Raw genomic sequence first — 114830 nt, forward strand, 5'->3', positions numbered from 1 at the left:
CCAGACTGTCACACCGAGCTCTGCTTTGTCTGTTGGATCAGAATGTTGGCACTGCCCTTTGTGAACGGAAACCTCATAGAAACTTCCCAGCATGCTCTCTGTCTAAGGCTTGGAGGATATCCATCCTACTTTCCTGCTCAAATTTGCAGGAATCACAAAGTGTACGGATGCAACCCAAAGGCCACCTTGTTCCCTACATAGTGCACTACTTTTGACCAGAGCCCTATGCAGAGAATAGGGTGCCATTTGGGATGCGACCTAATGTTTCTGTCTTACACAGAGATGGGGAATGACTGGGCCAATCATAGGCAGAAACACTACTCTGGAACAAGGAAGTCTATATAGACATATCATTATTATAATTTAGCACTTTTATATGCTATTCCTGTACTATTATGCTTCATCTTTTTCTTCTTCTTCCGGTTGACATAATAAGGTCAAAGGTGAAGACCAAGGGCATGGGCTGAAGCCTAGACCCCCTGGCAGGGAGGACATGGAGCCCATGTGAGAGTATGATAACCTGTGCCCCAGCACATTGACTCTGTACCGGTACCCCCTGTATATAGCCTTCACATTGACCCTGTACCGGTACCCCCTGTATATAGCCTTCACATTGACTCTGTACCGGTACCCCCTGTATATAGCCTTCACATTGACCCTGTACCGGTACCCCCTGTATATAGCCTCCACGTTGACCCTGTACCGGTACCCCCTGTATATAGCCTTCACATTGACTCTGTACCGGTACCCCCCTGTATATAACCTCCACATTGACTCTGTACCAGTACCCCCTGTATATAGCCTCCACATTGACTCTGTACCGGTACCCCCTATATATAGCTTCCATATTGACTCTGTACCGGTACCCCCTGTATATAGCCTCCATATTGACTCTGTACCGGTACCCCCTGTATATACCCTCCACATTGACTCTGTACCAGTACCCCCTGTATATAGCCTCCACATTGACTCTGTACCGGTACCCCCTGTATATAGCCTTCACATTGACTCTGTACCGGTACCCCCTGTATATAGCCTCCACATTGACTCTGGACCGGTACCCCCTGTATATAGCCTCCACATTGACTCTGGACCGGTACCCCCTGTATATAGCCTTGTTACTGTTACTTTATTGTTGCTCTTTAATTATTAGTTATTTTCTTATTTTTTATTTGTATAAATGTATTGTTTACTTCAGTTTATTTAGTAAATACTTTTAAATAAGCATTTCACGGTAAGGTCTACTGTACACCTGTTGTTTTCGACGCATGTGACTTGATTTGTTTTGAGAGGGGTTGCAGCCCCCACCTGTCTCATCTCCAGGGTTTGTGTCTCAAAATGGCACCCTATTCCCTATATAGTGCACTACTTTTGACCAGGGCCAATAGGTAGTGCACTATATAGGGAATAGGATAGGGTTCCATTTGGGACACAACCTGTTTTTTCTCTCACCTCCCGCCTGACATTGAAGGGCTGTCTGTTCTCCTCCCTGCCAGGGGTCTAGGCTTCAGGCCATGCCCTAAGGTCTTACCCTTTGACCTTGTTATGACAACCGGAAGAAGGAAGAACGTGGCTCAGGGTCAGACACTAAGTGCATGAACCCCCCCCCCCGCCTCAAATCGTAGGGGCATGGACTCTACAAGGAGTCGAAAGCGTTTCACAGGGATGCTGTTGACTCCAATGCTTCCCACAGTTGTGTCAAGTTGGCTGGATGTCCTTTGGGTGTTGGAATGTGTCTGGCAGCTACTACCATACTCTGTTCAAAGGCACTGAAATATTTTGTCTTGCCCATTCACCCTGAATGGTACACATACACAATCCATGTCTCAATTGTCTCAAAGCTTTAAAAACCCTTCTTTAACCCGTCTGCTCCGCTTCATCAACACTTATTGAACTGGATTTAACAGGTGACATCAAAAAGCATCATAGTTTTCCCCTGGATTCACCTCGTCAGTCTATAGCTGTACTTAAATACTCAAACATTCAAGATGGTGTAGCAGTCGGACGTGTGTTTGTCTTGTCCCGTCTTGTCCCATGTAAATAGTCGGTCTCATCGTTTAAAAAAATAATATTTTAATCTCACTTTCCACCTACGATCTAAATATACTTTCCTGCAACCCGCCCCACCCAATGTGGTACGGATCTGCTATTTTTATACGTCATAACTGGAACCTCCATCAGAGGCTACCCAGCTAACTAGCTAGTAGTCACTGTTAGCTACGGCTAGCGGTCTTCAACTTTATCTCGGTCACCAGCCAGCTTTAGCTCGGTCAATACCTGCCAGTCTGCACAGCGCGATATCAGACTGCTTTTCTCCACCACATCACCGGATTCCTGCCGCAAGCTCTGGGCCATTACACCAGCTAGCTAGCTGCAATCGAGTGGCTACCGCTGGCTAACGCCTCTGTCCCGAAGCAAGCACCAGTTAGCCTTGAGCTAGCCTCGAGCTAGGCCCATCTCCCAGCTAGCCGAAGAGGTATACCTGCTAACTCGTGGGCTACAATACCTCTTTTGCCAATTGAACTGGACCCTTTATCGCCGACACGGAGCCCCGCCGATCCATCACGACTGGTCTGCCGACGTAATCGTCCGATGTGGTTTCAACAGGCTTTTCCGTTGCGTTGTCACCGAAGACCCATCTGCTAGCCCCGGACCGCTAGCTTTCTGAACACCGTGCCTCCCGCTAGCCTAGTATAGTAGCGACTACCGAACGGCTCCCGGACTCACCTATTGGTGCTCATTGGACCCTATGATCACTCGGCTACACATGCCTCTCTCCAATGTCAATATGCCTTGTCTTCTGTTGTTTCGGTTAGTTATTGTTTTATTTCACTGTAGAGCCCCTAGTCCAGCCCAACATGCCTTATATAGCTCTTTTGTCACACACCCAACACATGGGGAGACCTCACCTGGCTTAGCTGATGTCTCCAGAGATGCAAGCTTTCTCATCGTCACTCAATGCCTAGGTTTACCCCCACTGTATTCACATCCTACCATACCCTTGTCTGTACATTATGCCCTGAATCTATTCTACCACGCCCATAAATCTGCCCCTTTGACTCTCTGTTCCCAACGCACTAGACGACCAGTTCTTATAGCCTTTAGCAGTATCCTTATCCTACTCCTCCTCTGTTCCTCTGGTGATGTAGAGGTTAACCCCAGGCCCTGTAGCTCTCAGCATCACACCTATTCCCCAGGCGCTCTCATTTGCTGACTTCTGTAACCGTAAAAGCCTTGGTTTCATGCATGTTAACATCAGAAGCCTCTAAATTTGTTTTATTCACTGCTTTAGCACACTCCACCAACCCCGATGTCCTAGCCGTGTCTGAATCCTAGCTTAGAAAGGCCACCAAAAATTCTGAAATTTCTATCCCCAACTGCAACATTTTCCATCAAGATAGAACTGCCAAAGGGGGCAGAGTTGCAATCTACTGCAGAGATAGCCTGCAGAGTTCTGTCATGCTATCCAGGTCTGTGCACAAACAGTTCGAGCTTCTACTATAAAAATCCACCTTTCCAGAAATACATCTCTCACTGTTGCTGCTTGTTATAGACTCCCCTCAGCCCCCAGCGGTGCCCTGGACACCATATGTGAATTGATTGCCCCCCCATCCATCTTCAGAGTTCGCACTGTTAGGTGAGCAAAACTGGGATATGTTTAGCACCCCGGCCGTCCTACAATCTAAGCTAGATGCCCTCAATCTCACACAAATTATCAATGAACCTTCCAGGTACAACCCTAAATCCGTAAACATGGGCACCCTCATAGATATCATTCTGACCAACCTGCCCTCTAAATACACCTCTGCTGTCTTCAACCAGGATCTCAGCGATCACTGCCTCATTGCCTGCGTCCATAATGGGTCCGCGGTCAAACGACCACCCCTCATCACTGTCAAACGCTCGCTAAAACACTTCAGCGAGCAGGCCTTTCCAATTGACCTGGCACAGGTATCCTGGAAGGATAATGACCTCATCCCGTCAGTAGAGGATGCCTGGTTGTTCTTTAAAATTGCTTTCCTCACCATCTTAAATAAGCACGCCCCATTCAAAAAAAATTATAACTAAGAACAGATATAGCCCTTGGTTCACTCCAGACTTGACTTCCCTTGACCAGCACAAAAACATCCTGTGGCATCGAAAAGCTTCCGTGATATGCAATTTTTCAGGGAAGTCAGGAACCAATATACACAGTCAGTTAGGAAAGCTAAGGCTAGCTTTTTCAAACAGACATTTGCATCCTGTAACACTAATTCCAAAAAGTTTTGGGACATGGAGAATACGAGCACCCAGCTGCCCACTGCACTGAGGCTAGGAAATACTATCACCACTGATAAATCTAGGATAATCAAGAATTTCAATAAGCATTTTTCTACAGCTGTCCATGCTTTCCACCTGGCTACCCCTACCCCGGCCAACAGCTCTGCACCACCCGCAGCAACTTGCCCAAGCCCCCCCCCCCATTTCTCCTTCACCCAAATCCAGATAGCTGATGTTCTGAAAGAGCTGCAAAATCTGGATCCCTACAAATCAGCTGGGCTAGACAATCTGGACTCTCTCTTTCTAAAATTATCCGCCGAAATTGTTGCAACCCCTATTAACCTGTTCAACCTCTCTTTCGTATCGTATGAGATTCCCAAAGATTGGAAAGCTGCCGCGGTCATCCCCCTCTTCAAAGGGGGTGACACTCTAGACCCAAACTGCTACAGACCTATATCCTACCCTGTCTTTCTAAGGTCTTCGAAAGCCAAGTTAACAAACAGATTACCGACCATTTCGAATCCCACCGTACCTTCTCCACTATGCAATCTGGTTTCCGAGCTGGTCATGGGTGCACCTCAGCCACCCTCAAGGCTCTAAACAATATCATAACCGCCATAGATAAAAGACAGTACGGTGCAGCCGTTTTCATCGACCTGGCCAAAGCTTTCGACTCTGTAAATCACTGAATTCTTATCGGCAGACTCAATAGCCTTGGTTTCTCAAATGACTGCATCGCCTGGTTCACCAACTACTTCTCAGATAGAGTTTAGTGTGTTAAATCGGAGGGCATGTTGTCCAGACCTCTGGCAGTCTCTATGGGGGTGCCACAGGGCTCAATTCTTGGGCCTACTCTTTTCTCTGTATACATCAATGATATCACACTTGCGGCTGGTGATTCTCTGATCCACCTCTACGCAGACGACACCACTCTGTATACATCTGGCCCTTAATTGGACACTGTGTTAACAAACCTCCAAACAAGCTTCAATGCCATACAACACTCCTTCCGTGGCCTCCACCTGCTCTTAAATGCTAGTAAAACTAAATGCATGCTCTTCAGCCGATTGCTGCCCGCACCTGCCCGCCCGCCTAGCATCTACAAATACAAATACCTAGGTGTCTGGTTAGAATGTAAACTCTCCTTCCAGACTTACATTAAGCATCTCCAATCCAAAATTAAATCCAGAATCGGCTTCCTATTTCACAACAAAGCCTCCTTCACTCATGCTGCCAAACGTACCCTTGTAAAACGGACTATCCTACCAATCCTTCACTTCGGCAATGTCATTTACAAAATAGCCTCCAACATTCTACTCAGCAAATTGGATGTAGTCTATCACAGTGCCATCCGTTTTGTCACCAAAGCCCCATATACTACCCACCACTGCAACCTGTATGCTCTCATTGGCTGGGCCTCGCTACATATTCGTCGCCAAAACCACTGGCTCTTACTCTTTGCTAGGTAAAGCCCCGCCTTATCTCAGCTCACTGGTCTCCATAGCAACACCCACCCGTAGCACGTGCTCCAGCGGGTATACTTCACTGGTCATCGCCAAAGCCAACACCTCCTTTGGCTGCCTTTCCTTCCAGTTCTCTGCTGCCGACGACTGGAACGAATTGCAAAAATCACTGAAGCTGGAGTCTTATATCTCCCTCACTATCTTTAAGCATCAGCTGTCACTGTACCTGTACACAGCCCATCTGTAAATAGCACACCCAACTACCTCCTCCCCATATTGTTATTTTTTTAGTTGTTGCTATTTTGCACCCAAGTATCTCTACTTGCACATCATCATCTGCACATCCATCACTCCAGTGTTAATGCTAAATTGTCATTATTTCGCCACTATGGCCTATTTATTGCCTTACCTCCCTAACCTTACTACATTTGCACACACTGTACATAGATTTTTCTATTGTTTTATTGACTGTACGTTTGTTTATCCCATGTGTAACTCTGTGTTGTCGTTTTTGTCGCACTGCTTTGCTTTATCTTGGCCATGTCGCAGTTGTAAATGAGAACTTGTTCTCAAATGTCCTACCTGGTTAAATAAAGGTGAAATAAAAAAAAATATTTAAAAAATTGTAACAGCACTAACCTTATAACCGCACTAATGCTTATTAGTCATAGTATGTCGTATGGTTAGTATGCCAAAAGTTCCTGGATGTCGTACTAAATTTGCCAAAATATGAAATATACACGCAGAGGACACTATTTCCGTACTTTAGGGCCCATAATGCAATTCTTCAGGAAATGGGCATGGCTTCATATCGTTTTCAGATTTGAAGAAAATGGCGGAAAATATGCAGCCGAAGTACAACGAGAGGATATAAATTCATTTTTTTTAAATTTAAAAAAAATGTACCTTTATTTAACTAGGCAAGTCAGTTAAGAACAAATTCCTATTTTCATTGCTTTAACTAATTAGGGCAAATGTTAAAGAAATGTTGAGCAATTTAATAAAGTAATGACTTTTCAAAAAAGTTACCTTACACGTTATGTTGGCTGACAATTTGTTAGCTACGCTGTCCTTACTAACCACATAGCATATCATTACAGCAGTATGTAATGTTAGCTATCTACCTAACGTTAGCTATCTATGTTAGCTATCTACCTAACGTTAGTTGACGACTCATACATCAAACTTGCCAGTATATTAACTATAGGCTATCTAATTATCAAATGTTTATTGACTTGATTATTCCCGTCATTCTTAGCTTAGCTAAATGGTATAGTCGGTGTGTGTTCTTAATGGACATTCGGTTACAAATCAAATCAAATTTACGAGCTCTCAACACAGTAAACGTTGGCAAAAAAGTGTAATTATTAAATTGTTGCCAGCAGCACAATTACAGCCACCAACGCTCTGAATAACATGAAAACTGCCTAACCAGTTCTGCTAGGGCAAGTAAAATGGTCAGAGTGGTCTCATTTGTGTCTGGAAGTATCTTGCGTGCTATCTTGGGTGCTTGACTGCCAAGCACCCACGTTATCTTGGGTGCTTGACTGCCATTGTCAGGTCAGAACGCTCAAATCAACTCTACTCCTCAGCCCGAGCGTCCAGTGTGCGCTCTGAAAAAGTCGTAAAATGTCTAACTAGTCATTTGTTATGCTAACTAGCTAGCAAGAGGTTGCATAGCAACAGCATCAACTTCCGGTAGACAGGCAAAGAGCTAGTACGCTCAACTGAAAGCATACTGTTCATTTACAGTATACTAAAATGAACTTATTGTATATAGTATGTAGTATATACTCATTAAGTATGTAGTATACAGTATGTTAGTATGGGTATTCGAAACACAGCTATTGTCATTGAAAGAGCAGGTGTTCCTAATGTTTTGAACACTCGGTGTAGCGAACTACTTTTGACCATGGTCCATAGGGTTTGGCCAAAAGCAGTGCACTAGGGTACCATTCGGGACGTAAACAACAAGTTAAATGTCAATGGGATCTGGATTTTCCGTTCCTGACACTTTAACCATTCTATGTGTGTATGTTCTGTTCTGTAAGAGTGAGCAGGGAACAAAACATTAAGGGCTTGTTTTGGATTCATGCCAAGGTGATTACAAAATGTATTTTACCTAACAAAATGTAAGCAGCGAGACAGATTCTAGGCTTATTATAGGGGAAGGTAAAAGTATTTTAAGCACATCAGCTGATATTATACAACCTATGTTACACTACTCTCAAGACAAAAGTTATTGCAAAATTTTAAATACACTAAATATACACAAAAGCCCAAATACCCTTCAAATTGGTGGATTCGGCTATTTCAGCCACACTCGTTGCTAACAAAATTGAGCACACAGCCATGCAATCTCCATAGACAAACATTGGCAGTAGAATGGGCTTACTGAAGAGCTCAGTGACTTTCAACGTGGCACCGTCATAGGATACCACATTTCCAACAAGTCAGTTTGCAAATTTGTGCCCTGTTAGAGCTGCCCCGGTCAACTGTTAGAGCTGCCCCGGTCAACTGTTAGAGCTGCCCCGGTCAACTGTTAGAGCTGCCCCGGTCAACTGTTAGAGCTGCCCCGGTCAACTGTTAGTGCTGCCCGGTCAACTGTTAGAGCTGCCCCGGTCAACTGTTAGTGCTGCCCCGGTCAACTGCTAGAGCTGCCCGGTCAACTGTTAGTGCTGCCCCGGTCAACTGTTAGAGCTGCCCGGTCAACTGTTAGTGCTGCCCCGGTCAACTGTTAGTGCTGTTATTGTGAAGTGGAAACATCTAGGAGCAACAACGGCTCAGCCGTGAAGTGTTAGGCCACACAAGCTCACAGAACGGGACCGCCGACTGCTGAAGCACGTAACTTGTAAAAATGGTCTGTCCTTGGTTGCAACACTTACTACCGAGTTCCAAACTGCCTCTGGAAGCAACATCAGCACAATAACTGATTGTCAGGAGCTTCATGAAATGGGTTTCCATGTCTGAGAAGCCGCACACAAGCCTAAGATCACCTTGCGCAATGTCAAGCGTCGGCTGGAGTTGCGTAAAGCTCGCCGCCATTGGAGCAGTGGAAATGCGTTCTCTGGAGTGATGAATCATGCTTCACCATCTGGCAGTCCAACGGACGAATCCGGGTTTGGTGGATGCCAGGAGAACGCTACCTGCCCGAATGCATGGTGCCAACTGTAAAGTTTGGTGGAGGAGGAATAATGGTCTGGGGCTGTTTTCGTGGTTCCGGCTAGGCCCCTTAGTTCCAGTGAAGGGAAATCTTAACGCTACAGGAAACAATGACAATCTAGACGATTCTTTGCGGCAACAGTTTGGGGAAGGCCCTTTCCAGTTTCAGCATGACAATACCCCTGTGCACAAAGCGAGGTCCATACAGAAAATGTTTGTTGAGATCGGTGTGGAAGAACTTTACTGGTCTGCACACAGCCCTGACCTCAACCCCATCGAACACCTTTGGGATGAATTGGAACACCGACTGCAAGCCAGGCCTAATTGCCCAACATCAGTGCCCGACCTCACTAATGCTCTTGTGACTGAATGGAAGCAGGTCCCCGCAGCAATGTTCCAACATCTAGTGGAACGCCTTCCCAGAAGAGTGGAGGATGTTATAGCAGCAAAGGGAGAACCAACTCCATATTAATGACCATGATTTTGGAATGAGATGTTCGAGGAGCAGGTGTCCACATAGTTTTGGTCATGTAGTGTAGAAGGACAGCAAATTAAGGCTGTCCTTGGCATTGTGGAATGGCCATGCATTCAATATGTCCCAAATAGGACCCTATTCCCTATGGGCTCTTGTTAAAACTAGTGCAATACATAGGATGCCATTTGGGATTCAGGATACACACCATAAGGTTATGCTTGCTCAGAATACAGCTGTTTGGAATATGTAGGCTAATTTGTCCTCCTTGCTTGGCCAAGTCAACACATCACAGCACGTGCTTCATGGTGATTTCTACAGTAATTTAGCTAGCCTAGCCTAGGAATCTGAATCTCACTGGCTGCCCAATTATTGTCAAAAGAGCTGATCTGATTGGTGAAAAGTCCAATTAGTGGAACAATTATCAGAATAAGGCCGCAAGTGAAAAACGTAGCCTTTGATGGAAGTCTCCTATAATTATTAAAAAAAATATATATTTATTATTTAACCTTTGTTTAACTAGACAAGTCAATTAAGAACAAATTCTTATGACAAACTAGTGTGACTAAACAAATTGACACTATAAACATACATACGAACATGCTTGATAAATGGCATTCATCCGTACCTCCATGTTAAGACTGTTGTAATCGCGTCCCCAGGATCAATTGCTACAGTATATAGGTTGTTGTGGAGAGACGGCGACGGTTGGTGGACTGCTGTCACGACAAATGCACGGAGAGATTCAGCGCGTGAATTTGGCACGCAGTCGATGGTGCCAAGTAGAATCAGACCTCTGACCAGGAGTATACTACGGTAAGTTTAGATTTTAGCTACCTATACGCTTTCTTTTTCTTAATCTTCTTTCGACACATCCCCGTGTTTTTCCTCTTGTCAAGAAGAGTAGGAGACAGAATGGGCGGAAGCGCACAAAGTTATCAAAAAAGCTCCATTGAGAGATATAGGTAAAACACAGGTAGGCTAAATCGTTTTTGTTTTTTTGCTTAATTTTTACCAATGTTTTTTTAGATTTCATCTACATTTTGAATTAACACTTCGTAGCTAGACAATGCTATGCAATCACATCCCCAGTGTGCGTTCATATTCCATCAGTAATAATGATCATATTCTTAGACGCATGCAGACGTTACGGTAGGCCTAACGAGGATAGGGTGCAAATGGCATGAAATTAAGTAGTACACACCAACCACGTGAATATTGTTGACTTTTTCACTCGTGCAGCACATCTGAGATGGCTGTCTTCTTCAGACAGCCAGCACACAGCAGTAGTGGGAGCACAGAACACTAGTTGGCACTGGGTCAACCAATTGACTGGAAGGCTGCAGACACACCCAGGGAATGATAGTGGTTGTCATGCCGCTGTCCTATGGCAATGGATGTCCTGTGGAGGATTCTGTTTGGAAATCTTTGAGGACTACAGTAGATTGTGTGTGTGTGAAAGAATAGTGTGCATTGAGAGATCTATGAACGATCGTAATGACCAATGACCTTATAGTACATCTGTAGCCTACTAGTATGTAGTAGACTCACGCTGGGCACAGACAGTTCAACTTGTAGTTTTGATTTACATTTGGTTGAGTTGTCAACTAACCTAAATTCAACATGAATTCAACATGAAATCAACAAAACATTTCACCCTGTCATTGGATTTAGGTTAAAAATAATTACCTTTCATGACTTTTTGCAAATCCAATCAGTTATCTAATTTGATTCAATGTCATCACATTAAAAAAATAATTGTTGAAATGACGTGGAATCAACATTGACTCACGCTCGCCGTAACGTGATCACGCTCGCCGTAGCCGATGTGAGTAAGACCTTTAAACAGGTCAACATTCACAAGGTCGCACGGCCAGACGAATTACCAGGACGTTTACTCCGAGCATGCGCTGACAACTGGCAAGTGTCTTCACTGAAATGTTCAACCTGTCCCTGGCCGAATTTGTAATACCTACATGTTTCAAGCAGACCACCATAGTGCCTGTGCCCAAGAATGCCAAGGTAACCTGTCTAAATGACTTCTGACCCGTAGCACTCACATCTGTATCCATGAAGGGCTTTGAAAGGCTGGTCATAGCTCACCTCAACACCATCATCCCAGAAACCCTAGATCCACACCAATTTGCATAGCGCCTCAACAGCTCCACAGATGCAATCTCTATTGTACTCCACACTGCCCTTTCCCACCTGGACATAAGGAACACCTACGTGAGAATGCTGTTCATTGACTACAGCTCAGCGTTCAACACCATAGTGCCCTCAAAGCTCATCACTAAGTTAAGGACCCTGGGACTAATCACCTCCCTCTGCAACTGGATCCTGGACTTCCTGACATGCCGCCCCCCAGGTGGTAAGGGTAGGCAACAACACATCTGCCACGCTGATCCTCAACACGGGGGCCCCTCAGGGGTGTGTGCTTAGTCCCCTCCTGTATTCCCTGTTCACCCATGACTGCATGGCCAGGCACGACTTCAACACCATCATTAAGTTTGCCGACGACACAAGTGGTAGGCCTGATCACCGACCACAATGAGACAGCCTATAGGGAGGAGGTCATAGACCTGGCAGTGTGGTGCAAGGACAACAACCTCTCCCTCGACGTGATCAAGACAAAGGAGATGATCGTGGACTACAGGAAAAGGAGGGCCGAGCATGCACCCATTCTCATCGACGGGGCTGTAGTGGGGCAGGTTGTTTGTTTTGTTTGCGTGTGTGAGAGAATGAGAAAGTGTGTGTGTGTGCGTGCGTGAATGAGAGGGTGTATGAAATGCATTTGTGAGCTTGCTCATGTTTGTGAGAGAGAATTGTAATGAGTTGAATTAGAACAAGCATTTAGGTTTAGGGTTGTAGTTCTAGAAATACATATAGAATTGTAATGAGTTGAATTAGAACAAGCATTTAGGTTTAGGGTTGTAGTTCTAGAAATACATAAAGTTCCTTGGTGTCCACATCACCAACAAACTATCATGGTCCAAACACACCAAGGCAGTCATGAAGAGGGCACGACAATGTCTATTCCCCCTCAGGAGACTGAAAATATTCAGCATGGAGCCTCAGCTCAGCCAAGTCTAGGTCCAAAAGGCTTCTTAACAGATTCTGCTCCCAAGCCATAAGAATGCTGATCAAATGACCACTAAGCTAATCAAATGGCCACCCTGACTATTTGCTTGATTTCCCCTTCCCTTTTTACATTGCTGCTACTTGCTTTTTATTATCTATGCATAGTCACTTTACCCCTACCTATATGTACATATTACCTCAACTAACCTATACCCACCGCACATTGACTCGGTACCGGTACCTCCTGTATATAGCCTCGTTACTGTTATTTTATTGTTCCTCTTTTACTTTTAGTTTATTTAGTAAATATTTTCTTAAGAAAAATAAGAGTTAACTGCATTGTTGGTTAAGGGCTTGTAAGTAAGCTTTTCACCTGTTCTATTCATGTGACCAATAACATTTGATTTTTGATTTGATTCAACCAGTTTCTGCCCAATGGGCTATATCACAGTACCTGGCTATATCACAGTACCTGGCTATATCACAGTACCTGGCTATATCACAGTACCTGGCTTTATCACAGTACCTGGCTTTATCACAGTACCTGGCTTTATCACAGTACCTGGCTTTATCACAGTACCTGGCTTTATCACAGTACCTGGCTTTATCACAGTACCTGGCTTTATCACAGTACCTGGCTTTTCTGCTTTGAATTAACCCGAAAACAGATACTGCACTGTTCAGAGATTTATATCCATAGCCAATGTATAAGGTAAACTATGGTTCAGACTTACGAAGTTAGGTCATGTAATATGTAGGGTTCGTTTTGAAGGCACGGTATAGGACGCGGTATAATAAGGCGTTCTTTGAGGCTCAACTAAATCAGCTTGCATGGACTCCTTGATAATGCTGAAAATCCACTCTGAGAACGGCAGACATGTTGTGCAACTCTGTCTCAGCAGCAACTTAGTGACAGAATGGTACCAGGATTTATAGGAGGTAAGCTACACATTCAATAATCTATGTGTCCCAAATGGCACCCTATTCCATATATAGTGTACTAAGGGCCCATGACTCTGGCCAAAAGTAGTACACAATAGAGAATAAGTTACCACTTGGGACACGCACTGTGTATTTGAATGTACGGTAGCTGGGTTGCAGATGTTTTGTAGATGCACCTAGCTGTTGACAGTCCAATACACAGCTGCCTCATTCTGCATTCAGTCAGTCTGTAAACAGTGCATGTATTATTGTACAGCAACACACCTGTTAATCCAATATTGATGCTGAGGAATTTCAGAATCTTGTCAGTCCTGTCAGTTGCCCCTTTCCTAGTCTCTTCTCCCAGTCTCTGCCTTTAACCCAACCCCACAGAGAGGCTTGGAATGAGCCACACCCCAGACTCTGAACCCATTCCATATGTGATATACTGACTCCCTGGAACAGTGGTTCACTGACTCCCTGGAACAGTGATCCACTGACTCTCTGGAACAGTGATCCACTGACTCTCTGGAACAGTGATCCACTGACTCTCTGGAACAGTGATCCACTGACTCTCTGGAACAGTGATCCACTGACTCTCTGGAACAGTGATCCACTGACTCTCTGGAACAGTGATCCACTGACTCTCTGGAACAGTGATCCACTGACTCTCTGGAACAGTGATCCACTGACTCTCTGGAACAGTGATCCACTGACTCTCTGGAACAGTGATCCACTGACTCCCTGGAACAGTGATCCACTGACTCCCTGGAACAGTGGTCCACTGACTCTCTGGAACAGTGGTCCACTGACTCTCTGGAACAGTGGTCCACTGACTCTCTGGAACAGTGGTCCACTGACTCTCTGGAACAGTGGTCCACTGACTCTCTGGAACAGTGATCCACTGACTCTCTGGAACAGTGATCCACTGACTCTCTGGAACAGTGATCCACTGACTCTCTGGAACAGTGGTCCACTGACTCCCTGGAACAGTGGTCCACTGACTCCCTGGAACAGTGGTCCACTGACTCCCTGGAACAGTGGTCCACTGTCCCTCTTGAATTGGTCACGGAACAAAAACACTAATAACTTGTAATTTCCGCCGAGATCAGCTTGTATACCATTACATTTTTATCTTATTGTATGAATTCTCTGTAGAAAACAATGCTTTGATTGCAGCCTGCTGTTCGCCTTATACAATTTCAGAAATATTAGTCAAATAATTAGGGGGGGATTATATGGTCTTGAATTGAACTCATGTTGCTGTGGGCATGCAATAGCTATCTTAGTCCACTAGATGGCGACTAACGTTTATAAAACACATTGGAGGGACTGCAGGGTTTATACAGAGTAATTTATTCATCATACTGCCTGGATGACAGAGGAACTGAAAACCATGACCTGTTGTGTTCTGCTGTGAACCTGACCCTCCTCCCTTTCAGCCATCAGCTGACTGACCTATGGAAGGACGAAGAGCATGCCATGTTATCAATCCGCCTGACTCTCCTCATGGATCTCTTCCAAATACATGGGAGAGGAGACTGTGGGAACATCCCAAACGGAGCCCTATTCCCTAATATAGTGCACTACTTTTGACCAGGGCCCATAGGGAATAGGGTGCCAGTTGAGACATGCCCCTTGTTAGCAAAGGGAACAGCTACAGACTGTATGACAGAGTCCATTCGCAGTCCCATTTTTTTTTAAATATGCCCCAAATTGCACCCTATTCCCTATCGGAGCGGCTGGGAGCCTAGTGGTTAGAGTTTTGGGCCAGTAACCGAAAGGTTGCTGGATCGAATCCCCGAGCTGACTAGGTAAAACTCTGTCGTTCTGCCCCTGAACAAGGCAGTTAACCCACTGTTCCCCGGTAGGCTGTCATTGTAAATAAGAATTTTCTTAACTGACTTCCGTAGTTAAATAAAGGATAAATATATAGTGCACTTCTTTTATTATTTATTTAACTAGGCAAGTCAGTTAAGAACAAATTCTTAGTTACAATGACAGTCCTACACCGAACCCTATTGGCCCTGGTCAAAAGTAGTGCACTATATAGGGAATAGGTTGCCTTTTGGAATTGGGATGCAAACTCTGTAAAACAGTTTGTTCCTTCCCTCAGCTAACAAGGGGTCTGTCTCAACAAGGGCTGTCTGCCTTCCAGCTCTAACAAGGGGCCTGTCTCAACAAGGGCTGTCTGCCTTCCAGCTCTAACAAGGGGCCTGTCTCAACAAGGGGCCTGTCTCAACAAGGGGCCTGTCTCAACAAGGGGCCTGTCTCAACAAGGGGCCTGTCTCAACAAGGGGCCTGTCTCAACAAGGGGCCTGTCTCAACAAGGGGCCTGTCTCAAAAAGGTCTGTCTGCCAAGGTAACCTGTCTAAAATGGCTGGGTTGTGGCAGGGACCTCACGATATGATCAGTATTACAATATATGATATACATTACGATCCTTCACGCACCACGATTCTATATGTCTTGAGATTTGATTCTGCTATAGGGTGGAACTACGGGTTGTTGTAATGCATTACATTTGAACTGCGATGGTACAAGGTACTTTTCTTAACCTGTTGGGGATCGCGTGCCCACTGGAGCCGCGTCTTGTTGTTTTTAGCTGAGAGGAGTGGAACCCGGTGTGGTCGTCTGCTGCAAATAGCCAATCCGTGACAAAGATCGACAAGTTGTGTGTTCCGAGATGCCGTTCGGCACACTACTGTTGTACTGCAGCGTTATGTGTCTTTGTGGCCTGCCTTAGCTTGCACGGTTCTTGCCATTCTCCTTCAAACTCTCTCATCAGCGAGCTGTTTTCGCCCAGAGGAGTGTCGCTGACTGGATTCGTTTTTTTTAGTCGCACCGTTCTCGTTAAACCCTAGACACTGTCATGTGTGAAAGGCCCAGGAGGGCGGTCGTTTCTGAGATACTGGATCTGGTGAGTCGTATCGATGATCATACCACTCGTTTTGTCCATTCTAACAGTCTGGCTCGTTTTGTTCAAACAGTAACTGAATGTCTCGATGTCTGTCTGCCTGCTTTTTATAGCAAGCCACAGCCACATGACTCAATGTCTGTAGGAGCGAACCATTTTTGTGAACGGGGTGGTGTACCTAATAAACGGGCCACTGAGTGTTTACTGCTCATACCCATATGAACACAGTACATGTGACATGTAGACTGTTTCAATGTCTATAAAGTGTCAAACATTGTGTTCAAGCTTCTTCGATCTTGCCATTTCTGGAGAGAAATATTTGTGTTGGCCTGAGCTTTTGATAAATATTTACCCTGGGGTATGACCACTCTCCCCACACACGTATGGGTAATCAAAAACCCCTTGCATAAACAACACTGGAGCTAGCTATCCTGTGGGCTCGCACATTCTCACATATCTACTGCCCTCGTAAAATAGCACGGGTCAGACGTGGTCAGACGAGATCATTACCAGTCATAGATTTAGTTGTGCCAACTTTTAGAATGTTGAATATTGTTCTAATTCTCGATTTTACGTAGTATTATTAAAAATCTTCCCCATGTAATGTTAATGAGGCTGCTGTAGAATTGTTACGTTTAATGTAAATGCATCATAATGTACAAACCATGGTCCCAGTCATTTAGAATTCAATAGGACCTCTGTGGTCCCAACTCCCTAACTACATGGCTCTGATCTTGACCAGTCTGACGTTTCTAATTTAGTGCAGTTGTGTTCTGTAAAGGAATGCGCTGTTTGTGCCCAACCTTGGCGACGCCAAATCATCATTGGCACTATAGTGTGTCTAGAACGTGGTGTTATCGTGCCTTTCTGTTAGTCAGCAGCTCTTGCAATTCTACGTGCATCAGCACCTGCTTTTTATTGTTCCGTAGAGAAAGACTCCATATGTCTGCTGCGCCGTAGAGAAACACTCCATATGTCTGCTGCCCTGTAGAGAAACACTCCATATGTCTGCTGCGCCGTAGAGAAACACTCCATATGTCTACTGCCCTGTAGAGAAACACTCCATATGTCTGCTGCACTGTAGAGAAACACTCCATATGTCTGCTGCGCCGTAGAGAAACACTCCATATGTCTGCTGCGCCGTAGAGAAACACTCCATATGTCTGCTGCATCGTAGAGAAACACTCCATATGTCTGCTGCCCTGTAGAGAAACACTCCATATGTCTGCTGCGCCGTAGAGAAACACTCCATATGTCTGCTGCATCGTAGAGAAACACTCCATATGTCTGCTGCCCTGTAGAGAAACACTCCATATGTCTGCTGCGCCGTAGAGAAACACTCCATATGTCTGCTGCATCGTAGAGAAACACTCCGTATGTCTGCTGCGCCGTAGAGAAACACTCCATATGTCTGCTGCGCCGTAGAGAAACACTCCATATGTCTGCTGCCCTGTAGAGAAACACTCCATATGTCTGCTGCTCCGTAGAGAAACACTCCATATGTCTGCTGCATCGTAGAGAAACACTCCATATGTCTGCTGCGCCGTAGAGAAACACTCCATATGTCTGCTGCGCCGTAGAGAAACACTCCATATGTCTGCTGCCCTGTAGAGAAACACTCCATATGTCTGCTGCGCCGTAGAGAAACACTCCATATGTCTGCTGCGCCGTAGAGAAACACTCCATATGTCTGCTGCGCCGTAGAGAAACACTCCATATGTCTGCTGCGCCGTAGAGAAACACTCCATATGTCTGCTGCGCCGTAGAGAAACACTCCATATGTCTGCTGCGCCGTAGAGAAACACTCCATATGTCTGCTGCGCCGTAGAGAAACACTCCATATGTCTGCTGCGCCGTAGAGAAACACTCCATATGTCTGCTGCCCTGTAGAGAAACACTCCATATGTCTGCTGCGCTGTAGAGAAACACTCCATATGTCTGCTGCGCCGTAGAGAAACACTCCATATGTCTGCTGCGCCGTAGAGAAACACTCCATATGTCTGCTGCGCCGTAGAGAAACACTCCATATGTCTACTGCGCCGTAGAGAAACACTCCATATGTCTGCTGCGCCGTAGAGAAACACTCCATATGTCTGCTGCATCGTAGAGAAACACTCCATATGTCTGCTGCGCCGTAGAAAAACACTCCATATGTCTGCTGCATCGTAGAGAAACACTCCATATGTCTGCTGCGCCGTAGAAAAAAACTCCATATGTCTGCTGCATCGTAGAGAAACACTCCATATGTCTGCTGCGCCATAGAGAAACACTCCATATGTCTGCTGCACCGTAGAGAAACACTCCATATGTCTGCTGCACTCATTTGTGTTATACTGTACACTGAGTGTACAAAACATTAGGAACACCTGCTCTTTCCATGACATAGACTGACCAGGTAAATCCAGGTGAAAGCTATGATCCCTTATTGATGTCACTTGTTAAATCCACTTCAAATCAGTATAGATGAAGGGGAGGAGACGGGTTAAAGAAGGATTTGTAAGCATTGAGACCATTGAGACATGGATTGGATTGTGCATGTGTGGAATTCAGAGGGTGAATGGACAAGACAAAACATAAGTGCCTTTGAACGGGGGTATGGTAGTAGGTGCCAGGTGCACCAGTTTGTGTCAAGAACTGCATCGCTGCTGAGTCTTTCTTGCTCAACAGTTTCCCGTGTGTATCAAGAATGGTTCACCACCCAAATGACATCCAGCCAACTTGACACAACTGTGGGAAGGAAGCGTTGGAGTCAACATGGGCCAGCATCAGTGTACATCAGTGTAGATGTATGGTGGTGAGTTGGCATTAGATGCCCCCTGCTCTTCCCAGCGTGGTGGAAGTGGAGCCCTGTGGTGTGGACTCCTGGAGCTGCAGTGGTGGCCTGGATTGTTGTTCTAACGGCTGATTTGATCCCTCTGAGCTAGACTTCTCCCTGGCTATTTATGGCAGATTCCCTGCTATCAAAGCTCCTCTCTTCAGCCCGTACATGGTTGCTCCTGTATGAGGTTACCACCACGCCGATTTTGGCACACAGTCCTCCTCAGCACAGTCACGAAAGCGCGCAAAGCCGGCCTCTCACTCTGAGACTGTCAGCTGCCTGATGTTAGTGGTTAGTTAGAATGGACTTTTTTAAAATCTGGCAGGCAGGGACAGCGGACCGGTGACTGGATCGTTGGACTATCATAGAGTAGAACCTGAGGAACATAGAACTTTTGGAATAGTCTGAAGAATAGAACCACCTGCTTCTTTTTAGCATCCCTATTTCTCTCTCCCTGTTCCTTACCTTTCTCTCCCTGTTTCCCCCCTTCTCCATACCCCTCTCTCCCTGTTTCCCCCCTTCTCCTTACCCCTCTCTTCCTTTTCCCCCCTTCTCCTTACCCCTCTCTCCCTGTTTCCCCCTTCTCCTTACCCCTCTCTCCCTGTTTCCCCCCTTCTCCTTACCCCTCTCTCCCTGTTTCCCCCCTTCTCCTTACCCCTCTCTCCCTGTTTCCCCCCTTCTCCTTACCCCTCTCTCCCTGTTTCCCCCCTTCTCCTTACCCCTCTCTCCCTGTTTCCCCCCTTCTCCTTACCCCTCTCTCCCTGTTTCCCCCCTTCTCCTTACCCCTCTCGCCCTGTTTCTCCTTACCCCTCTCTCCCTGTTTCTCCTTACCTCTCCTTACCCTTATCTTTTCTCTGATGTCTCTCGTTCCTGGACTGATTCATTTGGCACAGCTCTCTCCCTAGTGCTCTCCAGAGTGGTCTGTAAGGCACTGTTGTATAATTGTTGGCTGCTGAAACGATCTTCTCCATCGTGGATGAGGCTTGATCCCGGTGCCGCTTTGGAAAGGTGTGGACCCTAACCCTGTCCCATCTGCACCTCCTGTACCTCCAGCCTGCTCACTACTGACCAGACTTCTCGCCCCCTGCTGGACAAATTAGAGTATTTTCCTTCATTGGCTGCAAAACCCTGAACTGTTATTTTTCACTATTGTGGTGTTGCCCCACCATCTCAATGTCGTGCTGAGAGATTGAATGTAGTTGGAACCAAGGACAGGTAAGTGCGTTACCTTCATCAGGGCCGGATTACCGAACAGACACGTAGGGCACATGCGCTGGGGCCCAATTTTTTTTATTTTTTTATTTTGGGATTAAGTGAGGTTGGCCTTTAGAGATGGGGGGCCCCCCAAATAGCATATTAACACGTCATAAGCAATGTCAAAATGTGTAGAATAGCAGAAAATTTGCTTTAAAACTGAATAATTTTCCAGGGCCCCTTGGAGGTAGGTGCCCCGGGGCCCGAAATCTGATAGTCCGGCCCTGATCTTCATTCCTCCTTTTTGTTTACTGAAGATTTGCAAGTCTAGTACTTGGTCTTAATAATGAATCTGTCAATGTTGAGGTGTAATGTATATGGATTGCATCATTCATAGGATGTACGGTATGCACACCTCTTCATTGACTGTGACCCAAAATGCAAATCCCGGACCGTGATGTTGATATAGGCTAAATGATGGCGCACTTCAATTCAGCTTATGTAACATGGCCAAAGTATGCAGTGTCTTGAAATAGAGACAATATTGGCATCTGCTCCAGTAGACTAAAGATAATTCAATCAATTATCTTATGTGACATCAGTGGTTTCGCCTAGTTACACAGGAGCGGGGCATCATACATATAAAACTAACACATGTAATGTTGTCAGCTTATATCTCTCTACTGACAACAGGCCGAGGGCTCTGCATGCTTTTAGAATTAGTGGCGACTCGAGGAACCAAAACTCTCATTCTACTAAACATCAGATTCTACTATTCTGGCATGGGGCTAAGAATGAGGCATCACCTGTCTACTGCAGCCCGTAGATCACACTGCTCTAAAGACCAAACTCACTGTCTCGAAAGGATATTAACTCTGTTTTGACTGTGTGTGTGTGTGCTCCCTCATTGATTTCCTCATAGAAAACCCTACTGTATGTTTTTAATATCAGATGAGTTGAATAAGGCTGCTATGGAGCAGATGCTGCAGGAATGGGTTTGGACAGTGTGTTCCAATGCTGTCCAGTGGGTCCAGCCTTCATTTCCCCAAGTCTTTGTTGTTATGGCTCCTCAAATGGCACCCTATTCCCTATGTAGTGCACAACTTTTAACCAGGGCCCCAGTGCACTATGTAGGGGAATAGTGTGCCGTTTGGGACGTTGACAGTGAGTATGAGGACCTGCCCGGAAGGATCTGGGGCTGCTTGATGATGTTTAGAGTCCTGCACTGTCACTTCCATCACAATAAAGAGGTTTACTGCTGCTGCTGCCCGAATGCTTAACCCTGTCTTCACCCTGTCTCCCTCTGTAGGAAACACACACACACACGCACACACACACACACATACACAGTTGTCTTTGACTGGCCCAGTAAGAGGACGTGTAAACAAGTTTTGGTTGTAGGGAGAAATCTAATGCTTTTAGATTTGTGGCAAGCAGTCAAAGAATGTGAACTTAAAGAGAAAAGAGATTCTTGGGATAATCACTGAACATGTTTCAGGCTTTGACCCTGTGGATTACTGTGGTCGGGTGCTAAACCTGTGCTTTGGTCGGGTGCTAAACCTGTGCTTTGGTCGGGTGCTAAACCTGTGGTCTGGTACTAAACCTGTGGTCTGGTACTAAACCTGTGGTCTGGTACTATGCTTTCTACTGGTTGTCTTCTCTACAATCACATACTAGGGTTGTAATTTTCTAAAGATCAAATTACAATAGTTACCAGTAAACACAGATGCCTGTATCTGCTCATACAGGAGTAATTAAATGCCTAGTTAACACATTTTGGGGAGATAAATAAAAATGCAATATTTTAAAAACATTTTATCAGGGGGTGCTGCAGCACCCTCAGCACCCCTACTTCCCGCGGCCATGCTGTAGGTATTTTCCAACAGCTATGGAAACCGATGGTTTTTGTTCCACCCTGTCCTGGGTGGAACAAAACTAAGCTTTGCAGTGGAATTACTCACACAAACCCCATAGACAACTATCAATTGATGTCAGTGGTGGCTGGTGGGCGGTGATACGATTGATTTTAATGGCTGGTATGGAACGTCCTCTGATCGAGGACGTTCACATGTCAGAGATTAACTCTATTATTCTGATTTCTTGAGCACCGTTACCTTGAAACCTCCACATGATGAAGAGTTGTTATAGATGTGCTCTACAAAATTGCCATGGCATCTTGATGTACAGTACAGTATACTCTGAGTGTACAAAACATTATGAACACCTGCTCTTTCCATGACAGACTGACCAGGTGAATCTAGTGGAACGCTATGATCCCTTATTGATGTCACTTGTTAAATCCACTTCAGATGAAAGGGAGGAGACCGGTTAAAGAAGGATTTTTAAGCCTTGAGACAATTGAGACATGGAATGTGTATGTGTGCCATTCAGAGGGTGAATGGACAAGACAAATATTTAAGTGCCTTTGAATGGTATGGTAGTAGATGCCAGGCTCACCGGTTTGAGTGTGTCATGAACTGCAACACCGCTGGGTTTTTCCATGCTAAACAGTTTCCTGTGTGTATCACCACGCCTCCCGAGTTGCGCAGCTGTCTAAGGCACTGCATTGCAGTGTTGGCAGCTGTCACTACAGCCTGGGGTTCGATGCCGGGTGCTTTACTTGGCTCATGCACTCTAGCGACTCCTTGTGGCGGGCTGGGTGCCTGCAAGCTGATTTCGGTCGTCAGTTGAACAGTGTTTCCTCCGACACATTGGTGCGGCTGGCTTCCGGGTTAAGATAGCGGCTGTTAAGATGCGCGGCTTAGCGGGTCGTGTTTTGGCCTTCGTCTCTCCCGAGCGATGAGACAAGATCGTAATTGAATCGCAATTGGATATCACGAAATTGGGGAGAGAAGGGTGTCAAATTACTAAAAAAAGAACGGTCCACCACCCAAAGGACAGCTTGATGCAACTGTGGGAAGCATTAGAATCAACATGGGCCAACATCCCTGTGGAACACTTTATTGGACACCTTGTAGAGTCCATGCCCCGACGAATTGAGGCTGTTCTGAAGGCAAAAGGGGGTGCAACTCAATAGTAAGACGATGATCCTTATGTTTTGTTCACTCTGTGTATATCCTATAGTAACATGATCAGGCCAGAGAGACTGGTGGAATCTTCCATTACATGGAAACAGGACCAATACCAAAAAACGAGACTCTTCCTTAGTAAATCGCTCCCATCTCCTTACTTTACCTGTACCCCCTCTTCCCCTTAGTAACGTTACTTTACCTGTACCCCCTCTTCCCCTTAGTAACGTTACTTTACCTGTACCCCCTCTTCCCCTTAGTAACGTTACTTTACCTGTACCCCCTCAGCCCCTTAGTAACGTTACTTTACCTGTACCCCCTCTTCCCCTTAGTAACGTTACTTTACCTGTACCCCCTCTTCCCCTTAGTAACGTTACTTTACCTGTACCCCCTCTTCCCCTTAGTAACATTACTTTACCTGTACCCCCTCTGCCCTGTAGTGAAGTTACTTTACCTGTACCCCCTCTTCCCCTTAGTAACAGGCCCTATCATACCCTGTCTCTCCATTCTGCCTTTATTAGGAGACGGTGACAGCCAGCCAAGCAGGCAGGTAGGCTCTGGCCCAAGATGTGTGTTTAGTTTAGCATTGTGCTGCAGCTAGGCTGCTGCTCTGAGCTGAGCCTGTCCAGGGCAGCTCACACAGCCAGCCAGAGGACCATCCTACTCCTTCAGAATGTTTACTCTGGTATCCAAAGAAGAACCACGTTCCTGCACTCTCTGGCTTGCGTCACTGGAGCTGACATTTTGGGGGCCGTCGGGGCAGGATTCTCCCTGGTCTTATATGGTATAGATTAGTGGAGGACTGAGTGGTGGAGAGGAGAGACGCACTGTGGAGTTCTGTGGAGCATCAAGCGAGAGAGGACAGGCTTTCAGAGCAGAGGGAGGTGATATGTTCAGGGAAGCTGCTGTTCTTCAAATGTGCTTAGCCATGATGGATGATTCAGCATTGTGGCACAAACGTGCACACACACACACACACACAGCGTAATGACAATCTTACTAAGTTCATACTGACCATATGTCTTCAAGTATTGCACAAAGATACATAATATTGCCTTCCTTAGACACATACACAGCTTAGCATTTGTGCAACAGGTCCTTACCAAGTCCTACAGACTGAATGTGAACCATGCAGGCACAGCTGTCTGGCTGATGGCTGTCTTAAACTAGCCCGACATTAACACCAACTAGGCCTAGACCAGTCAATACTGTCCCCTAATGATGGACAAAGGTCATCTGACCAAGGTTCTTTAGGGTTACACTGACTGACCCTGTCTCTCATTTAGCATAGCATCAGATTACATAACAAGGAGGACACTATCAATAATATTGGTCTTAACTTACAACCCTTTTGAGACCTACAAAGGTTACATTTTATTGTTAATGTGCAATAACAAGCTCCTAGCCAACTCATGAGGCAGCGCGTGAGCATGATCAGCTGTCATCCAAGTTAGTATACTATCAAAAACACCATCTACACCAGTAAAAAAAACACATACCTTTGTCCCTGTGTAAAGTTTCCAATTTAAAAAATAAAAATAAATACATGTATAAATAAAAATTGTAACTAGGCAAGTCAGTTAAGAACTTCTTATTTACAATGATGTCTTATTGTATTTCTGTTCAGAGAGAGGGTGGTGGGGAGCAGAGCACAAGACGATATGGGTTAATTAGACAATATGGATGAGATGTGAGATCAGACTGAACAGCTGTGGTTTATGAGGTGAAAGTCCGGGCACGGGCTGGAGCTGCTGTCAGAGAGAGTGGCTGTAGTGTGGGGCTAATCCTGTAGCTATCCACACACTGCGGATATGACTGGGGCCAGAAATCCCTGTATTTCTGACACAACATTTTTCTCCTTGAGGCCCCAACACCCGACCATTTATTTTTCTTCCCGTAAGGCCCCCATTAGCCAAATAATGATAGTTTTGCATAAAATCACCCAATTTAGTTTGTCCCTGCTGGCCCTAGCTTTCGGTCTGACAACCTACATAACCTGGCCATATCCACACTATTCATGTGCTGTTCACACACCAGCCTGTCTCATCACGCGTACCCTTTTTTATTTTGTTAACTAAGCAGCGTTGTGGTCTGGTGAGACGATACACAGCCTATGCTAGAGGTTACATTCAACCACTTAGTTTTTAAGAAGAAGCCCCCGTGTGCATTGGGACTGACGTCTGTTTTGAAATTGTACATTTGTGTGGGAGGCTGTTGCGGACATCCAGGCAGAGGCGCTTAAGGAGGAAGGATCGTGTTTGTTGCTGTGGTGGCTGTCAGGAAGGTGAGGGAGTGGGAGGTAGAGCACACACAGACTCCCGCCGTCAGGCAGCCACTCAGCTAACACTTTGCCTTATTAGGGATGTCTACTGGGAGTGGAGAGGGGCGGACTGGGGATGGGCGAGGCGTGCGTGAAGGGCGAGGCGTGAGTTGTGTGTTAAATGGTTACTCTGACTGACTGCTAATTGGGAAGGCCAGTTAAATATTATTTCATGCTTTTAGTGTTCACCGTGTAAAGTACTGTCTTGTTCTGCAGTGAGTCTCCATTAACTCTCCTAGTGTGGACAACAGTAGGCTCGGTCTAATTTGCCTGGAATCGACACTGGTCTGCTGTAAATCCCTGCTGATTATGGAACCTAGTCCGTACTCCAAATGGCACTCTATTCCCTACTTAGTGCACTACGTTTGACCAGGGCTCATAGCACTATTCCCTACATAGTGCACTACTTTTGACTAGGGTGCCGTTTGGTTCTCTACTCAGTGTTGATCTTCTTAATTCACTGTCTGTTTCCAAAGCATTTAGATTCTGTGGTGTTGACTACTAACATTATAATGGACACACACATGGGTAGCAGCACCAATCAGGAGGACTACATCCCACATGTCACCGTAGGGCTCTGGTCTAGTAGTGCACTAAGTAGTGCACTATAAAGGGAATAGGGTGCCGTTTGGGATGTAGTTTGTCATTATGACACCACTGTGGGAGGGAACTTAGCTGTCCCTATAGGAGAACCCTTTTTGGTTCCAGGTATAATTGTTTTATTTTTTTTGTGTATGTTAGACTTCCTGTATTAACATGTAATAACACTGATAACACCCAAACAGTGCATCAGCAAACATGGTGTTCCTTAAGAATAGTTTCCTGTTTGATAGTAGTGCGGTGTTTGTGCCCAGTAATACAACTCATTAGCATAGCATTCATCAAGAGGAATCTTCTCTCTGCTCTCTCTCTGCTCTCTCTCTGCACCTGCTCTCTCTGCTCTGCTCTCTCTCTCTCTGCACCTGCTCTCTCTGCATCTTCTCTCTCTCTCTGCTCTCTGCATCTTCTCTCTTGCTCTCTTTCTCTCTCTCTCTGCTCTCGCTCTCTCTCTGCTCTCGCTCTCGCTCTCTCTCTGCTCTCGCTCTCTGCATCTGCTCTCTCAATGCTCTCTCTGCTCTCAATTCAAAAGGCTTTATTGGCATGGGAAACATATGTTAACGTTGCCAAAGCAAGTGAAATAGATAATAAACAATACAAAATGTACAGTTAACATTACACTCAGTTCCAAAAGCATGAAGACATTTCAAATGTCATTATGTCTATATACAGTGCATTTGGAAAGTATTCAGACCCCTTCACTTTTTCCATATTTTGTTACGTTACAGCTTTATTCTAAAACGGATTAAATTATATATTTTTCCTCATCTATCTACACATAATACCCAATAATGACAAAGCACATTTATTAAAAATATAATACAGAAATACCTTATTAACATAAGTATTCAGACCATGTGATATGAGACTTGACATTAAGCTCAGGTGCATCCTATTTCCATTAAGTGGCCCGACGGAAGCCACTCCTCAGTAAAAGGCACATGACAGTCCACTTGGAGTTTGCTAAAAGGCACCTAAAGGAAACAAGATGCTCTGGTCTGATGAAACCAAGATTGAACTCTTCAGCCTGAATGCCAAGCGTCATGTCTAGAGGAAACCTGGCACCATCCATGAAGCATGGTGGTGCCAGCATCATGCTGTGGGGATGTTTTTCAGCGGCAGGGACTGGGAGGCTAGTCAGTATTGAGGGGAAAGATGAACGGAGTAGAGTACAGAGAGATCCTTGATGAAAACCTTTTCCAGAGTACTCAGGACCTCAGACTGGGTTGAAGGGTCACCTTTCAACAGGACAATGACCCTAAGTACACAGCCAAGACAACGCAGGAGTGGCTTCGGGACAAGTCTCTGAATGTCCTTGAGTGGCCCAGCAAGAGCCCGGACTTGAACCTGATCGAACATCTCTGGAGAGATCTGGAAATAGCTGTGCAGCTACGCTCCCCATCCAACCTGACAGAGCTTGAGAAGAATGGGGGAAACTCCCCAAATACAGGTGTTCCAAACTTGTAGCATTAAACCCAAGAAGACTCGAGGCTGTAATCGCTGCGAAAGGTGCTTCAACAATATACTGAGTAAAGGGTCTGAATACTTGTGTAAATGTGATATTTCAGTTTAATTTTTTATACATTTGCAAACATTTCTATAAATCGTTTTTTGCTTCGTCATTATGGGATATTGTGATGTCATTATGGGATATTGTGATGTCATTATGGGGTATTGTGTGTAGATTGAGGGGGGAAAAAACTATTTAATCCATTTTAGAATAAGGCTGTAACGTATCAAAATGTGGTAAAAGCCAAGGGGTCTGAATACTTTCCAGTTTGTAACGATGTGCAAATAGTTACAGTAAAAAAGGAAAATAAATAAACATAAATACAACCCATATTTACAATGGTGTTTGTTCTTCACTGGTTGCCCTTGTGGCAACAGGTCACAAATCTTGCTGCTGTGATTGCACACTGTGTTATTTCACCCAATAGATATGGGAGTTTCGAATTCTTTGTAGGTTTGTGTAATCTGAGGGAAATATGTGTCTGTAATATGGTCATACATTTGGCAGGAGGTAAGGAAGTGCAGCTCAGTTTCCATCTCATTTTGTGGGCAGTGTGCACATAGCCTGTCTTCTCTTGAGAGCCAGGTCTGCCTACGACGGCCTCTCAATAGCAAGGCTATGCTCACTGAGTCTGACCCAAACTTAAGGAAAGCTTTGACTATGTACAGTCACAGTGGTTAGGTATTCTGCCACTGTGTACTCTCTGTATAGGGCCAAGTAGCATTCTAGTTTGCTCAGTTTTTTTGTTAATTACTTGACACGTTGGAAATAATTACCTTTTTGTTTTCTCATGATTTGGTTGGGTCTAATTGTGTTGCTGTCCAGGGGGTCTGTTTGTGTTTGTGAACAGAATCTCAGTAGAATCTCAATTTGGTGTTTTTCCCCATTCAGTGAATTCTTGGTTGGCAAGCAGACCCCAGACCTCACAACCATAAAGGGCAATGGGTTCTTTAACTGATTCTAGTATTTTTAGCCAGATACTAATTGGTGTCGAATTTGATGTTCCTTTCAATGGCATAGAATGCCCTTCTTGCCTTGTCTCTCAGATTGTTCACAGCTTTGTGGAAGTTACCCGTGGCGCTGATGTTTAAGCCGAGGTATGTATCGTTTTTTTGTTGTGTGCTCTAGGGCAACGGTGTCTACATGGAATTTGTATTTGTTGTCCTGGCAACGTGACCTTCTTTTGGAACACCATTATTTTGGTCTTACTGAGATTTACTGTCAAGGCCCAGGTCTGGCAGAATCTGTGCAGAAGATCTAGGTGCTGCTACAGAAGCAACAGATCTATCAGACCTCAGGATAAGACCCAGAAGCAGACAGTTTGAAGTAGCAAAAGTTTATTACGAAAACTGGGCAGGCAAACGACAGGTCAAGGGGAGGCAGAGGTCAATAATCCAGGGCAGTGTCACAAGGTACAGAACGGCAGGCAGGGTCAGGGCAGGCAGAATGGTCAAAACCGGGGAAAAGCATCATGTTGTGGGGGTGCTTTGCTGCAGGAGGGACTGGTGCACTTCACAAAAATAGATGGCATAAGGAAGGAAAATTATGTGGATATATTGAAGCAACATCTCAAGACATCAGTCAGGAAGTTAAAGCTTGGTCGCAAATGGGTCTTCCAGATGGACAATGACCCCAAACATACTTCCAAAGTTGTGGCAAAATGGCTTAAGGTCAACAAAGTCAAGGTTTTGGAGTGGCCATCACAAAGCCCTGACCTCAATCCCATAGAAAATGTGTGGGCAGAACTGAAAAGTGTGTGCGAGCAAGGAGGCCTGCAAACCTGACTCAGTTACACCAGCTCTGTCAGGAGGAATGGGCCAGAATTCACCCAACTTATTGTGGGAAGCTTGTGGAAGGCTACCCAAAACATTTGACCCAAGTTAAGCAATTTAAAGGCAATGCTACCAAATACTAATTTAGTGTATGTAAACTCTGACCCACTGGGAATGTGATGAAAGAAATATAATAATTCTCTCTACTATTATTCTGACATTAGACTTTCTTAATAAAATAAAGAACTGACCTTGGACAGGGAATTTGTACAAGGATTAAATGTCAGGAATTGTGAAACTGAGTAAATGTATTTGGCTAAGGTGTATGTAAACTTCCGACTTCAACTGTATATTGAAAAGGGTGGGGCTTAAGCTGCATCCCTGTCTCACCCCACGGCCCTGTGGAAAGACGTGTGCGTTTTTTGCCAATTTTTACCCCACACTTGTTTGTGTACATTCATTTTATAATGTCGTACGTTTTTCCCCAACACCACTTTCCAACAATTTATATAGCAGACCCTTATGCCAAATTGAGTCAAAAGCTTTTTTGAAATCAACTAAGCATGAGAAGACTTTGCCTTTGTTTTGGTTTGTTTGTCAATTAGGGTGTGCGTGGTGAATACGTGGTCTGTCGTTCGGCAATTTGTTAAAAAGCCAATTTGACATTTGCTCAGTACGTTGTTTTGTCTGAGGTCAGATTTGTCTCCACTTTTGTGGTTTGGGGTGATCAGTCCTTGGTTTCAAATATTGGGGAAGATGCCAGAGCTGAGGATGATGTGAAAGAGTTTATGTATAGCCAATTGGAATTTGTGGTCTGTATATTTTATCATTTAATTTTAGGATACCGTCAACACCACAGGCCTTTTTGGGTTGCAGGGTTTGTATTTTATTCCTGTTGTTCATGCATTGTAATTGGAAAACCCAGTGGGTTCTGGTAGTCTTTAATATTTGTTTCTAAGATGTGTATTTGATCATGTTTATGTTTTTGCTGTTCTTTGTTATAGAGCCAAAAATATTGGAGAAGTGGTTTATCCATACATCTCAATTTTGGATAGACATTTTGTTTAGTGTTTTCCAATAAGTGGTTAGATTTGATGGATTCTTCAATTACATTGAGCTGATTTCTGATGTGCTGTTACTTATTTTTCCATAGAACATTTCTGTATTGTTTTAGTGATTCAACATAGTGAATCACTCAGGTTTTCTGGGTCTCTAATGTTCTTAGTCAGATAGGTTTCTGAATTTCTTTCTTAGGGTTTCATTCTTCATCAAATCATTTGTCATTGTTTTTAATTTTAGGTTGTCTGCTTGACCTTTTTACATTTGATAGGGAAGCTGAGATGTCAAATATACAGTTTAGGCTTTCTACTGCCAAGTTTACACCTTCACTATTACAGTGAGAAGTTATCTAAAATGGATTGAATTTGTTGTTGCCTAATTGTTTTTGGGTAGGTTTCCACACTACTTTCCTTCCATCTATTGCATTTCTTAATATTATTCAGTTCCTTTGGCTTTGATGCCTCATGATTGAGTATTGTTCTGTTCAGGTAGGACTGTAATTTTGCTGTGATCTGATAAGGGTGTTAGTGGGCTGACTGAACACTCTGAGAGACTCTAGGTTGAGGTCAGTGATAAATTAATCTACACTATTACTGCCAGGAGATGAGCTATAGGTGTACCTACCACAGGAGTCCCCTCAAAGCCTACCATTGACTATGTACAGACTCAGCCTGCGACAGAGCTGCAGGAGTTGTGACCAATTTTTTTGTTTTGTCATAGTTGTAGCTAGGGGGACATTTTCGTGGGGGAATACTGTCACCTCCAGGCAGGTGTTTGTTCCCCTGTGTGCTGAGGGTGTCAGGTTCTTGTCCAGTTCTGGCATTTAGGTCGCCACAGACTAGTACATGTCCCTTGGCCTGGAAATGATTGATCCCAGGATGGAGAAGATGCTCACTGTAACCTAGAGGGCAAACAGTGGATCCGTCTCCTGTATACCATGTTTCTTGTAGGATGACAATGTCTGGGTTCCTGCTCTTAAGGCCAAAGGCAGATGACCTTGTATATTCCAGGATGAGAAAGTAAAAGCTTTGTGTTTTCCTGTGGTTTAGGCCTGGACCATTACAGTAGGTGTGAGCAGAGCATACATCTCTCTCTGCTCGCTCTCCCTGCTTTTGCTACGTTTTTAGTCATTTAGCAGATGCTCGTATCCAGAGCGACTTACAGGCGCAATTAAGGTTAAGTGCCTTGCTCAAGGGCACATTGAAAGCTTTCGGTTACTGGCCCAACGCTCTTAACTGCAAAGATACCTCTCTCGTTCTCTCCCTGCTTTCTCAATTCAAAGGGATTTATTGGCATGGGAAACATATGTTTACATTGCCAAAGCAAATGGAATAGGCAATAAACAAAGGAAACATTAGCTAACATTACTCTCAAAGTTTTGACATTTCAAATGTTATATTATTGGCTATGTACAGTGTTGTAATAATGTGAAAATGGTTGAAGTATGAAAGGGGAAATAAATAAATATAGGTTGTATTTACAATGGGGTTTGTGCTCCTCTGGTTGCCTGTTTTGTCATGGCAATGAGCCACACATCTTGCTGCTGTGAATACACACTGTGGTATTTCACCCAGTAGATATGGGAGTTTATCAACATTGGATTTGTTTTCAAATTCTTTGTGGGTCTGTGTAATCTAAGCGAAATATGTGTCTCTAATGTGGTCATACATTTGGCAGGAGGCTAGGAAGTGCAGCTCAATTTTCACCTCATTTTGTGGGCAGTGTGCATATAGGCAGACCTGGCTCTCAAGAGAAGACCGGGTAGAGCGGCCTCCCTCAATAGCAAGGCTATGCTCACTGAGTCTGTACGTAGTCAAGGATTTTCTTGATTTGGGGTCAGTCACAATGGTCAGGTATTCTGCCACTGTGTACTCTCTGTTTAGGGCCAGATAGCATTCCAATTTGCTCAGTTTCTTTTGGTTTATTCTGTCCAGTGTGTCAAATAGTTATATTTTTGCTTTCTCATAATTGTGTTGGTGTCCTAGGGCTCTGTGAGGTCTGTTTGTGTTTGTGAACCAAGCTCCAGAACCAGCTGGCTGAGGGGACTCTTCTCTAGGTTCATCTCTCTGTAGGTGATGCCTTTGTTATGGAAGGTTTGGGAATCTCTTCCTTTTAGGTGGTTGTAGCATTAACAGCTCTTTTCTGGATTTTGATAACTAGCAGGTATAGTCTCTCTCTCCCTGCCCTTTCTCTGCTCTCTCCCTGCCCTTTCTCTGCTCTCTCGCTCTCTCATATTCTCCTGCTTTCCCTACAGTCTCACTCTATTTGTGATGACTTAGGCAAGTGGTATTTCATGTTCATTAGATTGTGTCTGCACCTCTGTGTGCCGCACTATTGAAACCTTTCCTATGACTGTGACTGTGTGCAGGAGATTACAAACTGACTTCCTGGTTGGTCACAAAGCAGGTTCAATGAGTTAGCCACCTGTCTTTGATTTAAATAAAACAGAAATAACTATTGATTTTCTGCCTAATTTTAAGAAAGCTAAACTTAGATACCCTATATATACAAAAGTATGTGGACACCCCTTCAAATTAGTGGATTTGGCTATTTCAGCCACAGCCGTTGCTGACGGGTGTATAAAATTGAGCACACAGCCATTCAATCCCCATAGACAAACATTGGCAGCAGAATCGCCCGTACTGAAGAGGTCATAGGATGCCACCTTTCCAACAAGTCAGTTGATCAAATTCCTGCCCTGTTCTAGCTTCCCCCCGTCAACTGTAATAGCTGTTGTTGTGAAGTGGAAACGTCTAGGAGCAACAACGGCACAGCCTCGAAGTGGTAGGCCACACAAGCTCACAGAATGGGACCACCGAGTGCTGAAGTGCATAAAAATAGTCTGTTCTCGGTTGTAACACACTCTACTGAGTTCCAAACTGCCTCTGGAAGCAACGTCAGCACAATAACTGTTCGTTTGGGAGCTTCATGAACTGGGTTTCCATGACCGAGCAGCCTCACACAAGCCTAAGATCACCATGTGCAATGCCAAGCGTCGGCTGGAGTGGCGTAATGCTTGCTGCCATTGGACTCTGGAGCAGTGGAAACGCTTTCTCTGGAGTGATGAATCATGCTTCACCATCTGGCAGTCCGACTGCGGAATCTGGGTTTGGCGGATGCCAGGAGAACACTACCTGCTTGAATGCGTAATGCAAACTGTAAAGTTTGGTGGAGGAGGAATAATGAGCTGGGGCTGTTTTTCATGGTTCAGGCCCATTAGTTCCAGTGAAGGGAAATCTTAGCGCTACAGCATACAATGACATTCTAGATGATTCTGTGCTTCCAACTTTGTAGCAACAGTTTGGGGAAGGTCCTTTCCTGTTTCAGCATGACAATGCCCCCGTGCACAAAGTGAGGTCAATACAGAAATGGTTTGTTGTGATTGGTATGGAAGAACTTTACTGGCCTGCACAGAGCCCTGACCTCAACCCCATCAAACACCTTTGGAATGAATTAGAACACCGACTGCGAGCCAGGCCTAATCACCCAATATCAGTGCCCGACCTCACTAATGCTTGTGGCTGAATGGAAGCAAGTCCCCGCAGCAATGTTCCAACATCGAGTGGAAAGCCTTCCCAGAAGAGTGGAGGCTGTTATAGCGGCAAAGGGAGGACCAACTCCATATTAATGACCATGATTTTGGAATGAGATGTTGAACGAGCAGGTGTCCACATACTTTTGGTCATTTAGTGTATATAGTAGACTCATAGGGCTCAGGTTAAAACTAGTGATCATGTAGTTTGTGTTTTTGGTTGAGTCAATAAGACCATGCCCATTGCAAGCGTATCTTTCAAAAAATATAAAGTTATTTCAGAATAGTGCTGCAAGTTGGCTGTAGTATACACCTCTGTCCTACATCCCAAATCCCACCCTATTCCCTATATAGTGCACTACTTTTGACCGGAGCTCTATGGATGCACCTCTCTCATCAGTCCTCCTGGCGCCTTCCTCCAATCCCTTTTCAGCGTTTTTATCATCAGGGCTAATTTCTGCCTGTAATCTGATTATGGGCTCTGAGAAGGTTTAGCACCCTGCCTGCAGAGCCTCTCTCTCTCCTGTCTCTATCGCTCTCTCTCTCTCGCTTTCTCTCTCTGTCTACATTGAGCTCCCTGGTTGCGCTCACTCACATACAGTGTGTGTCAGACTGCTGCGTGGTCTGAGCTGAAGATCCACTCTGTGCTGTTGCCTGGCTGTATCTGATTGTCTGTCTGTATCACTGCTGCTGTGACTGTCTTTGAGCTTCGTTAGCTGCTGTCACCCGGGACAGGGGGCCTGTCATCCGTGTGTGTTCCGTCTGTCTTCAGCCTCCCTACAAGTATGTTCCGGAACCCATGGATCACTAATTATCTCAGCCATGTCAAATACGGTTTCGATGGGCAAGGTGAGGAGGAGGAGGAGGAGGAGGTGGGGGTGGGGGGGTGTTAGCAATACTGTTAGCACTTATTGTCCATTCATAGTAAGGAATTGTTCTTGTGTTGTGCAGAGAGGTGAGAGATTCCAAGGGCATGCTCTCTTAAGGAGGGGACTGGCTTTTACTGTGTCGACTGTGTGTGTTAATAATCACTCAGATGTCCATCTGCGGACTTTGAGTTGCTGTTTCTTTGTTACTTCTCACCTGATTCAAACTGTCCTGATATTAATCAGGTGCTTTATCCTTTGTTGTCCATGAATCATTGTATTGCAGCAAATCTTTACACCTCTCTCCTCCACACACTTCAAAGGCTGTACTGTATGTATAGAGTAAGATTTTAATTTGAGACAGTTTGCTGCAGCAGGAAATGTGAGTTATTATGTGGATTATAATTAATGGACATTTTTTTGTAGGGGTTAATACATTTTGTTGATGGGGCAAATCAAGTCTGACATTTTTTTGTGTGGAAATTACAAACTTTAGAAGCCTTTCTAAACCTTGAATACATATACTGTCTCAGCAGCAAAAGAGTGATCAAATTAAGATCCTACATCTGTTTTAAGCATCTCAGAGTAGGAGTGCTGATATAGGATCAGTTTGGCCTTTTTAGATCAAATTGAGTAAGATTACATTGACGGGGGTCCCTGATCCTGGATCAGCACTCCTAATCGGAGAAGCCTAATACAAACAGCTTTAGATAAGACTATGGAGGATGACTGAGGGTGGTTTGCATGATCTTTGCTGAAGATGATACACTCTCTAGTCTCTCTTGGCTCCTGTGATACCTGCCTGCGTGTGGACAAGACGAGCACCATTTTAACCAGGTCTATTTTTCACTTTTATCTTTTCCTCTGTGCATTTATAGAAAATCCCTTTATTCACTGAGCTCACTTTTGACCGTTGGTCTCCTGAGCTTGTCGTGGGCATGTTCTCTTCACTCGGCTGCCCACGAAGCAACCAGACATTGCCATGACGTGGGGCGACTGACATGTCTCTTCTTAAAGGCCCAGTGTAGTCAAAAACATAATTTCCATGTCTCAATTGTCTCAAGGCTTAAAAATCCTTCTTTAACTTGTCTCCTCCCCTTCATCAACACTGATTTTGAAGTGGATTTAACAAGTGACATCAATAAGGGATCATAGCTTTCATCTGGATTCACCTGGTCAGTCTATGTCATGGAAAGAGCAGGTGTTCCTAATTTTTTTTTGTTGGTTGGAATAACACTGAAATTGTGAGTGATAACAATGCCCTTTTAGTGTAAGAGCTGTTTGAAAAGACCGCCTGAAATCCAACCTTTTTTGGTGGGATGGATGTTATCACTAGGCAGTAAATCAGTTAGAAACTCTGTTTCTTATTGGCAGTAAATCAGTTAATAAACCAATCGCAGCTAGTTTTCAGTTTTCCTCTTCCCACTCAGACCACTCCCAGACAGACCTAGCAAAATGCTTGTTTGAGAAATTGATCCTTACTAAGCTATTTTTGACAATTTTTATTGAAAAAATCACAGTAATGTACTTAATTGTTAACCAGAAATTATTCAATATTGCGATTTTAAAAACGTCTGCCTTGGACTTAAGACACTCTCAGGCCAACTCTAATCACTCCATCACCACCCATGACAACACCTACACACACACACACACACTGCTTTGCTGCACAGTTCATTGCTCTGTCTTGGTCTAGTCTTTATTGTAAATGAGAATGTGTTCTCAATGACTTACCTGGTTAAATAAAGGCTAAATAACCTACAACTACCAACACACCCACCGTCCCTCCTGGCTGGGCCACTCCTCTTTGTCGTCATCCATTGGCTTTTGGGGCCAAAATAACCAGGGAGCACAGGTGTATTCTGGGGTAGAGGAGCCTTGCCCAGTAACTTGACCTGCTCCTATACTGGGGAGAAACTTCACCACAGGGTTATATTGCTGCCTGCCTGGAGTAGAGGTACTGTCAACTATGCTATGGTGTACCTATTTAGCCAGAACTCGATGGGTCCGGTTTTACCTTTTTGGACTAGCTTTATTTTGGGAGTTGATAAAAATGCTTATTTAATGAATGCACCTTGGTTGGAGAGCAAGACCGTGTTCCTTTCCCGCGGATTACACTACATGGCACCTGCTCGTCGAACATCTCATTCCAAAAATCATGGGCATTTAATATGGAGTTGGTCCACCCCCCTTTGCTGCAATAACAGCCTCCACTCTTCTGGGAAGGCTTTCCACTAGATGTTGGAACATTGCTGCGGTGACTTGCTTCTATTCAGCCACGAGCATTAGTGAGGTCCGGTACTGATGTGGGCTCCCGAGTGGTGCAGCAGTCTAAGGCACTGCATCTCAGTGCTAGAGGCATCACTACAGACCCTGGTTCGATTCCAGGCTGTATCACAACCGGCGGTGGTTGGGAGTCCCATAGGGCAGTGCACAATTGGCCCAGCGTCATCCGGGTTAGGGTTTGGCCGGGGTAGGCCTTCATTGTAAATAAGAATTTGTTCTTAACTGACTTGCCTAGTTAAATAAAATAAAAATTAGGCGAATAGGCCTGGCTCGTAGTCGGCGTTCCAATTCATCCCAAAGGTGTTCGATGGGGTTGAGGTCAGGGCTGTGTGCAGTAAAGTTCTTCCACACCGATCTCGACCAACTATTTCTGTATGGACCTCACTTTGTGCATGGGGGTATTGTCATGCTGAAACAGGGACGGGCCTTCCCCAAACTGTTGCCACAAAGTTGAAGCACGGAATCGACAATGTAATTGTATGTGTTAAGATTTCCCTTCACTGGAACTAAGGGGCCTAGCCCGAACCATGAAAAACAGAACATTATTCCTCCTCCACCAAACCTTACAGTTGGCACTATGCATTCGGGCAGTTAGTGTTCTCCTGGCATCTGCCAAATCCAGATTCGTCCGTCGGACTGCCAGATGGTGAAGCATGATTTATCACTCCAGAGAACGCGTTTCCACTGCTACAGAGTCCAATGGCGCAAGCTTTACACCACATGACGTTGCTTCCAGAGGCAGTTTGGAACTCGGCGGTCCCGTTCTGTGAGCTTGTGTAGCCTATCACTTCCCTTTGCTACTAGACGTTTCCACTTCACAATAACAGCACTTACAGTTGACCGGTACAGCTCTAGCAGGGCAGAAATTTGACAAACTGACTTGTTGGAGAGGTGGCATCCTATGACGGTGCAACGTTGAAAGTCACTGAGCTCTTCAAATCAAATTCATTTATTATAGCCCTTCTTACATCAGCTGATATCTCAAAGTGCTGTACAGAAACCCAGCCTAAAACCCCAAACAGCAAGCAATGCAGGTGTAGAAGCACGGTGGCTAGGAAAAACTCCCTAGAAAGGCCTAAACCTAGGAAGAAACCTAGAGGAACCAGGCTATGAGGGGTGGCCAGTCCTCTTCTGGCTGTGCCGGGTGGAGATTATAACAGAACATGGCCAAGATGTTCAAATGTTCATAAATGACCAGCATGGTCAAATAATAATCACAGTAGTTGTCGAAGGTGCAGCAAGTCAGCACCTCAGGAGTAAATGTCAGTTGGCTTTTCATAGCTGATCATTAAGAGTATCTCTACCGCTCCTGCTGCTGTCTCTAGAGAGTTGAAAACAGCAGGTCTGGGACAGGTAGAACGTCCGGTGAACATGTCAGGGTTCCATAGCCGCAGGCAGAACAGTTAACTGGAGCAGCAGCACGACCAGGTGGACTGGGGACAGCAAGGAGTCATCATGCCAGGTAGTCCTGAGGCATGGTCCTAGGGCTCAGGTCCTCCGAGAGAGAGAATTAGAGAGAGCATACTTAAATTCACACAGGACACCGTATAAGACCGGAGAAGTACTCCAGATATAACAGACTGACCCTAGCCCCCCGACACATAAACTACTGCAGCATAAATACTGGAGGCTGAGACAGGAGGGGTCAGGAGACACTGTGGCCCCATCCGATGATACCCCCGGACAGGGCCAAAAAGGAAGGATATCTTCAACCACCAACTTACCATCCTGAGACAAGGCCGAGTATAGTGCACAAAGATCTCCGCCCCGGCACCACCCAAGGGGTGGCGCCAACCCAAACAGGAAGATCACGTCAACGACTCAACCCACTCAAGTGACGCACCCCTCCTAGGGACGGCATGGAAGAGCGCCAGTGACTCAGCCCCTGTAATGGGGTTAGAGGAAGAGAATCCCAGTGGAGAGCGGGGAACCGGCCAGGCAGAGACAGCAAGGGCGGTTCATTGCTCCACAGCCTTTCCGTTCACCTTCACACTCCTGGGCCAGACTACACTCAATCATATGACCCACTGAAGAGATGAGTCTTCAGTAAAGACATAAAAGTTGAGACCGAGTCTGCATCTCTCACATGGGTAGGCAGACCATTCCATAAAAATGGAGATCTATAGGAGAAAGCCCTGCCTCCAGCTGTTTGCTTAGAAATTCTAGGGACAATTAGGAGGCCTGCGTCTTGTGACCGTATCATACGTGTAGGTATGTACTGCAGGACCAAATCGGAAAGATGGGTAGGAGCAAGCCCATGTAATGCTTTGTAGGTTAGCAGTAAAACCTTGAAATCAGCCCTTGCCTTAACAGGAAGCCAGTGTAGGGAGGCTAGCACTGGAGTAATATGATACATTTTTTGGGTTCTAGTCAGGATTCTAGCAGCCGTATTTAGCACTAACTGAAGTTTTAGTGCTTTATCAGGGTAGCTGGAAAATAGAGCATTGCAGTAGTCTAACCTAGAAGCAACAAAAGCATGGACCAACCTTCCTGCATAATTTTTGGACAGAAAGTTTCAGATTATATATATATATTTTTCCAGTGTGACGTAGATGGAAAAAAGCTATCCTTGAAACAGTCTTGATATGTTCGTCAAAAGAGAGATCAGGGTCCAGAGTAACGCCGAGGTCCTTCACAGTTTTATTTGGAGACGACTTTACAACCATCAGGATTAATTGTCAGATTCAACAGAAGATCTCTTTGTTTCTTGGGAACTAGAACAAGCATCTCTGTTTTGTCCGAGTTTAAAAGTAGAAAGTTTGCAGCCATCCACTTCCTTATGTCTGAAACACAGGCTTCCAGGGAGGGCAATTTTGGGGCTTCACCATGTTTCATTGAAATGTACTGCTGTGTGTCATCCGCATAGCAGTGAAAGTTAACATTATGTTTTCGAATGACATCCCCAAGAGGTAAAATATATAGTGAAAACAGAACCTTGAGGAACACCGAAATGTACAGTTGATTTGTCAGAGGACAAACCATTCACAGAGACAAACTGATATCTTTCCGACAGATAAGATCTAAACCAGTTCTCTTCCATTCTACTGCCAATGTTTGTCTATGGAGATTACATGGCTGTGTGTTTGATTTCATTCACCTGTCAGCAATGAAATATCCAAAATCACTAATTACTTTTGGACATGTAGTGTAGCTTTACTTTCACAGCTCTTGACTAATGCTATTAGACTCTGTTGAAAAGACAACCATTTCCCTCTTCTTTTCCCAGGGTTATTGTTGATTTCAGGAGTGAATGCCTTATTTAGGCTGGAGTCTAGTGCTGGTTATCTAACGTGTGTATTTCCCTAAATGTTTCCATTTAGATTATGATGAACAGATTGCAGTGGGAGAATTCATCATTTTTAAACATGGTGGATTCCATTTTGTTTTGTCCATTATCAATGGCACATTCTTGATAGTATGGACTTTTCCTCTGTTTCTCTCCAGGCTTTGGAACTGAAGCTCCAGTCAAACTCTGCACTTCAACCTCACTGCCAACTGAAGCTCTAAGGTGGGGGGAAACCATTGTGTGTGCACTTCTCATGTGTCATGCTCTACTCACGTTTATCAACTTTCAAAGCAGTATAACTTCCCCATGTTTTAAGCTCTGTACTTTTCAAAACTGTAAAAATGAAAATACAGCCTAGATATAGTCGTCTGGGCCCTGGTAAGAAGTTGTGCACTGTAGTGAATAGGGTGCCATTTGAGACGCGACTATTGTATCTGCCATGTCGTCAGGAAAAGGGGGTAGATAAGGATAATGGTAGGTTCTTCAGACTGCTTTAAGACTCGTCTGTCTTGCCTAGTAAGCATTAAAAGCTGGACATGCTTGGAGCAGCTTATCCTAAGATGCTTTGTTCAAATGGAAGAACAGTAATTCCTCTATTAGGATTGCTTTGTTTGCCATATTCAGTAGTCTCTTTCTATCCTGATGGAATTTAACATACTCCTGTAACTGAAGCTCCTTGGCTGTATGGGATGAATTTTGGGCAATAGCCATCTGCACTAGTAGCCGGGAAATTTCTACTAACCCCGGTTTGAATTATACCAGCTAAGTGTCCAACATCTGTGCCTAAAGATAACATAGATCTCAAAGGCTATTAAATAGACACCCAAATAAACTATAGTCAGTGCCCTTGTTGTTCCAAATGTCACCTTATTCACTTCATAGTGCCCTATGGGCCCTGGACAAAAGTAGTGCATTATATAGGGTTCCATTTGGGATGCACACTAAGTCAACTATAAAAGTGATCAAATGAAGTGATTATTAATTTAAGAATGACATTAATCTAGGGTCAACAAACAGGGATATATATATATATATATATATATATCATGTTGGCGGGCTAGTTTGGCATGTTTTCTACTAGTCCGGTCTGAAAAGTATTAGCTAGCTTCATTTCCATCCTTAATCCATTCAAAGCTAGTCATGTGATCATTCAGTAATGAGCCATAGAGTTGTACTGTTTCGCACTGGACCATTGTAAAATCTTTTGATTGACAAGTAAGAGGGTCAGAGTCGGTGTTTCATTGTGACAGCAGAGATGTTTAGAAGATATTTGCCTGGGTATGTATCCTTTTGATCCCCCTCTATAAAGCCACTAAGACATGATCCTGATGGTTTCCTGGAGGTGGGCCATGTTGGGGTTAGGGGTTAACCTGTGCCAGGCCTTGTTAGCCTCATTCTTAGCGAGATCCCTCCCTGCCTCACGGAAGTGGATGGCTCAACATAGTACAACATTACCTGCACTGACCATGGGGACTGACGAGATGTTTATTCCCTTAAAGGGACAATCTGCAGTTGAAACAATAACAAAGCGGTCGTCCCACTGTTTCGGTATAAAGCTACGGGTCTGGAGAAAAGTAACCACTCTCAAATGTATAGACAGAGCTATGGACGCAAAGACTAACCATCCATGATATTACAATTTTATAGTTTTGACCATGTTTTAAGGCTCACATGTTTACATTGTGGTTGTTTGCAAACATTGGAGTAAAACAACATTTTTTACTCTGATGGGGTACGGCAGTTGAACTAAGCACATGTAAGTTATATTCTTTGAGAATCCATGAGTATACAGTATATCTTTATATTCTTTGAGAATCCATGAGTATACAGTATATCGTTATATTCTTTGAGAATACATGAGTATACAGTATATCATTAATTTATAAGTCCAAAAATGTATGTAGCAACTGCAGAGATCCTTTTTTAAAGGCAGTGAATATAGTAATAGTAGTAGACATGATGTTGCCTTCACAACATTCAAATGGTTCATTACCGTCACCAACTCAGTGGCCTTGTGGTGTCAGCCCTGAGATTGGAAGGTTGGACGTACCATCTCATTTTGAGTTGTACCAAAGAGTCCAAAAAATTAACCCTATTCCTCTCTGCTTGACACTCCGCATTAAGAAGATCGATTGTGCCCCTGCGATAGGCTAGCGTCCTGCGATAGGCTAGCGTCCTGCGATAGGCTAGCGTGCTGTCCAAGAGGCGTACTTGTATATCAAGCTGCATCACACGACAGAAATAGGAGATAGGCATGTATGACTTTAGAGTAATTTGATGTCCATTATGTGAGATGTATCCTGTATGAATTTGTGTTGGTACCTTAATAAACACTGGAATACATCGTACATGTATATACAGTGCCTTCAGAATGTATTCAGACCAGTTGACTTTTTCCACATTTTGTTACTTTTATTTTACTTTTATTATAAAATGGATTCAATAAAAACAATTCCTCAATCTACACACACTACCCCATAATGACAAAGAGAACATAAACCAAAAAAAATGAAATACCTTATTTACATAAGTATTCAGACACTTTGCTATGAGACTCAAAATTGAGCTCAGGTGCATCCTGTTTCCATTGATCATCCTTGAGATGTTTCTACAACTTGATTGGAGTCCACCTGTGGTAAATTCAATTGATTAGACATGATTTGGAAAGGCACAAACCTGTCTATAAAAGGTCCAACAGTTGATCAGTGCATGTCAGAGCAAAAACCAACCATGAGGTGGAAGGAATTGTCCGTAGAGCTCCGAGACAGGATTGTGTCGAGGCACAGATCTGGGGAAGGGTACAAAAACATTTCTGCAGCATGGTCGCCAAGAACACAGTGGCCTCCATTCTTAAATGTAAGAAGTTTGGAACCACCAAGACTATTCCTAGAGCTGGCCAAACTGAGCAATCGGGGGAGAAGAGCCTTGGTCAGGGAGGTGACCAAGAACCTTATGGTCACTCTGACAGAGCTCTAGAGTTCTGTGGAGATGGGAGAACCTTCCAGAAGGACAACCATCTCTGCAGCACTCCACAAATCAGACCTTTATGGTAGAGTGGTGAGACGGAAGCCACTCCTCAGTAAAAGGCACATGACTGCCCACTTGGAGTATACCAAAAGGCACCTAAAGGACTCAGACCATGAGAAACAAGATTCTTGGCCTGAAAGCCAAGCGTCATGTCTGGAGGAAGCCTGGCACCATCCCTACGGTGAAGCATGGTGGCGGCAGCATCATGCCTTTGGGATGTTTTTCAGCGGCAGGGACTGGGAGACTAGTCAGGATCGAGGTAAAGATGAATGGAGCAAAGTACAGAGAGATCATTGAAAACCTGCTCCAGAGCGCTCAGGACCTCAGAATGGGGCAAAGGTTCACCAACAGGACAATGATCATAAGCACACAGCCCCAAAAAATGCAGTGGCTTCGGGACAAGTCTCAATGTCCTTTAGAAATGCTCCCCATCCAACCTGACAGAGCTTGAGAGGATGTGCAGAGAAGAATGGGACAAACTCCCCAGATACAGGTGTGCCAAGCTTATAGCGTCATACTCAAGAAGACTCGATGCTGTAATCGCTGCCAAAGGTGCTTCAACAAAGTACTGAGTAAAGGGTCTGAATACTTGTGATATTTCAGTTTTTATTTTGAATAAATTAGCAAACATTTCTAAAAACATGTTTTTGCTTTGTCATTATGGGGTATTGTGTATAGATTGGAGAGGGGGAAAAACTATTTAATCCATTTTATAATAAAGCTGTAACGTAACAAAATGTAGAAAAATCCAAGGGGTCTGAATACTTTCTGAAGGCACTGTACATCTTGAATAGCAAGTCTCATAATATGATGCTGTATTCATCTGAACTTTCAGCTTTCAGAACGACTTTTCATTCAGGGACAGGACTGCGCTGGTAAGGAGTGCTACTGACATCGATGCCAGTCTTCTGGCAGTCCTTCCCAAAGGTGAGTTGCATCCCGAACACCGACTGCATCCTAATGGCACCTTATTCCCTTGGCACTACTTCTGAACAGGACCCATAGGGCTCTGGTCCCAAAGTGGTGCACTAGATAGGGAATAGGGTGCTATTTGGGATTCATGCTTTAAAATAGGTATAATAGACAAACATGTTACTGTCATCCATCATGTTTTGTAATTTGTCTCTTTCTTTCCCAGTTTCAGAATTAAAGAAACATTTTGAAAGTGTTGTCTCTATTGATTTGGAAATGAACAGGTATGTTTCCATTTGTCGATTCGGAACCCTTGACAATGACAACCCTCCCTCTGTTTCCATGCATCCTTTCAGTTCTCATCCACTGTCCTAGTTACCTCAGACCGTTTCCATGCATCCTTTCAGTTCTCATCCACTGTCATAGTTACCTCAGACCGTTTCCATGCATCCTTTCAGTTCTCATCCACTGTCATAGTTACCTCAGAACGTTTCCATGCATCCTTTCAGTTCTCATCCACTGTCCTAGTTACCTCACACCGTTTCCATACATCCTTTCAGTTCTCATCCACTGTCATAGTTACCTCAGACCGTTTCCATGCATCCTTTCAATTCTCATCCACTGTCATAGTTACCTCAGAACGTTTCCATGCATCCTTTCAGTTCTCATCCACTGTCATAGTTACCTCACACCGTTTCCATGCATCCTTTCAGTTCTCATCCACTGTCATAGTTACCTCAGACCGTTTCCATGCATCCTTTCAGTTCTCATCCACTGTCAAAGTTACCTCAGAACGTTTCCATGCATCCTTTCAGTTCTCATCCACTGTCATAGTTACCTCAGACCGTTTCCATGCATCCTTTCAGTTCTCATCCACTGTCATAGTTACCTCACACCGTTTCCATGCATCCTTTCAGTTCTCATCCACTGTCATAGTTACCTCACACCGTTTCCATGCATCCTTTCAGTTCTCATCCACTGTCATAGTTACCTCACACCGTTTCCATGCATCCTTTCAGTTCTCATCCACTGTCATAGTTACCTCACACCGTTTCCATGCATCCTTTCAGTTCTCATCCACTGTCATAGTTACCTCAGAACGTTTCATGTTGATACTACAGTAGGGTGACAATTTCGTTAACTTTCCCAAAATTCCCAAGTTTTCCAGATATTCTGATTTGAAGATTTCTGGATGTCCTGTTTATTCCTTTCTGAATTCGGGAATTTTCCAACTGGGATTTCCTTTAGAGGAATGTGGTTGTTTTTCATGATTTGTATTTATTTGTTTGTTAGTGTATTTCCTACTCTCCTACGCTACCTTCATTGTGCAATTGTTGAGATGCAGGGCTCCTTTGCAAAATAGACCTTGGTCTCAATGGGTCTCCCTGCTAAAATAAAGGTTAAATAAATAAGCAAACTGTTTCAGTATGTGATAACACAGTAATCTCTGTATCCACCTGTCTGGTATGAAGCAGGAAGGAGAGGATAGCCAGGCGTCTGGAGGGTATCGAGAGTGAGGTTCCTCCTGCCCTGACGCCCAGCTGTGTCGGCCTGGTGGTCAACCGTATCCTGGAGGAGGACCTGCCACGATACACCCGGGCCTCAGACCCCTGTGAGCCAATCACGGGTATGTATGCTGATCACGTTTGGGTGACAACCTGTTTCTGCTCTCTTGCCAACTCATCGTGTCATGCCATGTTTGAGACATTGTTGTGTTCATATGATTTAGGGTGTGTTCCAAATGTCACCCTATTCCCTATATCACGGGTATCCAACTCTTACCCGGAGCCTGGCCGGGAGCTTGCTGGTTCTGTTCTACCTGATAATTAATTGCACCCACCTGGTGTCCCAGGTCTAAACCAGTCCCTGATTTAGAGGGGAACAATGTAAAAAAAACGCAGTGGAACTGGCTTCGAGGTCCAGATTTGAATTTGATACGGCTCTGGTCATAACTTGGGCACTATATAGGCAGTAGTGACATTTGGGACACGTCATTACTGTGTGTTTTTCTCCCTCTGGTTCCACAGTGAAATGTTACAGCAGAGAAGACATTGAGATCCCACCGATGCAGGTGTCCTCCCCAGACAGACAGTCCAGGGGCAGACCGGGGGACCAGCCTGGACCAGCCGCCCACCCCCACACAGAGCCTGTCCTATCCCTCTCTGGTGGCCCAGTGGACCCAGCCAGCCTCAGCTCCAAGGCTGAACGGATTGCCCGCTACAAAGCCGAGCGCCGTCGCCAACTCTCTGAGCGTTACGGCATCGTCCTGGATCAGGAGATGAACATGGACTACACCCCCCGTTACTCGCGCTCCCGTAGAGAGTCTGACGTCTCCGACAGAGGGGCCCCAGCAGTCACCGAGCGTAGGAGAGATAGAGAGGAGGTGGAGGAGGGAAGAGAAGGAGGGAGGGAGAGTTCTCGCAGGGCTCCCTACAGCTCCAGACTGGGCCGGGTCTTCATGCAGGCTCACCCTGCTGAGGCTGACCAAGCTCCTGCCCCAGGCCACGGCTCTGCCCATACCCAGGCCCCTCCGTCCACCTTGGAGAGGGCCAGCACCTTCTCGGAGAGGATGATGAATCTGGAGAACTATCGGCTGGCCCAGGAGAGGACAATGGCAGGAGGGCCCAGAGGAGCCAGCAGTAGGCCACAGGATACCCTCCATACCCAACCCCAGCAGACCCTTCCCAAGGCCAGCCCTCTGGAGCAGCATCTCAGCCCCCCTTCATCCAGGGCCTCATCCAGGGAGTCTTACAGCGTGGATGCCGTCCCCAGCTCCCCCCTAACAGCCCGCCGAGTCTCCCTGCCCTACGGCATCTCCCCCAGGGACCTGTTCATCGAACAGCAGGCTCAGGCCGTCCTCAGCAGACATGGGTGAGTTCAAATCAGCTTTGCTTTTATAATGCACTCTGTCTCCATTGAGTTTGATCAATGTATCAAGTTTCAAATGTACTGTATGGACATCCAATGAGTTGCTGGAACAAAGAATAAACTCCTAAAATACAGACAGTCCCCAAATCCAGAACAAAATCAAGAAAGCGTTCAGTATTATAAAGAGACAAAAGCGATGAAGCAACACCTCACGGCACAACGTCTCTCCTCTATTTCACCTAGATAGTTTCTATGTATTAATATGTAGCTATGTGTGGCTTTACTTTTTTATTTTTTTTTTTATTTTTTTTAGTTCTGTCCTTGAGCTGTTCTTGTCTATTAATGTTCTGTATTATATCATGTTTGTGTGGACACCAGGAAGAGTAGCTGCTGCTTTTGCAACAGCGAATGGGGATCCTAATAAAATACCAAAAATAGACAGCCTCACACTAATGAATGCTCCTGCTGTTTAGTCAGGCTTGAACCTTCAGGTCATCAGTAATGTTTTATAGGAGTTCAGATTAGGTCAGGGCCATTAGAATAACACGCTCTCAAATACGCTTGATCTCTGTATCAACTCGGGTTGCTTTCAGCATTAACTGACCACTTTAAGGATTAGTTGCTGTATGTTGTTGCCCCTGGTAACAGTGTGTTAATTGTGCCATTAGGGGCTGTATCCAGACTGTGGTCACAGTGTTCTATCACGCTAAGCACTGCTCTGGTTTCATAGAGGAGGTGCTCTGCCTGCCTGGGTATCTCATCATCATCCTTAGACGGGGTACTGGGTGGGTTTGAGACTGGGTAGAGGGGACTATCTATTACGGGGGGGGTTGTTCAGTGGGTTGGGGTTTACAGCTTGCCCTGTGAGGCAGACCTGAGGCCAGACCAGAGAAAGAGGGGGAGAGAGCACACGTTTCAGATACTATAGCCTGTTACGAAACCATTTAGCCAGCCTACTGCTATCGCTACACTTGCTAGGTCTAGTGTTTCTAGGCCTGGCTAAATGATAGAGTTAACCTGTCTGAAACACTATGCAGGCCCATGCTATGTCCTGCTCTATTATTGTATAGGTCTAATGGCACAGTTCAAAATACTATGTATTGTCCTGTAGCCTGGCAACCTTGTCTCAGAGCCACTGGTCTCTCCAGACACACAGTATATCTATGTAGCTAGGCCTACTATGTACTTATTATAGCTAGACAGGTTTAAAACGGCTTTTACAGCTGAATTTAAGAGAAGAGCATTCACAGATAGTCAATCGTAAATCAATCTAGTTTAACACAAGTTGCAACAGGGAGACACCTTCCAGCACAGAAGCAGAGAAAATGTCTAATGTGCCTTTTGGAGATAAGCCCTTTAAATTCTAATCCGACAGTATCAAATGTTCTGTAAACACCGGCCCGAAAGGCTGCGAGGAGGACACAACATCAGCTGCTATAGTAACACAGAGATACATTATCAGAGTGTCCCTGGCCCAGTGTTGCGTCAGACTTTAACCATAACATTGATACGGGCAGTTAAACAGGTCAACGGCAGGAACCTCAGTACTTAGTTACAGTTAAACAGGTCTACGGCAGGAACCTCAGTACTTAGTTACAGTTAAACAGGTCGACGGCAGGAACCTCAGTATTTAGTTACAGTTAAACAGGTCAACGGCAGGAACCTCAGTACTTAGTTACAGTTAAACAGGTCGACGGCAGGAACCTCAGTATTTAGTTACAGTTAAACAGGTCGACGGCAGGAACCTCAGTACTTAGTTACAGTTAAACAGGTCGACGGCAGGAACCTCAGTACTTAGTTACAGTTAAACAGGTCGACGGCAGGAACCTCAGTACTTAGTTACAGTTAAACAGGTCGACGGCAGGAACATCAATACTTAGTTAGCCGACAGTAAATCAGTTGAGGAATTTATTAAATAATTCCTCATTAGTTAGTGGCAAAATACAGGAAACACCAACACAGTGTCTTAATAGGCCATTGGGTCACCATGTGATGCCAAAATAGATTCTACAAGCGTTTGGAACTCTTCCAAGAGAAATTCCATCATTTGGTGTTTTGTTGATGGTGATGTAAAGCGCTGTCTCAGGAGCCGCTCCGGAATCTTCCATTAGTGTTCAATTGAGATCTGGTGACTGAGACACACACCCCCTTTTTCAAAGTCAGTTAGATCTCTTCTTGGTAGCCAATATAATGGGCAACTGGGCATTTTTATACGTGACCCTAAGCATGATGGGATGTTAATTTCTTAATTAACTTTGGAACCGTGTGTGGAAGCACCTGCTTGTCAGTATGCTTTGTATTCTTCATTTACTCAAGTGTTTCCTTTATTTTGGCAGGTACCTGTAGTTGTTCTAATGGCCCAGTCTGTCTTTTCCTGTAGCCTGGCAGCCTTGTCTCAGAGCGACTGGTCTCTCCAGACAGACTCCGAAGGTGATGCTGTCTCTGAGTCTCTTATCAGCTGGCCATCCAGGTACTGTAGTAGGAACATATTGTATCGGCAGACATGGGTTCAAATACTATTTGAAACTTTTCAGATACTTTCAATGTTTGCTTTAGCCTGCCTGGAGTGCCAGGTAGGCGGGGTTTGCCCTTTCAAGACTTTTCTATTAGTTTCATTATACCAGGCAAGGTCAATCAAGCACAGATACAGTATTTTGAAACGATTTCAAATAGTATTTGAACCCAGGTCTGTGTACGGTATGGGTGTGTCTGACCTGTAGACCCCAAAACACCTGCCTAACCCATCCTCCCAAAGGATACCCTTTATAATAGTGTGTGTGTATATATTATATAATCATAGTTAGCATTCCCCTATTCATCTTTGTAATCTCCAAGTTAACAGGCGCTTAACTTGTAATCAACATTTTGCATGCTTCATCCACTTAGATTTTTCCTAAAATGTCTTACGATGTGATCTTTCAAATGTCATCAAACCTGCTTATCAGGGAATCGTAAACCTGGTTGTTGCACTCAACTGCCACAAGTGAATGCCTTGGTCATACTTGAGTCATTGTCTGCCACAATGAAATCAGGGGGGAGACTGTTAATCTTTATCCGTCCGCTCGTCACAGGTAATATCCCAGACAGCACCGGTCCGATTTTGAGGAAACTTGGGTAAATGATGTCTCTTGCCATAGAGATGCTGCATTTACGAAAAATACACTGATTGGTCAGATGGTGACGCTATAACGATTGAAAAAGCTAACTTTGAAAGGTTACACCCCTCACACAGTTTGACCTAAATTTCATGAAATATGGTACATATGTTCTTCTCTTGCCTCGGGGACCCATAAGGTCCACCGTGATGGATTTTCTGTAATTTTTTTATTTTGTGATAAACACTTTACACACTACTCCTCTGGATAATAATAGTAGAGCGAATGATTTATTTAAGCTTTTATTTCTTTCATCACATTCCCAGTGGGTAAGAAGTTTACATACACTGAATTAGTATTTGGTAGCATTGCCTTTAAATTGTTTAACTTGGGTCAAATGTTTCAGGTAGCCTTCCACAAGCTTCCCACAATAAGTTGGGTGAATTTTGGTCCATTCCTCCTGACAGAGCTGGTGTAACTGAGTCAGGTTTGTAGGCCTCCTTGCTCACACATGCTTTTTCAGTTCTGCCCACATTTTCTATGGGATTGACGTCAGGGCTTTGTGACAGCCACTCCAATACCTTGACTTTGTTGTCATTAGGACATTTTTCCACAACTTTGGAAGTATGCTTGGGGTCATTGTCCATTTGGAAGACCCATTTGCGACCAAGCTTTAACTTTCTGACTGATGTCTTGAGATGTTGCTTCAATATATCCACATAATTTTCCTTCCTTATGCCATCTATTTTTGTGAAGTGCACCAGTCCCTCCTGCAGCAAAGCACCCCCACAACATGATGCTGCCACCTGTGTTTCACGGTTGGGATGGTGTTCATCGGCTTGCAAGCTTCACCCTTTTCCTTCCAAACATAACAATGGTCATTATGGCCAAACAGTTCTATTTTTGTTTCGTCAGACCAGAGGACATTTCTCCAAAAAGTACGATCTTTGTTCCCATGTGCAGTTGCAAACCGTAGTCTGGCTTTTTTATGGCGGTTTTGGAGCAATGGCTTCTTCCTTGCTGAGCGGCCTTTCAGGTTATGTCAATATAGGACTCGTTTTACTGTGGATATAGATACTTTTGAACTGGGTTCCTCCAGCATCTTCACAAGGTCCTTTGCTGTTCTGGGATTGATTTGCACTTTTCGCACCAAAGAATGTTCATCTCTTGGAGACAGAACGCGTCACCTTCCTGAGCGGTATGACGCTGCGTGGTCCCATGATGTTTATACTTGCGTACTATTGTTTGTACAGATGAACATGGTACCTTCAGGTGTTTGGAAATTGCTCCCAAGGATGAACCAGACTTGTGGCGGTCTACACTTTTTTTCCCCTGAGATCTTGCAGCGCGATCTGCGTCAAAAATAGAACTGACTTCTATTTTAGCCCTTGGCAACGCAGACGCTCGTTGGCGCGCGTGAGCAGTGTGGGTGCAATAATTCAATAATATAGATTTCTAAATGTATTTTGCAACGCTCGCGCACGCAAGTGGTGTAGTCAGCCTGTTAGTGTATGTAAACTTCTGACCCACTGGAATTGTGATACAGGGAATAATCTCTGTAAACAATTGTTGGAAAAATTACTTGTCATGCACAAAGTAGATGTCCTAACCGACTTGCCAAAACTATAGTTTTGTTAACAAGAAATTTGTGGAGTGGTTGAAAAACGAGTTTCATTGACTCCAACCTAAGTTTATGTAAACTTTCAACTTCAACTGTATGCAAGAATGCTGTAGATTGACTACAGCTCGGCATTCAACCACCATAGTCCCCTCCAAGCTCAGGACCCTGCGACTAAACATCTCCCTCTGCAACTGAATCCTGGACTTCCTGACGGTCCGCCCCCCAGGCGGTGAGGGTAGGCAACAACACATCCGCCACGCTGACCACCAACATGGGGTGCCCCTCACTGGTGTGTGCTTGTCCACTCCTGTATTCCCTGTTCACACACGACTGCGAGGCCGCACACGATTCCAACACCACCATCAAGGTCGCTACCGACAACGGTAGGACTGATCACCGACGATGATGAGGAAGCCTATAGGGAGGAGGTCAAAGACCTGTCAGTGTGGTGCCACATCTCCCTCAATGTCAGCAAGACAAAGGAGCTGATTGTGGACTACAGGATACGGAGGGGCTGTAGTGGAGTGGGTCAAGAGCTTCAAGTTAATCGGTATCCACATCACTAAGGAATGAACATGGTCCACACACATGGTGCAACATGGTCCACACCTCTTCCCCCTCAGGAGGCTGAAAAGATTTGGCATGGGCTCCGTATAGTACGGCAACTGCAAGGCACCCGACCGCAAGGCGCCACAGAGGGTGGGCAGTACAGCCCAGTACATCACTGGGGCCGAGCTCCCTGCCATCCAGGACCTCTATACCAGGCAGTGTCAGAGGAAGGCCCACAAAATGGTCAGACTCAGCCACCCTAGTCATAGACTGTGCTCTCTGCTACCGCACGGCAAGCGGGACCAGTGCACCAAGTCTGGAATCAACAGGACCCTGAACAGATTCTACCCCCAAGCCATAAGACTGCCAAACAAGACTGCCAAATCGCTAATCATCTGGCTACCCAGACTACCTGCATTGACCCTTTTTTGCACTAACTCTTGTACTGACTCTCTTGCACACACACTGGCACCCAAACACACGCATAGACACTTTACCCCTACCTGCAGTATATCTACATACAGTAGCTACATCAATTACCTCATACCCCTGCACATCGAACTCTGTACTGGTACTCTCTGTATATAGCCATGTTATTTTTACTTATTGTTTTCGTTATTCACTGTATATTTATTCCTCACGTCACTACACAAAAAAATAAACGTCCTCTCACTGTCAACTGCGTTTATTTTCAGAACTTAATGTGTAAATATTTGTCTCCGTAATCTAGCATGAGTAGGATGGCCATCTGAATCAGGGTTAGTTTGGCAGCTGGGGTGAAAGAGGAGTGATTACGATAGAGGAAACTAAGTCTAGATTTAACTTAAGGTTCAGCAACCTTAAAGAAGAAAGGGTCTAAACAATCTGAACCAGATGTTTTTTTGCGGTCAAGTTTCAGGAGCTCCTTTAGCACCTTTAGCACGTCAGGCCCTCATACCACCCTCATGGAGTCGGTTTCTGACTGTTTGAGCAGACACATGCACATTTGGGACCTGCTGGAGGTCATTTTGCAGGGCTCTGGCAGTGCTCCTCCTTGCACAAAGGCCGAGGTAGCGGTCCTGCTGCTGGGTTGTTGCCCTCCTACGGCCTCCTCCACGTCTCCTGATGTACTGGCCTGTCTCCTGGTAGCGCCTCCATGCTCTGGACACTACGCTGAATGACACAGCAAACCTTCTTGCCACAGCTCGCATTGATGTCCCATCCTGGATGAGCTGCACTACCTGAGCCACTTGTGTGGGTTGTAGACTCCGTCTCATGCTACCACTAGAGTGAAAGCACCGCCAGCATTCAAAAGTGACCAAAACATCAGCCAGGAAGCATAGGAACTGAGAAGTGGTCTGTGGTCACCACCTGCAGAACCACTCCTTTATTGCGGGTGTCTTGCTAATTGCCTATAATTTCCACCTTTTGTCTATTCCATTTGCACAACAGCATTTGAAATTTATTGTCAATCAGTGTTGCTTCCTAAGTGGACAGTTTGATTTCACAGAAGTGTGATTGACTTGGAGTTACATTGTGTTGTTTAAGTGTTCCCTTTATTTTTTTGAGCAGTGCATTACAGACTACAAAGGGAAGCAAAGCCGCGAGCTGCCCAGTGACCCGAGCCTACCAGACGAGCTAATCACTTCTATGCTCGCGTCGAGGCAAAAAATACTGAGGCATGCTTGAGAGCATCAGCTGTTCCGGGCGACTGTGTGATCAGGTTCTCCGTAGCCGACGTGAGTAAGACCTTTAAACAGGTCAACATTCACAAAGCTGCAGGCCAGATGGATTACCAGGACGTGTGCTCCGGGCATGTGCTGACCAACTGGCAGGTGTCTTCACTGACATTTTCTACATGTCCCTGATTGAGTCTGTAATACCAACATGTTTCAAGCAGACCACCATTGTCCCTCTGCCCAAGAACACGAATGGAACCTGGCTCAGTGACTTCAGACCCGTAGCACTCACTTCCGTAGCCATGAAGTGCTTTGAAAGGCTGGTAATGGCTCACATCAACACCGTTATCCCAGAAACAGCAGACCCACTCCAATTTGCATACTGCCCAAACAGATCCACAGATGATGCAATCTCTATTGCATTCCACACTGCCCTTTCCCACCTGGACAAAAGGAACACCTATGTGAGAGTGCTATTCATTGACTATAGCTCAGCGTTCAACACCATAGTACCCTCAAAGCTCAACGCTTTACTAAGGATCCTGGGACGAAACACCCTCTGCAACTGGATCCTGGACTTCCTGACGGGCCGCCCCCAAGGGGTAAGGCTAGGTAGCAAAATATCTTCCACGCTGATCCTCAACACAGGAGCCCCTCAGGGGTGCGTGCTCAGTCCCCTCCTGTATTCCTTGTTTACCCACGACTGCATGGCCAGGCACGACTCCAACATTATCATTAAGTTTGCAGACGACACAACAGTGGTAGGCCTGATCACCGACAACGACGAGACAGCCTATAGGGAGGAGGTCAGAGACCTGGCCGGGTGGTGACAGAATAACAACCTATCCCTCAATGTAGCCAAGACTAAGGAGATGATTGTGGACTACAGGAAAAGGAGGACCGAGCATGCCCCCATTCTCATCGACGGGGTTGTAGTGGAGCAGGTTGAGAGATTCAAGTTCCTTGGTGTCCACTTCACCAACAAACTAGAATGGTCCAAGACAGTCGTGAAGAGGGAACGACAAAGCCTATTCCCCCTCAGGAAACTAAAGATTTGGAATGGGTCCTCAGATCCTCAAAAGTTCTACAGCTGCAACATCGAGAGCATCCTGACTGGTTGCATCAATGCCTGGTACGGCAATTGCTCGGCGTCCGACCGCAAGGCACTACAGAGGGTAGTGCGTACGGCCCAGTACATCACTGGGGCCAAGCTTCCTGCCGTCCAGGACCTCTATACAAGGCGGTGTCAGAGGAAGGCCAAAAAATTGTCAGACCCCAGCCACCCCAGTCATAGACTGTTCTCTCTACTACCGCATGGCAAGCGGTACCGGAGTGCCAAGTCTAGGACAAAAAGGCTTCTCAACAGTTTTTATCCCCAAGCCATAAGACTCCTGAACAGGTAATCAAATGGCTACCCGGACTATTTGCATTGTGTGCCCCCCCCAACCCCTCTTTTACGCTGCTGCTACTCTGTTTATCATATCTGCGTAGTCACTTTAACCATATCTACATGTACATACTACCTCAATCAGCCTGACTAACCGGTGCCTGTATATAGCCTCGCTACTGTTATAGCCATGCTACTGTATATAGCCTCGCTACTGTTATTTTTCACTGTCTTTTTTACAGTTTTTATTTCTTTACTTACCTATTGTTCACCTAATACCTTTTTTGCACTGTTAGTAAGTATTTCACTATAAGGTGTACACCTGTTGTATTCGGCGCATGTGACAAATAAACTTTGATTTGATTTGGGAGATGAGGAAATGTTGGACGGGCAAGGAGGCATGTCTGAGTCAAATAGTAATCCTGACTTAATGAAGTGGTGATTAAGGAGCTCAGCCATGTGCTTCTTGTCAGTAACTGCCACATCATCAACTTTAAGGGACATGGGCAGCTTTGAGGAGGAGGGTTTATTCTTCAGGTCTTTAACCATTTCCCAGAACTTCTTGGGGTTAGACCCTCCTTAAAGTAACTAACTTTGGCCTTCCGGATGTATAAGTGGCTATCACTTCAAACCAACATAGGATTTGTGCAGCTTATGTATGATAGCCTGATCCTACATCTGTTTGTGCTCTTGCCAACTCCATCGCTGTTATTGTTTGTCAAGCCAAACATGACAGTGAGGGACAAGGATGGCTGGCATAATAGAACTGTCAAACCCCCATGCAGGCTGCTGTATGTGTGGACTTATGACTAGCCTGAGTGCACTTATTTCTCATTTGCCAGAACGATAGCCAGTCATCTTGAGTATGCGTGTGCCGAGTCTTTCGCCAAATGCCATTCTTGAGGTGGAGTAACTCTGCAAGATCACAGTCGAACCAGGGGTTGAACCTGTTTTTAATTCTCATTTTCTTTATGGGGGGGTTGTTTGTTAACAATACCACTGAAAACATCAAGAGAAGGTCCAAGCGTCATCAGAGGGCATCAAACTGATTCTATACCATTTTACAGATGGCCGTGAGGGACGAGGATGGTTGGCATAATAGAACTGTCAGACCGGCATGCAGGCTACTGTATGTGTGGACTCGTCTTCCCAGTAACGCTTGGTTAAGTGTTAGGTCAAAATGGAGATGTGCTGTCTCTGTGTAGCGTGTATACTGTTTAAACTCCTTCCATGTCAAATGACGCAGCAGCCCGTCAATTAGGGTTGGCTTAGTGGTGTACAAGGAGATTAAGGATAAATACCAAATGGCATCCTATTCCCTATTTGGTGCGACCAGCGCCCTGGTCAAATGTATTGCACTATACAGGGTGCCATTTGGGACACAGCTTAACATGACCTTTGGCTACTGGGAGCAAGGGGGTCACAGATAAAAATAGTTTAGGCTTGCTCATACTTTGGCCAAGAGAAATTAGAGTGAGCTAGAGATGACGCAGCAAGGGTTAGTATTGAACTACAACATGGAGCGTGATGTCACTTTCTGAACTTGTGAAACCCTTCTGTCAGTCAGATGGATGTTGTTTGTCCCATAACAATCTACTGCTGTCTATATATATATATATATATATCCCTGTTTGTTGACCCTAGATTAATGTCATTCTTAAATTAATAATCACTTCATTTGATCACTTTTATAGTTGACTTGGTGTGCATCCCAAATCGAACCCTATTCCCTATATAATGCACTACTTTTGTCCAAGGCCCATGGGGCACTATGAAGTGAATAAGGTGACATTTGGAACAACAAGGGCACTTACTATAGTTTATTTGGGTGTCTATTTCATAGCCTTTGAGATCTGAAGTTAGTTCATCCTTCCTTCCCCCTTTTAAGAACCAGAGTAAGAGAGAGAATGTCAAAAGATGACAGTGGGGTCCAAATGGTCCCAGCAGAGCGGGTTCTGGCTCCAGAGGCCCGAGTGAACAGACAGCGTGATCGGGCTCACACCACCACAGCTCACCACCTGTCCCAGCGCGGTCACAGCTCTGATCCTGTCACCTATCAAAAGACTGCCCCCTCTCAGCCCTTCCAGCCTGCCTACGTCCACATCCCAGACCGCCACGCCTCAGTACCACACACCCACACATCAGGCCCTGCCTTGGGCCACCACAGTACCCACCAGCAAACCCCCATGGGCCCCCCGGTGGTGGAGGTGGTGCCCCCGAGGAGGAAGGTCAGTGCCGACCACATCTACACGACCCAGAGGGAGACCCACAGGGAGGGCAGGCAGGCGCTGAGAGAAGAGGTCCTCACTGAGGGTCTGCTAAAGAGCAGGAAGGCCGTGCTGCCCTCGGAGATCCGCCGCAGGGAAAAGAGCGTGGACGACCCCCACAGAGGGGAGCCCCAGCTGGTCCCAGGTAGCCGCCAGGACGACTCTGCCACCTCAACCGGCATGGAGTGGGAGAGAACCAGTCGGGAGGACTCAAAAGAGTGGGAGACTAGGCCTCAGGACAGGGTCCAGCAGCAACCGCAGCACTGGTCCAGCCACAACCAGGACACAGAGGAGACCGGTCCAGCCAGGCCCATGGAGATCTCTTCCCACGCCCAGTCCAGACAGCAGCCCCTCCGCCAGCAGAGCCAGAGTCAGCCTGGGCAACATGGAGGCAGTGACTCGTCGGCCGTCTACCTCCAGAGTGGCGCCTCCCTCCCCCAGGCCAAACCCAGTAGCATGGAGCCAGCTGAGCCGCGCAGGCCCCCCAAGCCCAAGGTCCGCACACGCTCCATGTCCGACATCGGCGTGAGCCAGCGCCCGGCTGCCTACAGGAGCATGGAGAGGACAGCAGCCCAGCTGGCCAGGGAGGGAGGGGTGGCGATGTGGGTGCTGCCCAACTTGGAGGTGGGAGCCCTGGACACCAGGGTCTCTGTGGCCCAGCTCCGACACTCGTACCTGGAGAACGCCAACAGGAAGCCAGAGCTGTAGGTGGAACAGCATGGCTACCACTGGCTAGCTACTGACTCTTTAATCTGTTTGATGTGGTTAATTACCTAACACTAATGTAGACCATCCTCCTATTATGAGGCTTGAGGTGTTTGAGCTTGTGTGCATTTTAGGGCAGTGTATTGCATAGTCAAACGTGATATCAAGAGATCTAGGCCTGTTTGAGGTGTAACTTACTGTTTGTTTAGCCACCTGCTTGGACATTCTGTCAGCCTGTTGGGCAAACATGAGTGGTTTGTTGCTGCATGTTGTGCTGTGTGAGGGTTCATACACAATTGGGCTGCTGACAAATTCTCAGATTTTTGGGACCGATAATATTTTTGGGGTGTGATCGTGCTCTAACCTAGATTGCTGTGGAAGACGTACTAAAAGCATCATCAATATCGAACTGCCCTTGCCATTTGTTCTCTCAATATTATTCTCCTTTTATGTTGCCGTCGTCGCTATATCCATCCCTAATCACGACCCTAAAAGGGAGCTGACTAAAGTAGAGCTAACTGCTATGGAAGTAGATCCGGCTGCTGGGAGCGCTGATCGCGAGCGTGGTGCGGCAAGGAGGCCGCGGCGCTACATCACCCCAGGAGACAACCGCAAGTCCTCTGAGAGGTTTAGCACCCAACCCATCACCTCTGCAGAGTGGCTGGAGTTTGATAGGTGAGAGTATTAGGATTCAGCCCAGAGTGGCTGGAGTCTGATAGGTGAGAGTATTAGGACACAGCCCAGAGTGGCTGGAGTTTGATAGGTGAGAGTATTAGGACACAGCCCAGAGTGGCTGGAGTCTGATAGGTGAGAGTATTAGGACACAGCCCAGAGTGGCTGGAGTTTGATAGGTGAGAGTATTAGGACACAGCCCAGAGTGGCTGGAGTCTGATAGGTGAGAGTATTAGGACACAGCCCAGAGTGGCTGGAGTCTGATAGGTGAGAGTATTAGGACACAGCCCAGAGTGGCTGGAGTTTGATAGGTGAGAGTATTAGGACACAGCCCAGAGTGGCTGGAGTCTGATAGGTGAGAGTATTAGGACACAGCCCAGAGTGGCTGGAGTCTGATAGGTGAGAGTATTAGGACACAGCCCAGAGTGGCTGGAGTCTGATAGGTGAGAGTATTAGGACACAGCCCAGAGTGGCTGGAGTTTGATAGGTGAGAGTATTAGGACACAGCCCAGAGTGGCTGGTGTCTGATAGGTGAGAGTATTAGGACACAGCCCAGAGTGGCTGGAGTTTGATAGGTGAGAGTATTAGGACACAGCCCAGAGTGGCTGGAGTCTGATAGGTGAGAGTATTAGGACACAGCCCAGAGTGGCTGGAGTTTGATAGGTGAGAGTATTAGGACACAGCCCAGAGTGGCTGGTGTCTGATAGGTGAGAGTATTAGGACACAGCCCAGAGTGGCTGGAGTTTGATAGGTGAGAATATTAGGACACAGCCCAGAGTGGCTGGAGTCTGATAGGTGAGAGTATTAGGACACAGCCCAGAGTGGCTGGAGTCTGATTGGTGAGAGTATTAGGACGCAGCCCATCACCTCAGCAGAAGGGCTGGATGGCTGGAATCTGATGGGTATTGAAGGCCCTGAGTGACTGGATAATATCCACATAAGACATATGGTAGGATCACCAGTGGGTGTGATACATGCTGGAGGTTAGATGGATTTTTAAGCTCTCAATACTTGGATTGTTTGTTCTCTTGTGGGTAATTTGAACTGTGCCTTATAGCAAAAGACCACTATTGAATTTTGTCTTTGTTGTCCCTCAGGTCTCATCTGACTCCAACAGAGCTACAGAACCCAGAAGGCAAGTATCCATGGAGATTTGCTTCATTTAGTTACCAATAACACTCTTAATTTAAAAAAATCTTAGTTGCCTCCCCATCTAACAGCACAATGGTTGAGGTGAACGATAGCTTAACTTGCCTAGATGAATTGACTTTGTCAGTCAGGGAAATACAGACACAAACACTTCACAAAGTTATGAATATAACTACTGTTCCCTGAAAGAGGGACATGAGGTACACAGCTATGGAGGATCGAACTCGTGAGAGTGTTGGCATCCTAGCAATATTCCAAAACGTTATACTCTTCTCCAACCAATTTGTGACGGATTTTCATGCAAATGTTCTAAATTCTGCAAAAAACAATATGTGCATTTTCCCACCAGAGATGTGTTTCCATCAAACTGCTCTAGCCAACAGCTGGCAATTACAGTGCGGGTAGGCTACCTACACTATGAGATTATTATAGACAAGAGCGATTTTATTATTTGTATTTGTCAAACAGCAGTCACGCATCGATCATCATGTCATCAGAATAAGACCCTTGATATTTATTGGAAAGGAGCACCCTGTGAAGTTCATCATTTATTTAATCTGTAGCCTAATAAACTGCAGGCTTTCCCGAGTCCTAGTCGGCGTACCACACAACATATCCCGTGACTCAAAATTCCCTTTGATATGATGGGGCTTATATCAATATTTGCCCATAAAGATTCTTCAACTGCCATTTCTCGCATAATTATTTTTACTAACAAACAAATTGTCTGACGGCTTTTTTATGAAATTGTCCCGGCATTTCATGTTTCCATCTGCCCATCATGATTTTTTTTTTTCATGCGTCAGGTAATTAATTCATGGTTGGATGGAAACGTGGTGTATGTTGTGATCTGACATTGACATCAATTTTCTGCCGTTCCTTTTTCACAGCTGACGAAGACAAGCTTGATGAGAGAGCTAAGATGAGTGTGGCTGCTAAGAGGTCCCTTTTTAGGGTACAGTATCTGCCTTGTGTGTAGTTGTCTACATTTAGGGACAGTTTCCCGGACACAGATTAAGCCCTGAACTAGAAATATATTTCAATGGTCGTCCTCCATTGGGCCTGCTTTTCAGTCCAGGACTTGGCTTAATCCGTGTCCAGGAAACCAGTCCATACATTATATTCCCGTTGTTTTATGTATGTTGTTGATGAGCTGCGATTTACTCCTTAGGACTGTTCCTCTTCGATTCCCTTCACAGGAGCTAGAGAGGATCACCGGTAGCGTTCCCAGACCACGGTCCCGTGACCCCGCCGTGGAGAGGCGTCTGTTACGAGTCAAAGACCGCTCGCACACACAGCCTATCACCGACGAGGAAGTGGACATCGCTCACATGTACGTCACCCTCTGATCATTACTGAGCGCCACTAAGGTCATTTTGTTAACAAAGCAAGGGTTAAAAAATGTGGCTTGAGGACAGATGGTGAACAGAAAGTGACACTATCTCTTAACTCGCTGTTTCTTAACTCTCTCTCCTAACTCTGTCTGACTGCTCTGTCTGTCCTTGTCTGTCCCCTCTTTCCTGGACATATAAAGTGGCCCTGCTATGTCCTCACAAACGGTGATGGTCCACTCCACAGTAGCACCTATCCCCAGCCCCACTGTAGTCAGCACCATCACAACCAGGTACGGGTGACTGCACTGTGTGTGTGAGGGAGCACTGGACATGGGTTTACCTTATTGATATCCAATTACAGCAAACGCAAACAAAAATCTACATTCCATTCAGCTTTCATTTGGCTTGTGACATTGCATGGAATGTAACGTTCATCTGTGATTAATATGAAGATATTATTGATTCATTCATAGGGTTGCAAAATTCTGGTAACCTTCCCAAAATAGATGGGGGGGGGGTTTTCTCCAGAAATCCTGGTCAGAGGATTCCGGATGTTCTGCTTATTCCCTCTGATTCCAGGAATCTTCCAACAGGGATTTCTGGAATTTTAGGAAAGTTACCAGAATTTTGAAACCCTATTCATTCATTTGTAGTTGTTTTCTCTAGAGCAGGGATGGGCAACTAGCTGTATGCCCCCGATCACCCCAAAACATTTTATTTTGTATTTATTTTTTAGGAACTGTCGGTCTCAACTTACTGTTGAGAGTTAGACTAGTAGAATACACGATGACATTTATAAATTTGGTTGTGCATCAACAGTTCTCTCATGTCAGCAAAAATGTTTTAGATTGGTAAAGTTAGTCTAGTGGGCAGCTATTTAAACTTGTAGTAATCATGGTCAAATTACCGACTGGGGGGAGGCTACCATTGATATCGTTAGTCACTCTCACTCAGATATCATATTAAGAACTGCAAACTTTTCTCCGCCAAATGGCAAAATGAGTAGAATTACATGAAATTAGTTTTAAAGTGGCTAAATCTTCTCTCCTCCACAATGTGTAGAATTGCAGCAAACTTGCTTTAAAACTGCTTTTTTTAAATGATCTGTCCACTGTCAAGAGGGGGGGCCGCCAAAACATTTTGCTTAGGGCCGACTAAAGGCTGGTGGGCTCTCTGACTGCGTGGGTGGGTATGCAGACTGATGCCTCATGTCATGAGGAGTTATGATTTTTTTTTTTATTGCTCCCACCTCCATCAAACTTGCCAATCCCTTCTCTAAGGATACAGGTTGAATGTATTTGGCAGGCAGACTGAGGATACAGGTTGAATGTATTTGGCAGGCAGACTGAGGATACAGGTTGAATGTATTTGGCAGGCAGACTGAGGATACAGGTTGAATGTATTTGGCAGGTAGACTGAGGATACAGGTTGAATGTATTTGGCAGGTAGACTGAGGGTACAGGTTGAATGTATTTGGCAGGCAGCTGTCTGCACTACAGTGCCTCCTGCTGTTGGTCGTGTTCAGTTGTCTCACATTACCTCGCTACTTTTGCTAACTCACTCACATGTTGCTTGCTTGTTTCCCTGGAATAGCTGTGTGAACCAATGACATATATAAACCCTGGATTGCTGATGCTAAGTATTGGCCATTCAGAGGCTTTGAAGCTACCGGTCGGCCATATTGGCACTCCCTTAGTAGGAGCAGTCTTCCCATAGGAATGAATGGAATTCTACAGTATTTCAATTCAAATACAATATGACATGTATTGAATTATTTGTTTTTGTAGTGGGGACAGTAACATTAGTACTCGAATAAAATACTTTAAGGAAAATGTATTTTTATTGGTATGTTTAGCTCACGTAATCTCTTAAAACTATGCATTAAGGTGTCTGTAATAGAATGACGTGTCAAAACGAATATCGACATTAATAAATAAATTTCTAATGCTTCCCCCAAAACATTTTTACAATTGAAGAGGAGTACCAAGATGGCTGCGCCTTGTGTCTTCAATACAGCGACCCCTGTTTGTCACCCAAGGTTTATACACATCTTTGGTGTGAACCTCATAGACGGGTTGGTTGTTTAGCAACTTTTTTTTTTTTTTAACTAGGCAAGTCAGTTAAGAACAAATTCTTATTTTTGATGACGGCCTAGGAACAGTGGGTTAACTGCAGAACGACAGATTTTTACCTTGTCAGCTCGGGGATTCGATCTTGCAACTGTCACGCCCTGACCATAGAGAGCTTTTTATTCTCTATGTTGGTTAGGTGTGACAACATAGAAACATAATCCCTTAGATGACCCACCATCTAGGGGATTATGTTTCTATGTTGGCCTGGTATGGTTCCCAATCAGAGGCAGCTGTTTGTCATTGTCTCTGATTGGGATCATATTTAGGCAGCCATTTCCTCTTTGTGGGATCTTGACTATGGATAGTTGCCTGTTAGCACTTGTTAGCTTCACGTTTCGTTTGAGATTTATTGTTTTGCTGTGAGTTTCACTTAGTAATAAAAAGATGTGGAACCCAGATCACGCTGCGCTTTGGTCCACTTATAACGATCGTGACAGCAACATTACGGTTACAAGTCCAACGCTCGAATCACTTGGCTACCTGCCGCCCCAATGTACTAGATCATATTTCTCAATCATTAATAAACATTTCCAGGTGAAAGCCAAATGCCATAGCTTTCTGTGGGGGGAAACATACATTATTCAAAATATTACTTTATTGCTAGATTGATGAATACAGCCATAACAAAACAGTGCAAACAGCTGTCAGCTCAAGAGATTCTAATACCGATAGGTTGCAGAACTACGGGGCAAAACTGACGGGGTTGGATTAGTTTGTTGAAAACATACATTTGCACAATGAGCACTTGTTGTCTCTCAAAATGATTGTTACAGTTTTTGGTTAGCTAACTGGTGAATTTTTGCCTCTTTAGCATAGACATGACATCAGTCAAAATACTCAAAATAAGTAATGGGATCAATAACAAGATACAACGAGCCGAAACAAAACACCTACAATTCTCCACAAGGCAGCTTCCTGTCATTTGTTACTAGCTATCTGACCGTTCAGAATCATAACGTTATTTGTCACATGCGCAGAATACAACAGGTGTAGACCTTACAGTGAAATGCTTACTTACAAGCCCCTAACCAACAATGCAGTTTTAAGAAAATACCTACAAAAAAAGTAACAGATAATAATAATTAAAGAGCAGCTGTAAATAACAATAGCGGGGCTATATACAGGGGGTACCGGTACAGTGTCAATGTGCGGGGGCACCGGTGTCGAGGTAATTGAGGTGATATGTACATGTAGGTAGTGTTATTAAAGTGACTATGCATAGATAATAACAGAGTAGCAGCAGGATAGAAGGGGAGGGGAAATGCAAGTAGTCTGGGTAGCCATTTGATTAGCTGTTTAGGAGGCTTGTGGGTAGAAGCTGTTGAGAAGCCTCTTGGACCTAGACCTGGTGCTCCGGTACCGCTTGCCGTGCGATAGCAGAGAGAACAGTCTATGACTAGGGTGGCTGGAGTCTTTGACTATTTTTAGGGCCTTCCTCTGACATCGCCTGGTATAGGGGTCCTGGATGGCAGGAAGCTTGTCCCCGGTGATGAACTGGGCCGTACTCACTACCCTCTGTAGTGCCTTGCGGTCGGAGGCCGAGCAGTTGCCATACCAGGCAGTGATGCAACCCATCAGGATGCTTTCCGTGGTGCATCTGTAAAACCTTTTGAGGATCTGAGGACCCATGCCAAATCTTTTCAGTCTCCTGAGTGGGAAAAGGTTTTGTCGTGCCCTCTTCACGACTGCCTTGGTGTCCTTGGACCATGTTAGTTTGTTGATGTGGACGCCAAGGAACTATAGGGGGAAGAAGCTTGTTCTAACACAATATATTCTTGACTTAAGTATCTTTCAACTTTTTTCTCAGCATCACTGCTTCCACTATTGTTTATACTCTTAAAGGGATAGTTCACCCAAATTACAAAATGACATATTGTGTTTCCTTACCCTATAAGTAGTCTATGGACAAGGTAATGCAGGAATCCATGCTTTGGTTTTGTTTACCTGGCCACTGTCTCCAGATGTAATTTTGTAATGTGGGTGAACTGTCCCTTCAAGTTCATATGTTGAAATGTGTCACACGTCTTGTGATGCTGGCTGAGGGAAGAAAGGTCAAAAGGTGAAGTCAGTTTAAAACTCAGTGCATTGGTCAGGTTCCCGTGTGGGGCGAGTGTAGCACCCAGGTTTGTTTACCGACCGAGGATACACTTAAGATGTTGACAGAACCAAACGACCAATATTCTCTACTACAGATGGCCAACAGCATCATCAGTTTGACTAACTACTTCAGTGTAGTCTATACACATCTACTTATAACTGCTGTTGCCACCCCACGGCTGCATCCCGATTCTACACCCTTCTCCAAAAGTATGCACTTGCCAATGCTTACACCATCCTGACCGCTGCGCTCTCGACCAATCCTGTGCTTTTAAATCCATGACAGGATGTGTGTGCAATTGCAAGGGGGTGGAGAATCAGGATGCAAACCATGCTTTGATCAGGAATTTGTTATTTACCTTGGTGCTATTCACAGGATACGTGTATCTGACTATTAACAATGTCGTTTTAACAGAATGTGTTGAACTAGTTACTCAAAACTTGAAAATAAAGGAGAGCCGCACACTCTAGGAGCTCAGATGCAAAAATGTAATATCCAACGTTTCGACAGCCAAGCTGTCTTCATCAGGGTATAATCACAAACACTGCGGGATGACTCATTTATATAGTGTCAAAAGACACACAGGTGTCGGTAATCATGGCCAAGGGTGGCCTAATCATTGGTTCATTCTCAAATATTAAAATGGCATACAAAGAACAGCATACAAAAAACAAATGGATAGCATACGATCATAGATTCATTTAAGACTACACAAGCTTACAAACAATTACAATGGCAAAGTCACAAGAATGGCTTCAGATCAAAGTCTACGTTGAGACCGAAGGGAGCAAGGGTCTAACTAGTTACTCATCCAGAATGTCAACATTCTCTAGAGATTGTACAGTACATGCATTACATATGGCCCTGCAGCTGTTACCCAAAGCAGCACAACATGCACTCATTGTGTGTGTGGTTCCTCCTCCCAGCTTGCAGGAGGCGTCACAGCACGGCTCCAAGGTGCGGAGCATGGGGGAGCAGGAGAGGGAGGCCCGGTCAAGGCAGGCAGGAGAAGGACCAGGGCCTGAGAGGATGATGGAGGACCTGGGTCCGGATGAGCCTGACCTTTCCACTCTCAGGTACAGGGAGACAATGTGCTCAACTCCTAGTCTGCTTCCCAAACGGCACCCTAAGCTCTATACTGTATAGTGCAGTACTTTTGACCTGGGCCCGTAAGTGCCATTTGGGACACAGCCTTACTCTCTTGTGTAAACAAATGAAAGTGTGCTTAGAGCCGCCCAAAAATAAATCACATCAAAAGTGATTTGCAAAAGACCTGATCTGATTTGGCCAAAATACCAATTAGTGGCAAAATATCCGAATTGTGCAGCCTGAGTAAAAGCAGCCTATTTAGGGAATATAATGCTATTTGGGTCACACCCACTGATTTACCATCTCCTGTCCTGTCCCAGCCTGGTGGAGAAGATGGCCCTGTTCAACCAGCTGTCCACGCAGCCCTCCAAGCCTGCCGCTAAGGGGGCTGGGGCCTCCAGGGTGGACACCCGCCAGCGTAGGGCAAACTCCCGCTTCCAGACCCAGCCCATCACCCAGGGAGAGGTGGATCAGGTAGGGAGTCAATCACTCCTGTTATCCATTACCCAGGTAGAGGTGGATCAGGTAGGGCAGGGGTGTAAAACTCCACGGAGGGATGAGTGTCTTTTTTTTGTTGCTTTTTCCTTTCAATTCATTTAGACCTAGACAACCAGGTGAGGAGTTATTTACTAATTACTGACCTTAATTAATCAATCAAGTACAAGGGTGGAGAGAACCCGTAGACACTTGGCCTTCTGTGGAACGAGTTTGACACGTGTGGTAGGGAGTCAATCACTACTGTTATCCATTACCCAGCTAGAGGTGGATCAGGTAGAGAGTCAATCACTACTGTTATCCATTACCCAGCTAGAGGTGGATCAGGTAGAGAGTCAATCACTACTGTTGTTATCCATTACCCAGCTAGAGGTGGATCAGGTAGAGAGTCAATCACTACTGTTATCCATTACCCAGGTAGAGGTGGATCAGGTAGGGAATCAATCACTACTGTTGTTATCCAGGTAGAGGTGGATCAGGTTGGGACTCCTGCCCAGATAGAGGCTCTCTTCACCAGGGACTTTATGGTCTTCTTCCCTGTTGCTCTTCAACACTGCAGCCTCTAGGTGTCACACAAGTCAAGGAGACGTGACTGTTGTACAAACCAATATTTCATTGCTGAATTGGTTCTAATTACATTTAGGGTTAAGGGTTTGGTTAAGCCAAGGGGCCGTTTTTGGCTTTGGTTAGTCGGGCTGTCAATGGGCTGGTGGCCAGGAAAGACCCCTTAGTCTCTACACAAGTCAAGCTCTACACTGACAGTATCTTGTTATACACAAACGTCTTTGCCCTGACACAACTACATTTGGATCATACTTTGTAAAAACTGAAGAACTCACACAACTATTCAAGATGAGCAGCATGTTTTTTATTAGTTCAATACAACAACATGAAGTCATGATGTGTCTATACAGGAGATGGATCCTATTGGTACCTCTCCTCCTCCTCTGTTGACTAATGAAGAACAAGTAAGACGCAAGCAACCTGCCTAAACACTGCTGCTGATTGGTAGTGTTCTACTAGCGGCGTTCTAGGGGCACGGGGCGTTCTAGGGGCACGGGGCGTTCTAGGGGCACGGGGCGTTCTAGGGGCACGGGGCGTTCTAGGGGCACGGGGCGTTCTAGAGGCACGCGGCATATGCTTTCGCAGCCTGGCGACCAATGATGTCCATATGTCTTGGTTTTTACTGCTATGCTAATATTGTAGATTCTGAAATGCTCAGGACCTCATAGAGGACGTGATTTTCAGCCTTTTCTTTGACAACGTGACGTAGCTCCACAGTGCCTCGTTCATATAGGAATGAAGAACCACAATGCCTCGTTCATACAGGAATGAAGAACCACAGTGCCTCGTTCATATAGGAATGAAGAACCACAGTGCCTCGTTCATACAGGAATGAAGAACCACAGTGCCTCGTTCATACAGGAATGAAGAACCACAGTGCCTCGTTCATACAGGAATGAAGAACCACAGTGCCTCGTTCATACAGGAATGAAGAACCACAGTGCCTCGTTCATACAGGAATGAAGAACCACAGTGCCTCGTTCATACAGGAATGAAGAACCACAGTGCCTCGTTCATACAGGAATGAAGAACCACAGTGCCTCGTTCATACAGGAATGAAGAACCACAGTGCCTCGTTCATACAGGAATGAAGAACCACAATGCATCATGGTTGTACTTGCTGACAGAACGTTGGCATGAAAGCGACCGTAGTGTTTGGTGAATACGATGATATTCTGCCTCCAAGATGTTTTATTATAATATTAGGAAGAGTTCTGCTCTTCTAAAATGCTTGTCCAATGACTGACTAAGAATGCATGTAGACTTTAGTAATTATATTTATGAATGTATTACTTTTATATTTGTATATACGTTTTTATGCAAAGGCTGTCTTGTCCTGCACACAGAGTACACTCTAAAGGTAATTAGATAAAACTGGCTGGAATATTTTAGGTTTAATTATAAATGCGTATGTCGATTTAGAGAACATCAAATTTCGACCCATCGTCAAAGATTGCAAGGAAGTTGTGTTGTGCACAAGTGAATGCAGCTGCTTGTTGTAAGGTTGTACTGCAGGTCAATCAGATCTGGATAAAGTGGTGACTATTCACAGAAGAGAATCCTAAAAAAGCGGGAGGAATTATAATGCATGCCATTGTAATGCTATGATAATGCCCTACTAAAGAGAGTGGCCACTTACACTGAGTGTACAAAACATTCAGTACAGCCTCAATTCGTCGGGGCGTGGACTCTACAAGGTGTCGAAAGCGTTCCACGGGGATGCTGGCCCGTGTTGACTCCAACGCTTCCTTCCCACAGTTGTGTCAAGTTGGCTGGATGTCATTTGGGTGGTGAACCATTCTTGATACACACGGGAAACTGTTGAGCAAGAAAGACTCAGCAGCGTTGCAGTTCTTGACACAAACTGGTGCACCTGGCACCTACTACCATACCCCGTTCAAAGGCACTTATATGTTTTGTCTTGTCCATTCACCCTCTGAATTCCACACATACACAATCCATGTCTCAATTGTCTCAATGCTTAAAAATCATTCTTTAACCCGTCTCCTCCCCTTCATCTATACTGATTTGAAGTGGATTTAACAAGTGACATCAATAAGGGATCATAGCTTTCACCTGGATTTACCTGGTCAGTCTATGTCATGGATGTTTTGTATACTCGGTGTACATGCTTTCCATTGAGAGAAATTAATGCTTCATTGATCATTTCTAATGGATGGCTATGACTTATGAATGATGGCATTATTTATATGACAGGTTTATGTTTTCTGAATTACCTCATGGCCTTGTCTGAAGCAATATTTTGTTTAGAGTTGGCGATGGTCCATGTTTGTTTTTTAGGTCTTAGCTTGGACAGCTGCCCTCCTTGCTCTGATATCTTACTGCATCTGTTCTAACTGCATGCTGTCCCTTCCCCCTGCCCCTCTATCCCTTCCCCCCTGCCCCTCTATCCCTTCCCCCTGCCCCTCTATCCCTTCCCCCCTGCCCCTCTATCCCTTCCCCCCTGCCCCTCTATCCGTCCCTCTATCCCTCCCTCCCCGTCCCCTCTATCCCTCCCTCCCCGTCCCTCCCTCCCCGTCCCTCCCTCCCCGTCCCTCCCTCTCCCGTCCCTCGATACCTCCCTCTCCCGTCCCTCTATACCTCCCTCTCCCGTCCCTCTATACCTCCCTCTCCCGTCCCTCTATACCTCCCTCTCCCGTCCCTCTATACCTCCCTCTCCTGTCCCTCTATACCTCCCTCTATCCGTCCCTCTATACCTCTCTCCCGACCCTCTATCCGTCCCTCTATCCCTCCCTCTATCCGTCCCTCTATACCTCTATCCCGACCCTCTATCCGTCCCTCTATACCTCTATCCCGACCCTCTATCCCTCCCTCTATCCCTCCCTCTATCCCGACCCTCTATCCCTCCCTCTCTCCCGACCCTCTATCCCTCCCTCTATCTGACCCTCTCTCCCGACCCTCTATCCCTCCCTCTATCCCTCCCTCTCTCCCGACCCTCTATCCCTCCCTCTATCCGACCCTCTATCCCTCCCTCCCCGTCCCTCTATACCTCCCTCTCCCGTCCCTCTATACCTCCATCCCCCCGTCCCTCCCTCCCTCCTCTATTCCTGCAGCTGAAGAAGGGAGACAGGGTCAAGCTAGAGCCGTTGTCCGCTTCCTTGGTTCGCTCCGTGGCATCTGTCACCTCACAGGTCTCGGTTGCCACAGTAACCACGGTGACCTCCGGCATGGGTGACCACTTGGGGAAATCTACGGCCGTCTCCTACAACCCCCCTGCCCCTGCCCCCACCACTACCACTCTGGACAGGGGAGGGGTGAGGTGTGTCTTTATATTATAACAGTTCTAAACTGTATCAACTAATTCAGCCTTCACTACTATTGATAGTGTATTGTTGCAAAATTGAATTAAACCTCTGTCGCACGCTCTCTCTCTCTCTCAGGTACTTCAGCCTGACCCAAGGTGGAGACTCCTCCAGTGTCCCTGAACCAGATATGTACTCCCCTGGCCTTTCCCTGTCAGAGCAGCAGCAGGCTCACAGCAGAGGAGACAGAGGAAGGGCTCCTGGAGCCGGTCGCTCGTTCACTGGCTACAGAGGGAGAGAGGAAGAGGAGGAGGATGTATCGGAAGGAGGGGCCGGAGAGGAGAGGGAGAGCCGTACTGGTCCTGGAGGCAAGGAGAGCAGAGACAGCGGGCAGCAGCGGTATCAGCCCACAGCCCCAGAGCCCCAGCCCCAGAGCACCACAGCCCCAGAGCACCAGCTTCCTCAGGCTCAGCTGCGGCACGCCAGTGGTAGCCATGGAAGGGGTGAGTTACAGGTGGAGCCTAGACAGTAAGACCGAGACAGTGAGAGAGACGGCAGCAGCAGAAGCACCTCCCTGCAAAATGAGGTAGCACAGGAACTACTTGAGACACACAGAGCTGCAGCACAGAGACACACAGAGCTGCAGCACAGAGACACACAGAGCTGCAGCACAGAGACACACAGAGCTGCAGCACAGAGACACACAGAGCTGCAGCACAGAGACACACAGAGCTGCAGCACAGAGACACACAGAGCTGCAGCACAGAGACACACAGAGCTGCAGCACAGAGACACACAGAGCTGCAGCACAAAGCCACACAGAGCTGCAGCACAGAGCCACACAGAGCTGCAGCACAGAGCCACACAGAGCTGCAGCACAGAGCCACACAGAGCTGCAGCACAGAGCCACACAGAGCTGCAGCACAGAGCCACACAGAGCTGCAGCACAGAGCCACACAGAGCTGCAGCACAGAGCCACACAGAGCTGCAGCACAGAGCCACACAGAGCTGCAGCACAGAGCCACACAGAGCTGCAGCACAGAGCCACACAGAGCTGCAGCACAGAGCCACACAGAGCTGCAGCACAGAGCCACACAGAGCTGCAGCACAGAGCCACACAGAGCTGCAGCACAGAGACACACACAGAGCTGCAGCACAGACACACACACAGAGCTGCAGCACAGAGACACACACAGAGCTGCAGCACAGAGACACACACAGAGCTGCAGCACAGAGACACACACAGAGCTGCAGCACAGAGACACACACAGAGCTGCAGCACAGAGACACACACAGAGCTGCAGCACAGAGACACACAGAGCTGCAGCACATGGAGCAGAGAGAGCAGGGAGCTCCTCTCAGCTACGGTTGGAAACACACACCATGTATGTCTCCCAAATAACACCATATTCCCTACGTAGTGCACTACTTTAGACCAGAGCACTATGGGACCCTATTCCCTACGTAGTGCACTACTTTAGACCAGAGCACTATGGGACCCTATTCCCTATGGAGTGCACTACTTTTGACCAGGGGTGAACAAGCATGCATGTAGACCAGAGGACTATCTACTTATGGTAAATTTGTCTTAACGCCTAATGCTTCTGTGTCCATCACATCACAGAAGACATGGCTGAAGACATGGCTTCAGTACTGAATCTAATGAGCATTTTATGTATTTTTTTTTTTTTACATACATTTGCCCCCGTGGCTTCCTACGTTTGCAAAAGGACTGCCACTGTTACTGACAGGCTGTTTGTGATTGTGATTCCAAATGAAAATCAAGTAAATGATTGTAGGCTGTGGCCTTGCTGGTAGATCAACACAGACACTGTAGTAGGGTTGACCCGTCTCTCTGTCTGGATGGCTGTGTCAGCATACATTGTTTAAAAGAGGTCCAGGGTCGTATTTTATTTACACTCCTTTCTGGAGAGGGGTGGGTGGGGGGGGACCCTCCATGCAGACAAACCACTATACATAATAGACAGCAGCTGAGGTGTGTGAATTTTAACATGTGTGTGTGCTTCTCTCTCTGTATGAGATGAGTATTGATTTCATTATGGATTTATTACAATGCATTGTGTGTGTTGCTGTCTTCATGTTTACACAGACGCGGATCACACCAGTGTGTCATTGAGACCTGCCACAACAGTGGTGTCGTCCAGGAGTGTCTCTCACAGCTCCAGTATCCAGCAGCAGCAGATTCAGTCTTTCACCCAGCTTCCCCAGACTCTGCCCAAACCTTACACCCAACAACCCCCACAAACTCAGCCCCATCCCCATCCCCAGCCTTACTCTCATCCCTTCACCCAGGCACTTTCAGCCCAGCCCCATCCCCAGCCTTACTCTCATCCACCTCATCCCTTCACCCAGGCACTTTCAGCCCAGCCCCATCCCCAGCCTTACTCTCATCCACCTCAGCACCATCCCTTCACCCAGGCACTTTCAGCCCAGCCCAAGCCCCAGGAAAGGGAGAGGCGATTCACCCAGCCACTACCCAAGCCCTATACTCAGATAACCCCCCATACGCAACCCAATGCCCAGTCCTTCTCCCAGCCTCCTCCTCCCCAGACCCTACCCGAGCCCACTCCCTGGTCAAGTCCCAGTCCCTCCCTCTGGACAGCAGTGAAGTCTTCACAGGACTCAGTGTGTCCGACCTCCTCTCCCCCGCCGAGACAGAGCTCTCAGACATGTCCTCCAAGCAGATGTCCGTCAAGGAAAGGTGAATATGTGGGGGTGGCTGGTTATATAAGGGCTACGTAGTACCACCGTAATACCCATAATACACTGTTAGCACCTTTGTTTTCTATCTAGAACCTAATAGGGTTCTTCAGCTGTCCCTATAGGAGAACCCTTTGAAAAACTATTTTGGGATCCATTTAGAACCCTTTCCACAGAGGGTTCTAACCTGGAACCAAAAAGGGTTCTCCTATGGGGAGAGCCGAAGATCCCGTTTGGAACCCTTTTTTCTAAGAGTTTATAGTACCACAGTCTGAGTCATGATGCCTGTAACTGGTTATGTAAGGCTATATAGTACCACAGTCTGAGTCATGATACCTGTAACTGGTTATGTAAGGGCTATATAGTACCACAGTCTGAGTCATGATACCTGTAACTGGTTATGTAAGGGCTATATAGTACCACAGTCTGAGTCATGATACCTGTAACTGGTTATGTAAGGGCTATATAGTACCACAGTCTGAGTCATGATGCCTGTAACTGGTTATGTAAGGCTATATAGTACCACAGTCTGAGTCATGATACCTGTAACTGGTTATGTAACGGCTGTATACGCTGGTGATTTACAGGCTTCTGTTAGCTAATTTTTACATTTACATTTAAGTCATTTAGCAGACGCTCTTATCCAGAGCGACTTACAAATTGGAAAGATCATACATATTCATCCTGGTCCCCCCGTGGGGAATGAACCCACAACCCTGGCGTTGCAAGCGCCATGCTCTACCAACTGAGCCACACGGGACCGTTTGGTCCCGTGTGGTCCCGTGGTCCCGTTTGGTCCCGCTTTGCAAACACACACAAGCTAATGTTTGCAAAGTTTTTGATTCACCTTGTTGTCTCTCTGAAAAGCTTGATGATGTTAAGAATATGAGACAGAATGAGGCAGTGTTGAATGAGTTTCTGTGAAATATATGTTTCTGCCTCTTGTACCTTTTGAGGTGAAGGGGATTTATTTCTGGCTACTGCGTTTTCCTGAACTGAGACTCTCTCTCGCTCTTGTTCTCTCTCTCGCTCTCTCTCCAAATGTCTCCCAGGCTGGCCCTGTTGAAGAGTGGCGACGAGGACTGGAGGAAAAGGATCAATAAGAAACAGGAAGTGGTGAAGATTTCTGTGACTGAGAGACACTCCACAGTACAGGGATGGGAGGCAGCACAGACCTACAAAAAGGTGAGACTTCACATTATCTAACGGCGACGCTAGGCCGCTGAGTGAGGCGACGCTAGGCCGCTGAGTGAGGCGACGCTAGGCCGCTGAGTGAGGCGACGCTAGGCCGCTGAGTGAGGCGACGCTAGGCCGCTGAGTGAGGCGACGCTAGGCCGCTGAGTGAGGCGACGCTAGGCCGCTGAGTGAGGCGACGCTAGGCCGCTGAGTGAGGCGACGACGCTAGACTATTCCCTATATAGTGCACTACTTTTGACCAGGGTTTGACCACAGCTCTATTGACCCAGGTCAGAAGGATTGCACTATATTGGGAATAGGGTGCCATTTGATACCAGTGCCTGGGTCAGAACAGCCCTGCATGGAGCACATGGTGCCAGTATCCCTGGGGAGGGGGTGGGTGGGTGTATGGTGCCAGTCTCCCTGGGGAGGGGGGTATGGTGCTAGTCTCCCTGGGGAGGGGAGGTATGGTGCCAGTCTCCCTGGGGAATTAGCCTTTGGAGAAATCCCTTGTCTATTTCAGACCATGATGAGATCTAGTCAAAATGTCACACTGCTGGAAGATTGAGTCTCACTGGAACTAGTGCTTCACCAAGAGCTTGTTTTACAATATGTGTTGCTGCTGAATGCCATGTGATTATATCTATTTAATGTACAGTATTATTTTGAATAACGCAAAGGTCTCGTTTAACTGACTATTAATCCTTTGATTTTAAAGGGGCAATCTGCAGTTGAAGCAATAACGCGTTACTCCCTCACTGTTTTGGTAAAGAAAGGGATGGGTCTGGAGAAAAGTAACCACTCTCAAATTCATATATGGACTTTTCCCCCTGTGTTGTGTTTCCCATGTCTTCAGGAGGAAAGGATGGTTATTGATGATTTTGCTGCTGTCACTGTGTCTGAGCAGCTGTGGGTAAGACCTGACGACGGTGCTGTGCCAAGGCCCATGTGCCAACGGTGGTCCACTGAGCTTTGTGTGACACCTGCTGCTTCTTTCAGTCTCATGTGTTCTGTTGTTCACTGCCGTTCAGTGTTGCTGTGGTCGAGGGTTGCAACGTTTCGATCATTTTCCCACATTTTTCAGGTTTTCCAGAAATCCCGGTTGGCGGATTCCCGGATGTAATGCTTATTCCCTCTGATTCTGGGAATCTTCCAACCGGGATTCCCGGATGTAATGCTTATTCCCTCTGATTCTGGGAATCTTCCAACCGGGATTCCCGGATGTAATGCTTATTCCCTCTGATTCTGGGAATCTTCCAACCGGGATTTCTAGGAAACATTTGGTGGGAAATGAAAGGGAATGTACAACCCTAGTTCTGTTGTTTACTGCTGTTCAGTGTTGCTTTGGTCTGACGCTAACCTATTGTACCTCTGGTGGTTTGGAATGCTGCTGACGAACACATTGGCTTGCACTTTTGCTTGATTTGAAGTCAATATAGCTACGCTATTGTGTTTAGAGATAAGATGCGACATGTTTGTTGCTGTGATGCTGCCAGTCACCGTCTTTTTATTCTGCTCAAAATGATTGCTTTTTGTACCGCACACTGCATACTGGTGACGGGATTCATCAATAGCAAAGAATATTACTCTGAGCCAGTAGTGACTGAACAAAATGGTCAACACCGACTTGTCTAGGTCTCTGTTTTATGTGCTGAATTGAATGGCGTTGGGTACAGCAGCGTTAACGATTGGCCAGTTAACGATTACTTCACATTCAAGCAACCTCTGTAAATGTTAATGATTAAACATTTAACATTTGCATGTCAGTGGTGGCTGGTGCCACGTTAAATCAGAGGACGGGCTCATAATAATGTCTGAAACCGAATGACTGGAATGAGTGAGTTTGATACTGCTCCATTCCAGACATTCCGATAAACTGTCCTCCCTTCACCAGCCTCCACTGTTGCATGCCGTTGCAATTCATGTGAGGGGCTCAGGTGATGCTGTAGATGTTGTCTCCCTCTCTCTTTAAAGGGGAAAAGACATTGTGAACCAGCTAAAGATTTGACTGGGGAACCCTCCTTCAGTCTGCTTCAGCCCTGGACACCCCATCATGACTTCAGACTTGATTTATCCAAAATAATCTCTGTGAGTTGTCTTCCATCAGTGTGTCTCTCTGCTCCTGGTCTCTATCACAACTTGTGAATGATCATTTCTGGTTGTGAATGTTATGGTAACTCTCCTCTAGCCTGGCTACCCAAACTCCTTGCTCCGGCCAAACGCTACGCCACGGATGTTAGTTTCTTCTACGTAATGGGTCTGGATCTGAGTACCTCCCCGACGATTTCTAGAATGGAAATCTATTCTAGACCATCTGATTGGTGCCAGAAACTGATGGGTTGGGCCAGAGTCAGGACACACGTGGGTAAAGTGGCGTTTTTGAAAATTCGTCATTCTCTTTGATACTCTGATTGGTTGGAGACGATCCAATCGCTGATGACTTTGTTTTGTACAACACTCCTCATTATGACATCACCACAAACTACTTAATTGATGGCAGTTTCAGACTGAAGCATGTAGCAAACGATAGAGCAGCAGAAGAATTCAGTGTGAGTCATCAGGCCATCTCCTCGGCATCCTTTCTCTAGCATCTCTCTGTATCTCTGCCTGACTGTCATTTTTCCTCCTCATTTTCCACGTCAGTGGTGGCTGGAGGACGAGCTCATAGTAATGGTTGGAATGGAATGAAAACCATGTGTTTGATACAATTCCATTCCAGCCATTTACTATAGGTATGAGCCTGTCCTCTGATTTTAAAGTGACACCAGCCACCATTGATCCACATCTCTTCTTCTCTTATGCACTTATCCAATCACCTCTGTCCTTAGGAACCTGTCTTATCCATTCGCCTCTGTCCTTAGGAACCTGTCTTATCCAATCGCCTCTGTCCTTAGGAACCTGTCTTATCCATTCACCTCTGTCCTTAGGAACCTGTCTTATCCATTCACCTCTGTCCTTAGGAACCTGTCTTATCCATTCACCTCTGTCCTTAGGAACCTGTCTTATCCATTCACCTCTGTCCTTAGGAACCTGTCTTATCCATTCGCCTCTGTCCTTAGGAACCTGTCTTATCCATTCGCCTCTGTCCTTAGGAACCTGTCTTATCCATTCGCCTCTGTCCTTAGGAACCTGTCTTATCCATTCGCCTCTGTCCTTAGGAACCTGTCTTATCCATTCGCCTCTGTCCTTAGGAACCTGTCTTATCCATTCGCCTCTGTCCTTAGGAACCTGTCTTATCCATTCGCCTCTGTCCTTAGGAACCTGTCTTATCCATTCGCCTCTGTCCTTAGGAACCTGTGTTTTCCTCCACATATTCTCCTCCCATCTCCCTTGGCCATAAGTGCCAAGTTATTGACCCTCGCAGTCAGGTAAGAACATGCACCTGACCTGCCATGCATGTTTCACTGTTCTGCCTGGTACTTGGGCTGCGTCTTAAATGGCACCATATTCCCTATGTAGTGCACTACCTTTGTCAAGGGTCCCGGTCTAAAGTAGTGCACTATAAAGTGAATAGGGTGCCTTTTTAGGAAGCAAAATCGGTCTTCCATTATCCCGTCATGCCTGTCACTGATAAGGACTGGTTATACGTGTGTCTTGTGTACACATGATCACCTCCCCCTGTTCCTACTCATCCTATTCCTCTGTCACCTCTTTCTGCCCTACCCCTTGGTTTTACTGGGAATGAGAAGTATTGGTTAGAATGAATACTTATTCTACAAAGACAAAGCGGCTGTACTGTGTTGCTTTCATTTCCAAGGGTTTTTGTGGTTTTGATCAAGTGGAAACAGGCCATTTGGGAGACGACAACATGTTACAGATAGTCCTTCCTGTACAGCATCTGAACCTGTATGTGTCGGGGTGTGTTCAGAGGGACGTGAAATAAACACTGGCCTGTTACAGATAGTCCTTCCTGTACAGCATCTGAACCTATATGTGTCGGGGTGTGTTCAGAGGGACGTGGAATAAACAGTGGCCTGTTACAGATAGTCCTTCCTGTACAGCATCTGAACCTGTATGTGTCGGGGTGTGTTCAGAGGGACGTGGAATAAACAGTGGCCTGTTACAGATAGTCCTTCCTGTACAGCATCTGAACCTGTATGTGTCGGGGTGTGTTCAGAGGGACGTGGAATAAACAGTGGCCTGTTACAGATAGTCCTTCCTGTACAGCATCTGAACCTGTATGTGTCGGGGTGTGTTCAGAGGGACGTGGAATAAACAGTGGCCTGTTACAGATAGTCCTTCCTGTACAGCATCTGAACCTGTGTGTGTCGGGGTGTGTTCAGAGGGACGTGGAATAATGTGTGTACTGTAAAAGTGTAACAGTATTTGTAACAGTATATGTAAAAGTATTTGTAACAGTTTGTAACAGTATATGTAATAGTATTTGTAACAGTGTGTAATAGTGTTTGTAACAGTGTGTAACAGTATTTGTAACAGGATATGTAATAGTATTTGTAACAGTGTGTAACAATGTATGTAACAGTATCTAACAGTGTGTATACAGTACCAGTTAAAGGTTTGGACACCTACTCATTCAAGGGTTTTTCTTTATTTTTTACTATTTTCTACATTGTAGAATAAGACATCAAAACTATGAAATAACACATATGGAATCATGTAGTAACCAAAAAAGTGTTAAACAAATCAAAATATATTTTATATTTGAGATTCTTCAAAGTAGCCACACTTTGCCTTGATGCTTTGCACACTCTTGGCATTCTCTCAACCAGCTTCATGAGGTAGTCATCTGGAATGCATTTTAATTAACAGGTGTGCCTTGTTAAAAGTTAATTTGTGTAATTTCTTTCCTTCTTAATGCGTTTGAGCGAATCAGTTGTGTTGTGACAAGGTAGGGCTGGTACACAGAAGATAGCACTATTTGGTAAAAGACCAAGTCCATATTATGGCAAGAACAGCTCAAATAAGTAGAGAGAAATGACAGTCCATCATTACTTTAAGACATGAAGGTGAGTCAAACCGGAAAATTTCAAGAACTTTGACAGTTTCTTCAAGTGCACTCGCAAAAACCATCAAGCGCTATGATGAAACTGGCTCTCATGAGAAGAACCAAAGTTACCCCTGCTGCAGAGGATAAGTTCATTAGAGTTAACTGCACCTCAGATTTCAGCCCAAATAAAGGCTTCAGAGTTCTAGTAACAGATACATCTCAACAACTGTTCAGAGGAGACTGCGTGAATCAGGCCTTCATGGTCGAATTTCTGCAAAGAAACCACTACTAAAGGACACCAATAAGAAGGACTTGCTTGGGCCAAGAAACACGAGCAATGGACATTAGACCAGTGGAAATCTGTCCTTTCGTCTGATGAGTCCAAATTTGAGATTTTTGGTTCCAACCGCAGAGTAGGTGAATGGATGATCTATGCATGTGTGGTTCCCACCGTGAAGCATGGAGGAGGAGGTGTGACGGTGTGGGGGTGCTTTGCTGGTGACACTGTGTATGATTTTTTTTTTTTCCAATTCAAGGCACACTTAACCAGCATGGCTACCACAGCATTCTGTAGCGATACGCCATCCCATCTGGTTTGCCCTTAGTCCCACTATCATTTGTTTTTCAACAGGACAATGACCCAACACCCCTCCAGGCTGTGTAAGGGCTATTTGGCCCAGAAGGAGAGTGATGGATTGCTGCATCAGATGACCTGGCCTCCACAATCACCCGACCTCAACCCAATTGAGATGGTTTGGGATGAGTTGGACTGCAGAGTGAAGGAAAAGCAGCCAACAAGTGCTTGGCATATGTGGGAACTCCTTCAAGACTGTTGGAAAAGCATTCCAGGGGATGCTGGTTGAGTGAATGCCAAGAGCGTGCAAAGCTGTCATCAAGGCAAATGGTGGCTACTTTGAAGAATCTAAAATCTAAAATACATTTTGATTTGTTTAACACTTTTTTGTTACTACATGATTCCATATGTGTTATTTCATAGTTTTGATGTCTTCACTATTCTACAATGTAGAAAATCGTAAAAATGAAGAAAAACCCTTGAATGAGTAGGTGTGTCTAAACTTTTGACCGGTACTGTATGTAACAGTGCATGTAACTCTGTAACAGGATATGTAACTGTGTGTAACAGGATGTGTAACAATATACTTAACAGTGTACGTAACAGTATATGTGTAACTGTGGGTGTAACAGGAAATGTGTAACAGTGTACACTACCGTTCAAAAGTTTGGGGTCACTTAGCTTTTCTTTCAAAAACAAGGACCTTTCTATTTTTTTTGTCCATTAAAATAACATGGAGTTGATCAGAAATACAGTGTAGACATTTAATGTTGTAAATTACTGTTGTAGCTGGAAACGTCAGGTTTTTAATGGAATATCTACATAGGCGTGCAGAGGCCCATTATCAGCAACCATCACTCCTGTGTTCCAATGGCATGTTGTGTTAGCTAATCCAAGTTTATCATTTTAAAAGGCTAATTGATCATTAGAAAACCCTTTTGCAATTATTTTAGCACAGCTGAAGTGCTGATTTAAAGAAGCAATACAACTGGCCTTCTTTAGACTAGTTGAGTATCTGGAGCATCAGCATTTGTGAGTTCGATTACAGGCTCAAAATGGCCAGAAACAAAAACTTCTGATACTCATCATTCTATTCTTGTTCTGAGAAATGAAGGCTATTCCATGCGAGAAATTGCCAAGAAACTGAAGATCTCGTACAACGCTGTGTACTACTCCCTTCACAGAACAGCGCAAACTGGCTCTAACCAGAATAGAAAGAGGAGTGGGAGGCCCCGGTGCACAACTGAGCAAGTGGACAAGTACATTATAGTGTCTAGTTTGAGAAAGACGCCTCACAAGTCCTCAACTGGCAGCTTCATTAAATAGTACCCGTAAAACACCAGTCTCAACGTCAGCAGTGAAGTGGCCTTCTAGGCAGTTGCAAAATAATATCTCAAACTGGCCAACAAAAAGATTAAGATGGGCATAAGAACACAGACACTGGACAGAGGAAGACTGGAAAAAAAGTGTTTTGAAATCTAAGTTTGAGGTGTTCGGATCACAAACAAGAACATTTGTGAGACGCTGGAGGGGTGCTTGACGCCATCTGTCAAGCATGGTGGAGGCAATGTGATGGTCTGGGGGTGCTTTGGTGCTGGTAAAGTGGGAGATTTGTACAGGGTAAAAGGGATCTTGAAGAAGGAAGGCTATCACTCCATTTTGACAACGCCATGCTATAGCCTGTGGACGGCGCTTAATTGGAGCCAATTTCTTCATACAACAGGACAATGACCCAATGCACAGCTCAAAACTATGCATGAACTATTTAGGGAAAAGGTCAGCTGGTATTATGTCTATAATGGAGTGGCCAGCACAGTCACCAGATCTCAACCCTATTGAGCTGTTGTGGGAACAGATTGACCATATGGTACGTAAGAAGTGCCCATCAAGCCAATCCAACTTGTGGGAGGTGCTTCAGGAAGCATGGGGTGAAATCTCTTCAGATTACCTCAACAAATTGACAACTAGAATGCGAAAGGTCTGCAAGGCTGTAATTGCTGCAAATGGGGGATTCTTTGACGAAAGCAAAGTTTGATGGACACAATTATTTCAATTAAAAATCATTATTTATAACCTTGTCAACATCTTGACTACATTTCTTATTTATTTTGCAACTCATGTATGTTTTCATGGAAAATGAGGACATTTCTAAGTGACCCCAAACGGTAGTATATGTAACTGTAACAGTATATGTAACTGTATATGTAACCGTGTGTAACTGTATGTGTAACTGTATATGTAACTGTAACAGTATATGTAACTGTATATGTAACTGTGTGTAACAGTATATGTAACTGTGTGTAACTGTATATGTAACTGTATATGTAACCGTGTGTAACTGTATATGTAACTGTAACTGTATATGTAACTGTGTGTAACTGTATATGTAACTGTGTGTAACTGTATATGTAACTGTATATGTAACTGTGTAACTGTATATGTAACTGTGTGTAACTGTATATGTAACCGTGTGTAACTGTATATGTAACCGTGTGTAACTGTATATGTAACTGTGTAACTGTATATGTAACTGTGTAACAGTATATGTAACCGTGTGTAACTGTATATGTAACTGTGTAACTGTATATGTAACTGTGTAACTGTATATGTAACCGTGTGTAACTGTATATGTAACCGTGTGTAACTGTATATGTAACTGTGTAACTGTATATGTAACTGTGTAACAGTATATGTAACTGTGTGTTCAGAGGATGGGAAAGGAGATGGAGATCCAGGCTCAGATGTCCATAGAGGAGAGGAAGCAGATCTCTACAAGGGAGGAGGCCTGGGAGTCTAAAGGTAAGGGCCAACGACTCCACCCAGTACACTGTGACCGAACGCATGGTCAAGAAAGGTTAGAGCACAGATGGTCCATTTGTCTGATCATTTCCTGTCCACTCACACCATTCCTTTGTATTTTTTATTATTTACCCATTTTTGTCCTCCCCAATTTCGTGATATCCAATTGGTATTTACAGTCTTGTCTCATCTCTGCAACTCTCGTACGGACTCGGGAGAGGCAAAGGCAAGCCGCGCTGCTTCGTGACACAACGCCCATTTAACCCGGAAGCCAGCCGCACCAACGTGTCGGCGGAAGCGTTGTACACCTGGCGAACGTGTCAGCGTGCATTGTGCCCGGCACGCCACATGAGTCACTAGTGCGTGATGGGACAGGAACATCCCTGCCGGCCAAACCCTCCCCTAACCCGGACGACGCTGGGCCAATTGTGCGCCGCCCCATGGGTCTTCCGGTCGCGGCCGGCTGCGACAGAGCCTGGACTCGAACCCAGAATCTCTAGTGGCACAGCTAGCACTGCGATGCCGTGCCTTAAACCACTGCACCAGTCGGGAGGCCATTCCTTTGTATTTGATGAGAATGTTGACTGGTTGACCCTGTGAGCTTGGGGGGGAAATGTGTTTCTCTAATTTCATTAGCAAATAATAACTGGTGAATTTGTTGACCTCTTAATGTATGATTTGAATTGGCTTACGAGTTATTAAAGCATATTATAAACTTGGTGGTTTCAGCCCTGAATGCTGATTGGCTGACAGCCATGGTATTTCAGACCATGGGTATGACAAAACCTCTGTTTTTGACTTCTCTAATAACGTTAGTAAATATATAAGCAATAAGGCACGTGTGTGTGTTATATGGCCAATATACCACTGCTAAGGGCTATGTCCAGGCACTCCCCTTTGCATCATGCTTAAGAACAGCGCTTAGCCATGGTATATTGGCCATATACCACACCCCCTCGTGCCTTTATCGTTTAAATATATCACTGTTAGCTGTGTGGTGTTAAAAGAAGGCTACCCAGTTAGGTTATTCTGTCCTCTCAGTTTGTGTGTGTTTGTGTTTGCAGGTCTGACAGTCTCTTCCTCAGCCATCAGCCCTATCCTGTCTCCCGTCTCCACCAAACTCAAGAGCAGTGTGACTGGGTACAAACTTCAGGAGGGTCAGTCATACAGTCCACAAAGGATGCAATGTAGAATTGCAAAATTTCAATCACTTTCCTAAAATTCCCAGGTTTTCCCAGAAATCTTGGTTGGAGGATTCATGGATTTCCTGCTTTTTCCATCCTGAATCAAGGAATCTTCCAACCGAGATTTTGGGAAAGCTACCGGAATTTTGCATCCCTAGTCACATGTCTTTGAAACGTACAATCACAACATGACCTCACTGTATATAATGAATACAACTCTGTTGTCTAATCCACCAGAAATGGAAGCCAGACCAGAGATGAACTTGGAGTCGGATAAAAAGCTGGATAAAGTGGAGACCTTTTTGGGACGTCTGAACAGTGGAGGTTGGTGCTGACATTTTTCAGTTGTCTTTACCCACGCCATCGAGTTGCAAGCTTTTCAGTGGCGTATCCGGTTAAGGGTTTTTCAAGAGGATGTTTGGGAGACGAGATCAAATATGGAATACCAGTGTAGCTTGTGAGGAAGGAAGCTATACTGTTAATCCAGTAGTCTGTTCCAGTAGTTTGTTCCGGTAGTTTGTGCCAGTAGTCTGTTCCAGTAGGAGTTTGACCTTTGTGTTTCTATCAGTGTCAGATCTTCAGGAGACCACTCTGACCGTGACAGAGAAGGCTGTGAAGGAGGTGATGAGGATGGACGATGAGATCTTCTCCAAGTTCTACCGACACGTGGCTGACTTCCCATGCATGCCCAGCAGGATCGAGATCGACGATGACTTTGATGCCATCTTTGGCACTCAGGCACCAAAGTAAGCATAACGATTTCACTAAATAAACTATTTGCTCTAGGTTTGCAAAATTCTGGTTGGAATATTTCTGGAATCAGGAAAAGCTTTGGTCAGAGAAGACAGTTCTTGTAGGGCACAGCGCTGTTGTTGGACATCTGCTCGGAGATGTTGACGCTCCTCAGACACACGTTGTTTAAGTTCTCCTTACTGGCCAGCCCAGCCAGGGTGTAGTTACATTGCATAGATTTTTACTACATCTACATGCCCTCTGTCTCCGTCTCTCTCTCTCTCTGTCTCCCTCTGTCCCTCGCCCCGTCTCTTTCGCCTCTTTCCCTATCCAGGTTGACCTCAGCCTTAGCGCAGCACAAACGGGCAGTAAGGCCGTCTAGGAACGTCCAGTCGTCTAAGAACCCTCTGAAGATGCTGGCGGCCAGGGAGGACGTCAGACACGAGTACACTGAGCAGAGACTCAACATCGGCATCATAGAGAGCAAGAGGATGAAGAATGAGAAGTGTGAGTGTGTGTCTATTTGTTACATGTATGTGTGTTACTTGTATTAGAGACCATTTCAAAGGTTTAGCTACATGCCATCAGAAGGCTTTATATTGAACTCTTATTCTACTGTCATAGGAGCTTAAGAGTGTTGTAAGAGTGCATTTATAATTAGGAAGTTTTACCGAAGCACAGAATCTGTGTGCACCCTTAATATTTGCACACACTGCTCAGTCATCCTCCTGTGTGTTTTAGTGAATAAGAGTCCTCCTCCTGTGTGTTTTAGTGAATAAGAGTCCTCCTCCTGTGTGTTTTAGTGAATAAGAGTCCTCCTCCTGTGTGTTTTAGTGAATAAGAGTCCTCTTCCTGTGTGTTTTAGTGAATAAGAGTCCTCCTCCTGTGTGTTTTAGTGAATAAGAGTCCTCCTCCTGTGTGTTTTAGTGAATAAGAGTCCTCTTCCTGTGTGTTTTAGTGAATAAGAGTCCTCCTCCTGTGTGTTTTAGTGAATAAGAGTCCTCCTCCTGTGTGTTTTAGTCAAAAAGAGTCCTCCTCCTGTGTGTTTTAGTCAAAAAGAGTCCTCCTCCTGTGTGTTTTAGTCAAAAAGAGTCCTCCTCCTGTGTGTTTTAGTCAAAAAGAGTCCTCCTCCTGTGTGTTTTAGTCAATAAGAGTCCTCCTCCTGTGTGTTTTAGTCAATAAGAGTCCTCTTCCTGTGTGTTTTAGTCAATAAGAGTCCTCTTCCTGTGTGTTTTAGTCAATAAGAGTCCTCTTCCTGTGTGTTTTAGTCAATAAGAGTCCTCTTCCTGTGTGTTTTAGTCAATAAGAGTCCTCCTCCTGTGTGTTTTAGTGAATAAGAGTCCTCCTCCTGTGTGTTTTAGTGAATACTAGTACTCAGATGTGCTCTGATACGGCCCTGGCTGGGCTGGCCAGTAAGGAGAACTTAAACAACGTGAGTCTGAGGAGCGTCAACATCTCCGAGCAGATGTCCAACAACAGCGCTGTGCCCTACAAGAACCTCATGTTGATGCAGGTCAAAGGTGAGATTCCTACTGCGCTACTTATCTGCCCATAGTAAGGTTATAACATTTGCAGAAATACTGGTTGAAAGATTCCATCTTATTCCAGGAATCTTCCAGGATTCCAGAACCTGGGAATTTTGTGAAAGTTACTGTATGTGTCTATAGTATCTTTCCCATTCATTTGACAAAGAGGCATATAGATAGTGTGGGATATGTACTAATCGCCATTTGAGGACCACTTTAAAGCGTCTAACCAACTTTGGTTTTGGGGCAAGCCATCAGTTCAAAATCAGGATGTTGACATTGAGGTTGCTCAATGTCCTAGTGAAAGCTAAACGGGACATTTTAGGACAGGTTCTGTTATTTCTGGAGGACTCTGTATCATTGGACCAAATCAGTGGGCTTGTTGTTAGTGTGTGCCCTGAGATTGGAAGGTTGGGGGTTCCATCCCTTGTAAGGGTCTGCGTCAGACTACAGCCTGTCCAGAGGTGAATACTTTTACGTCAAGCTGTGTTACTACAGAAACAGGAGATGGGCACCATTCTGGTTCTGACAAGGCTGCATTCTGGGTCTGACCAGGCTGACCTTACTGCGTACATAGAATGTTGCGTCACATCAAACACAGATGTTTTTCACTGACGTGGTTCACTAAGGAGGGATTCGTTTATCCATCAGATAAGAGAGTGTCGGTGAGGGATGGACTAGGAAATGGATTAGAGTTCAAAAGAGAAAGCGCATCATGGCGGGATAGTTAAAACATGTAGTTTACACACATGCATACAGTACTGTGCAAAAGTTTTAGACGGGTGTGAAAAAATGCTGTAAAGTAAGAATGCTTTTCAAAAATAGACATGTTAATAGATTATATTTATCAATTAAGTAAATGCAAAGTGAGTGAACAGAAGAAAAATCTACATCAAATCCATATTTGGTGTGACCGTCCTTTTTCCTTCAAAACAGCATAAATTCTTCGAGGTACACATGCACAAAGTCAGGGATTTTGTAGGCCTATAGTCAGGTGTTTGATTAAACAATTATACCAAACAGGTGCTAATGATCATCAATTCAATATGTAGGTTGAAACACAATCATTAACAGAAATAGCTGTGTAGGAAGAATAAAACTGGGTGAGGAACAGCCAAACTCAGCTAACAAGGTGAGGTTGCTGAAGACAGTTTACTGTCATACAGCATGGTAAGACTGAGCACAGCAACAAGACATCAGGTAGGTAAACTGCATCAGTCTCTCCCAGGCAGACATTACAAGGCAGACAGGTGTTTCCAGATGTGCTGTCCAAGCTCTTTTGAAGAAGCACAAAGAAGCGGACAACGTTGAGGACCGTAGACGCAGTGGTCGGCCAAGGAAACTTACTGCAGCAGATGAAAGACACATCATGCTTACTTCCCTTCGCAATCGGAAGATGTCCTGCAGTGCCATCAGCTCAGAATTGGCAGAAAACCATGGGACCCTGGTAACACCCATCTACTGTCTGGTCAGAAGCCTTCATGGAAAATGTGCGGCCAAAAAGCCATACCTCCGACGTGGAAACAAGGCCAAGCGACTCAACTATGAACCAAAACACAGGAACTGGGGTGCAGAAAAATGGCAGCAGGTGCTCTGGACTGATGAGTCAAAATGTGAAATATTTGGCTGTAGCAGAAGGCAGTTTGTTTGCCGACGGGCCGGAGAGCGGAACACGAGTGAGTGTCTACAGGCAACAGTGAAGCATGGTGGAGGTTCCTTGCAAGTTTGGGGCTGCATTTCTGTAAATGGAGTTGGGGATTTGGTCAGAATGAATGGTCTCCTCAATACTGAGAAGTACAGGCATATACCTATCCATTATGCAATACCATCAGGGAGGCATCGGATTGGCCACAAATGTATTCTGCAGCATGACAACGACCCCAAGCAGACAGTTCTTAATGACTTTCGCTATCTTCAGCGTAAAGAAGGACAAGGGGTCCTGGAAGTGATGGTATGGCCCCCCACAGAGCCCTGGTCTCAACATCATCGAGTCTGTCTGGGATTACAGAGAGAGGAGCACCTGAGGCTGCCTAAATACACAGACAAACTGTGGATAGTTCTCCAGATGATTGTGCCAACCTACCTGCCGAGTTCCTTCAAACTGTGTGTAAGCGTACCTAGAAGAATTTATGCTGTTTTGAAGGCAACTGGTGGTCACACCAAAATAATGATTTGATATAGATTTTTCTCCTGTTCACTCACTTTGCATTTAGGCCAGCCCATATCATCTATTAACATGTCAATTTTTGAAAGCATTCTTACTTTACAGCCTTTTTTCACACCTGCCTAAAACTTTTGCACAGTACTGTGTGCGTATATACACATACACACACACACACACACACACACACACACACACACACACACACACACACACACACACACACACACACACACACACACACACACACACACACACACACACACACACACACACACACAGAGACTAAACTAATCCAGCCAAAGACAGCAGACTAAACTAATCCAGCCAAGGACAGCAGACTAAACTAATCCAGCCAAGGACAGCAGACTAAACTAATCCAGCCAAGGACAGCAGACTAAACTAATCCAGCCAAGGACAGCAGACTAAACTGACCAGAGGTCATTCTTGGCAATTACTGTTGTGAGGGAAACACTATGTATTCACCTTATTTGTTGGATATGTAGCAATAATTTACTTAACAAACAGTAAGATATTTCTGTCCTGCTAATGCTGTGTTTATGGTTGCCACTCTGCACCCTGCAGCTAGTCTGGATGTTGAGGACATGGGTTCTACTAGAGAGAGCTTGAAGCTGAATATTGATTGATGTTGGTGATTTAAAAGCTGGCATTCTATAGACAAGATGTGGTGTGTGTGACTCGAGATAGAGAGAGCCTGGAAGAGTTGAGAACAATGCCTCATTGTCTCATCTTCCTGGCATCTGGGACACTAAGTAAAATACCATCCTGTGTTGGTAACCAAGGTGGTTTATGGGAAGGTTAGAAATTACTGACTAAGCAATCTTGGTATCAGCTATATAAAAACTGTGCATTGTCAGTCAAGACTGGGGCTGACGGTCTCATTATTGCAATAATTAATCGATATTAGGTAAAGATGATTGTTTGAAGAAATTACCAAGTCTCTCTCAGTACTGAATTTCCACAACGCTGTCAAGCTGAGCATATGACACTCAAAGACTCTCTTCTCATATAGTTTCTCGCTGTCTCTATCCTATCCAACAAAAAATACTCTTAAAAATAAAAATGTTATCTGTAGCCTCACTCTTCTCTCTCTATCACCCAGGCCGCCATCACGTTCAGACCAGACTAGTGGAGCCCAGAGCCTCAGCCCTGAACAGTGGAGACTGTTTCCTGTTGGTTACTCCTCAGCACTGTTTTGTCTGGATGGGAGAGTTTGCTAACGTTATAGAGAAAGCCAAAGTGAGTCCCCCGCCGTGTATGTGTGTCTGGCTTTGATGAAATCCATAGTGAGTCCCTGTCTCCCTGTGCCAGACTGCGTCAGCGTTCAATAATGACTTTCCCCGTCTCCCTGTGCCAGACTGCGTCACCATTTAATAATGACTTTCCCCGTCTCCCTGTGCCAGACTGCGTCAGCGTTTAATAATGACTTTCAGGATTAAGAAAATGTCTTGTTTGATAATCCTATTCTGCTGGGGTTGGGCTAGATGGAATTGGTGATTAAAAACTTTTGGGGCAGGCTGATGTTTATTAAGGCTGATGCTTATTAAGGCTGATGTTTAATAAATTATTTTGGATGGGATTTTTAAATGACTCCTTATGTTACTTTATAGCATGTCTCCTCAAAGGACCATATTGAAGTAGCCATAATGTCGTTGATAGGTGTTAGCTCTATGGGCCCTGGTCAAAAGTAATGCAGTTTATAGGGAATAGAGAGCCATTTAGGGGCTCTGCCACATACTGTTGAGATGTTCTGCTCTCTCATTGGAGCAGAGAGCTGTGCCATCTGTCCCTACAGCAGCTCTTATTCCCCATGGAAAGTGTCCTGTTTATGTACAGTAGACAGTTTCAAACAGACTGTAGCTTGATTCGCCCAGGCTACTTAGCTTGATTCGCCCAGGCTACTTAGCTTGATTCGCCCAGGCTACTTAGCTTGATTCGCCCAGGCTACTTAGCTTGATTCGCCCAGGCTACTTAGCTTGATTCGCCCAGGCTACTTAGTTTTTCTCAGTCCTTGTATTTATTTCACTAGCTTTAGTATTTAACTGGTATCAACTGGGGTATCATTAGGAAGACATTGAACTACAGTATGGATACTAGACCTGTCAAGGTGAATGCTGACTCATCATTACAACGTACAGTACTGCTGGTAGAATACAACAAGCAGGCTCTGACATTGTAACCTCATACAACAATCAGTCTGGTAATTACGAGGCTGTTGACATTGGTCATTGCAAGTCAATCTAAAGCCTAATCCCCTTACAAGGCTGACACGATTTCTGTTCTACTGTATTTATGAAATTTGACGTGTGTATTCCAGGTAGTGACATTTTCTCTGTGTTTGTGTGCATGTCTCGTACTGTAGGCCTCTGAGCTGGCCACGTGTATCCAGACTAAGAGGGACCTGGGCTGCAGAGCGAGCCAGATCCAGACCATTGAGGAGGGGGTCAACCCCCAGAACCATGCAGCCACAGAGTTCTGGAAGACCCTGAGAGGACAGCAGACCTACCAGTGTAAGTAGTAGCGGTAGCAGTAGTAGTAGTAGCGGTAGCGTAAGTAGTAGCGGTAGCGTAAGTAGTAGCGGTAGCGTAAGTAGTAGCGGTAGCAGTAGTAGTAGCGGTAGCAGTAGTAGTAGCGGTAGCAGTAGTAGTAGCGGTAGCAGTAGTAGTAGCGGTAGCAGTAGTAGTAGCGGTAGCAGTAGTAGCAGCGGTAGCAGTAGTAGCAGCGGTAGCAGTAGTAGCGGTAGTGGTAGCGGTAGCGGCGGCAGTAGTAGTAGTAGTAGTAGTAGTAGTAGTACTAGCTCTAGTTCTAAACGCGTTAGTGGAATCACTGGCTGGAGGGAGTTTCCACCATTTGTTAAATCATGACGGCAAGTGTGCACACTTTGGTAAATGGGTGGAGAATTGGGACTTTAGCCACATGTAATCTGAAGCCTTTATTTTCATGTTTTATGCCACCGTTGTAGATTATTCTTGATATTTTCGGTGTGTGTGTCCTCATACAGCCGCGGGGCCACTGGAGGAAGATGAGCTGTTTGAGAGTGCCATCGTGGAGACTAACTGTATCTTCCGTCTGCTTGATGATAAACTGGTTCCCGATGATGATCAGTGGGGGAAGGTTCCACGCAGCACACTACTGGAATCCAAAGAGGTACCTGACTGGACTCATCAGGAACCACATATAGCAGACAACTCATAGTAGGAGAGCTGATCTAAGATCAGTTTAGCCTTTTAGATCACAATGATTAAGATTACATGGACAGGAGAGGACCTGATCCTAGGTCAGCACTAGGACTAGCAGCTGATCCTATTCTGTGATGTCTGATACATATTATGGCCCCTGGTCCACAGGGTGTGTATTATTTTGGTCCCGTATCTCCACTGTGTGCCCCCCCTTGCAGGTGCTGGTGTTTGACTTTGGCAGTGAGGTGTATGTCTGGCACGGTAAGGAAGTGACTCTGGCCCAGAGGAAAGTAGCCTTCCAGCTGGCCAAACACCTGTGGAACGGAACCTTTGACTACACCTGCTGTGACATCAATCCTCTGGACCCTGGAGGATGTAACGCGTGCATACCCTGGTAGGCTACCAACGCGCGCACACACACACACACACACCAACACACACACACACACACACACACACCAACGCATACACACACACACACACACACACACCAACGCACCTTCACCAAACCACACACACCAATGCACACACACCAACGTGCACACACACATCAACGGACCAACACACACACCAATAAACACGCACCAACGAACCAACGCAAGCTCCAACGCACACACGCACCAACACACACACACACACACTCTTTCTCCACCACTCGGTCAAATCATCCCTCAGGGACAGTTTGTCCTAGAGGGGTTTATAGCGTCTATAGGTCCTGCTCTCACTTTCTCTTACTGTGTGTGCGCGTGTCCACAGGAAGGGCCAGGGGCGTCCTGACTGGGCCATATTCGGCAGGCTGACACAGCACAATGAGACAATCCTGTTCAAAGAGAAGTTTCTGGACTGGACAGACACTAAGAAACCACAACCAAAGAATAGCAACCAACAAGTCACTGGGCAGAAGGTATATCCTCTTGACTCTATCTCTCTTTTTCTCTCTCTCTTTTTCTCTCTCTTTTTCTCTCTCTCTTTCTTTCTTTCTCTTTCCCTCTTCCTTTTACACATATTTTGTTATCTGTTATGTTTTCATCAGACCCCATGACCCTAGAGTTTTCTGAATGATTCTCTCTCTCTCTCCCCCTCCCTCTCCACCCCCAGGATTTGCCAGGGTGCGTGTGCAGGCCGTATGATGCAGCGTTGATGCTCCCTGTACTTCAGACAGCTGTCAGCACGGTGTTGGATGGGATGAACGTTGGCCGAGGCCATGGCTCTGTAGAAGGAGAGGACAGGATGAGGACTCTAGAGATCAGCACGGTGTCTGTAGATGTCTGGCACATCCTGGAGTTTGACTACAGGTCATTATCTCCCCCTTTACTAAGGTTGCAACATTCTGGAAACTTTATCAAAATTCCCAGAAATCCTGGTTGGAATATTTCTGGAATCAGGAAATCCTCCAACAGGGATTTCTGGAAAGTATGTGAAAGTAACCAGAAATCAGCATTTTGGGAAAGTAACAAGACTTCTGCAAACCTTCCCGTACTGAGTGCTGTAGAAATCCAATGAATTATTTGTAACTATTTGTATTGTTCTTATCCCAGCCGGCTGCCCCAGCAGAGTATAGGCCAGTTCCATGAGGGAGACGCGTACGTTGTGAAGTGGAAGTACACGGTGAGCGCAGCAGTTGGGAGGAGGCAGAACCCGGAGCTGAGGAGCGCGGGCCCGGTGAAAGAACAGTGCTGCTACTTCTTCTGGCAGGGACGGAACTCCACCGTGAGAGAGAAAGGAACGTCAGCACTGACGACAGTGGAGCTGGAGGAGGAGAGAGGGGCCCAGGTACGTGTCGACCGTAAATACTAAGCCTGTGTCTTAAATAGCACCCTATTCCCTATACAGTGCACTACCAGACCAGACCAGAGTGCACTATATAGGGAACAGGGTGTTTGAGATGCAGCCTAATTCCATGTATACACGCATCTACTGTCACTGATCTGAGAGCAGCCTTAGATGCATATGTCATGTGTGAGCCGTGTCCCTGTCGCTGTCCCCAACAGGTCCAGGTACAGCAGGGGAAGGAGCCTCCTTGTTTCCTGCAGTGTTTCAACGGGGGGATGATTATACACGGTGGGAAGAGAGAGGAGGACGAGGTGAACACACAGAGTAAGGAAGAATCTAGCCCATCTTCTGTACCAGTGGTGGCTGGTGTCACTTTTTAAATCAGAAGACCGGCTCATTCTAATGGTTGGAATGGAATTAATGGAAGTTCCCATTGAGTTTCATCCCGTTCCATTCATCCCGTTCCATTCCATCCATTCCATCCATCCCATTCATCCCGTTCCATTCCATTCCATCCATTCCATTCATCCCGTTCCATTCCATTCCATTCATTCCATTCATCCCGTTCCATTCCATTCCATTCATCCCGTTCCATTCCATTCCATCCATTCCATTCATCCCGTTCCATTCATTCCGTTCCAGCTGTCACTATGACCTGTCCTTCCCTCAGCTGCCCCCGCTGGTATCTGTGATCAGGACAGTAGTGTGTACGAGTGCGTTCCTGAGCGACTACATTGCTGATGCATACCAGATATTACAACACCTGGATAGGTGTTTTACATCAGCTAACCACATTATAGCAATCTGGTGCCCGACCGAACAGTCGATTGGTTGATGCAATAAAAATTGTGAGCAAAGGAACACGACCTGTCTGTGTGTCATACTGACCACGCGCCTCTTTGTCTTCTTCTAGCTGAGTGGCGTCTGTACTGCGTGCGGGGGGAGGTCCCTGTAGAGGGACACCTACTGGAGGTGGTCAGTCACTGCAGCAGCCTTCGCTCCAGGAGCTCCATGATCCTCCTCAACGTCAACAAGGCCCTCATTTACCTGTGGCACGGCTGCAAGGCCCAGCAACACACACGGCTGGTGGGCCTCACCGCAGCTCAGAGGATCAAAGAACAGTGAGTTTGAGTCTCAAATGGCTCCCTGTTGCCTAAATAGTGCACTACTTTTGACCATGGACTAGTCATCTTTCCTGACTATGTACTATGCTGACCAGGAAAAACTCTTGTGTAATGAAATGTGTAATACGGTATATCTCTGTCCCAACTGGCACCCTATTCCCTATATAGCGCACTACTTTTGACCAGGGCCCATAGGGCTGTAGTCTAAAGTAGTGCACTATATGGGGAATAGGGTGCCATTTGGGCCGGCCGGTATAGTGTAGTTATGATGTGACGCATGGCTGCTGTCTTTTAGATGTCCGTTGGAGGCGGGGCTCCACAGCAGCAGTAAGGTGACCATTACAGAGTGTGACGAGGGATCAGAGCCCACGGGATTCTGGGATGCTGTAGGGATTAAAGACCGGAAAGCCTACGATTGTATGCTGCAAGGTATAGTACAGTTACACACACACACACTGAAATAACACTTAACAATATGGCAAACTGATTATCTGGGTTTAGGTACATGTTAACACTGAGCATGAATTTTCTTGTTTTAGATCCGGGTAAATTCAACTTCACCCCTCGGCTGTTCAAGCTGAGCAGTTCTTCAGGGCAGTTTGTGGCTACAGAGTTCTTCCACCCCTCCAGAGCTCCAGACATGGTCAGCTCTCTGCCCTTCCTACAGGAGGACCTGTACCGCGCCTCCCAGCCTGGTGAGGCCTATTATACCATAGTAATACATTACATCTGTAAAGACCTGTACCTCGCCTCCCAGCCTGGTGAGTCCTATTATACCATAGTAATACATTACATCTGTAAAGACCTGTACCTCGCCTCCCAGCCTGGTGAGTCCTATTATACCATAGTAATACATTACATCTGTAAAGACCTGTACCTCGCCTCCCAGCCTGGTGAGTCCTATTATACCATAGTAATACATTACATCTGTAAAGACCTGTACCTTGCCTCCCAGCCTGGTGAGTCCTATTATACCATAGTAATACTTTACATCTGTAAAGACCTGTACCGAGCCTCCCAGCCTGGTGAGTCCTATTATACCATAGTAATACATTACACCTGTAAAGACCTGTACCGCGCCTCCCAGCCTGGTGAGTCCTATTATACCATAGTAATACATTACATCTGTAAAGACCTGTACTGAGCCTCCCAGCCTGGTGAGTCCTATTATACCATAGTAATACATTACATCTGTAAAGACCTGTACCTCGCCTCCCAGCCTGGTGAGTCCTATTATACCATAGTAATACTTTACATCTGTAAAGACCTGTACCTCGCCTCCCAGCCTGGTGAGTCCTATTATACCATAGTAATACATTACATCTGTAAAGACCTGTACCGAGCCTCCCAGCCTGGTGAGTCCTATTATACCATAGTAATACATTACATCTGTAAAGACCTGTACCGAGCCTCCCAGCCTGGTGAGTCCTATTATACCATAGTAATACATTACATCTGTAAAGACCTGTACTGAGCCTCCCAGCCTGGTGAGTCCTATTATACCATAGTAATACATGACATCTGTAAAGACCTGTACCTCGCCTCCCAGCCTGGTGAGTCCTATTATACCATAGTAATACATTACATCTGTAAAGACCTGTACCTCGCCTCCCAGCCTGGTGAGTCCTATTATACCATAGTAATACATTACATCTGTAAAGACCTGTACCTCGCCTCCCAGCCTGGTGAGTCCTATTATACCATAGTAATACATTACATCTGTAAAGACCTGTACCTCGCCTCCCAGCCTGGTGAGTCCTATTATACCATAGTAATACATTACATCTGTAAAGACCTGTACCTCGCCTCCCAGCCTGGTGAGTCCTATTATACCATAGTAATACATTACACCTGTAAAGACCTGTACCTCGCCTCCCAGCCTGGTGAGTCCTATTATACCATAGTAATACATTACATCTGTAAAGACCTGTACCTCGCCTCCCAGCCTGGTGAGTCCTATTATACCATAGTAATACATTACATCTGTAAAGACCTGTACTGAGCCTCCCAGCCTGGTGAGTCCTATTATACCATAGTAATACATTACATCTGTAAAGACCTGTACCTCGCCTCCCAGCCTGGTGAGTCCTATTATACCATAGTAATACTTTACATCTGTAAAGACCTGTACCTCGCCTCCCAGCCTGGTGAGTCCTATTATACCATAGTAATACATTACATCTGTAAAGACCTGTACCTCGCCTCCCAGCCTGGTGAGTCCTATTATACCATAGTAATACATTACATCTGTAAAGACCTGTACCGAGCCTCCCAGCCTGGTGAGTCCTATTATACCATAGTAATACATTACATCTGTAAAGACCTGTACCTCGCCTCCCAGCCTGGTGAGTCCTATTATACCATAGTAATACATTACATCTGTAAAGACCTGTACCTCGCCTCCCAGCCTGGTGAGTCCTATTATACCATAGTAATACATTACATCTGTAAAGACCTGTACCGAGCCTCCCAGCCTGGTGAGTCCTATTATACCATAGTAATACATTACATCTGTAAAGACCTGTACCGAGCCTCCCAGCCTGGTGAGTCCTATTATACCATAGTAATACATGACATCTGTAAAGACCTGTACCTCGCCTCCCAGCCTGGTGAGTCCTATTATACCATAGTAATACATTACATCTGTAAAGACCTGTACCTCGCCTCCCAGCCTGGTGAGTCCTATTATACCATAGTAATACATTACATCTGTAAAGACCTGTACCTCGCCTCCCAGCCTGGTGAGTCCTATTATACCATAGTAATACATTACATCTGTAAAGACCTGTACCGAGCCTCCCAGCCTGGTGAGTCCTATTATACCATAGTAATACATTACATCTGTAAAGACCTGTACCGAGCCTCCCAGCCTGGTGAGTCCTATTATACCATAGTAATACATGACATCTGTAAAGACCTGTACTGAGCCTCCCAGCCTGGTGAGTCCTATTATACCATAGTAATACATTACATCTGTAAAGACCTGTACCTCGCCTCCCAGCCTGGTGAGTCCTATTATACCATAGTAATACATTACACCTGTAAAGACCTGTACTGAGCCTCCCAGCCTGGTGAGTCCTATTATACCATAGTAATACATTACATCTGTAAAGACCTGTACTGAGCCTCCCAGCCTGGTGAGTCCTATTATACCATAGTAATACATTACATCTGTAAAGACCTGTACTGAGCCTCCCAGCCTGGTGAGTCCTATTATACCATAGTAATACATTACATCTGTAAAGACCTGTACCTAGCCTGGTGAGTCCTATTATACCATAGTAATACATTACATCTGTAAAGACCTGTACCGAGCCTCCCAGCCTGGTGAGTCCTATTATACCATAGTAATACATTACATCTGTAAAGACCTGTACCTCGCCTCCCAGCCTGGTGAGTCCTATTATACCATAGTAATACTTTACATCTGTAAAGACCTGTACCCAGCCTGGTGAGTCCTATTATACCATAGTAATACATTACATCTGTAAAGACCTGTACTGAGCCTCCCAGCCTGGTGAGTCCTATTATACCATAGTAATACATTACATCTGTAAAGACCTGTACCGAGCCTCCCAGCCTGGTGAGTCCTATTATACCATAGTAATACATTACATCTGTAAAGACCTGTACTGAGCCTCCCAGCCTGGTGAGTGTATAAGCCTCTCTGCTTGGCACTCAGCATTAAGGAGATGTCCTGTCTGTTGGAATGTTGGTGTACAAAATGGCTGCTCTGACATAACTTCCTCTTCCTGTATAGCTCTGTTCCTGGTGGATAACTTCCATGAGGTGTACCTGTGGCAGGGCTGGTGGCCGCAGGACAGCGAGAACCCCGGTTCCACCAGGATAAGATGGGACATGGACAGGAAGTGTGCCATGGAAACGGTGCTGCAGTACTGCAAAGGTAGAATACCTGATGATCAAATCAAAGTGTATTTGTCACGTGTGCCGAATACAACAGGTGTAGTAGACCTTACAGTGAAATGCTTACTTACAGGCTCTAACCAATGGTGCGGGGAAAAAAATAAAACAGTAAAAAGACATTTTAAAAAAGAGAAGCAAGGCTATATACAGACACCTGTTAGTCAGGCTTATTGAGGTAGTATGTACATGTAGGTATCGTTAAAGTGACTATGCATATATGATGAACAGAGAGTAGCAGTAGTGTAAAAAGAGGGGTTGGCGGGTGGTGGGACACAATGCAGATTGCCCGGTTAGCCAATGTGCGGGAGCACTGGTTGGTCGGGCCAATTTAGGTAGTATGTACATGAATGTATAGTTAAAGTGACTATGCATATAAGATAAACAGAGAGTAGCAGCAGCATCATCTCTTGTCTCAGTTACCATAAGGTGCTTGATGTTACATCTTAAAGACTTTGAACCTTTCACCCGCAGACCTTTTCACTAAGGGCATGTCTCTCGTTAGGATTTGTTGCTAAACGTGCTGACTTCCTCCCGCAGAGAATAATGAGAAGAAGCCTCAGAAGTCGTATCTGATCCATGCTGGTCTGGAGCCTCTCACCTTCACCAACGTGTTCCCAAGCTGGGAGCACAGAGAGGACATTGCAGAGATCACTGAGAGGGTGAGTTATTCACTACACTGACCTGCCAACCCTTATACACACACACACTCTGACCATAAGGGAGAGTTGGATAAGTTGAGACATGTTTTACATCCAGCACCACTACGTCAAGGGAAACATAGTATTCTTTCTAACAGAGATATCTACACTGAACAAAAATATATCTTTCTAACAGAGATATCTACACTGAACAAAAATATATCTTTCTAACAGAGATATCTACACTGAACAAAAATATATCTTTCTAACAGAGATATCTATACTGAACAAAAATATATCTTTCTAACAGAGATATCTATACTGAACAAAAATATATCTTTCTAACAGAGATATCTACACTGAACAAAAATATAAACGCAACATGTAAAGTGTTGGTTTTATGAGCTGAAATAAAGATCCCAGAAATATTTCATATGCATATGAAGCTTATTTCTCTCAAATTTTGTGCACAAATTTGTTTACATCCCTGTTAGTGAGCATTTCTCCTTTGCCAAGATAATCCATCCACCTGACAGCTGAGGCATATCAAGAAGATGATTAAACAGCATGATTATTACACAGGTGCACTTTGTGCTGGGAACAATAAAACGTCCCTCTAAAATGTACAGTTTTGTCACACAACACAATGCCACAGACAGGGGCGCCACCAGGGATGTGGGGCCCCATGAATAGATATCACATTGGGCCCCACCATCACAGGCCACACCAAACCTGTGCAATTACTGTAACCATACCTCCAGAACCCAATCGACCCATTCAAATCTTTAAATAACTCTACCTTTGCAGGCTTGCAACTCTCTTGTAGTCCAATATTTACTGTACGATTTTAACTGACAGTGAGCTGTGAAAATATAACACTGTGCAGACGTTCATGCAACATTCTGCATACAGTGGAATTCACTATTTGATGCAAGACTGATACCCTCTGTAAAAGACGGCCTTTAGCACATTTCTTATAGTCTAAATGTCATTTTAATGGTAAATTCTTGAATGGAAAATTCTCTTAACATTAATGAATAACTTAAATATAATTTAAATATACATTAACCTCTTAAATTAAATTAACATGATCATCTATAGAATATAACAAACAAAATAATAAAATCAGCAGCAGATTTTTGAACTAAGTATACACACCAACTAGAAAATAAGCAGAAGTTGAAATGGAAAACAAAATGGAAATGAAAAGGCCTGATGGTGGCGCTAGAGGAAAGGTCAAGAGGTCACCAAATCAATAGGTAACTTCCACTTGGTCTTGATTGTACGCAACAAATTTTATGACAAACCAGCCATTACTTTGAGATCTATCTTGTTCGCAGTCTGTTCTTAGTCTTGTTCTCAGCCTGTGGGCATCATGTGTGTAGTGATCCAATATCCATCGTCATGCCATTTAACAGTTATCACTGGCCCTTGCTCAGCCTTACTCACCAAGAGCCCAGCGCTGAGCCTTCTTGCTAGCGAAGTCACTGATCAAGTCCAGCTTTCTAGCTAACTGACTTCCAATAGACAGCATGGCAAGACTGCACAGCCTGTCCTGGGTCATAGTGGACCTCATAGTTTTTCATCAGTTTTTTTAGTTTTCTGCAAGCTCTCTCGCCACCAGCAACAGTCACAGGCAGTGTGGAAAATATATGTAAAGCAATGCACACTTCTCCTAAAATGCTTTGCAGCTGCATTGTACAAATTGCTTTCAGGAGACCGAGGGAACAAGTTAGGGGGGAAAGTGGCAGCATATACAGTGTTCAGGTGTCTTACTTCATTATGAAACTCAGGTGTAAGATCTCTGGAATACTTCATGATCAGTGGTTGGCACACAGAGACTTTATCCTCACTAATCTGCCCAACTTTCAGAACAGCAGAAAAGTGTTCTACAATTTTTGCAGTGGTGTGGAACCTAGTGTCCAAGTCACTTATGATGTTGTCCATAGCAGTAAAAAATACTGTTCCGAAACACCTTTTCTGCACTGTCCTGAGCTGTCTCCTCTTGAGAGGTCTCATCATAGAATCTCTTCCTCTGGCGGCTGTGTTCCTTGCTAAATTGAGGTGCAACATCCATTTGCGTAGCAATCAGTGTTGCCTCAGACAGAGACTAGGAGTCTCTAAGAGCCTGCATCTCTTCCTTTAATGCTCTGATATTGGCTGCCTCTGTGTCAAGTGAGATTTTTCCTGACTGGAGAATCACATTCTTGTCCTCAATGTATTGCAGTACCTGCAATTATGCCAACTGACATGTCATTCAACACAATGCTGCTCACCTCCTTCTTCAGTTGGGAGACAGGGCTGGTTCAGGGGTATGGCTGCTGAGCCTGAAGCTGCATCTGTTGGGCCTGGCACCAGGCAGGGGCAGGGACAACTGATATATAGTATGAATAGCTTGCTAAAAGTTTGCCTGCATTGATTAAATGTCGGCTAAAAGAGCCGACACCAGCCCACACGGCGACACCAGCCCACACGGCGACACCAGCCCACACGGCGACACCAGCCCACACGGCGACACCAGCCCACACGGCTACAGTGCATTTTGTTACTTTACAGCCTTATTCTAAAATAGATTAAATTGTTTTTTCCCCCATCAATCTACACATAACACACCATAATGACAAAGCAAAAACAGGTTTTTACTTTTGGCAGCAAATACAGCATTGAGTCTTCTTGGGTATGACGCTACAAATCAAATCAAATGTATTTATGTAGCCCTTAGATCAGCTGATATCTCAAAGTGCTGTACAGAAATGCAGGTGTAGAAGCTTGGCACACCTGTATTTGGGGAGTTTCTCCCATTCTTCTCTGCAGATCCTCTCAAGCTCTGTCAGGTTGGATGGGGAGCGTTGCACAGCTAGTTTCAAGTCTTTTCAGAGAAGTTTGATCGGGTTCAAGTCCGGGCTCTGACTGGGCCACTCAAGGACATTCAGAGACTTGTCCCGAAGCCACTCCTACGTTGTCTTTGCTGTGTGCTTAGTCGTTGTCCTGTTGGAAGGTGACCCTTCACCCCAGTCTGAGGTCCTGAGAGCTCTGGAGCAGGTTTTCATCAAGGATCTCTCTGTAGTTTGCTCCGTTCATCTTTTCCTCGATCCTGACTAGTCTCCCAGTCCCTGCTGCTGAAAAACATCTCCACAGCATGATGCTGCCACCACAATGCTTCACCATATTGATGGTGCCAGGTTTCCTCCAGACGTGGCGCTTGACATTCAGGCTGAAGAGTTCAATCTTGGTTTCATCAGACCAGAGAATCTTGTTTCTTTAGGTGCCTTCTGTCAAACTCCAAGCGGGTTGTCATGTGCCTTTTACTGAAGTGTGGCTTCCATCTGGTCACTCTACCATAAAGGCCTGATTGGTGGAATGCTGCAGAGATGGTTGTCCTTCTGGAAGTTTCTCCCATCTCCACAGAGTCACCGACAGAGCACCCAGTGTTCCTATCGAGTTCTTGGTCACCTCCCTGACCAAGGCCCTTCTCCCCCGATTGCTCAGTTTGGCCGGGCGGCCAACTCTAGGAAGTATCTTGGTGGTTCCAAACTTCTTCCGTTTAAGAATAATGGAGGCCACTGAGATCTTGGACCTTCAATGCTGCAGACATGTTTTTGGGACCCTTCCCCAGATCTGTGCCTTGACACAATCCTGTCTCGGAGCTTTACGGCCAATTCCTTCGACCTCATGGCTTGGTTTTTCCTCTGACATGCAATGTCAACTGTGGGACCTTATAGACATGTGTGTGCCTTTCCAAATAATGTCCAATAAATTGAATTTACCACAGGTGGACTCCAATCAAGTTGTAGAAACATCTCAAGGATGATCAATGGAAACAGGATGCACCTGAGCTCAATTTCGAGTCTCATAGCAAAGTGTCTGAATACTTATGTAAATAAGGTATTTCTGTTTTTAAATGTTTTATAAATTTGCAAACATTTCTAAAAACCTGTTTTGTCATTATGGGGTATTGTGTGTAGATTGCTTAGGATTTTTTTTTTTAAAGTTATTTTTAGATTAAGGCTGTAACATAACAAAATGTGGAAAAAGTCAAGGGGTCTGAATACTTTCCGAAGGCACTGAATGTGTATGTGACCAATTAAAATGTGATTTGATTTATTAACTCACACAGCTACACACACATTAACCGTACTGCTCACACACACACACACACACACACACACACACACACACACACACACACACACACACACACACACACACACACACACACACATCCAAACACACACACACATCCAAACACCCACATGACCGGTTGAAATATACAGTACTCTTATCCTCCTTTTTGGGACTATTTGAGTTGATTGTCTCTCTGTGTGTGTCAGGAGGTGGAGGTGTGTAACCAGATCATCCTGGTGGAAGATGTGCTGGCCAGGCTGTGCCAGAACACCTATCCCCTGGCTGAGCTGTTGGCACGCCCACTTCCTGAGGGCGTCGACCCACTCCGTCTGGAGCTCTACCTATCAGACCAGGACTTTGAGGTGAGACCACACCCCTTGATCAATGACCATTCAGTTCTAACACACCCTGTGAGAATAGGATACCTTGATTTCAGGTTTCCCAGACCAATGTTAGGCCTGGTCCTGGACTAAAAGCACTTTCAATGGAGAATCAATTTCTTAAAAGCACTACTCTTTTCTCTCTCTCTCTCTCCCACCATTCAACAAGAGAGGCCATCTCCCTCCCTGTGTGTTTATCTCTATTTACAGAATTCAACACATACACAGAGCACACAAACACACCGAGCACACACTGAGGGAGGACAGAGTGGGGTCCAATGTCGGAGCTCTCTCTGTGTACTCAAGAAATTAGTTTTCTCTCCCTGGGCGTCAGCTCCACTCCCCACACAGTCTGACCAATGAGGATAGAAGGCCAGAGAGATGCTTGGCCAATAAGAGAGAGACCAGGGGCTGTATGCATAATGCATCTCAGAGTGCTGATCTAGGATCAGTTTGACATTTTAGATCACAATGAATAACGACAGGGAAGACATGATCCTGGATCAGCAGACCTACTCTGAGATGGTTGATACCTACAGGCCCTAATGTCATTGATGTGATTCTCTTACCATCATTACTTTACGCTCCCTGGCTATTGATGTAACATATACGCTGGGAGTCAGGAAGCAGGTGCAGAAGGTGAGTTAAATAAAGAAACGATGCAGACGAACGAACATGAGAGGCGTACAGAACGTGAGAGAAAACAATACTACCTAATGACTGACTGTCAACTGAGGGCTAAATAAAAGGGGGAGTAATCACGGAGGAAATGACGACCAGGTGTGCTTAATGATGGGGAACAGGTGTGTGTGTGTGTGTGTGTGTGTGTGTGTGTGTATTAATAGTTGTCAGGGCCGGTGGTTACCGGTGACGTCGAGCGACAGAGGGAGGAAGCAGGAATAGGCGTGACAATTGACGTCTTGTAGCACTGTAATAAACTGTGACTAATACCAAGGATCTGGAGCTCAAGCTAACTCCTCTTACCTTTCAGGCTGGGTTCTAGGGGATTCAGATAAGGTGAGTTGTTTGTGCTGAGGACCATGGTGAATGAGAATGATCTGACTGTTTGTCCTCAAGGATACAACATCCTCACTGAGCTGACTCCCTCCTCTCTTCCTCTGGGCTGTCCTGCTTGCCCCTCTCTCTCTCGCTCTCTCTCTCTCCACCTGTGCCCCTCCACCCCTCCACTTGTCTTTTCTTTCTCCACAGCGATGAGGAACACTGTGGATCACTTCTGTCTTTTTGGCATGGACTCCCAAATCACATTTATTTATATAGCCCTTCTTACATCAGCTGATATCTCAAACTGCTGTACAGAAACCCAGCCTAAAACCCCAAACAGCAAGCAATGCAGGTGTAGAAGCACGGTGGCTAGGAAAAACTCTCTAGAAAGGCCAAAACCTCGGAAGAAACCTAGAGGAACCAGGCTATGAGGGGTGGCCAGTCCTCTTCTGGCTGTGCCGGGTGGAGATTATAACAGAACATGGCCAAGATGTTCATAAATGACCAGCATGGTCAAATAATAATAATCACAGTAGTTGTCGAGGGTGCAGCAAGTCAGCACCTCAGGAGTAAATGTCAGTTGGCTTTTCATAGCCGATCATTAAGAGTATCTTTACCGCTCCTGCGGTCTCTAGAGAGTTGACAGCAGGTCTGGGGCAGGTAGCATGTCCGGTGAACAGGTCAGGGTTCCATAGCCGCAGGCAGAACAGTTGAAACTGGAGCAGCAGCACGGCCAGGTGGACTGGGGGACAGCAAGGAGTCATCATGCCAGGTAGTCCTGAGGCATGGTCCTAGGGCTCAGGTCCTCCGAGAGAGAGAAAGAAAGAATTAGAGAGATCATACTTAAATTCACACAGGACACCGGATAAGACAGGAGAAGTACTCCAGATATAACAAACTGACCCTAGCCCCCCGACACAAACTACTGCAGCATAAATACTGGAGGCTGAGACAGGAGGGGTCAGGATACACTGTGGCCCCATCCGATGATACCCCCGGACAGGGCCAAACAGGCAGGATATAACCCCACCCGCTTTGCCTAAGCACAGCCCCCACACCACAAGGGATATCTTCAACCACCAACTTACCATCCTGAGACAAGGCCGAGTATAGCCCACAAAGATCTCCGCCATGGCACAACCCAAGGAGGGGCGCCAACCCAGACAGGAAGATCACGTCAGTGACTCAACCCACTCAAGTGACGCACCCCTCCTAGGGACGGCATGAAAGAGCACCAGTAAGCCAGTGACTCAGCCCCTGTAATAGGGTTAGAGGCAGAGAATCCCAGTGGAGAGAGGGGAACCGGCCAGGCAGAGATAGCAAGGGGGGTTCGTTGCTCCAGAGCCTTTCCATTCACCTTCACATCCCTGGGCCAGACTACACTCAATCATAGGACCTACTGAAGAGGAGTCTTCAATAAAGACTTAAAAGTTGAGACCGAGTCTGCGTCTCTCACATGGGTAGGCAGACCATTCCATAAAAATGGAGCTCTATAGGAGAAAGCCCTGCCTCCAGCTGTTTGCTTAGAAATTCTAGGGACAATTAGGAGGCCTGCATCTTGTGACCATAGCGTACGTGTAGGTATGTACGGCAGGACCAAATCGGAAAGATGGGTAGGAGCAAGCCCATGTAATGCTTTGTAGGTTAGCAGTAAAACCTTGAAATCAGCCCTTGCCTTAACAGGAAGCCAGTGTAGGGAGGCTAGCACTGGAGTAATATGATCACATTTTTTGGTTCTAGTCAGTGCTAAATACGGCTGCTAGAATCCTAACTGAAGTTTATTTAGTGCTTTATCCGGGTAGCCGGAAAGTAGAGCATTGTAGTAGTCTAACCTAGAAGTAACATGGATACATTTTTCTGCATCATTTTTGGACAGAAAGTTTATGATTTTTGCAATGTTACGTAGATGGAAAAAAGCTGTCCTTGAAACAGTCTTGATATGTTCGTCAAAAGAGAGATCAGGGTCCAGAGTAACACCGAGGTCCTTCACAGTTTTATTTGAGACTACTTTACAACCATCAAGATGAATTGTCAGATTCAACAGAAGATCTCTTTGTTTCTCGGGACCTAGAACAAGCATCTCTGTTTTGTCTGAGTTTAAAAGTAGAACGTTTGCAGCCATCCACTTCCTTATGACTGAAACACAGGCTTCTAGCGAGGGCAATTTTGGGGCTTCACCATGTTTCATTGAAATGTACAGCTGTGTCATCCGCATAGCAGTGAAAGTTAACATGTTTTCGAATGACATCCCCAAGAGGTAAAATATATAGTGCAAACAATAGTGGTCCTAAAACGGAACCTTGAGGAACACCGAAATGTACAGTTGATTTGTCAGAGGTCAAACCATGCACAGAGACAAACTGATATCTTTCCGACAGATAAGATCTAAACCAGGCCAGAACTTGTCCGTGTAGACCAATTTGGGTTTCCAATCTCTCCAAAAGAATGTGGTGATCGATGGTATCAAAGGCAGCACTAAGGTCTAGGAGCACGAGGACAGATGCAGAGCCTCGGTCTGACGCCATTAAAGGATAGCTTGCAGCACAGCTATCCTTGCCGTAAGGCGATCGTTTTCCTGTATATTATGAGTACAGCGACTGCAATTAGAAGGCATCATGTTAATGTTACTACTTAGCTTCGGCTGTTGGAGGTCCTGACGAACCATGTCCAGATAAAGCGTCCGGAGTGAAAAAGTTGAAAGAAAAAAAGTTGATTGAGGGGAAAATCTAAAAATATAAACGGTAATTAAAACGTAATTATATATAACTACTTCTGTGTAAACAGTATTTCACTTGGAACTCTGGTGGGACCACAAACTGATGTCAAACATGACGGTTCACTATTTGACATTGTCTGAACTCAAAACAGTGCACTGTTAAAATGTACCACCTCACTCCATCTCTCATTGTATTATTTGATTATCTTCTCCCCATGCAGAAAGCGTTGGACATGAAGAGAGAGGAGTACGACGGATTACCAGGGTGGAAGCAAGTCAACTTAAAGAAGGCTAAAGGACTGTTTTAGTGTAAGTTAACCTGACGATGGTTGTGGAGAGAAGAAGAAATTCAACAACTCTTGGGGGACAGTGGAAGTTGATCAAATGCTTCTTTATTGTTAAGACCAACGTGTTTTGGCCTGCGTTTTGCCATTCATCAGGTTGGTTGTGGAGAGAAGAGGACACAGAGACCAATGTAGGCCACCAGGCGGTGTCACCCATCCAGCCCTTCCCAGCGGTGTGACTGAACACCGCTGGTAGCTGGCAGCACTTTAAATCGGAGGATGTGATCATTGTTTGGGTGGAATGGAATCAATGGAACCGTATCAAACACATGGGTTTTCAGAAGTTTGATACAATTTCATTCACTCCGTTCCAGCCATTTTTACGTGCGTCCTCCCCTCACCAGCCTCCTCTGCTGAACACACTCTCAGGGACGATAAGTGGGAGAAGAGGACAGAGGCTGGGTTGGGATCTGCTACGGTGTGCTAGCCTCATGTAGCATCATGTTTTTTACCTTTTAATTATGTAACTATGTAGGAAAATGAAAATCCTGCTTAGCACATTTTCTCAGTGGCTTATCAGGAACTGTACAAGCAGGACCTGCTCTTTCTCTCTGTGTGTCTCTTTCTCTGTGTGTGTCTCTCTCTCTCTCTCTCTCTGTGTTTCATACTGTACTACTGTGTATGTAGACACTGTACTAAGTTTCCTAGAAGCACTTGCTATGTCACCACTCCTGCCATGTGAGTTGAAGAGGACTGTCAGCAACTCTGGGAGGTCAGTGGAAGTTGTTAAAAATGCTGCTTTATTGTTGAAAATAAACTTGTTTAAAACGGCCCGTAGCCTTCATCAGGGTTTTACACACAGAAAAATTAAGATGGCCGACAGAACTCTATACCATGGACATCATCAATGACATCATCAGACACACCGCTGTGGTCTCTGGCTTTGTGGTGTTTGTGAAGTCTTTCATAGAATGTGTATTTACAGATTCATAAAGTATTCATACCCCATGACTTATTCCACATTTTGTTGTGTTATAGCCTGAATTCATAATGTATAAAATAGATACTGTTCTCACCCATCCACACACAATACCATACAATGACAGTGATTTCAAATGAAATGCAGAAATACACCCCTGAGAATACTTTGTAGTGGCACCTTTTTGCAGCTTTAAAAAAATATATGTTTGTAAACATTTTGAAATAAATCATTTCACTTTGACATTATGGGGTATTGTGTGTAGGCCAGGGACCAAAAAATCTAAATTCAATCCATTTTAAATTCAGGCTGTAACACAACAAAATGTGGAAAAAGTCCAGGGGCTGAATACTTTCTGTAGGCAATGTACGTCAATGTATGTAAAAATGTATTCAACTTGAAAGTTCTGTGTAATATCTGTGTCTGTAGGAACTTTTTCTGACAAGAACTTTTTTTCTTGTCTACGATGTCTCAATAGGTGATAACATGCCAAGTATGTACCTTTTTGATTCAAATTCTCTGGTATGGTACCTGGGCTGTCATAATGATGTCTAAGCTTCACAGGTACCTGAGAAATGTCAACGGTTGTATTTTTAAAGGCATGGAATTCTTCATGGGGGAAAAAAAGTGATATATGTGAATGTATAGTGCCTTGCGTTTGTGTACAGTTTGTATACAGAAATTGTAATCTGCGTTTTCAAAGACTTTAGTCAATAAACAAAATTGAAAATCCCAAAATCCAAATAGATGTTAGTGTGTTTCTTTTGATACACAGTCAGTGAATCACAATTGTATTTTCTTGACTCTTCAAATCCTCGTCTCCTTTATCGAAGCACATTCAAATAGATCTGAGGTTTTTCCCCTCGGTCCTTCTCCAATGTGCTTTAAGAAAGAGGCAAGGAGAGGATGCGACAAATCAAGGAAATACAATTAAGATTCACAGTGTTGGATCTGATTGAATCGAGCCCTAAAACTTCCTTGACTTTGTAACAGTTTGTCTTATGCCCAGCAGGTGGTGCTCTTTGTCCTCAGAACGTTCAGTGGAGTTCTCGTAAGAGGCATGTATACATTGGCAAAGTAAACTCAGCAAACAAAGAAATGTCCCTTTTTCAGGACTGTCTTTCAAAGATAATTCATAAAAATCTAAGCTTCACAGATCTTCATTGTAAAGGGTTTAAACACTGTTTCCCATGCTTGTTCAATGAACCATAAACAAATAATGAACATTCACCTGTGGAACGGTCATTAAGACACTTACAGATGGTAGGCAATTACGGTCACAGTTATGAAAACTTAGAACACTGAAGAGGCCTTTCTACTGACTCTGGAAAAACACCAAAAGAAAGATTCCCAGGGTCCCTGCTCGTCTGCATGAATGTGCCTTAGGCATGCTGCAAGGAGGCCTAAGGACTGAGGACTGCAGATGTGGCCAGGGCAATAAATTGCTATGTCCATACTGTGAGACGCCTAAGACAGCGCTACAGGATGGACAGCTGATCGTCCTCGCAGTGGCAGACCACGTGTAACAACACCTGCACAGGATCGATACATCCGAACATCACACCTGCGGGACAGGTACAGGATGGCAACATTTAGAGCAACAACTGCCCGAGTTATACCAAGATCGCACAATCCCTCCATCAGTGCTCAGACTGTCCGCAATAGGCTGATAGTCTGGACTGAGGGCTTGTAGGCCTGTCGTAAGGCAGGTCCTCACCAGACATCACCGGCAACAACGTTGCCTAACCCGCCGTCACTGGACCAAACAGGACTGGAAAAAAGTGCTCTTCACTTGTCTCACCAGGGGTGATGGTCGGATTCGCGTTTATCGTCGAAGGAATGAGCGTTACACCGAGGCCTGTACCCTGGAGCGGGATCGATTTCCAGGTCGAGGGTCCGTCATGGTCTGGGGCAGTGTGTCACAGCATCATCGGACTGAGCTTGTTGTCATCTAAACGCTATGCGTTACAGGGAAGACATCCTCCTCCCTCATGTGGTACCCTTCCTGCAGGCTCATCCTGACATGACCCTCTAGCATGACAATGCCACCAGCCATACTGGTTGTTCTGTGTGTGATTTCCTGCAAATCAGGAATTTCAGTGTTCTGCCATGGCCAGCGAAGAGCCCGGATCTCAATCCCATTGAGCACGTCTGGGACCTGTTGGATTGGAGGGTGGGGGCTAGGGCCATTCCCCCCAGAAATGTCCATGAACTTGCAGGTGCCTTGGTGGAAGAGTGGGGTAACATCTCACAGCAAGAACTGGCTAATCTCCATAAGGAGGAGATGCACTGCAGTACTTAATGCAGCTGGTGACCACACCAGATACTGTTACTTTTGATTTTGACCCCCCTTTGTTCAGGGACACATTATTCAATTTCTTGTTCAGTTTGTCTCAGTTGTTGAATCTTGTTCATACAAATATTTACACATGTTAAGTTTGCTGAAAATAAACGCAGTTGACAGTGACAGGACATTTCCTTATTTTCCCCCTTTTTCTCCCCAATTGTTACTATCTTGTCTCATCGCTACAACTCCCGTACGGGCTCGGGAGAGATGAAGGTCGAGAGCCATGCGTCCGCCGAAACACAACACAACCCAACCAAGCCGCACTGCTTCTTAACACAGTGAGCATCCAACCTGGAAGCCAGCCGCACCAATGTGTCGGCGGAAACACCGTACACCTAGCGACCTGGTCAGCATGCACTGTGCCCGGCCAGCCACAGGAGTCGCTAGTGCGCGATGAAACAAGGATAACCCTACCGGCCAAACCCTCCCTAACCTGGACGACGCTAGGCCAATTGTGCGTCGCCCCATGGACCTCCCGGTCGCGGCCGTCTGCGACACAGCCTGGGCTCGAACCCAGAGTTTCTGGTGGCACAGCTAGCACTGCGATGCAGTGCCTTAGACCACTGCGCCACCTGGGAGGTCTGATGTTTCTTTTTTTGCTCAGTTTATATGTAGGATTACTATGAGAAATATTATTTCCTTAGTCACTGCTGTGTAGTTCTAAGATGTGAAGAACTAGTTGTTGTGAATTGAAGTGTTAACATATTTTCTACCTAGCAACTAATCTGCTGTATTCTGATTTGGTCAGATGTTGGTTAATTGTTGGGAGAGAACAGGAAGTTGTAACGATCGTCTGTTGAAGGAGTGGACCAAAGCGCAGCGTGGTAAGTGTTCATGATTTATTAATAAAACAGAACACTAAATAAAACAACAAAGAGAACGAACAAAACCGAAACAGTTCTGTCAGGTGCAGAAACAGAAAACAACTACCCACAAAACACAGGTGGGAAAAGGCTGCTTAAGTATGGTTCTCAATCAGAGACAACGATAGACAGCTGCCTCTGAGAACAACACCCGGCCAAAACCAAAGAAATACAAAACATAGAAAATGAACATAGAATGCCCACCCAAATCACACCCTGACCAAACCAAAATAGAGACATAAAAAGATCTCTACGGTCAGGGCGTGACAGAAGTAGTTGAGTTGATGCATGGCTGTGAATTTGTTCAGCGCATCATTAAATCTGTGAAAGAGTAGGCGTTCCCCAATCATCTCTATCCAGTGTTTTGTCCGGTTCCCCTGCTCAGACATTTCATGCATCAACCAATGGTTGTGTGTTTTGTACAGGTGTGTGTGTGTGTTTTGTACAGGTGTGTGTGTGTTTTGTACAGGTGTGTGTGTGTTGTACACGTGCGTGTGTGTGTGTTGTACACGGGGTTGTTGTACATATGAGATGGGTATAGTAAAAATATGTAAACATTATTAAAGTGACTTGTGTTCCATTATTAAAGTGGCCAGTGATTTCAAGTCTATGTATATAGGGCAACAGCCTCTAAGGTGCAGGGTTAAGTAACTGTGCAGAAGCTGCCTAGTGATGGCTATTTAACAGTCTGATGGCCTTGAGATAGAAGCTGTTTTTCAGTCTCTCGGTCCCAGCTGCACCAGTACTGACCTTGCCATCAAATCAAATGTTATTGGTCACATACACAAGGTTAGCAGATGTTATTGGTCACATACACATGGTTATCAGATGTTATTGGTCACATACACAAGGTTAACAGATGTTATTGGTCACATACACAAGGTTAACAGATGTTATTGGTCACATACACAAGGTTAACAGATGTTATTGGTCACATACACAAGGTTAACAGATGTTATTGGTCACATACACATGGTTAACAGATGTTATTGGTCACATACACAAGGTTAACAGATGTTATTGGTCACATACACAAGGTTAACAGATGTTATTGGTCACATACACATGGTTAACAGATGTTATTGGTCACATACACAAGGTTAGCAGATGTTATTGGTCACATACACATGGTTAACAGATGTTATTGGTCACATACACAAGGTTAGCAGATGCTAATGCGAGTGTAGCGAAATGCTTCTGCTTTTAGTTCCGACAGTGCAGTAATATCTAACAAGTAATCTAACAATTTCACAACAACTACCTTATACACACAAGTGTAAAGGAATGAATAAGAATATGTACATATAAATATTTGGATGAGCGATGGCCCATGCATACCCCACATGACATGTCACAAGAGGTCGCTTCACAGTCCCCAAGTCCAGAACAGACTATGGGAGGCACACACTACTACATAGAGCCATGACTACATGGAACTCTATTCCATATCAAGTAACTGACGCAAGCAGTAAAATTAGATTTAAAAAACACCTTATGGAACAGCGGGGACTGTGAAGCAACACAAACATTGGCACAGACACATGCATACACGCACACACGCACACGATAACATACACACTATACATACACATGGATTTAGTACTGTAGATTTGTGGTAGTGTTGGAGTAGGGGCCTGAGGCAACACAGAGTGTTGTGAAATCTGTGAATGTATTGTAATGTTTTTACAATTGTATAAAGTGCCTTAATTTTGCTGGACCCCAGGAAGAGTAGCTGTTGCTTTGGCAGCATCCATAATAAATACACATACACCGCTGCTACTCTGTTATCATCTATGTATAGTCACTTTAATAACTCTACCTAGATGTACATATTACCTCAATTAACCCGCACATTGACTCTGTACCGTTACCCCCCTGTATATAGTCTCGCTATTGTTATTTTACTGCTGCTCTTTAATTACTTGTTACTTTTATTCCTTATTCTTATCTGTATTTTTTTTACTGCGTTGTTGGTTAGGGACTCGTAAGTAAGCATTTCAGTGTAAGGTCTACACCTGTTGTATTCGGGGCATGTGACTAATAACATTTAATTTAATTTGTACTGTACAGCAGTAGTTAGTATATAGGAGGAAACATAATACAGTATATACATATAAAGTGGGTAAAACAGTATGTAAACATTATTTAAGTGACCAGTGTTCAATGACTATGTACATAGGGCAGCAATCTCTACTGTGCAGGGTAGAGTATCGGGTGGTAGCCA

The 114830-nt window shown here is 45.2% G+C and overlaps 2 protein-coding genes across 2 annotated transcripts; both read left to right on the forward strand.

The window, feature by feature from the left end:
• The first annotated feature begins 9843 nt into the window (after positions 1-9843).
• Positions 9844-110140, forward strand: LOC139550224 (supervillin-like). The gene is given in 41 exon segments (XM_071360951.1): positions 9844-10173; positions 40704-40767; positions 44408-44499; positions 44711-44768; positions 45960-46111; positions 46512-47355; positions 49733-49822; positions 60404-60441; positions 61346-61410; positions 61655-61788; positions 61990-62079; positions 66946-67095; positions 67429-67582; positions 71242-71447; positions 71569-71933; positions 73541-74017; positions 74020-74152; positions 75204-75336; positions 76184-76240; positions 77302-77415; positions 83558-83648; positions 84713-84805; positions 85070-85156; positions 85401-85578; positions 85899-86071; positions 86926-87084; positions 90375-90511; positions 91635-91782; positions 92274-92419; positions 92670-92845; positions 93208-93355; positions 93550-93746; positions 93990-94224; positions 94443-94548; positions 95138-95345; positions 95644-95777; positions 95888-96043; positions 99109-99252; positions 99810-99931; positions 104242-104397; positions 108355-110140. Coding segments are annotated over 38 exon segments (6291 nt in total). The 5' UTR covers positions 9844-10173; positions 40704-40767; positions 44408-44499; positions 44711-44760; the 3' UTR covers positions 108442-110140.
• LOC139551367 (supervillin-like) lies at positions 57565-58637 on the forward strand. Its single transcript, XM_071362854.1, has one exon. The coding sequence runs from the start codon at positions 57570-57572 to the stop codon at positions 58635-58637; it is 1068 nt and encodes a 355-aa protein (XP_071218955.1). The 5' UTR covers positions 57565-57569.
• Positions 110141-114830: the final 4690 nt, after the last annotated feature.

Source organism: Salvelinus alpinus, chromosome 23 (genome assembly GCF_045679555.1).
Source record: "Salvelinus alpinus chromosome 23, SLU_Salpinus.1, whole genome shotgun sequence".
NCBI lineage: Eukaryota > Metazoa > Chordata > Actinopteri > Salmoniformes > Salmonidae > Salvelinus > Salvelinus alpinus.

Excerpts from the sequence above, each read along its gene's own strand:
- LOC139551367 (XM_071362854.1), top strand. The coding sequence starts at position 57,570 with ATGTCAAAAGATGACAGTGGGGTCCAAATGGTCCCAGCAGAGCGGGTT.